This window comes from Pan paniscus, chromosome 6 (assembly GCF_029289425.2).
Source record: "Pan paniscus chromosome 6, NHGRI_mPanPan1-v2.0_pri, whole genome shotgun sequence".
NCBI classification, from domain to species: Eukaryota; Metazoa; Chordata; class Mammalia; order Primates; family Hominidae; genus Pan; species Pan paniscus.
The window spans coordinates 26,262,357-26,384,252 of NC_073255.2; the positions used below are offsets into that span (position 1 = coordinate 26,262,357).

At 39.3% G+C, this 121,896-nt stretch overlaps 1 protein-coding gene across 2 annotated transcripts; it reads left to right on the forward strand.

The window, feature by feature from the left end:
- Window positions 1-26,363: 26,363 nt before the first annotated feature.
- SP4 (Sp4 transcription factor) lies at window positions 26,364-120,577 on the forward strand. 2 transcript variants are annotated; one of them, XM_003825036.7, is made up of 6 exons: window positions 26,364-29,766; window positions 30,184-30,299; window positions 30,795-32,349; window positions 78,554-78,782; window positions 83,406-83,605; window positions 112,848-120,577. In XM_003825036.7, the coding sequence occupies exons 1-6, from the start codon at window positions 29,760-29,762 to the stop codon at window positions 113,093-113,095; spliced, it is 2,355 nt and encodes a 784-aa protein (XP_003825084.1). In that variant the 5' UTR covers window positions 26,364-29,759; the 3' UTR covers window positions 113,096-120,577. The 2 variants fall into 2 exon arrangements, with proteins under 2 accessions (XP_003825084.1, XP_054971726.1); XM_055115751.2 differs by having other exon boundaries at window positions 30,189-30,299.
- The last annotated feature ends 1,319 nt before the right edge of the window (window positions 120,578-121,896 follow it).

Here is a 121,896-nt window from a genome sequence, read left to right on the forward strand (position 1 = left end):
ATTTCCTGAGCCCAAACTTTGGTATCATGCTAAAGAGAGTCTTTCTCTTTGTTGCAGAGATCATGGTTAATGGTGGCCCCATAGTTATATCTTTCCAGCATTGTGAGTTCACATTAAAGACGAACTTACCCCATTAATTTTTTGCTTGGGATGGGTTATACTCCAATTCTAAAGCAAGACCAAGTACATTACTCAAGTCATAGGCCTACTGCTGTTGGCAGAGTAAACAAAACCAGAAGAAGGAAAAAGGAAGAAAAGCTTATTAGTCAAACAAAAGTGTCAGCTCTGAGAGAGACTAGAAAGCAAATTATAATCATCATAAAACTCACTGAAATGGCTATAAATTTAGGAGTGTATAAAATGGACCTGTTTTTACAAAGGATTCATTGAGCAAGAGTTGGGTGCTAGAAGCCAGTTTGTCACAGGGCCTGCTCTGCTGTGGAACAGAAATCAAAACAAAATCACTAGACCAAGCACATAGTTAGGCTACATGATTAACTCTATTGTCTGCACTCAAGAGTCAGTGGGAGTCTCCAGGGGTCTTAAGCTTTCCTAGAAATTTGAGGAGAATACCATCCCCCTAATTTTTCAAATATTCCCATCTTTATCTAGAAGGCTATAAGATTTGTGAGATGTTTGGAGTTCCACAGATCCTCTAGGGAGATTCAGTATATCTGATGGAATCTTGAAGAACCATGGAATTTTCTGGATGTTGGCCAACTTAAAACTGTAGACTAGATATCCTCAATGTTTGTTAACTGCGCTACAGCAGTGGTTCTTAAAATGTGGGCCCCAACCACCAGTGTCAATAACACCTGGGAAGTCTTTAGAAATCTAAATTCTCAGGCCTGTACTCCAATTCTACTGAAACTCTAGGCTCTCAGCCAGCACGATGGCTCACACCTGTAATTCTAGCACTTTGGGAGGCCAAGGACGGCAGATCATTTGAGCCCAGGAGTTTGAGACTAGCCTGGGCAACCTGGCGAGACCTCATCTCTACCAAAAATACAAAAATTAGCAGGGTGTGGTGGCATGTGCCTGTAGTCCCAGCTACTCAGGAGGCTGAGGTAGGAGGATCACCTGTGCCTGGGAGGCAAAGGCTGCAGTGAGACATGATCACACCACTGCATTCCAGTCTGGGTGACAGAGTGAGACCCTGTTTCAAAAACAAACAAACAAACAAAAAACTGTACGGGTGGGGCCTAGCATCTGTGTTTTAGCAAACCCTCCAGGTGATTCTAATGCAACTAAAATTTGAGAACCACTGACCTAGAAGTAGATTGGAAATGAAGCTTACCAGCCAGATTCTTAAAACATCCTTGGTAGTAGTTCACATTATTTATCCACTAGAAGAAAGTGGACTAACTAGAGCTTTAGATAACTCCCAACCAACTTCATGAAGAATGATAATGGCTTTAATGTAGATTATACTGTTAGCTGGTCATTTATTCCATAAATAAATGGAATATATAATTATATGGAAACAAAGTGTTTTGGTGGGTTTTTCCCTTTTTCATCTATTTTGTATAAAGAGACTATTTTCACTATCCAAATTAACAGCTGTAATACATTCTGATTTATATAATGCAAAGTAAAATTGCCGTAATTCCATTTCATTAAAAACACAGCTTGTATGGTAATGCTAAAATGATCAATATCATGTAATATCCTGCATAACACAAATATAGGAATGCACCCAAAAGTTAGAGCTTGGAAAGTAACCATCGCAGTTTTAGATAACAGAATGTACATTAAACAATGTAATTGTGATTATGTATTATTTGTAATAAATGTAAAAAGTCAATTACACCCTTGCTCTGATAGAGAAGTAAAGTTAAAATTGAGATGCTGAAGTTGGTAAAGAAGTGTTGGAGCCAGGCGCGGTGGCTCACGCCTGTAATCCAGGCATTTTGGGAGGCCGAGGCAGGCAGATCAAGAGGTCACGAGATCGAGACCATCCTGGCTAACACGGTGAAACCCTGTCTCTACTAAAAATACAAAAAATTAGCCAGGCGTGGTGGTGGGCGCCTGTAGTCCCAGCTACTCGGCAGGAGAATGGCGTGAACCTGGGAGGAGGAGCTTGCAGTGAGCCAAGATTGGGCCACTGCACTCCAGTCTGGGTGACAGAGCGAGACTCCATCTCAAAAAATAAAAATAAAAATAAAAATAAGAAGTATTGGGAAGCTACACTTGGTGGTCTCTAAGAACTAACATTTATAGAGCACTTATATGTGCCAGATGTGTTATGAGCTTAGACAAACATTAACTCAGTGGAGCATTAAAACATTACTATAAGGTAAGTGTTTTTATTAACTTGCTCCACTTTGGAGAAGAGGAAACAGACTTAGAACAACTCTTTGAAGAAAATGTAGTGGGTAATCATGATCTTGGACTAAGCAATGATTTCTTAAATATGTCAGAAGCACAGCCAATTAAAGAAATAATAGCTAAATTGGACAAAATTTAAAACTCCTGTGCTACAAAGGACATCATTTTGTAATCCCTCCCGAGTAGCTGGGATTACAGCTATGTAATGGGAGAAAACATTTATCTGATAAGAGTCTTGTATTTAGAATATATAAAGAACTCTTACAACTCAATAATGAAAAGATTAATAACCCACTTAAGAACTGGGCAGTAGCTGGGTACGGTGGCGTATGCCTGCAGTCCCAGCTACTCAAGAGTCTGAGGCAGGAGGATTGCTTGAGTCCAGGAGGTCAGGACTGTAGTATGCTATGATTATGCCTGTGAATAGCCACTGCAAGCCAGCCTGAGCAAACGTAGTGAGATATCATCTCTTAAAAAAAGAGATTGTGTGTGTGTGTGTGTGTGTGTGTGTGTGTGTGAGAGAGAGAGAGAGAGAAAGAGAGAATGTGTGTGTGCCGTTTTATAACTTGATTTGACAACCAGTGGTTAGTTCTCATTTGCAGTGGCACTTTTTTTTTAAAGTGGTAACTAGTACATAGGTTACCAAAGTATAGAGCTTGCTTGGTGATTCTTCATCCTCATTACGTTTTCTGGACAACTGCTTATGGATACAGTATGGAACATTCCTTATTCCTTTGGCCCAGAAAGCTTTGTTTAGCCTGGTATCAATCCCCTCATCTGGAATCTCCATCTCCTTCATGGCAAATTTCTTTTTCTTTTTCTTTTTCTTTTTCAGACAGAGTCTCCCTCTGTCACCCAGCAGGCTGGACTGCAGTGGCACAATCTTGGCTCACTGCCACCTCCACCTCCTGTGTTCAAGTGATCCTCCTTCCTCAGCCTCCCAAGTAGCTGGGATTACAGGCACACACCACCACACCCAGCTATTTTTTGTATTTTTAGTAGAGACAAGGTTTCGTCATGCTGGCCAGGCTGGTCTCAAATTCTTGACCTTAAGTGATCCATGTGCCTCAACCTCCCAAAGTGCTGGGATTACAGGCATCAGCCACAGCACCTGGTATGGCAAATTTCTATATCTCTTTGAGTGTCTGAGAGGCAGGCTTCTTGAAGCCCACTCCATGGATGCCCTTGGGAATGTTGGGTATGGCAAATTTCTATATCTCTTTGAGTGTCTGAGAGGCAGGCTTCTTGAAGCCCACTCCATGAATGCCCTTGGGATGCCCTTGGGATGGTGTATTCTCAGGTTACCATGTCATTGATGGAAGAATGGCCTTTCTTGTTGCCACCTTTCTTTGTGGGAGCCATTCTGCTGGGCACACATTGGAAAGGAGAGGGCAAAGATTCTGAAGAGACATTTATCCATAAAAAGTATACAAATGGCCAACAAACACATGAAAAGATGCTCAATATCATTAGTCATCAAAGAAAAGCAAATCAAAACCGCAATGAGATATCACTTCACACCTACTAGAATGGCTAAAATCAAAGACAGAAAACAAGTATTGGTAAGGATGTGGAGGCATTGGAACCCTCATATACTGCTGATGGGAATTTAAAATGGGGCAGCCACTTTGGAAAATAGTGTGGCAATTAGTTCTTCAAACAATTTAACATACAGTCACCATATGATATGGTTTGGGTCTGTGTCCCTACCCAAATCTCATCTTGAATTGTACTCCCACAATTCCCACGTGTTTGGGGAGGGAATCATGGGGGCAGTTTCCCCCATACTGTTCTCATGGTAGTGAGTATGTCTCACAAGATCTGATGGTTTTATCAGGGGTTTTCGATTTTGCATCTTCCTCATTTTCTCTTGCCACCTCCATGTAAGTAGTGCTTTTCACCTCCCGCCATGATTCTGAGGCCTCTCCAGTTATGTGAAACTGTAAGTCCAATTAAACCCCTTTTTTCTTCCCAGTCTTGGGTATGTCTTTATCAGCAGCATGAAAAATGGACTAATATACCATATAACCTGGCAATCCCACTCCTAGGTATAAACTCAAGAGAAAGAAAATATATGTCCACTAAAACACTAGTACACAAATGTTCATAGCAGCATTATTCATAATGTAACCACCCAGTGGGTTCACCTTGCCCACTGCCTAGACAGACTCAATTTATCAAGACAGATAGAGAAAGAGTAATACACACAGAGCCAGCTATGCAGGAGACCAGAGTTTTATTATTACTTAAATCAGTCTCCCGAAGCATTTGGGAATCAAAGTTTTTAAAGATAATTTGGTGGGTGGGGGAAGGACAGTGATTTGAGAGCACTGATTTGTTGGGTCAGAGATGAAATCATGGGAAGTTGAAGTTGTCATCTTGTACTGAGTCAATTCTTAGGTGAGGGCCACAAGATCAGATGAGCCAGTTTATCAATCTGGGTGGTGCCAGGTGATCCATCAAGTGCAGGGTCTGCAAAATATCTCAAGCACTGATCTTAGCAGCAGTTTAGGGAAGGTCAGAATCTTGTAACCTCCAGCTGCATGTCTCCTAAGCCATAATTTCTAATCTTGTGGCAAATTTGTTAGTCCTTATAAAGGCAGTCTAGTCCCCAGGCAAGAAGGAGGTTTGTTTTAGGAAAGGACTATTATCGTCTTAGTTTTAAACTATAAACTAAGTTCCTCCCAAAGTTAGTTCAGCCTACACCCAGGAAGGAACAAGGACAGCTTAAATGTTAAAAGCAAGATGGAGTCAATTAGGTTAGATCTCTTTCACTGTCTCAGTCATAATTTTGCAAAGGCAGTTTCAATAATAGCCAAAAGGTGGAAATATCCCAAATGTTACCAACCGACGAATGGAAAAACAAAATGTGTTATATCTATAATATGAACTATCATTCAAATGTATTTCTTCATAAAAAAGAGTGAAGTTCTGATGCATGCCTGTAAAGGAAAAAAACAAATTGTTTTTTCCCTCTACTCACACACTTAACACAGAACACTTCTGTGACCAGATGTGTGGGTACCCTATATCTCAATTCACTTTTGATTACTTGGAGGTAGTGTCAGATCCCACAGATTCAGAACTCAGTCCCACATGACTACCCCCATTTCAGATGCCAATCACATGTAATAGACGTAATCTACACTTCTGATGAATAGGCTATAAATCAGGGTTCTTACAACACTTTCTTGGGTTTGATTAATTTTCTAGCTGATACGGTTTAGATATTTCTCCTCACCAAATCTCATGTTAAAAATGTGATCCACAATGTTGGAGGTGGGGCATAATAGAAGCTGTTTGGCTCATGGGGGGTAGATTCCTCATGAATGGCTTGGTGCCCTCCCCATGGTAACGAGTTACTATGAGTTCGGATTGTTAGAAAGAATCTGAGACCTTCCCCCTCTCTGTCTTGCTCCCTCTCACACCATGTGACACACCTGCTCCCCCTCCCCCTTCTGCCATGAGTAAAGGCTTCCTGAGGTCTCACCAGAAACCAAACATTTACTGGTGCCATGCTTACACAGCCTACGAACCATGAGCCAAATAAACCTCTTTTCTTTATGAATTACCCAGTCTCAGGAATTCCTTCATAGCAATGCAAAATGGACTAATACCATAGGGCAGCTCACAGAACTCAGGGAAACACACTTACCAGTTTATTATAAAGGATATGATGAAGGATGCAGATGAACAGCCAGTTGAAGAGATGGATAGGATAAGATTGAGAGTCGGAACGCAGAGCTTCCATGCCCTCTTTGGGCATGACACTCTCCCAGCACCTCCATGTGTTCAGCAACTCAGAAGCTCATCAAATCTTATTGTTCAAGGGTTTTTATAGAGTTTATCTATAGGCACTCTCCCTCCCAAACACACTTCCCAGAGATCAGTGGGTGGGGCTGAAAGTTCTAACCCTCTAATCACTGGGTCTTTATGGTGACCATTCCCATTCTGAGGTTATCTAGGGATGGCCACTCTAAGTTTAGCATAAACTCAGGAGTGGTCAAAAGGGGCTAATAATGAATAACAGAAAGACATGCTCTTGTGCCAGGAATTAAGGACAAAGACCAAATGTATTTCATATTTTACAGCAATGCTGTACCATGGATAAACCTTAAAACATTATCTTAAGAAAAAGGAGTCAGTCACAAAAGACCACATATTTTATAATTCTATTTATAAGAAACACTCAGAGTAGACAAATCTATATAGATGAAAAGTAAATTAGTGATTGGCTAGAACAGGGTGATGGCTAAAGGGTACAGAATTTCTTTTTTGGGTTGATAAAATGTTCTCTTTTTTATTTGTTTGTTTGTTTTTGTTTTGAGATGGAGTCTCACTCTGTCACCCGGGCTGGAGTGCAGTGGTTCAGTCTCGGCTCACTGTAACCTCCACCTCCCAGGTTCAAGTGATTCTTGTGCCTCAGCCTCCAAAGTACCTGGGATTACAGGTGTGCACCACCATGCCTGGCTAATTTTTGTATTTTTTAAGTAGAGACGAGGTTTTGCATGTTGGCCAGGCTGGTCTCCAACTTCTGACCTCAGGTGATCTTCCTGTCTCGGCCTCCCAAAGTGCTGGGATTACAAGCATAAGCCACTGCACCCGGCCTGGGGTGATGAAATGTTCTAAAATTTATTGTAGTAGTGTTATACAAATCTGTGAATATGCTAAGAATCATTAAATTTTTTAATTTTCAAATTATTTTAATTTTTAAATTTTAAAAGTTTAAATGTGTAAATTGTATATGAGTTATATCTTAATAAAGCTATTATTTCAAAAAACAGGGAGAGAGAGAATGATTACAATTCTTGGGAGAGTGGAGATTTAGAATAGTTATCGGGGTTAATGTGATAGGAATTGGTCAAAGATAAACTACTTCTATCCAATGATGAGAAACTGATTAAAATTAGATTACCTGCATGTGTGGAGTGTCAAGGCAGCAGCAGCAGAGTTCTGTAGCCTTCATCTCAGGGTCTGGAGGGCAGGGAGAATGAACAGGCTGGAGGGCTTGCACAAAGAACAAGGTTGGGGTTTAGACCTAGGCCACCATATGCCTTTCGTGGGTTCTTTCCCTCTTCTCTGACCAGTCCCTTATACTTTACTTTCTGCAGCCAATCTTCTTCCTGGGTCCATTTCCACATGCTGTGTCCTTAAAGGCTCCGCATGTCAGCCCTCTACTTCTCTCTCTCCATGCTCTCCCTTGGTGAGCATACACACGGTCTCATTTTCTGATGAGTCCAAATTACATGTCTCTAGCTCAGACCTCTCCTAAGCATCAGATGCAGTTACTCAGCTACCCACTGGACATTTCCACCTGATTATCCCACACACATTTCAAATGTAAATACCCAACGTTGCTCCTTCTCTATCTAACTTATCTTCCTCTACTTCCTATTTTGGAAAATAGACTTCGAGGGTGAGCGTAATTTTGCACACAGTAGAATAGGAATTTCATAGAGCCCTGTCAAATAAAAATTCTAAGAAACCATTGTTTTGGACTAAGATTCTGCATTTTAGACCAGACTAAAAATCAAAATGAAGTCACCCATGCTAAAAGTTCCACATCACCAAACCCAAACTAAGTTATTATCTGACTTTCTAAGAAATTAGGAGAAAGAAATAACAGCTAATTTCCCAAACAGATCAGTTTAAATCTTCAACTGGCATGATAATGAAATTTCCTTTGCACTAAAAAGGTATCCTGGGCAGAGGTGGGACGATCCTTGAGCCCAGGAGTTCAAGACCAGCCCTGGCAATGCAGCAAGACCCCACCTCTAAACATTAATTAATTATTTATAAAGGAGCCTGAAATAACCTAATGTTAACAAGTTGTTTTCCTATTATTCTAAGAGTAATTAACATACTGTTTGTTCTTTGCTTCTGCTTTCTTCAGCCCTTCTCTATGAAGCCAAACTCTTGTGCTCAGCTCAGTGGAATGCATTATATTTTATAGAATGAAGTGTTGCTCTATTTTAGAACCACAAATAAAGCCAACTGAGATTTTTACACTACATTTGTTGGAATTTTGTCCTTTGACAGCTCCATGAAATGAGATGGTTGATAGAGGCAAAGAGAACCAGGTAGTAAAAGAGATTATTACAAAATTAGACTTTTGATCAAGCCACTCCTTTGGTTGAACACTTTCAATTACTTTTTAATATCAGAGAAAAAATGCAAGTTCTATATGCCATTACTCGTAATTCACCTTTAGCTGTATACTTAATTTAAAGGAGCATGTATCAAACAGAAATAACCCAGGCATATACAAAGAACTGTCACATAGATTGACCTTGACCCCCAATAGCTTATGGTCTAGCAAGGAAGGCTCATGAGTAAAGTGTCCATACAATGTGATAAATGTAAAGAAGGATTAAGCATGTTAAGAAAAGACCATGAGATCCTTGGAGAAAAAAGGAAGAACTTTATTTTCTTTCTTCTTCTTCTTCTTTTTTTTTTTTTTTTTGAGAACCCTATTTTCTAAAAGCAGTCTGCAGTTGGAAAGATACAAGCCTTCAGTGCAAACAAAAATGTGGTCCAAAGTGGGGTGGGGGAGGATGAAGAGTTAGGGATTATTATATAAAGGCAGAGCAAGGAGTGAAAGGGAGGGAAAGGGAAGGGAGGGAGAGAAAAGGAGGGAAGAATAGGATCTTGATTGGATGACTTTTAAGCCCCAAATAATTAGTCTTTCTTAAGTGGCTGGTTCCAGGTGGTAGGTTTCACCAATTGGTAGGTTGCCACCAGGTGGTCTGTTGGTGGTCAGTTGGGGAATTTTCAGCTGTAGTCTATCTTGACACTGACAATAGGAACTGATTTGGCTTGATTGTAGCCAAGAACCCAGAGTAGGTGACTGCTCCCTCACCTAGTCACGGCTGCTCATTCTCATGTTTTAACTTTGAGCAGCTCCTTTAGCCACAGGGGGCCCATTTTGTCTGTTGGCCATGGGCATATGTTAGCAAGTACAAGATGCCATGACAGCACATAGGGCATCTTACCCAGCAATTTGGAGGGTATGGTGTGTTAGCAATAGCTTCCCTGAAGCCATGAGAGTTCCTGAAACAAGAAATAGGAACAGAAGTTAGTCTACTGCCGTGGAGGAAAGAGTATACCAGGCATGAGCTTGGCCTGTCTTTGGGCTGCTTCAGTAATGGTGAGTGCAGAGTGTTGAAGCCTGGAGAGGGAAATTGGTGAATATCAAGGGCAATCTTGGGGAATAAAGTGAGAGCAAAATCGAATGGGAAGGAAGGCTGAGGACACAAAAGGGAATAGAACACTTTTCCAATAAGTTTGGCTGTGAAGAGGAGCAAAAGATAAGGCAAGAAGAAAAAAGGGGTGTGGTTTGGTAAAGTGCTTGGGGTTATTTGTGTGTGTGTTTCCAAAGTAAGAAAGATGTGAGCATGACTAAGTGCTGAAGGGAAGAAGCCAGAGTCCTGAGAGCAGGGACATCTGTGGAGCAAGTGCCTAAGGTGGGAGAGGCTGAGAAACTGAGCAAGATGAAGGCATTAGCTTCGTTCTGTGGGATTCGAAGAAAGAAGGAGGGATGAGCGTGGTAAACAGGGTGACAGGAGTTTGATGCATTTCATTTTCAAAGTCACTGAGGGGGCAAGTAGGATGAAGGGTTTGCGAAGTGTGAAGAATGTTTGAAATAGCCATAATGACTGTGGAAGGATTGAGTAGGAAGGATTGAGTTAGAGTGAACAGGAAATGAACTGGTGTTTTCCATGAAGTTGGGAAATACCTGAATTAGGAATAAATAAGCAAGAAAACTGCAAAGGCAGGCAATTGGAATTTGAAAATGGAATGTTCACTTAATTATTTCAAAAGTAGATCAAATTCCAGGTGAAGGTAGAGTTTTGACCTAGCAATGAGACTGAATGGCTAATTGGGAAAAAGATGTGAAGATATTTGGAATAAAGTCAATGAGCTAAGAAGACAGTCAGTTGAATGGAGGACCCAAGTATGAACAAAATTCTGTTTGATGGCAAGTCTTGAGAAGAGGAAACCAAGGCTGAGGTCTTCAGTGACTGACAATGAGGAAGTAGAGGTATGAAGGTGACGCTCACGTGGAGAGTGTGCTACAACTGAATGGCATGACCTTATTTACAGATGCAGAATTTTTATAAAATAATGGAAGAAGAATCGTTCTGAACCTATTTCCCTGCATCTATCATCTAGCAGTTGGGTGAAACTTTTTTTTGTATGTATTTCTGACCATGTTACTCCTTATAAAGGAAAAAATTTTTTTCTCTGTTTTTCTCTCTCACACTCAACACAGAACACTTCTGTGACCAGATGTTTAGGTTTTTTGTTTTTGTTTTCCATTCACCAAGCAATTCTCCAAAAGACACTAATTGCGTGTCCTATAATCCAATTCAGTTCTGACACTATTTACCTGGAGACAGTGTCAGGTCCCACAGGTTGAGGGCTCAGTCCCACAAGACTTGCACCCTACTTTAGACACCAGTCACAAGCAAAAGGCCATCACCTCTACTTCTGACAGACTTGGCTACAAACTGGGGTTCCCATGGCCTCCTCCTTGAATTCAATTAATTTGCTACGAGGGTTCACAGAACTCAGGGAAACATTTACTTACATTTGCTGGTTGATCATTAAGGACATTATCCAGGATACAGATGAACAGCTAGATGAAGAGATGGATGGGGCAAGGTATGTGTGGAGGGCAGAGTGGAGCTTCCGCGCCCTCATTGGGCATGCCACCCTCCCATCACCTCCACATACTAAGCATCCAGAAGCTTATCAATTCTAGTTGGAGTTTTCAGAGAGCTTAATCTCCAGCACTCTGCTCCCTTTATCCCGGATGTTAGTAGGTGGGGCTGAAAGTTCTAACCCTCTAATCTTCTAACTATTTGGTCTTTCTGGTGACTGGCCCCATTCTGAGGTTATCTAAGAGAGGCTTCACCTTAAGCCACTTCATTAGCATAAGCTCAGGTGTTATAGAAAGGGGTTCATTTTGTAAAGAGACATTCCTGTCACTCAGAAAATTCCAAGGGCTTTAGGAGCTCTGTGACAGGAAATGGGAACAAAGACCAAATAGATATCATATGATACTGCACTCCTCTACTCAAACTGTCCCATGACTTCCCACCTCCCACTGAGTACCCCTAGTATCTTCACCATGGCCTTCCCTGACTAGCCTGCCCTGTTTTCTGACTTTATCTCTTGCCACTTTACAACTTGCCTATCCTGCTCCAGCCAGACAGGCTCCCTTGCCATCCCCAAACCTGACAAAACTTGTGACCATCTCAAGCCCTTTGCACTTGCTTTCCCTCTTGTCTGGAAAGCTCTTCCCCTAGTGGCTCCCTCATCTCCTTCAGATCTCTGCTTAGCTGTCCCCTTCCTAGTTTCCTCCTGTACCACCTCCACAGGTAGTCCCTACTCTACATACCTGTTTAAATTTTCTCCATTGCATTCATCACCCCTGAACTTTATATACATTTACTTTTTTTCCCCGGTTAACCACTCCCAAAGGATGTAAGCTACCAGACAGCAGGATTTTGATCATTCTGCTCATTGCTATATCCATAGCAGGCATAAAGACTATTTTTTTGAATGAAGGCAGTGACAATGGCTGTGAGCAGGACTCTGACCCTACGTGCTGTATGTGAGATAACTCAGAGAAATGTTTCCATTGAGGGAAGCCGTAGGGAGGGAAGCATGTGAGCATGTCAGGGTGTTGTCACCATGCAGGGGCCTTCCAGTGGGCACTCTGGGAGGTGTAGGTGGATCTGTGGGCATAGGTTGCTGATGGATGAAGCCTGGAGCAGATGGGACACACAGGCAGAGTGGATGTTAGCAGCGGCTAATCCACACAGGTCTGCAGCCTTCTCAGAAGAAAGAAGAATTCGATCCAGGGGCGTAAGGCAAAGTGAGAGACCCAGGCAAGTTTTAGAGCAGAAGCAAAAATTTATTAAAAGGTTTAGAGCAGGAACAAAGGGAAGTAAAGTACACTTGGAAGAGGACCAAGCAGGTGACTTGAGAGATCAAGTGTGTGGTTTGACCTCTGACTTGGGGTTTATTCGACGGCATCCTCCTCCCCCGATCGTTCCCTTGGGGTGGGCTGTCCACATGCATAGTGGTCGGCCAGCACCTGGGAGGGGCCGCATGCGCAGTACGTTTACTGAGGTTGCACGCATGCTCACTCGAGGCGTTCTTTCCTTACCAGTGCAGTGCTCCTAGAGGAAGGTGATATAACAGTTAAACTCTGCCATTTTGCCTCTTTTGTGGGCATGGTTGAGTCCACTCACCCACCTCCTGAGATCTTATCGGGAAGCTGCTAATCACCAGTTTCAGGTGTTTCTAGATAATGGGAGACTGCCTTTCCCTGGTGCCAGCTGTGACCAATTATTATTTTAGAGAAACAGTTTAACAACTGCTTGACCATCACCTGATGGCTGTCCAACCAGACATCTTGGTGGAGCCTGCCTCTTGGTGGAGGCAGGAGAGTGTGCTCTGTCCTGCCCTGCTCATGTCTGACTAGCTACCTACTGTAACAGGAGGAACTTGCTTTTAAGAAAGTCTCCAAGAATAAAGACAGGGATGGGAAGTATGGTAAAATTTTCTGGCTTTCCAAAAGATATACTCCTAACAGGCTGCCTGGATAGATTGTACTTCTCAAGGAATTCACATGAGAAACAGAAACAGACATGAGTGTGGGAAGAACACAAGATTTTTGGAAGGATTTGCCCATCTTGTGGTTGCATGTGTTACCAAGGGCTCCCTGGCCTAGAAGTAGGAAGGCAGGCAGACAGCAGGTGGATGGTTCGAGATTGGATAGTACCAGGGTGCCTTATGAAGTGTTTTCCACAGCAGCAGCTCCAAGGGTTGAGGGGTTGGCCCTGGAGTTATGTCAGGTCCAGCCAGGCCTCCTGTTTTTTTTTCCCACCTCAAATGTGCTTTCCCCGTATTTTCCTGCTTCTACACCTCTGCTCTGTCTGGAATTCCCTTCCCCTCCCACCCTACAGCTATTCATATTTTGGGCATCCTTCAAGATCCAATTCAAGCTCAAGCTCCCTGACAAAGTTTTCCCTCACAGCCCCAGCCTGGAGGGATTGCTCCTTGCCTTAAACTCCCATTACAGTTATTGACTGGAGAATTCATTTTGCAATTAATCACCTACTGCCTTGTGACATCTCTTCAATTATGGCTTCAATTGAACTTTTATTTATGGTTTCTGGGTTGTATAACTTCTCCTGTGATGATGGTTTGTCATCTCTCCAGCTTCCCTGTGGGCTTCTTGAAGCCAGGAGCACCTTTTGCTTGTCTGTGGAGCCCCCATCACTCCACACAGCTCCTTACACAGGAAGATATACAGATTATACAAGTTGATACACTTTATTAATCATTAATATTCCATGCTGACACCTAACTGATAATCCTGTTTACTTTCAAATGATTATTTAACATGCGAGTACTGTAATAATATTTCTTCCCACTACAAACATGTTGTGTACTCTCCCTTTTCCATCACAGATGTTTCTGAGGACTAATGCTGTTGAGTTCTCTTGTCAATTTGATCTTAATTTTTCAGCAGAGATGGGAGAGCTTGGTAATAAGCGAACAGCTCTGGAAACAGGTGTCCTGGTTGGAGTCTTAGCTCTGCCATTTGCTAGAAGGATGAGCCTGGGCAAGTCATTTAACTTTTCCATACCTCAGTTTCTTCATCTGCAAGATGTGGATTATAACAGGCATTTCACTGATCTATTTTGGGGGTTAAACAAATTACACCATGTGACATTCTTAGGTCAGCATCTGGTGAATGGTGAAGCCCTTGATAACTTGCTAGCTGTTATTTCTGTGTGACTGGAAATTTCCAAATTTAAAGTATGAGATTCACATGTCTTTCCACTCTTCTTTTATCACTAAAGAACAGAGAGCAGGCAGTGAAGCTGCCTCTCTACCTCAGAACACCAGGCTGCAGTCTAAACTCTGCCACTTAGTTTGTGTTATTTTAGGCAAGATACTCAACCTCTTTGGGGTGCTGTGAAGATCAGAGAGTAAACATCTGTGAAAGTACTTTGTAAACAGCATACTTGCTTACCCAAAGCAAGGAGCTGTGGGTGAGAACAGGAAATACATTTAATTGGTTCAGTTTTGAAAATCTTACCCTTAGAAAATTCGCTTTAGGAAAAGAGTAACTCTTTGTCTCTCTTTGGTTGAATTACCCTAATTATCTTATGCGGCCTTCATATTTCTTTTCTTTTTTATGTTTTATCGTTGTTGAGGGTTTTCTTGTTGTTGTTGTTGTTAAAAAAATAAACTATTGGTGCTGTGGGAAGTCTTTCTGAGCCTATGATATGCTTCCTTTTCTCATCTGTAAATCTGGTTGGTCTACTAAACAAACAGCCGCATTCACCAAAGTCAGACACATCCTTCATGATTTAAAATCTGTGGCTGTGCTTTGACAAAGGAGCTCTGTAGGGAATGGTAATGCGATTAGGATGGTAACTGGCTGGAGGAGCAGGAACATGCCAACCAAACAACTCTCTTTGCAGGGTTCCTTGGAGACAAGTGTCAGAGGCAGGTTAAGAGCAAGGTTTCTGGCACCAGGCACTTGGGTTCAAATCCCCACTCCCTACCATTTATTTTCTGGGTAAGCTTGCAAATTATTAAAACGCTGAGTGCCTCTATTTTCACATCTGTAAAATGAGAACAACTATAACACCTAACTTTTAGAGCTAACGGGGGATTAAATCAGTCAATACATGTAAAGTGCTTATATATAACACAGTAAGTGCTAAGTATTTGTAATTAACATACACATAGTCACTGGCAGCAAAGGCATGTCTTTTTGTACTAAATGAGCCTTCCCAAATGTCAGTGCATCCTGAGAAGCTGTGCTATGACAAATAGAGGATTCATTTTGTTTAGTCTGGAGGTTTAAAAATAATACACGCCTAATAGGTTTCTCTTCCTCTTTCCCCTTTTCCTCAAGGCCACAGCCAAGGTTAGGAAAGGTGGATCTGGAACATACTGATTAGCTTGAAAAAGATAAGAGAGTGAGTGAGCTCCAACACTGGTTGAGCCTGTCATCTAGGTCTTCCTAGGGTAGGAGTCATTTCCAATGAATTTGCTCCCTGGCTTATTTTGTCCAGCTGATAGAGAGAGGAAAAGAAAAATGATGATGATGAAGAGGGGGGAAGAGAGAGAAAAATAAAGAGAATTGGTTTAGAGAACCTGGGCCTCTCTCTGGAGTAGGAGCCAACCCTTGGCCCCATCGTTCCTCTTCCACCTCTTAGAAGGGAATGTGGTAGCCAGAGAGATGCCTGGACCTTCTGCAAAGTATAACTTGCCCTCAAGTTTGAACTACCTTGTCTCATGAGTTGCATGAAAGGAAGAGAACCCATAGAATGAAAGCTCAATAAGAATCAGGCAGATTGGGCCTTCTCTTAGGAAAAGAAGGCCAGCCCCTCACTCCTTCTTACCTTTCTGACCTTATAAAAGAAAATGCATTCAGGCTGGGCGCGGTGGCTCATGCCTGTAATCCCAGCACTTGGGGAGGCCGAGGTGGGCGGATCATGAGGTCAGGAGATCAAGACAATCCTGGCCAACATGGCGAAACCCCATCTCTACTAAAGTAAAAAAAATGAGCTGGGCGTGGTGGCGCGTGTATGTAGTCCCAGCTACTCACGAAGCTGAGGCAGGAGAATCGCTTGAACCCGGGAGGCGGAGGTTGCAGTGAGCCGAGATCGCGCAACTGCACTCCAGCCTGGCGACAGAGTCTCAAAAAAATAAAAAAGAAAATGCATTCCAAGAACCCAAGGGAGGGATCCTCAGAACTGCAGAGCACTGCGGAAGTTTGTGGGCGGGGGGGAGCCATGGACGTTGTTGTTTAGTTTAGCACTTCTCAAACTTTGCTGTGTGTCGAATCACCTGGAAATTTTGTTAAAACACATGGGTGGGGCTGAGATTCTGGATTTCTAACAAGCTCCCAAGTGATACCATCTCTGCTGGACTGAGGAGTTCAATTTGAGTACAGTCTTCTAGATGAATGGTGTCCTAGAGCTGCATGATATAATAGTTTCCTGCCAACCTACTACCTCCTTGATAATGTGGCCCATCTGTGTACACTTAAACCTGGCCACTTGCGTCTTGGATACAGAGTGACAAGAAATGCCCTAGTCCTTGATTCTGATCCCAAACTTTGAAAGAAAGAAGAAGGAACAAAGAGTACAAAGGTTCTTATCTTGGCCAACCAGTTATGTGAGTGATTTTTTTCCATTCCATTCACAAGCTAGAATTGGCTGAAGGAAGCCTAATATGATTATCACAGCTTGGTGACATTTTATGAACTCTTGTCTTACGCCTTAAATTCGAGGATGTGAAATAAGATTATTTGTTATCTTCCTGATGACACGATAACTCCAAATGACATCTTTAAAAATCTTATCCTTATGACTACCCAAATCTTATTAGTCTTTCAGTTTAGCTATCATGAATTGCACAACTTCTATATATCAGCACTTTACATACACACTTTTATTTAATTTTTCCCCTCAAATATTTCAAGATAGACATCATCACTTCAATGTTACAGTTAAAGGAATTGAGGCTCAAAGAGATCACATAGTTTGCCCCAGGTTACCTGGCTGAGGCAGGATAGGAAGCTAGGTGTGTCTTACTTCATTTCCTTTCTCTTTTCACTACCTGTCTCAGAAATAACAGGATAATTATTTTAAAATTAAGAAGAATTATTCATACCTGTAATCCCAGCACTTTGGGAGGCCGAAGTGGGCAGATCATGAGGTTAGGGGTTCGAGACCAGCCTGGCCAACATAGTGAAACCCCGTCTCTACGAAAAATACAAAAAAAATTAGCCAGGCATGGTGGCGGGTGCCTGTAATCCCAGCTACTTGGGAGGCTGAGGCAGGAGAATGGCTTGAACCCAGGAGGTGGAGGTTGCAGTGAGCCGAGATCACGCCATCACACTCTAGCCTGGGCAACAGAGCAAGACTCCGTCTCCAAAAAAAAAAAAAAAAAGAAGAATTATTCATTATTTAGAAACAATTTAAATCTCACAGTTGTTTGATATCCACTGACTTCCTTGATATGAATTTACTGCAAAGCTATTGAAGCTTAAGTTTCAAGGACCATTCACTTGCAAAAGTGCCTTCTAAGCCTCTGTATCTATTTTTATTCATAATTTTGTATCCTTTGTTTGGAAAAAGTGCCCCCCAACCTTAAAAACTTTGGTTTCCACAGAATTTGGGTCTGGATGCTGTCAGATGCATAAATCCTCTTTTACAACATTCCCAGTAAGTCATAGTTGAGGCTGTGCTTGAATGCCTCTGATTCAGACGAGTTCACTGCCTCAAGGGAGTTTGTTTCATTTCAGATCATTCTAATTCTTTAGGATTTATTCATTTAAATTATTTATCCTTTTACCAACATCTCTCCAACCCAGAAGGTCTTTTTATATTGTGCCAAAATCTACCTCCTGCCAACATCCATTTATTGATCTTAGTTCAGTCCTCTGAAACTACAGTAAGTCCTTACTTAACATCATCAATAGGTTCTTGGAAACTGTGACTTTAAGAGAAACAACAAACCAATTTTACCATAGGCTAATTCATATAAACAAGTGTTAAGTTTCTATGGCATATTTCTGGTCACAAAAACATTGCCAAACTTAAATAAAGACCCCAAACAGGCGAGGCATGGTGGCTCACACCTGTCATCCCAGCACTTTGGGAGGCTGGGGCTGGAGGATCACCTAAACCCTGGAGTTCCAGCCTACGATGCCATGATCGTGCCACTGCACTCCAGCCTGGGGTCAGAGCAAGACCAGACACTTCTAGTATTAAACATTGAAATAAATGTGAGCTACATATACATTTAAGAAAGATTAATAAAACAATGTAATGTTTACCTGCTTATTTTAGTTCAGGGTCAAAGGTGGTTGGAGCTTATCCCCAAAGCTCAGAGCCAAGGTGGGAACTAAACTTGGACAGGATGCTTTCCTGTGGCAGAGTGCACTCACACACACACACACACACACACACTCACTCACACCAAGACCATGTAGATATGACGATTCACCTAACAGGCACAATTTTGGGATGTGGGAGGAAAACCAGAGGACTGCAGAAAACCCATACAGTCATGGGGAGCACATGCAGACTCCACACAGAGTGGCCTTGCTGGGAATTCATTTCTTTTTCTCATCAGTGTTATAATAAAACGATGTTGAATGAAACAGCGTTATTTGAGGATCTACTGTACCTAAAGTAAATCTAATCCCTCTTCATGAATAGGCCTGAAATATTTGAAGACTGTTACAGTACCCTTTCCAAAATCATCCACCATCCTTAAAACCATTCTTGTCTCTTGCCATCCTGGCCCATCTTTTCTTCCAGTTGTTGATGTCCTTCTTAAAAAACATTCTGGATTTGGCTTGACTAACAGAGAACAAAGCAACCCTACTGCTATACTAATTTGTTGAAGACTTTGCATTCATCACTATGGAAATGTATTACTGATATTATATTTGACTCGGTGTTGCAACTTGCCCAATTACATGGTACCCTGATTTTGTTTCCACCCCAGCCTTCACAGTCCTGAGAAACGCTTCCTACTTTTCTTTTGGTTATGTTGTTCACATTCACATGATCTGTCAGGAGTTGGCCAAAGATTTGGCAGGACTTAACAAGAAGGCTTCTTGGCATATTCCAGACACATTATCTGAGAAGACAGCACACCTACAAGTGTCCTCGCACAAAACACCACTGTGTCTATGATGCATGACAGACATTAACCCCCTTCATAATCATACTTTAACCCAAATTTTCTCAAACCACTTACCACCTTTGGAAAAAAATATTTGTGGGCAGAGCTCATTGAACAGGATAATTATACGTATTTTTTTCTTTTTTGGTCACATTTGCCATTTATATCCTTTTCTACTTGGAGTTCTCTCAACCTTTTGCCTTCTGTTTTTGTTTTTTTCCCAATATTCCATCTGTTTTGTCTAGGAACTCGTTACCTTCCCTGGTGTGTAGAGATGGAGAAGCACCCCAACTCCTGTATCATGTTCCTTGAGTGCACAAGCCACACTCAGGTGATACGCCCCTTTGGAGGGAAGCCAACCCACGTATGCCTGCAGTTTTCAATCTTGCTACTCTCCTTGCCACACTCTTTCTCCTGCATCCCAGCCCTTCTTCTCCTCCTACATTTCTTCTACATTACCTTAAAGAGCCCTTCTCATCTCCCTAATGTAAACTTCAGAGTTCAGATCGTTTGGGAGATAAGAGGAGACTTCCCCACCCTCTTACATTAAATTTGAACTTCTTTCTGTAAGCTTTATAGTAAATTGCTTTTAAAAAACAAAAATGTATATAGACCCTAAAGCCCAAAAAGGCTGATGACCCCAGAAGCTATTATTTGCTCACTACATACAGGGGAACAGCAAAATCAAGGTTTAATTTTCATGAAAGATGGTTTAAACACTGTAAACCAGAAGGAAAGAAATTCAAATTAATTATTAAGTACCTGCCATCGAGATTACCTTATTTAACTTCCTTACTTTCTTAATAACTCTATATGGTAGAAATTATTATGAAGATTTTTACATACTAATGAGGAAACTCTGAGAGGTTAAGTAACTCACTTGAGAACTAAGATGGTAGCCCTTGCTTGCCTGGTTTCAAAGCCAGCTAAGTTTTACCCTACTTGACCTCACTCACTTTGGAATGGCTATTAGCCAAGCTGCATGAACTCTATTAATGATACTCTAAAAAAATTTGTATTTTCATGGCCCCACAAAAATATGAGTGGGCTTAAAGGGTAGTGGCTTGACAAACCAGAAAACAATCCTGAGTAGTTTAAAATGAATACTTCCCATCTTCTTTATACTTCATTTTTAAACTTTGAATTCACTTATAGATGAACTTGATATTTGTTCCTCTGAGCCTTGTTTGACTACTGTATTTAAACTAAGAATCTGTTATAAAAAAACAGAGTAGGCTTTGTACACAACTGTTCTTGTTATTAGAAAGCAGAATTAAACTAAAACCTAAAGAGTAAAATCTCTTGCAATGGCAGATATTCTTAAATATCTAGTTTCCAGTTGATTCATTTAGTTATTTTAAGGGTGTTGGTATAAATTCTATAAATGTCCCAGGGCAACTTTTGTCTTTTTTGTTTCAAATAATTTCAACTTTTATTTTAGATTTAGGGGGTTACATGTGCAGGTTGGTTACATGGGTATATTGCATGTGCTGAGATTTGGGGTATGACTGATCCAAGGGAGACTTTTGAACAGTTTAGAATAACAAAATTACAGACCCTTGGGTTTTAAATTAACATTTGATTTATTAAAGTCACAGTTTTGTTCCTCAGGCCTTCAAGTCCAATTTTCACACCTTATTGGTCAATTTTTAAGTCTATAAGTATTTGAATAAAATAATAATTTTTACCCAATATTTGATTTAATGCTCTATTAATCTCAAAATAAACACAAAAATTTTAAAAATAATTTCATGTATGTAATTTATTAATTAGTTCAAACTACTTTCCTAAATTTAATACAATTAATCCTTCCAAGCATTTGTTGGTTAAACAATTTTTTTGCCTGTGACACAGCCCTCAGGAGATCCTGAGAACATGTGCCCCCTTCCAAGCATTTTAAATGCCTGAAATGGCAAAGTCATAGCCCTAACATTCAAGTGACATTTATGAAATAGCTATCAGTCTTTGGGGCTAGGAAATGCTTTGCTATCTCTGAGAAACTGGCAATTTTTTTCTTTCTGATATGCAATTACACAACCAACCATGTTTCTGTACTTGCTGTGGCTGCTAGGAAGCTCAGGGTCAAAATTAAAGCTCAGATGAAACATATACATTGACACTATTGGTCATGTTTGTTTTCTCTTTTTCATTGGAACTGATTTTCTATTTCAATTTATATTTTACTATTTTATTACCTATGACTCAAGTTCTTTAGAGAAGAAAAATATTATCAATGAAAATAAATCAGGAAATAGAACCTGAATGTTATTATCACTGGCTGCCCTTGGATAGTTAAGAGAATCCATAACTATCATTAAAAATCAATGCCTGCAGCTGCTAGGGAGACTATCTGTTAATAATATTGGGAGTGCTTCCTCTGGGTACATTCCTCTAGCCCCCTTCTTAGTGAATTTCATAGTTTATGTTTTAATTCAGGCCATTCCATTTATTTTCCAAATCTGATAAAAAGAAAAATTGCTGTAATTTTGCTGTGATGGGGTAACTCCATTTTATTTGTGTAGTTCTAATAAAGCTTTAAAATTCATTGACTCAGTAAGTATGTATCAAATGCTTACCATGGGCCAGGCATTCTTCTAGGCATTTAGGATTTACGTGCATATGCCAGGGGCATGGGTGGGGTTATGGTGGAGGGGTAGGAGGTAGAGGAAGCAGAAAATAATTATCCACTCCTATTATAGTGGATGCTGCCTAAATAGTACAAAAGGTAACATATCCCTGTGTATATAATATATAAACATGTTTTTGTTTGTTTGTTTTGTTTGTTTTTCAGATGGAGTCTCACTCTGTCACCCAGGCTGGAGTGCAGTGGTGTGATCTTGGCTCACTGCAACCTTCGCCCCCTAGGTTCAAGCGATTCTCCTGCTTCAGCCTCCTGAGTAGCTGGGGTTACAGGCACACACCACCACGCCCAGCTAATTTTTGTATTTTTAGTAGAGACGGGGTTTCACCATGTTGGTCAGGCTGGTCTCGAACTCCTGACCTCGTGATCCGCCCACCTCGGCCTCCCAAAGTGCTGGGATATAAATATGTTTTAATAAACTGTGAAAAGCATTCATTTAGGTTAAGAATAACCTTTCTAAAATAGAGCTAGAAGTACATTATACAAAATATGTGGCAAAAGATAAAAGTTAATAAATTGGGGCCGGGCGCAGTAGCTCACGCCTGTAATCCCAGCACTTTGGAAGGCTGAGGCGGGTGGATCACCTGAGGTCAGGAGTTTGAGACCAGCCTGGCCAACATGTCGAAACCCCATCTCTACTAAAAATATAAAAATTAGCTGGGCGTGGTGGTGGGCGCCTGTAATCCCAGCTACTCAGGAGGCTGAGGCAGGAGAATCGCTTGAACCTGGGAGGCGGAGACTGCAGTGAGCCAGATTGCACCACTGCACTCCAACCTGGGCAAGAGATTGAGACTCCATCTCTAAATAAATACATAAATAAATAAATAAATATTGGAAAAATATATTAGCAATACAAATGACAAGCAAAGCCTTAATCTTACAAAATACACTTAGCTCCTGAAAATGGGTAAGAGAAATACAAATAATACTATAAAAAATAAAAGAGGCAAGAATATGAACAGGCAGTTTGCTGCAGTGGGAATTGTACATGGCCAGTGGGAATTGTACAAATGCAAAGATGCTCAACCCCTCTAGCAGTCAGGTCAATACATTCTTCACCCATCAGAGCTGCAGTAGTTTATGAGGTTTGGAATAATCTATGCTGGTAAAACTATAGGAAAATGAGCACTTTCACACTTACTGGGTGACTATCTGAAATAAAAAACTTTTTCATGCAGTAATCTTACAGTATATATTAAAATTTTAAATATCCACTTTGTGTCAGCAATTCCACTGTTGGAAACCTCTCTAGTAAAATAAAAGTAACAACATAAAAGAATATTTTTACAAGTACTGGTGTAACTAAGTTTATTACAATTTATGGTTTATTACAATTTATGGTAGGGTGAAAACTGGCTATCAATCCAGGTATTTTTATTGAATAAAATATGTTCATATCATAGAACAGTATGTTGTATTAAAATAGTAATTTCAATTTATATATTTTTTAACCTGGTGAGATGGCCATAACATATTAAGGTAAAAAATCCAAGTTTGCATATATATGTTGTGTGTGTGTGTGTGCAATTTTATGTTAAAAATCTCATAAACACACATATATGATATGTGTAAACTAGAGAAAAGTGAGAAAGGATATACTATCAGTTAACATTGATGAATTCAGTGTTTGGAATAGAGGTAGATAGAATAGAGAGGCCTTTCACTCATACACCTCTGTGTACTGCTTCTGGAAACTAGCATAATTTAGTAATAACATTAATAATAATGATTAAAATGACAGCCAACATTTAATGAGAGTTTACCAGAGACTATTCTAAAAAATCTTTTAATCTCATTCAATTCCTGAAACAACCTCATGAGATGGTAATATTATCATTTTCACTGTTTTATAAATGAAGGAATGAGGCTCAGAGGGGTTGAAGTCACTTGCCCAAAGGTTGTACTTTTAATAAGCAGCAGACCAGAATATAAATCTGAGTGGTTTTATCCAATGAAAGATTATTAATGAAAAAAATAATAAATTGAGTATCTGGAATTGGCATGTTTTGGAAAGTTACAATTGCAAATACAATAGGCATTTTTGCTCTATATTTTCATGATTTTAAATCGTCAACTTTATTTTTTATCTATTTTTGAGACAGGGTCTTGCTGTGTCACCCAGACTGGAGTGCAGTGGTATCATCACAGCTCACTGCAGCCTCAACCTCCCAGGCCCAAGCGATCCTCCCACCTCAGCTTCCTTAGTAGTTGTGACAACAGGTGCATGCCACCACACCCAGCTTTTTTTTTTTTTTTTTTTTTTTTTTTTTTTAAGTTTTTCTAGAGACATGGTGTTACTATATCACCCAGGCTGGTCTTGAACTCCTGAGCTCGAGTGATCTTCCCACCTCAGACTCCCAAGCTGTTGGGATTACAGAAATGAGCCACTGCACTTGGCAATCACCAAGTTCATATATAACCTTAGGAAAATTAATTCATCTATGTCTTAACTTCCACATTGACCAAATATCTTTTATGGCAACAATAATAAGCCACATTATACTCCTTTGCACATATAGATTGATAGAAAATATTGAACAGTTGTATATGCTATGTTCCAATAACTGCCAATAGCTATTAATTGTGTTCTAATGTGAATTAACTATACATGTAACTGGGCTGAAATAATAAACTTCACACATTTAAAAATTGTGAATTAAATCTTCTCTGAAGTTGTACATGGGCAGACTATGAGAAAGCTAAATGCATGCATGTGAGGAATAGCAAGGCCATCTACTTATCTGCTAAACACAGCACTCTGCAGGTTTATCTTGATTCACTTGCCAGTGACAGTTATATATATATATATATATATATATATGTATATGAATATCCCAATTACATTACACTTAAACTTTCTAAAACTTTCTCTCCTTCCTGAAAACAATTATTGTTGGCTAAGGAATTGATTTTTAATGTGATTTTATATTCTACCAGGGCCTTATTATGGTAACAACTATGCATGGTCCAGATGTACTAAGGAGGCTATTTGTTCTAAGTGAAATACGTTCACTGAGTCCTGTGTCTAATTTCTGGTTGCCTATACTCTCAGTTAATACACTTTTGAGCAAAGGTGGATGTTAAGCTTTGACTATTCTCTGGTTTATGGTCTCTCCAAATCTTTGCTATCTGCTTCCCAAATACAAAATGATTTGTATAACTTTCGGAGGGTGCTAGGAAAAAAAAAAAAAAGAAAAAAAAATGAAGCAGCTTAACAGTTATTTAAAGAGTAGCTTCCTGGCTGGGGGCAGTGGCTCACACCTGTAATCCCAGCACTTCGGGAGGCCGAAGCTGGTGGATCACGTGAGGTCAGGAGATCGAGACCAGCCTGACCAACATGGTGAAACCCCATCTCTCTAAAAACACAAAAATTAGCCAGGCATGGTGGCAGGCACCTATAATCCCAGCTACTTGGGAGACTGAGGCAGGAGAATCACTTGAACCTGGGAGGCGGAGGTTGCAGTGAGCCAAGATCACACCATTGCACTCCAGCCTGGGGAACAAGAACGAGACTTCGTCTCAAAAAAAAAAAAAAAGGAACTTCCTAAAAGAGACACTCAAATACAGTCCCTTTTTCTCATTTATGCCATGAACTAGTATCCAAGTCCCCTCCTTGGCAAGTCCCCTCATTGTTCCCCAACCCTCTGGATCTCTCAATTCCACAACTACAAGGATAATTCGTGGCAGAGGACTTCTACCTTTAGGACACTATTTCAGCTTTATGGACGTGTTTGAGCTGAATGGTCAGTGCTCAGTGTCATTATATATTTCACATACAAATGCTGATTTCCTCTGTGTGTGTACACACTGGGCCATATGTAAAATATACTTATTCCTTTTTTTATTTTTTGAGATGGAGTCTTGTTCTGTCGCCCAGGCTGGAGTGCAGTGGCATGATCTCGGCTCACTATAGCACCCGGCTCACTGCAGCCCCTGACTCCCAGGTTCAAGGGATTCTCCTGCCTCAGCCTCCCGAGGCACTCGACACCATGGCTGGCTAATTTTTGTATTTTTAGTAGAGATGGGACTTCACTATGTTGGCCAGGCTGGTCTTTAACTCCTGACCTCAAGTGATTCACCCAGGCTAGTCTTGAACTCCTGAACTCAAGCGATTTGCCCACCTTGGGCTCCCAAAGTGCTGGGATTACAGGCATAAGCCACCGCGCCTGGCCCAGGGTCATAAATTTTTAAAAAGTACACACTGGGCCAGCCATGATGTAAAATATATTTATTTCTGTGGGTCATAATTTTTTTAAAAGTTTGAAAACCACTGTTTTCTAGGCAATAATGAGCATAGGAAGGAATGTTTTTAGACTGCTTCCTCAGGGAAAAGACCACCCTCGCAGGCCTGAGGCTGAGTATTTTGTTGAATTTATATTTACATTGTTGAAGAAAAAAATAATTCAGGATACTTGTTAAAGACAGCAATAAAGACTTTAGTCAAGGAGAGACTATCCAATGGGGTCTTGCAGTGGGAGAGAGAGATTGGGCTCAACTACGAATACAAAGACAACTAGAGATCTGAAGCCAAGGAGCAGGATGGAGTCAGTGGATGGAAAATTACTAAGGGGAAATTTCCAGAATAAAGGAGGATTCTGGCTAAACCAATTTAATGTGGTTATTGCTGAAGGCAGGCCAGGGTGCTAAGATATCGAGAACAGGGGATAAGGAATTTGATGAGATACCAAGTATGGTCAAATATTAAGGGTGAGGCGTTTTTACCCAACCGACCCAGCAGGATTCTTGCTAAAACTGGACTAAATGAACAAAGCCACTAAACTAAGGACAGAGTTCCAGGTCAGGACCTAGTCAGAAAGAGGACTTAGAATAACCAGATTAAAGTTTGGTCAAAGGAGAGAGTCTTTGTCAATATTACCTCCCTAGCAAAACTAGCTTTCCACCGGGTATCACACTGAGGACTTTTGGTTGTTATCTTCAAATAGAAGAGAGCAGAGGAAGGAAAAGCAAGCTCTTTCCTGATTCTTCTAAGGTCACCAATCTCATTCATGAGGACTCCAAATTTAATCCTAATTATCTCCCAGAGACCCTACCTTCTAATTTCTAATACCATCACACTAAGGGGTAGAATTTTTCCTTCCTTCCTTCCTCCCTCCCTTTCCCCTCTCTCCCTTTTTTTTTCTTTTTTGACACGGTCCCACTCTGTTGCCCAGGTTGGAGTGCAGTGGTGCCATCTTGGCCCAATGCAACCTCCGCCTTCTGGGCTCAAGTGATCCTCCCGCCTCAGCCTCACAAGAAGCTGGGACTATAGGACAGCGCCACCACGTCGGCTAATTTTTGTAGAGCCTGGGTTTCACCATGTTGCCTAAACTGGTCTGGAACTGCTGGGCTCAAGTGATCCGCCCGCCTTGGCCTCCCAAAGAGCTGGGATAACAGGAGTGAGCCGCGCCCCGTGTAGAATTTCAACACATGAATGGGGAAGGGGGCAGAGAACACAAACATTCAGTCCATAACAGCCAGGGACTAGAAGACACTGGTCCACCATAAAAAGCAGGACTTATGTTTCATGGATACCAGTATTCCCACTTATCTACAGGGTGGAGAATATTTAGGACTTTGCAGATTCATACTGATGGTAAGCATTATTATTATTATAATATATTTTTTGAGACGGAGTCTTGCACTGTCGCCCGGGGTTGGAGTGCAATGGCGTGATCTCAGCTCACTGCAACCTCCACCTCCAGGGTTCACACGATTCTCCTGCCTCAGCCTCTCGAGTAGCTGGGATTACAGGCGCACACCACCACACCTGGCTAATTTTTTGTATTTTTAGTAGAGACAGGGTTTCACTATGTTGGCCAGACTGGTCACAAACTCCTGACTTCCTGATCCACCCGCCTCGGCCTCCCAAAGCATTATTTTTAATCTATGGTTCAGAGTCAGTGACATTGCCTCTCTGAAGCAGGTTTTCCAAACAAAAATGACAATGAAAGCCCCAATTCATAAGACTGCAAAATGTCTTCATTTATCTTGGTGAACTGGGGGGAGGAGGGGACCTGAGGATAGAGACAGTATATACGTAAATGTAAGAAGCACTTTTGAGCTTTCTATATTGTACAAGATGGGGAAAAACCATGTTGTTCAGGGATCTCTGGCTCATTGTATAAGATGGGGTAGACAATACCATGTAATTCTTTATTCGAATTGCTTTGTCTTGCTGCATGGCTTTGTCATCAGCTGATTTTGCAATTACTTTAACAAGCAAAGGAAATGCCAGTCAAGTTCAGCATCTGGGACCTCCTCACCATTGCAACATGTCAGGCCTCAGGCAGGAGACAAAAATGCCCAAGGCTAAGTGTGAAGCCCAGGTAAGAAGTGAGACAATGGCTTTGAGCCTGGGGTGTAAGCATGCCTTGTTCCCAAGGCCAGTATTTACATGTGGGGTCACTTCCACCTTTGGTACAGTTAATCAGGCGCTGATTACGTTCCATGGCATCATCCTGACTTCAGGACTTTGTAGGAAAGCTGAGGCAGGACACTGCTCAAGTGCATTTGACAATAAGATGCTTTGTGCAGCCAGATGTTAATTCCACTTGCCCTTACGCTTGCTTACGCTACACCGTAAGCGGGGCTGACCCTTATGGAGCTGGGCTTTTCTTCGCCCGGAGACTCTTGTCAGATAAGGCTTAGAACTCCGCCAACCACTTAGGCTTTTAGGCAAAACGCGATGCAACCCTTCTTAGAAGGCGGGTCACTGCTCTGCACCAGCTGCCAGCCAGAGAGACAACAAATAAAAATGGAAGATCCTTCTCCGTGAGAAAACAGGCCTCGGACTCAAAGCAAGGGGCCTGAGGGGAAGGTGAGCAAAAAAAGGCAAGGCGAGGGCGCTGCTTCAAGAAGCCGGGTTCATTCAAACCCCGAGGACAGCAAACCCCGCCTCCCCACGCCGCCGCCCGCTCAATCGCCGAGCGCTCCGGGTGTGAGCTCGCCCCGCGGGGAGCGGCTTGGAGCCGAGGAGGCGGCGGCAGAGGTGGTTTGGGCAGCCCCGCGCGGCGGATAGGCCCAGGCAAACAACACCCATTCCCCCTCCTCCTCGCTCAGTTCAACTCCCACTCGGCCCCGGCCACGCCCTGCCGCCACCGCCCCCTCGGGCAGCTTTCCGCTCGGCAGCCAGGCCTCGGTCGGGGGCGGGAGAGAGGCGGTGCCTCGAAGAAGGCACCGCGACCGCCGGAAACTACGAGTACCGACAGCCTTCGCGGTAGTGCCCCACCCCCTTTCTCCCACCACTCAGCGCGCGTCACCCTGGGCTCAGCCAATGGAGACAGAGCCAGGGAAAAAGGGCGCCCGGGTCCGGATGCGCCTCAGGAAAGCCATGCTCCCTGCGCGGGGGCAGCGGGCAGTTCACCCAGCGCGCCGACCTGTCGGTGGTCCGCGCGCGCCCACGTCCGCCGCTCTCGCTTGCCTGGAGCAAGGGCCCTACTTTTTTCTTTAGAGGGATTGCTGGAGGGGGTTTTTGAGTGGAGGGCGCTGGGAAATGAGTAGGGGGCGGGATATCCTGAGACAACAAGTTTGGCTGTATGGAGGGCCTACCGGCAGCGCTCCTGAGCTAGAACGCCGAGAGAAAGAGCGCCAGAGGAGCCAGGGAGGAGGAGAAGAGCTGCTAAAAGAATAACCCCGAGAAAGGGGGTGGAGAGGAGGCGGCCCCAGCGCCCCGGCCCCCGGCAGGTCGGCGGCCAATCCGCTGGGGGAAGGGGTGGAGAGTCGGAGGCTCCGGCGGAGAGAGGCCGAGGGGGGTGGGGAGTCGGCCAGGCTCGCACCGCCCTGGCCCCGCCCCCGACCCGCGCCGCCGCCCGCGCCGCGCGCCGCCGCTGTCAATCAAGGGCGAGTCAGCCGGGCTCGGGCGGAGAGAGGAGCTGCTACGCCACAGCCCAGCGGCGGCCATTCGCGGAAAAAGAGGCAGAGCCTGTGCCAGCTACAGCCTCCTCCGAGCCACCGCGGGCGGGCGGGACCGGCCTCTCCTCCCGCCTCGCCCCCACCCCCACCCACCTCTATCCCAGTGTCTCCGTCTGAGGGTTTGTCCTGTTAATGCGGGATGAGCGGTACGTATTCTCCACCCCCCTCAGTCTCCTTCGCCGCCTCCCTCTCTCCCTCCCTCCCCAGACCCTGCTCGGTTCTCCCCCCTCCCCCGGGGCCGCTGAGATGCTTTAAGGGGAGGAGGAGAGGGCGGGAGGGAATCAGGGGGAGGGAAGGAGGGTTGTGTTTTGTCTTAATGTCTGAGAGAGAACAACCTCCTTCTGGGTGTTGCTCTGGAGCCGATGGGTCGGGTTTCAAACCACGTTTTGTGATATCCCCCTCCTCCCTTCCCTCCTTCTCCCCCACCCCCTGCCGGTGTGCGTGGATCGCGGGTTTATGGAGATTAATGTTCGGGGGGAGGGGGGAGAAGAGAGGAAGAAGACGAATAATAATAATCCTAATAACCTGTTGTCGTGTGTGTGTGGTGGGGGGGTTTGTTGCAGATCAGAAGAAGGAGGAGGAGGAGGAGGCGGCAGCGGCAGCGGCGATGGCTACAGAAGGAGGGAAAACCTCTGAGCCAGAGAATAACAATAAAAAACCCAAAACCTCAGGCTCCCAGGTAAAAGCAAACAAATTAAAAAAATTCATCACGACACATTAGGAGAGAGAGGGAGTTATGCCCTTTGAATGTCCAGAAGTAACAGAATAAAATGTTTATCCACTCAAAGCATCTTTCTGAGAGTGTGGAACTTAAATTGTAAATTCATCAAGATTTCACGTCTTTGAGGGTATAACGCTGTTTAAAATTACATCAGGAATTCAGACTATAAGAAAACGGTGTGTGTGTTCCCAAGGGCATTTTGAGTTTAGGAACATAACACTTTACAAAGTTGTAAAGAAATTTCCTTTTATTTAAACTTGATATTATAGGACTTGCTTCCTTATTCCTATAGTTCTTATCTACTTTTGTTCGTATTTCTTTTTGATTTCTGCTGCTTCCTAAATTGTTATGTAGAGCTGTCAAAATAAGTAACCCCCTGGCAACTACTGGCCTCCACTAAATCCGCCCACTTTTTTTCCCCCCCCCTCTCCTTTACCGTCCCATTTTGGGTAGGACTCTCAGCCCTCTCCTCTGGCTTTACTGGCAGCTACTTGCAGCAAAATAGGGACTCCTGGTGAAAATCAAGCAACTGGACAACAACAAATTATTATAGATCCAAGTCAAGGATTGGTGCAACTTCAAAATCAACCACAACAGCTAGAACTGGTAACAACGCAACTTGCTGGAAACGCTTGGCAACTTGTTGCCTCCACTCCTCCTGCTTCAAAAGAGAATAACGTTTCTCAACCAGCCTCTAGTTCGTCTAGTTCTTCCAGCAGTAATAACGGGAGTGCATCTCCTACAAAAACTAAATCAGGTAATTCTTCCACCCCTGGTCAATTTCAAGTCATACAAGTACAAAATCCAAGTGGTAGTGTACAGTACCAAGTAATTCCACAACTTCAGACAGTGGAAGGTCAACAAATTCAAATCAATCCAACTAGTAGTTCATCTCTACAGGATTTGCAGGGTCAAATTCAGCTCATTTCTGCAGGTAATAATCAAGCTATACTCACAGCTGCTAACAGGACAGCTTCTGGGAATATTCTTGCTCAAAACCTGGCAAATCAGACAGTTCCGGTCCAAATTAGACCTGGTGTTTCAATACCACTGCAGTTACAGACTCTTCCTGGTACTCAGGCTCAAGTTGTAACAACCCTACCAATTAACATTGGAGGAGTGACTCTAGCTTTGCCAGTGATAAACAACGTGGCTGCCGGAGGAGGGACTGGGCAGGTTGGCCAGCCTGCTGCTACTGCTGATAGTGGGACTTCCAATGGGAATCAATTAGTTTCCACACCCACCAACACCACTACTTCTGCCAGTACTATGCCGGAATCTCCCTCCTCCTCCACTACCTGCACAACCACTGCTTCAACGTCTTTGACAAGCAGTGACACATTAGTGAGCTCAGCAGATACTGGCCAGTATGCAAGCACATCAGCCAGTAGTTCTGAACGCACCATTGAAGAATCTCAAACACCTGCTGCTACTGAGTCTGAAGCCCAGAGCTCCAGTCAGCTTCAGCCTAATGGAATGCAGAATGCACAGGATCAATCAAATTCTCTTCAGCAGGTGCAAATTGTAGGCCAACCTATCTTACAGCAGATCCAGATCCAACAGCCTCAGCAACAGATCATTCAGGCTATTCCACCACAGTCTTTTCAACTCCAGTCAGGGCAGACGATTCAGACCATCCAGCAGCAGCCTTTACAGAATGTTCAACTTCAAGCAGTAAATCCGACTCAGGTGCTTATCAGGGCTCCAACTTTAACACCTTCAGGGCAAATCAGTTGGCAAACTGTACAGGTTCAGAATATTCAGAGTCTTTCAAATTTGCAAGTTCAGAATGCTGGGTTATCCCAACAATTAACCATCACCCCAGTGTCTTCAAGTGGTGGCACAACTCTTGCTCAGATTGCTCCTGTGGCTGTTGCTGGTGCCCCAATAACTTTGAATACTGCCCAGCTTGCATCAGTGCCTAACCTTCAGACAGTGAGCGTTGCCAACCTGGGTGCTGCAGGTGTTCAAGTGCAGGGAGTTCCCGTTACAATCACCAGTGTTGCAGGTAAGTTCTGACATCTTTTTAAGTACCTTTTAAATAGTTTTTCATAACAATTATTGCTTTTCTCTCCTAATTCTTAGGTTTGACGTAGACCTCTGAAGTAAACACACAATCATAAGGAACCAGAAATAGGAATATTATACTAACAAACATAGCTCTGTAGTAATCAATGTGACATGTTCACTTTTGTAGATTTTATAATAATGTGTTAAATTTGTTAGTTTTTTAAAAAGTATTGTTTTATGGGACAGAGCTTTCTGATTAGAATCATAATTGCCTTCTGTAATTTAGTGGTCTTATTTGAGTACATTCCAGCTCTTCAGAAAGAACCCTAGTCGAAATGATACTTATCTCTTCTTTGAGGGAAAGTAGTTTTAAACTGAATTGGTATATATAATTGTGAGTCTGTTGAACTTTTAATTCTGTGGTGTGATAAGGCTAACTTTATTTTAGTGGAAGTTATTTCTCAAGCTTCAGCATCTTGTCGCCCATGCTTTTGTGTTTTATTACACTGGTTTTAAACTAGATACTGATGCAGTTGAGAGATAATTTTAAGTTGTAAATTGTTTGGTTAACTTTTATGCCTACTTTTATGCTAATATCAGGATTTGAATGAATAATCCTTCATTTATAAAATTATATTTAATTAAATCATGGTCATTGTGTGATTTGTAGATGTTTAATGTAGGGTTGGTGGAAAGCAATGAAAAATGTTGACAGTAAAATGTCACTAATTTGAATTAATTGTGGTAAAGTTATTTTTAAACCTATTGTAAAAGTAGTTGTTATTTGTTATGCATATAAATAGTTCCTTCTGAAGTACTTGGGAAGTAGTTTTAATCTTTTTTGGACCAGTCTTATCTTACCTAATAACTTTTGTTTTCTAGTAATTAAACCCTTTTCATTGATTCTGATTTGATGAAAACCTCGTTATGTTTTAGTGCCTTTGATACTTCCAGACCTTGTTAGTTAAATATTTCTATTTTGATAATGTGAGATAAATAAGTTTATCACTTTTGAATGATCTTTCTTGAAACAAGTTGCAGAAAAATTACGCTAGGGTTCTTCTTTTATGGTTAATACCTAAAGTAGGCATATATATGTAAAATTGTAAATTGCCAGATAAAGCCTTCTGATTCAGGAGAACCGAGATTATATTTTTTATCTAGATACCAGTGCTTCTAGGCCAGCGCTATCCAGCAGAACTGTCTGTGATGTTGGAAATGTTTATGTTTTCTATCTACCTAGCTACATGTGGCTGTTAAGCAGTTAAATGTGTGTGGGGCAACTGAGGAACTGAATTTTAAATTTTATTTAATTTTAATTTAAGTAGCCACATGTGGCTAGTGGCAAGCACAGTCATCTAGTTAGTGTTTCGATTGTGGTACTTTTTCTCCTAAAACTATTACAGCGTAATTACATAAATGTTTCTCTGGATTACAATCCTTAACTTGCTTTATTTCTACTCCTTTGCTAAACACTTTGACAATAATTGTAGTATTTCAGAAGTGTTTTTGGTGGGTTGAATGACAGTTTGCAGTGTCAAAGCAGAAGTTATTTCACTTCCATTTCATCTTGCTTATTAAGCATTTGTGAGTTGTGATTAATTAAGAGAATTAACTTATAATTTAGGTTAGAAGTAATCAATTTTTCTGCTCTCTAGTTGATAACTTTTGCAATCCAGAGGTTTTCCCCTTAGCCATTGTGAGGGTAAAGAAATGTTTTGGCCAACCAAACTTAGATTAACTTGAATGGTGCATTAAAATAAACACAGGATCCAGTTTTTGGTACTGTAAGTTTTGAATTGTGGGGGTCAAGGGATTTGCCTTTCAAACAAACTTTCCAGGTGATTGTAAAACTCACTGAAGTGGCTGGGTGTGGTGGCTCATCCCTGTAATCCCAACACTTTGGGAGGCCAGGGTGGGAGGATTGCTTGAGCCCACTAGTTCAAGACCAGCCTGGGCAACATAGGGAGACCCTGTCTCTACAAAAAATTTTAAAAAATTAGCTGGGTGTGGTGGCACACCTGTGGTCTCAGCGTCTTGGGAGGCTGAAGTAGGAGGATCGCTTGTACCCGGGGGATCCAGGCTGCGGTGAGCTGTGATTGCCTCACTGCACTCCCACCTGAGTGACAGAGCGAGACCCTCTCTCAAACAAACAAACTCACTGAAGTTTGAGAATCAAGTGTCTGGTCATCAGCAGTGAACCAGAAGACAGAATATGGAAGCAGGTGGGGGTGTTGAGCTAGTTCGTTTGTGCCTCAGAGAATAGATTTTGGTGGCAACTACAACTTTTTAGTTTTTATTTCACAAGTGTGTATTGAGATGGCTACTGTATGCTGAACACTGCCAATAGGTGTGGTTATTCCTTCATTTTCAGGGATAATTTTTTCACTTAAAGGATTTACATGATTTGGGTGGTTCTGTTTTAAGTAGAGGAGGAAATTCGAACTCTACATAGTTGGATTCTTTTTCCCCTGAAACCAAAGATTTAAAATTTTGTCGATGTTGTTTATGTTCTAATAAATATGCTCAATCCTTTTAAAAAGACAGCAGTCTGACAAAGACCAGAAATGTACCTTGCTTGATGTCTGCAAGTCAATACAGTTAATCTAGGCCTAGTTTGCAGATTTTACCCCATTGCCTAGCTTAGTAGGTGCTTGACAAATGCTCTTTGAACTAAGGTATAAAAGATGATGGAGAAAATAGCACTTTGTAATTAGGAGTAATGCCTTGGAATGGTTTTAATGAAGCTAATGAAACAACTTTGTTTTCATTAATTTCTTTTGGCTTTGCATTTGTAAGACACTAAGAGTGGACCAGGTGCAGTGGCACACGCCTGTAATCCCAGTACTTTGGGAGGTCAAGGCAGGTGGATCACCTGAGGTTGGGAGTTCGAGACCAGCCTGACCAACATGGAGAAACCCTGTCTCTACTAAAAATACAGAATTAGCTGGGCGTGGTGGCACATGCCTGTAGTCCCAGCTACTCGGGAGGCTGAGGCAGGAGAATCGCTTGAACCCAGGAGGTGGAGGTTGTTGCAGTGAGCCGAGATCGCGCCATTGCACTCCAGCCTGGGCAACAAGAACCAAACTCCATCTCAAAAAAAAAAGAAAGAAAAAAAAGACACTAAGAGTGAGACACCAGGAACTTTTCTGTCTTGACAAGGGGGAGAAGGAGCAATGAGTACCCATATCGCCCTTTTATAAATGAGCCCTGAAAGTTCAGATCTTTTACTTTGTGTCCCCATTCATCTGTAAGTACTTTCTTGGTCGGTTCATGTTGTTCCCCAGGAGAATGGTATTGTTTAATTTGTGGGGAAATTTTGCTCGAAATTTTTATGACAAGCCTTGAAAAATTAGTAGCTTTGACGGAATGTAATTGCTAGCTCAAGGACAATGAGCTAAAACTCTCCACCATCCACTATTCTCATTTTACTCTTCAGGAGATTAAGGGAAGTCTAGATGACATGAACAGAAAAAAAGTAAAATCATACAAGGTAAATCTAATGAAACCAGTACTTGAAGCTGGGGAGCTTCATACTTAGTTTTATGAAATGAGAATGTTAGCAACAACCTAGGGGGATCCTCTTCCCATTAACAATGTGTTCAGTATAATGTGTTTCTGTGCTTTGGTCTCAGCTGTAAATCCTGACCTTCATGCTAAGCATTAGTTAGAATTGTAGTAGGAACTAAATATGCGTATGCTCTGCATACTTTTTGTTTTGTTATTGGGATTCTAAATTTGACTTAAAATTTTTTTACTTTTACTTTTTAAAAAAATAGATTTAGGGGGTACAAGTGCGGTTGTGTTACATGGATATATTGCATAGTGGAGAAGTCTGGGATTTTAGTGTACCCATCACTGAAATAGTGAACCTTGTACCCAACAGGTATTTTTTCCACCCTCACCCTGCCCTCCACCTTTTGTAGTCCGCAGTGTCTGTTATTCCACCTCTATGTCCATGTGTAATCATTTTTTTTTTTTTTTTTAGCTCCCACTTGTAAGTGTGAACGTGCTGAGTTTGACTTCAAAGGAAAAGCAGAAACCTTACTTTAAGCTCAAAGACAACTAATTGTACCTCTGGCTTAAGCTCCTTTATTTTAACTAAGTGAGGAGAGTTAAGTACCTGTTGTCACAATGTCTTCTAGTAGTCAAAGAGCCCTAAATAAAGTGAATTTCAGGTGTTACATTTCCTTAAAGAATTTAGAGCTATGTAGGAACAATTGATAGCTAAATCTGTAATTAACTTGGAGTGGTCCACAATGTGACTTATTTTTGGCAGTAATCATCATATGTAGTAACAGAGATCATACTGTAGGCCTTTTGATTGATGAATGAATATTTCTTTGTCAATTTTAGTGGAAATTAAGAATATTATGCTGGTTCTCCCACAGAGGAAGTTCAGACTTAATAATAAGATACTGCTGACCCTTCAAGAACTTGACTCTCTTACCTAATTTCTGTACTTCTCCAAGGAATTAAAATATGAAACCTGGGGATATAGTATGAAACCAGAAATGGGAGGACCAATTCTTCATTATTGGTAAAAATAGGTACCAAAGAAAATAATTAAAATTTATATTTAATTTTAAAACTGAATTCAATCCAGTAAAATTAACTTCTTACACTGATCTTTTTTTCCAGAGCTACTAAAGGTGGAAAATTGGCTTGAGGTTTAATACAAATATGGCTTTCCTTTGCCATATATGTTTTATTAATTTGGATTTCCCTAATGGGCATCTGTATATATACATTCTCATGTACTCCTGTGTTTGGCTAGTCTTTTTTCAGAGGAGTCAGATTTACTCCAGTAATCTTATTTCTTTAAAATCTTCTGATACTGTTTGTTATAGATTGGAATTCATTATTAGAAACTTAAATCTTGTATTCAATACGAATGACTTAGGTTCTGAACTACCAAGCTGGCTTTACCTATTGAATGATTTTTTCATGGAAGATGAAAAGTGCTCAAAGTAGAGCCACATTAATTTTGTAAAAGGGCATTTTTTTTTTTTTTTAAGAAGGACTTCAGGATAGATTAGCAAAGAAAAATAGAGTTTTTTGTTTGTTTGCATTTGAGATGGAGTCTCGTTCTGTCGCCGAGGCTGGAGTGCAGTGGCACGATATCTGTTCCAACCTCCACCTCCTGGGTTCAAGTGATTCTCCGGCCTCAGCTTCCCAAGTAGCAGGGACTACAGGCACATGTCACCATGCCTGGCTAATTTTTGTATTTTTAGTAGAGATGGAGTTTTGCCATGTTGGCCAGGCTGGTCTCGAACTCTTGACCTCAGGTGATCTCCCCACCTCAGCCTCCCAAAGTGCTGGGATTACAGGCGTGAGGCACTGTGTCTGGCTGAAAATAGAGTTTTAATCATCTGCTTTTCAAATTCTGAATCGGAATATATAATGAGTAATACTTAGGGAATATTGGGGCAGGCATGAAAGCAGGTTGAGGATATTGGGGCAGGCATGAAAGCACTCACAGCTCTAAATTTGCTTAATCAAGAAGGAAGATAGGGAATGGTGCTACGCATAGATCTTGTAGAAATAACAGACTTACAAAATGATAGAATTGTAGGTGGAAAGAATCTTGGAGATTATGGCTCAGCAGTTGTAACCTTTTGATACTGCTGCTAAAGTCTATTTATAAAGGCATTTTGTGTTTTTACTATTTGAAGTGAAAGCAGAAATATGGGTCGAAGATTCTGCACTGCTACATTAAGTCAATCCTTACACAGTAAGGATTGACAGTAACGGGGGAACCTGGCCTAATATCAGACTGTACACATATATGTGCTCTTCTGTACTTTTCTGATGCGGATTTGAGTTAAGATTGGATGTTAAGATTGGATGTTCATAATGCTTGTCATTTTGCTACCTAGTGAAGGAGCAAATTGTGGCAAAGGAAACCTGTTGAACCCCAAATTGCTTATTTAAGTGTGTGGTGAGATGAGGGCTTAATGAAATTGTAGTTACTAAGGTAACTTAAAAATAAATGAGCCTCTTTCTCCCACCTTCTTTCCTTAGCCCTATTTTAGAAATGAAGAAATTGAAGCCCAGAAAGGTTAAATGACCCTCTTATATTTGATGACAAAGTGAGGGCTAGAATCTTGACTTCTCCTCCAGTTGTCTTTCTACTGCATTTTTGGGTTTGCTTTTTGGAAGTCAAGATGATAAAAATGGATGTTATCCTAGGGTCAGAAGGAACTTTCAGATTCAGTTTCAGGCTAGTATCAATAACTTAAAATTTATGCTGCATGGTAAAAAGTGTCAGAAGATTTGGCATGAATAACACCTCAATTTTTTAAAACATTCTTAACTTCAGACAAATGAGCTTGATAACCGTCCTTAGCAAAGTCCTTGAATGAATTATTGAGTAGTTGGCTCTTGAGCATTTTAAAAAAGAACCGAGGAATCACTGGGAGCCAGTATGGGTTCACTAAGAAACTAGGTTGATATCTTCTTTCTTTAGGATTTCCAGATGAGTACCCAAAGGAAATAATGTTAACATAATTTATCTTGATTTTAGTATTGATAGTTGTGGCCTCTTTGAAGGCTCATAGCTGGTTGCACAATTGAATGAAAAGTGGTAATTATTATTCACCTCCTTACGAGGTCTCACACTATGGCATGGGGTTCTAATTTTAATGTAGTTTGACATTTTTTTTTCAAATACCAGGTTGAAGGATGGCTGAATTTACTGAATTCAAATATGAGACAAAGCTGGGAGGTGGTGCTTATATGATAGAACTGAGATTCAGAGTGATCTTAATAGGCTGAAATGGTGGGCCAGAATTAGTAAGATACATTTAACAGGTAAGATCCTCTCCTTAAGATGGAGGGAATTACATACCTACAAGGTAAAAAACCTGGCTTGGCAGGAGGACTTGTGAAAATGATTTGGGATGTATTGGCTTAAAATGAACTGAGAGTAGAATAAAGCTTCTGTACCTTGTGCTTGTGAGATACTTCTGCAATATTGTGCGCAGTACCGGGTGGCACATTTTAAATGGGACATTGACAGACTCGCAAATGTATCAAGAAGGATTCCCAGAATGAAGAATGTGGAAAACATTTCGTACTAGCAATAATCAAAGAACGGAGTTTTATCTTTAAAAGAAAACAAGAAATTGTGACAGCTGTCTTTAGATATATGAGGGGCTTTTTTTTTTTTTTTTTTCTGACGTAGTTCTATTATTTTGTTTGGCCCTGGAAAAACATATGTATATGCACACACAAAGACAGACTAGAGTTACACAACAGTGGAATGGTTTGTTTCATTAAGTAGTGATCATTCATTAAAGATGGGATGTTCATCGGTCAAAGATTTTGTAGACTGCAGAAGAATTTCTTGTACCATATAGAAAATTTGCTTAAACTATAAACTCTGAGTCTTCTTCTAATTCTAAAATTTAAGGTCTATGAAATTAGAATATATATTTTATTTCGTTCTGGGTACTTCCATCCAGCACATGGCCAGAGTTCTCTGTAAGTCTTAAACTTACATGATTAAGTATTTAGGGATTTTTGTGAGGGAGATTGTGGGTGATATTTACCATTTTTTTTCATAGAGGCTGTATAATGAGGGTGAATTCTATTAAGCAATAAATGTAGCACTTTAATTCATAAATTAATATATTTCTGTTCATTCTTAAATTTACTATGTGCTTAGGTGCTATTTTTCTATGTCGTTTGCTCTTTTATTTGGTGAATACCAAAACGTTAGCATTTTAAACATATGCTTTAGTTCTGACACTGAATTTGTAGTTACGATATGTTATCTCGGTATAGTAGTCTCCTCTTATCTGTGGGTTCTGTTACCTGTGGTCAACTATGGTCCAAAAATGTTAAATGGAATATTCTAGAAAAAAACAATTTACAAGTTTTAAATTACATGCCTTTCTGAGTAGTGTGGTGAAATCTCAGTCTGTCCAGGGTGAATGGGAATCTTCTCTTTGTCCAGTTATACCCTCTGTATATGCTAACAAGTCACTTAGTAACCTTCTCAACTGCTGTAGTATCACAGTGTGTTCAAGTATTTTTACTTTACATATTTATGGCCTGAAAGTGCAAAAGTAGTAATGCTGGCAATTTGGATATATCCAAGATAAGCCAAATATATGCCAAAGAGAAGTTGTTATCTCATACTTTGTGTAATTTATAAATTAAACTTTATCACAGGTATGTATGTATGTATGTATGAAAAAACAATATGTATAGGGTTCAGGCCATGGTTTCAGGGATCCAGTGGGGGTCTTGGAACATATTCCCCCCTCTGATAAGGGGGGACTGCTCTAGCTCTTTAACCATAGTTGTGTTTCTGATACTGTCACTTTAGTGTGAACAATGTGATTACTTTTTCTTGAGTGGAAATTAGAGAACAATTGGAAAATCTAGGATCCTAAAAGAACCCAAATTGTGGGAAGCACTCACAGCTTTAAATTTGTCAGTTTTCCCTACAGAGCAAGCAAATCTGTATGCCTTTTTTTTTAAGTTATTGATGCTGATCTTTTATTTGTATAAATTTGTTGGGTGCAAGTACAATTTTGTTACATTGATGTGTTGTATAGTGGCGAAGGCAGGGCTTTTAGTGTGTGCATCACTGCAGTAATGTACACTGTACCCATTAAGTAATTTCTCATTCTCTACTCCCCTCACACCCTCCTTTCTTTTCTTTCCTTTTTTTTTTTTTTCCATGAACAGTCCTGCTGCAGTAGTCCCTTTCTTCATGGCTCAGAATATCTGGTACAAAGGTGTTTCTTGAAAATGTTTGAGGCCAAGTGCAATGGCTCATCCTGTAATCTCAGTACTTTGGAAGGCTGAGGGAGGAGGATCACGTGAGCCCAGGAGCTTGAGACCAGCCTGGGCAACATAGTGAGACTGCACCTCTACGAAAAAAGGGAAAAGTAAAAAATCAGCTGGATGTGGTGGCCCATGTTTGTAGTCCCAGCCACTCAGGTGGCTGAGGCGGGAGGATTGCTTGAACTCAAGAGTTCTGTTTAAGGTTATAGTAAGCTATGATTGTCACTGCACTCCAGTCTGGGTAAGAGAGTGAGACCTTGTCTCTTAAAAATATGTCTCTCTCTATGTAAAACGTTTAAGACACAAGAATCTTTCGAATAGAAAAAGTGATAATTCAAATTTATGAAGCTTCTCTTTTCCTCAGGGATGATAATAAAGTTAAGGAGGTAAGAAATATCTGTGCTTGATCAGAGGTATGGTTCTTATAGTAGGTTTATTATTCGTGCAGACCACATGTACTTAGAGGCTTCGTAGAGCACAACACTAAGAATTAAAACTCACATTTTTGCTTGGGTACTCCCCGCCCCCACCAATTAGTTGTACCACTCTGGGCAAACATCATAATTGTAGTTCCTTCCTTTTTTTCATTTGCAAAATAGTGATATTAGTTCCTACCTTCTTTACCTCATAGAGTCTCAAAGATTAGATAAGTTAATATGTATGAAAAGGCTTTGAATAATGTAAAGAAAACTGTATGCAGGAGGTGGTAACTTGGTGACATCTCTACGTAGTGACACCCACTAGAAGAATGTGAAGTAGTAAAGTGGGGGAATGAGATATTTTAGGTATGGATATTAGCTTGAGTTATATGTCAGAGGTAAACGAGAAATTTGTATAAGAGGAATTTCAGAAAGCTTTGGTAAAGTGCAAGCAAGGGTGAGGTGAGGTGTATGGAGAGAGGTGTATTAACAGGTGGAAGAGAAGTGGTGTGGCCAGGCGTGGTGGTTCACACCTGTAATCCCAGCACTTTGGGAGGCCGAGGCAGGCAGATCACTTGAGCTCAGGAGTTTGAGACCAGCTTGGGAAACATGGTGAAACCCGTCTCTACTAAAAATACAAAAATTAGCTGGGCATAGTGGTGCATGCCTGTAGTCCCATCTACTCTGGGAGGCCGAGGTGGGAGAATTGCTTGAGCCTGAAAGTGGAAGGTTGCAGTGAGCTGAGATCGTGCCACTGCACTTCAGTCTGGGCAACAGAACGGGACCCTGTCTCAAAACAACAACAACAACAACAACAACAACAGCAAACAGGTGGTGTATTTCAGTATAGTAAGAACTAAATGTCTGCTGTCTGATTAACCCTTGTTAGGTTCTGAAGATACTAACTAAACCTGTCTTAAAATGATGCTTGTGTTCAGGAGAAAGATTTACATACATGAAACCATTATATGGCAGCTGCAACTACATATGAGCGTTTATACTTAAGTACTGGGTTTTGAGGCATGGAAAACAAGTGTGAGAGCTCAGAAGTCAGTGAGGTTAGTGGGGAGTAAACAAGAAAGGCTTTTTCTGGTGGAGATAGGACTTGAAATAGGCCTTAAAGATTGGTTTGGAAAGTGGACATTTGAGACTTTGGGGGTGACAGGTGAAGAGTGAGGATGGCTTGAGTCAAGCTGCTAAACTTGGAATGAGCTTGATGGGGACCAAAGATTGGAAAAGCACAAAGCTATCATGTGGAAGCTTTTAACTAACACAGAGAATGATGGGTTCTCTTCTGTGTGCTTCCTAGAGGCTTGCTTAGTGGTCTCACAGAGTAGCTCAGGGTTTGCCAACCAAACAGCCTTCCACTCCTGCATCAGCCACACAAGCGTGTTTTTTGAACCATTTCCTAACATTTTGTTTCAAGAAGAGATTGTGCCAAAATAATAATAATAAATAAATTTGAAAAACTTGAATCTAGTGGATTGGAGATATTGAGTAAAAATATTTGCAATGCAAATGATACTTATTGGAGTGTTTCTTTGTAGATAAAAGTGTAGAAAAGTTAGAAAGCAGGAGCTCAGATAAAAGGATGTTGTTGCAGTAATTTAGTTATGAATTCACAGTGGTCCCTAGAAAGGCTGTGGTAGTGAAGTAAATGGTTACTAAATATAAAAAACAGCTTGTTGAACTTTTCTAGAACCTACACTGGTGACGTGAAAGACATGGTAAGGGATTAGGTAAAAACATCAGGTTGGTTTGTTCTTTTCCCCTGCTCTGTATCAAGTATGGTAATAGGCATTGAGAAACTAAAGATGAAGTGAGACATGTTTTCTGCCCTCATAGGATATATTATCTGTTGTGGGAGACACACTTTATTTCTCTGCTTCTAGGACATGCTTTTTACATTTTATTTTTATTTCATTTTATGTGTGTTTTGTGTGTGTGTGTGTGTGTATATATATGTATATCTATATATTTTTTGAAATGGAGTCTTGTTCTATCACCCAGGCTGGAGTGCAGTGCCACAATCTCGGCCCACTGCAGCCTCTGCCTCCCAGGTTCAAGTGATTCTCCTCCCTCAGCCTCCCAAGTAGCTGAGATTACAGGCACCCGCCACCATGCCCAGCCAATTTTTGTATTTTTAGCAGAGAGGGGAGTTTCACCATATTGGCCAGGCTGATCTTGAACTCCTGACCTCAGGTGATCCACCCGCCTCAGCCTTCCTAAATGCTGGGATTACAGGCGTAAGCCACCACGCCTGGGCCCATTTTAAATCTTTAAAATTAAAACACACCTTGTAATCAAAGGCATGTCATAGTTTAATTAGCAGAACTTTTTTCTTTCTTATGATCACTTGCATCTTAGACTCAATAGTACATGATAGATATCATCTAATATCTATATATCTCATACATATAGCTAATTAAATTACTTTGTGGTGTTTGGTTTATACAAGCTGTGAATGAAGTGTTATAGAAGCCCAGAGGAAGGAAGAACTAGTTCTGCTTGTAGGGTTCTGGGAATGTTTTCATGGAAAGGGTGATAACTGAGCTGAGACTCAAAGGATGACTAAAAAGTTTACCATATCAGAAGGAAGAAAAGGGCCACTTCAGGTTATGTTGGATTTCACATGCAATTTTTGAAATTCAAGTAGTTTTTTGTTTTGTTTTGTTTTTGAGACGGAGTCCCACTCTGTCGCCTAGGCTAGAGTGCAGTGGCACGATCTTGGCTCACTGCAGCCTCTGCCTTCCGGGTTCAAGTGATTCTCCTGCCTCAGCCTCCTGAGTAGCTGAGATTACAGGCGCCTGCCATCACACCCAGCTGATTTTTCTATTTTTAGTAGAGATGGGGTTTCACCAGGTTGGCCAGGCTGTTCTTGAACTCCTGACCTCAGGTGATCCACCCACCTTGGCCTCCCAAAGTGCTGGGATTACAGGTGTAAGCCACCATGCCCGGCTCAATTAGTATTTTGTAAACATTACAAAATTCAGACTTAGCTCAAGGAGTATTCATATAAAAGTTGAATTGTGAGCCTCATGTAAGTAGAGTCTCTGTTATATATGTAAGTATGTGTATTAATTTATAATTTTATTTTCTCTCACACCTTGATGAGCATTGCTCAGTATCTGTCATTCTGATACTGACCCAGAAGAAAGGACACAGGTGGAGAACTTTGATTTCATAGGAGAATGGGATGGACAGATCCTTGGAATAGACTCAAGATATATATTAAAGGAGTGAGAGAGTTTACGATCGTAAAAGGAAAAGTGATGAGTAAAGGGAAATAAAGGGAATTTAAATCGGATTGCTTCATATGTTTTGGTAGACAGTTGAAGGTGAGAATCTTACCAGTTAGGGGATACTTTGAGAAGAAATTGAAGGTATGTAAAATTTCCAGGTTGATTCTGTCCCCCTGATATTATTATGTAGATGCCTTTTAATGTGGCCAGTCAGAAGGGGTTTAGTACAGTTCTGTAATAATGAGTCAAGTCACCATAGCTTTTTGTTCACAGAAGCGGAGCTGCTTTTGCACAGGCGTATAGGAACGAGATAGTGATCTGTGCTTTGGTAAGTGGGTATCTGTGCCTGGTGTGGGGCTGGGAAAGGGGTGGAAAATCCTTGCTCTGGTCTAGTTGGGGATATCTATGCCAGGGAGTTGAAGGAGAAGAGAGAAGAGGAAGAGACTAGGTGAATATGATGACAAGTACTAACGGGATTTATATAAGAGAAAGAAATACTTAAAAGTGGTTTGTGAATTCTGCAGGTTTTTCCAAATATTTAAATGTACATATGAACCAGGTTGAGACAAACATTTGACAGATAGTTGTCATAAATACTACAAACTATAACATGCTTGTTGAAGCAAACTTTATTATTTCTGATTTTGTTAGTATAGGTTTTTAAAGTTAAAGCATATTTTTATTTTCAGAATTTCTCTCACCTGTTGTTCTTATTGGTAGGTTGTCACTGCCTTTACTGATTTTAATTATAGGGCAAGTAAATGGTTTTAATATCCCCTTGATAGACTTTCATCTATTACCTGTACTCCCTACTGGCAGACTGCATCCATGAATTCAGTCAGCAAGTAAATACTCAGCATCTGTATTGTGCGGCTTGATATGTTCCTTAGATGATTGAATAACATGGGACTGAACTCCTGCTTCCATAATATTCCAGTGGGGAGAGAAATTATGCAGTTTTCTTTAATGAATGAAACAAGAAGTAAAAGGGTACTTCTTTGAACCTTATGTTTGTTTTATATTTTGGCTGACATTTACTGCATGTTTATAGTATACCAGATAATGCATGCAGCACTTGATCTATTAACTTATTTAATCTTCAGAATACACTGTAAGGTAAGTATTGCTGACATCTCTCCTTTCAGGTATAAAAACTGAGGCCTATAGAGGTTAAATAATTTGCTCATGGCCACATAGTGAATGATGGAACCAGAGTCTAAACATACTTGTACTATTACCACTTACTGCCCTGAATTATGTACTCTCTGTATACTGTAGTGTTTGTTTTCTGTGATCATTTATGGACTCAGTTTATTGTTTGTCTCTTATATGCCACTGTTTAAGCACTTTATATGTATTAACTGTTTATTTTTCACAATCCTATGAAGAAGGTGGTGGTGGTGACCTCAAATTATAGAACAGGAAACCAAGGCTATCAGAGGTTAATTTACTTGGCCAAGATCATATAGCCAGTAAGTTAGGGTGCTAGTAAGTAAAAATTGTTTATAAAACAAGTCCGGGTGAATAGGACTGTAATCTCCCTTTACAGCTAACCACTACTACTTTAAGTATTTTATTGTAATTACTGTAATATGCTCAATAAGAAACAGATTCCTAGATCTTTAGCTGAGTGCTCCACTCCTTGTGTTCTTTTGGGGGTTTGAGGTACATATGCCACAAAGGGAATTAGAAAGAAAGTTTTTATTACTTTGATGGACTGTGTTGATTGGGAATTTGAGGCTAGTAATAACATCTCCCTGACTAAATATTTGTGTATCACAAACTAATTTTGAATAAATGAAAAAAAACAGATTCTAAGAATATAAGCGCAATAAGAGTATGTATTCTTTTTTCCCTTTCTTTTATTTTTTGAAGAAAAGAGCCCAAAAGAGGGAGTCTTGTATTTTGTTTTCATTAATAGTTGTAAAACCCCCAAAAGAATATACCTTGTAAGGCTTAAATTTCATGACTTGCTTCTTGATGAGGATGTGAGATGTCATTAGATAGGAATTTATGCCCATTTTCTGAAGGAAATAACATTAAGAAAACCCAGAGACCCTAAGAATTAGTATATGTGTAGAATTTATGTTCTTTAGCTAATCCTGCATGTAATTTTTATGTAGCATTAGCTTAGTTGACAGGGTTGGTCCTGCAACTTTATTGTTTTCTGCTGGATAAATAATATTTAGTATCTGCCATTGTATACATTGCATATTGTTCTAGGTGCTGGGGAAACAAAACAGACATGTTCTTTATTCATGGAGACTATACTTTGTTCTGGGTGAGTTGTGTTTTATCTTGATCTTAGATTATTGCTGTTTTCAGTAGATGAGAAAATCAAGGCTTAGAAAGTTTAAATAATTTGCCTAAGGTTACAGAATTGATACATGGCGGGTATTGAGAAAAGAACCCAGAGTTTGTGTGGCTTCAAAATTTTTTCTGCTGTTTCATCACAAATCCTTGAGGCCAAGGAAATCATGGTTTCCCTGAAAAGTTTTAAAAGGATTTTCTCTCTTTTTTTAGTAACAAGCTACCAAAGAGAATTGAAGACCAATTTACATTTTGCAAGAGTTTGATACATCAGAGTGCATTCACAGTATACGAAAATAGAATAGTTAATTTAGTCCGTATTTCCAAAACATGATTGAGTTCATTTTGTGTATCTTTATGTGTATGTGTGTGTGTGTGTGTGTGTGTATGTGTGTGCACGCATATGTAGGTAGATATATATATGTGTGTGTGTGTGGTGTGTGCATACTTAGTGTATATGTTTACTCATTATAAACACATTCAGGAAAAACTTAAAGGGATTATATTCTATACCTATTCATCACCTTCCTTGTTCTCCCGCACCTTCACTATAATTAAGGATACCAGCTTATTTGGGGATATTTCTAAAAATTAGCCCACCTCTTCATACTCCTATCCTTACCCTAAGCCACAAAGAAAACGTGATTGTTGAAATCAAAGTACTTAGACAGTTTTCAGCACTTTAAAAATGATTCTTTGGCAGCTGTCTGAACTGGTAGTGGTAACTATGTATAATTTTCAAACTGGAAAGCAAACATGTTTCATTCCATAAGTGGTTTGTGATGAGCAGAGTGTAACTATGACATATTTTAAAAAAAAAAGAGCTCTGTGCTAGGTAGCAGTTTGTCTCTGCCATTAAACAATTTTGTAACCTTTGGGAATGGAGGTCTTGGTTTTTTTCTTTTGTACAGTGAATGTATGTGTGTGTGGTGTGTTTCGTAAAATGAAATACTTGAGGTACTTTCATTTAGTGTTAGAATTCTATAGGTACTTTCATTTAGTGTTAGAATTCTATAAAGCACAAATATGTAGATACTAAATCAGCTTAATTTTATTTCACTGAGCCAGTGGGAAAGCTCAGGAAAAATACTATTTACTAATATTGCTAGTTTTAAAATCAAATTGATTTCTTTTTAAACTGTGAATGGAGCATGTTCATATACGGGTTTGTTTGTTTTGACAAATTCTTTTTTTTTTTTTTTCCCCAAGCCTGGGTTCCAAAAAATGTTTTGACAGATTCTTGAAGCCAAATCTAATATTGACTCCAACGCTATTCTCCATTAAAGAAGTTTAGTCTCTAGGTTTAAGTCATTTTTAGGATTCACAGAATGTTTTAGAATATGGTTCATTCACTAGCGCCCTTGTGACTAGCCACATGTCCAGCCTTCAGCAACAGCAAAGATGGGGGCCAGGTCCCTAAACCCTTGGGCATGTAGATTGCCATCTGGGACCTCATCTGACTATTCAGAATGCCCTTGCCAGCGGATACAGACCTTGAAGATGCCTAGTTAGAAACCAGCTGCCCTTTAAAGCCATAGTGTGTGATTGCTTAGGCCTGAGATTCTGTAGCTTACAAGCAGTATAACCCTGTAATATAGAGCTCTTCTGTTCAATATTACCTCCTAACCTTTCCAAAACCCAATACTTTATACCAAAGATTTTACCATAGTCCTTGCTGCCTTCTTGCCATCTCACTTTAGGTAACCATCCTAATCTACCTAACCATTTTATTACCTTAGCACCTTATGACTTGGACTTCTGGTTAGTGTGCCCCAGGGACAGTAGTTGTAAAATCTAGAAATTTAGTAGAAGAGTTAGATGGATCTTTGTATTTCAGTTTCAAAGGAGACAACTTTCTAATATTCTAGAAGGTGAAGAATATCATAACTGATTTATAGTCCAAGAGGTCTCATTAGAACAGTGGAAACTATTTGCTGGAGCTGTTGAATTTTCTGTTAGAGTATTAAGGCAGGGAGAATACCATTTTCAGCCTCACAACTACTGGCATGCATAGAGTTTAATGTTGGATTCTAGCTGCCGTCTTGGGAAGAAAGTACTTTTTTTGAGACAGAGTCTTGCTCTGTGGTCCAGGCTGGAATGCAGTGGCGTGATCTCAGCTCACTGCAACCTCCACCTCCCAGGTTCAAGCGATTCTCTTGTCTCAGCCTCCCAAGTAGCTGGGACTGCAGGCATGTGCTACCACACCCGGCTAATTTTTGTATTGTTACTAGAGATGAGGTTTCACCATCTTGGCTAGGCTGGGCTTGAATTCCTGACCTCAAGTGATCCTCTCGCTTTGGCCTCCCAAAGTGCTGGGATTACAGGCATGAACCACTGTGCCTGGCCTGGAAGAAAGTACTTCTTCACATAATAGGATTGCATGAAAGTCAAAGGATGCATTTACAGAATGACCCGCCGTGAAGAATTTTTTGAATTAAATAACAATAAAATACAGGAATTTAAAATATAATAGTTGCTTGGATTTCATTTGGTAGGTTAATCTAAATTTATTGAGCCACTTTAACAAATATTTAGTTACCCATGATTACTGAGAAATAAAAGAGCTGTTTTGGAAGTAATGTCTTAGAAAGTTTAGTTGAGGTCTAGCTCACTACTATTATACAGAAATTTTTTAAAAAAGAAAATTGTGCTTTCTAGTACCACTGGCAAGTACTCTTAGTAAAGAATTTGTGTTTCATTAATTATTAAGAATCCTACATGTTTTTTAATGTAATATTAGGCCATTCTTATTAAAGATCATTGAGTAGTCAGTCCTCAGTGGTTAGGAATAGCTATTTGTTTCTACATGATAATTATATAGATTTAACTTAAAATGAAGGTGACATTGTGGTGCTGGTGAAAATAGAAATGGACAAGAATGAGACATGGGTTCAATTCCCTGTTCTTTTAGTTACTGTCTGTGATGTGGGAATCTCCTTTAGCTTTCACAAGCCTCAGTAATAAACACCTATAAAATGAAGATAGCCTGCCTACTAGACAGGATTTTTCTGAGGATTAAATGGAGTAATATGTGTGACAATGTATTGTAAATGCCAGAGTACTGATAGGTGTAAAGTATTATTACATCGTTTTGTTTACCTTTACTCTTTTCTTCTAAATTAGTATGTGTGTATGTTTAACATTTTACAGTCTTATTTTCCATTACATTGTCATTTTTACATCTGTAACATATAACAATGCTGGTATATAGTGCATGTTCAGTAAATAGCCAATGGAAATGAGACTCCTCTGTTACTTGGCTTGATTGAGTATATTAACCCTTTTATTTTATGTATTATGCTTTGACATCTGAGGTCTGCTGACTTTGGAAGGACTACCTCTTCCGGGGTTAACCATTTCCTAAAGACAGTAAACAATTCTCCTGCAAATGCTTTTTTCAAAACACACACCAACCAATCCAGAGCCTGCATCGTAACCACCTCGTATATTAGGTTCTCATACTTTACCTGCTCTAATCACCCTCCAGGGCTAGGTACCAAACAACTAGGGACAGCCCCTGTGCCCCACAGTCTTCTAAAGTTATTCAAACTAGCCAACCCTAAGCGTGTTTACCCTGCTTTGCCTGTTCCTTGTGGTGGAAACCACAATAAAGGATCTTGCCAACAGTTTCTACTCCTGCTTTTGTCTCCTAACTGACCCATATGCTCCACATCGTATGGCAGGTTGTGCTGCCTCCTCTTGGGAACTGTAACAAACTATCTTTTCAGTGGCAATCAATTTTCTATTAATACAGTATCTTTTAAAACTTTGGGCTACTGATTTTTTTTCAATCCTTGTGGCAAAGAATCTTATTATTAAGAAAGTATTAAATACTGTTAGATTTAAAGCTTTTTTTGGAAGTAACTTGAAGAGATTCAGAATGGTACTGAAATACATATGCGTGTATAGGTAAATATGTACATATGTTTAAGTATACGTGTGTGTATATATACATGCATATGTATAATGTATGTGTATAAAAAAACTTTAAACTTGATTTGGAAGATGACAAATTCTCATCTATAAGCTCCCTTTACAGCTCATCTTTGGTTCTGCTCTCTTTGTTTATAAATGGAAAAACTAAGACAGAGTGTGAATATATGGTTTACCCAAATCACACCTTTAGTTATTGGCAAAACCAGGATAACCTAGGTCTGATTCCTTCAGGCTTAAGTAGACATTCAAATGTAAGCATTTTTTATTGGGAAAAAAATTATAGGCAAGTCTTTCTTCTTGCCTTTCTCAAGGGAATAAGGTATTAATTTTGTTTTCTCCTATCCCAAGTGGCAGTGGTTTGGTTGCTAGGTAATTGTTCCAATTGATACAGTTTCTCCATCTAGCAAAACTAAAATTTAAAATTTAATATAGTTATTTATATTTTATTTTATAAAACTATTTTTAATAATAGATCCCAGAGACTTATTTTATGTCCCAAATCTACCCATTTGTATCTCAACTTGTTTTTATGTTTTTTTCTTACTTTGTTTTATTTGGCTTTTGCTATTAGATTTGTAAGCTTGGAAACTTGCAGCAGCCTTTAAGCCAGGTACTTCATTGTAAAGATTTTCCAGGATTTCTGTTTTTATGGTAAATTTGACTGGGTCAAATAGTCATATTGTGAACAGAGCCAACATGAGAAATTGCTGACTAGGGATATCAATAATTTATAGTGAAACAAAAATGATTTAGGAAATTTGGTGGATTTTTTTAAGTGATTTTTGTTTTTTTAATTTTAGGGGGCTTTTTTGGTGGGCATAGTAATATTGAGGTAAATATAATGCTTTGGGGTGAAATAGGTTTCTGTTATATTCTCTTTCATTGGGCCTTCATATAAGTATTGGATCCAGTTTGGTGTTCGACATTTTAAGGAAGAGGGAGATGAAGCCTGAGAAGTGGCTTAAAAATGGTCCTCCATACAGCCACTTGTGATAGTTCTCCATTTCCTCAGAAGATTGAACAAATTGTGATATAATTATGATGGAAGAAGAAATTTAGGTTAAGGAAATACATTCTTAATAATGCAAGTGCTTAAACAGGATATAACTTAGTAAGGAAGTTAACTCTCTGCCCAGGAAAATCTTTCATATACTACATACTAGCTCGTTACTAGAATTGCATGTCATTTTGTTAGTGGTCGTGAATCCATACAGGTCTGCAGCAACCTCAGTTCTTGCGTCCTCAGAAGAAAGAATTTAACCAAGGGGCATAAGGCAGAGGGAGAGACTAAGGCACGTTTTAGAGCAGGATTGAAAGTTTATTAAAAAGTTTTAGGGCAGGAATGAAAGGAAGTAAAGTACATGGAAATGGGCCAAGCGGGCGACATGAGAGTCAAGTGTGTGGTTTGACCTTTGACTTGGGGTCTTATATGTTGGTGTGTTTCTGAGGTTGTGTTACTTCTTGCATGATTCTTCCCTTGGGTTGGGCTGTCCAGATGTGCAGTGGCCTGCCAGCACTTGGGAGGGGCTGCACGTGCAGTGTGTTTGCTGAAGTTTTATGCATGCTCTCTTGAGCTGTTTTTTCCTTTACCAGTCTAGTGCTCGTATATCAGTGAAACTCTGCCATTTGCCTCTTAGTGTGTATGCTTGAGCTCACTCGTCCAACTCCTGAGATCTTATCAGGAAGCTGCTGATTGCCAGCTTCAGGTGTTTCTAGCTATTGAGAGACTGCCTTTCCCTGTTGCTGGCTGTGACCAATTACTATATTAGAGCGACAGTTTAACAACTGCCTGACCACCTGATATTCTTGGTTGCGGCGTTAGGGGGTGCTCTCTGTCCTGCTCACGTCTGACTACCTACTGTAACATTTCCTCCCTTAAGAGTCCAAGACCCCAGTTCTTTGGGGGAAAATGGATGGTCAGTCTTCTGTAACTGCTTCTTGCTGACAGGGATGATGGTGGTTGTTCTGTAGGTCTTGGCCTCTTGCTGGCTGTCAGGGCAGGGTGGCTCTGTGGGTTGATGAAAGCTGAATTCAGCCAGGTCCAAGGGAGACAGGGGCAGGATTTTGCCTCTGTCATGTCCCACTGATGGGCAGTCTAGGAGTCCCCTATAGAAGGGTGACTCTTGAATATTGAGAGGATGATATTCTTTACTGAGGATCATCTGGAGCTGGATGGCCTGAAGGTGAGAGGAGACAAATCAGATTATTAGATTTAGAAGACAGAGGCCAAAAACGACAAGTAGAGATGTTAAGACAAAATAAGGGGATGAGGACAGATTAAAGAATTCTGAGAATTCTGAGACTCCCAACATGCCAGGCAGGTGGCTGCAGTCATGCCAGCTGTAGTCATGCCGGCTGAGACCTGGGTGCGTGGGGTTGCTAACCAATTCCAATACATGCCCAGAATTAGAATATTGACCCAGATTTTTACATTACCCATCCCTTTTATTTCTTCTGAGCTGTAGCCAGAGATCACTGGTTGGTTCACAGGAATGAGCAGAGTTATTCTAAATGGCAGAAAAAAACTTAATAACAACTGATGAGACTAAAATTTAATAACAATAGTACCATAGATCTTGAAACATGATTTTTCTCTTCAGTTCTCATTTTTATTAAGAACAAATTATGATAGGACTGATTTGTTTGCAAAATAAGCTTTAGTTCTGTTATACTTGGCCTAATGAGTTGCATAAAGCACAGCAAGAATAATTATTTGCCATATAGGCTCCTTTTAAAATTGGCTTTGATGGAACTTCCTTCCATAAGGAGTCTCAGATAAGGCTTTTTAAAACCTTAAGCCCAGCTATCAGTTGGTGCCATCAAATACCTGTATGAATTGGACAAATTCCCCTTGTCTTGCTTGGGGCTCCTGGGCCTGTCAAAAGTGACATTCTTTACTTGCCACAGGTCGGGAATCCTGTACAGGGACTGTGTTGACAAGGTATGAGTTCAGTTTTCCAGAGGGGCTTTTCTTGGCTTTATAAGTCAATTTTGATTCTTAAAGGAAAGCATGCCATTCCAGTCAAAACCTTGGTAAAATAACCAGTTTCTCCAATTGTGTCCTGTTGCAAAAGAAAACAGATTTTATTGCACTTATGCAAATAACTATATTGCCATTAGTTAAGAATACTCACAAGTAGTTTCCAAATTCTGCAGAAATCTGAGAGAAGTATGTTCCAAATTTTGTTTATAGGAGTATACTTTACTCATTTTTTTTTTTTTTTTTTTGAGACAGAGTCTTACTCTGTCACCCAGGCTGGAGTGCAGTGGCACGATCTGAGCTCACTGCAATCTCCACCTCCGAGGTTCAAGCGATTCTCCTGCCTCAGCCTCCTTAGTAGCTGGGACTACAGGCACCTGCCACCGCACTGGCTAATTTTTGTATTTTTAGTAGAGACAGGGTTTCATCACATTGGCCAGGCTGGTCTTGAACTCCTGACCTTGTGATCTGCCTGCCTGGGCCTCCCATGGAGCTGGGATTACAGATGTGAGCCACCGTGCCCGACATACTCAATTGTTAAAAGCTGTAAATAGCTCAGAAGTTTTCTTGGCATTGAAAAACAAAGAATTAGCAATGTTTTAAGCAAAAAGTCATAAAAGGATTATTTTAGTCTTCTATTAGTTCAGTCCATGCAGTTAACTCCTGTTCTGCTTTATGTTCATGAACATTTCAGCTTTCATGAGAGTCCTGAAAGGTTTTTTTCTTTAGCCTATGTCACAATCTCCAGTTATCAGAAACCTGCATTTAAGCCTATCAGTAATTATAAAACCACCTTTTAAAGAGGATTAAAACAAGGTAACAATTATCTGTGGATGATAAAAAGTCTTAGGGCAGCCACAGCCAGACACAATTGAAAAGGAAATTTGTTAGCCTTTGTGGCATGCAATAATTTAACTTAACAATTACAGTTATTACTGATAATGTATGCCTAGTCATATCAGAATTGTAGGAGTTTCACATAATTCTGGAACCCATACCAATAACACACTTACACAAATACAGCCCAAAGAAAGCTGGATTTCACCTTTGCATTGGTGTACTATTGATGTCAAACCCAGTTCTTAATAAAACCTTATAGACAAATCTATTCAATCTTAATCAGTTTGCCCTCATTTTGTAAGATTGTCATAGACCTTTTATAACCCTTTACAATTTTTTTGTTAAAGACCAGAAGAATGCTCTAAGAAAACTGTGTTATGCTTTTATTCCAATGTTTAATTTATGAATAGTCTGAATAGTACCCCTTTAATGTTAGCTAACGTGTTCACACGGGATTTCTTTTACAAGATTAATATTTCACACATCTGCCACGACTTGCTCAAACCTTTTCCTTTATCCTATCTAACTTAAAATAATTCTATAACTCCCTAAACTAGGCCAAAAAAATCTATATTCCCATGCCTTTTTATGATATTTTACCAAAAGTACATTTTACTTTTCTTACATGTTTTACATGTAAAACTCTTTTTTTCAGTAATCTCAAGTACATGTTACATGGTTAACTCTTAGCAGCTTTTACTTTGGATGAAAACCTGGTAAGTAAGAAATTCTAATTATGTACTAGGTGTGGAGCCTAGGACACCAGACAGAAGTGTAGATAAGGTCTGACTCTTTCCAGCATAGCTAGGGGGCATGGCTGACTCTGTGTGTCTTCAGGCCTTATGTAGCTTTAAAGCAGACAAGTTGTCCAGTTAAGAGTCATAGTAGAAGTTTAGGAAGCATTTAGTGGGCTTAATAACCTTTAAAATTATATAACATTTCTTTATAAATTCCCTTTTACTAACTTTTTTTTTTTACAACTTACACAGACCATCTACAACATACTTGGACTCTCTCACTTGGCTTGAACATCCCTCTTTTTATACAACCATTTTACTTTAGGACAATAGTTTACCATACAAGATCCTTTCTCATATAAAATATCTTTTCTTTTTAACCTTCCTTACCAAAAATACCTCTTTACCTTTATAACCTTTGAATTAGATAAAAGTCATTTTCCTTCTATTAGAAAGTTATGGTTTGTTGCTGTGTGAGTGCTATGAAGGGGGAGCAGATGAGGTTATCTATATACTGTAGAAGTTATCCACCCTCAAAAGACTGCTTGGTTAGATTTTTACTAAGGCTTTTCCCAATACATGTGGGCTCTCTCTAAACCTCTGGGGTAGGACTTTCCAGTTGAAGTTATTGGTTAAAGATTTAGGTAGCTTTCTGAAGAGAAATGGGGCTATTAGACAGATGAATTCACAGGTTGGGCACCCATCTTTGAAAGTAAGTTTTTGCCCCAAAAGGGTGTGAATCTTTTCTTTTTAGGGAAGGGGTGCCATACGCCCCCATTACCTGACAGGATTTGGAGGAGAGTTGATCAGAGCAGGACATTAGCACAGAGTAGGCAGCTTTTGAACCCAAAAGGGAAATTTATAATTTTTACTTGCCACATCTAGAGTTTCCCTTGGCTTTGTACTGTTGATGGCAACAATGTCTGATTTGGAAGCCAGCCAGAGCAGAGAGCCCCTTCAGCTCAAGACTGTCAGGAGTTGAGATTTTGTCTTGGGGGTGGGGGCGTGCTTCAACCCTCAGGAATGTCCTGTTCCAGTGGCTGAGCTTGTGGCAGAGGGGTCAAGCTGTGCAGGGATTTTTCCCTGATTATCCCATTGGGGAAGTTTGACTTCCAGTAGCCTGGCTTCCCACACCACTTGCAATTAACTGAAGGAGTAGGCTTTTGTAGTTTTTGTCCAGTTTATTTTTAGGCCAAACAGTATTACAAAGGAAAACTAGTTTTTTGTTTTAAGGTTTGAAGGATCAAACTTTTCCCAGTTTTTTGAGGATGCATCCATGGGGCATGTCCTGGGATATGGAAACATGATTACCCATCTGTGAAGAGAGATCAGAGGAGGAAAAAGAAAAAGAAAGTGTCCCCTCTTACTTTCCTATATCCTGAATAGGACATCCCCCATTCGTCCTTAGGGTTCCATAATGAACTGGTCTTACCATGTACTCTTAACCTTTGTAGTGTCTTGTCACAATTACCCATTTGAGAACATTGGAGACACCAATATGAACAGGGACCCCCAGTTCATCCTTGGGGTTACGGAATGAACCTCTCTTACTGTGTACCTATCATTGTGCCTTCAACCCTGTTCTAATGGTAATCTGTTAGCCTGGAACCAACCTTCATCTCTGTCTTATGGGTCTCTTTTGTCTGCAATCTTGGGCCAGCCTATATCTTTGTCTTCATAACCTTAGAGTGACTCTCACTTGCAGCATTTTAGCAACAAAATGATGATCTCTTTTCTCAGATTCCCATTTTCCGTGTTCTTTAAGTAGATGAGAAGCCTGCTTTTCCAGCTAACTGCCACAAGGGGCTGGACTTCCCTCCCTTCAAATATGACCCTGAAGATCTTGGTGCATATTGGGAAGGGCATGGAAGTAATTCGTGAAATGGAGGCTACAGGAGGAAGTGGGAAGAAGCTAGAGGAATACTCATGGAAAGCCTTCATATGCTTGCAAAAACAGCAGCCCTTGGATTTGAGGGGGCAACATTTATTGGCCCTCTTGACCTAAAGGAGGAACCTCTGGAGCACTTGGGGCTTGGGGTGAGAACTCACAAATGGCAAAAGAAGAATTTTCTCTCCTCCCAAAGGGTTGCTAACTCCAAAAAAGCAAGTGGGTACGGTCTTTAAAGGGCCTCAGAGTGAAGCCCTATGCAGGCAGGCAAACTGCTTCAAAAGACACTGGAAAACTTGGCCCTGGGGCATTAACAGGAACAAAAGGTGTATGGTAAGTCATAAGGAGCTCGCAGAGCCAGGGTTCCGATTAGTGTTTGTCTCAGCAATGTGCCAACAGACAGGAAGAGTTGGAGGTCATCTGAGCTGGTAGGGTAAAAACAAGTATAAATCTCAGGGAATATCCATCCACAAGGGAGCCCCTGTCTGCTGCCAAGCACACAGCAAGAGCTGCGGACACATGAATAACGGAGTGTGTGTTTAAGAAGTCAGGTGGCATGCAAAGTGAAAACGAAGAGGCAGATGTGCCCCTGAGGCAGGCAGTCTGGCGGGTGTGCAAGGCCATTTCAGATTACCCACAGGGAAAACAGGAGAAAAGGTGGTGTGAGTTTTTGGGAAAGAGCCGATTTTAGTTGAAAAAGCAGAGGAAATCCTAGACAGCACACGGTCTTAGGCTTTAGCCCTACCATTCTCACAAGCCTCCTGTCAGTGATATGTCTGGGATTTCCTCTCCTTTTTCAAATAAAATGTCTCAGGTCTGCCTGATGTGGACCCCAAGGTCTTTCCCATCCCCACAAGCCATCTGTCAGGGTGAACTGAGAGATCAGCCCAGTGGAGGGGGAGCAGAGCCACTGTGGCCAAGAGGAATAGTTCTGGGGGTTGGTTAGTAAGCAGGAGAGTGAAAGGAAGAGGAAAACTTCCTACAGGGGTTGAATGCCTCCAGCCTAAGAAGGCAAGGCATAGAGGTATCTTACCACTGGGAAACATATCTGAGTCAAATGGCACCAAAATATGTATCTGCTCCCCAGGGAGCCTATAACTTCCTAAATAAAATAGGATTTTTTTATATATTGAGTAAAGCATTTAGCAACTTTATTTTATAATACAACCTTTTATCATAGGAGAATGATAAAGAATAATCTGGTCCCTGCCAGATTTCCTTTTTCTTGCCAACTCTTATACTTGGTCTGCATGAGGCCCTGAGATGCTCTTATTGCCCCAACTTTCAGCTTTTGTAATGGAAAACATACATAGTTATTTAGCTAAGTAATGGTTCGTTATACTACCTCTGACACTTCAATAGTGCTATCATCTTTGCTTCCTCCAGTGTATAGATTGTGCCTTGCATGTGGTTGGTGCTTAATGAATACTTTACTGAGTAGATGAAGCTCTGTTGAAAAAAAAATTGCTTTGTATTTAATTATTTGGTTCCATTTTTTATACATTTATAGTTTTTACTATATCTAGAAATAAGAACAATTGCATGTTCCTTTCCTTTTCAGAATCACCTAGAGTAAGCAGGCCAAGAGTATTTTTGATAATTAACAGACCATTGTCTGCTAAGATGATGAAGCACATTGAGTTTTTCAAAGAAACCAATAACATAGCAATATAAAATAATAATTAAATCCCCCAGTGTGACAAAGGGGTAAGCGGTATGACCATGACCCACTGTTATTTTTTTTTCAATAGGGGGGTGTGTGTGTGTGTATGCATGTGTGTGTTTGTGTTTAGGAGTTGGGGTCTTGCTCTGTTGGCCAAAACGGAGTGCAGTCGCACATATGTAGAAATAATCTTGAACTGTCTTAGCTATGAGCAATTAATGTAATGAAATACAATTAATGTAAAATGTACTAATTTTAGAAATAGTAATATAGGTATTGTAAATTCATGGTCTTTTGGGGGTTTATTGTGATGAAATTAAAAGGCTAAATTACTCTTAAGAGTTCTTATAACTTTCGAAGAAGAAATGTTGGGGTCATGTATTAAAAGGATTTGGCTTTGATTATAGCTTTACAGTGAAGTTCATTTCTTGTCTGACCACATCTTTAAATTATTTAAATAAGTCTTTTCCATCAAGTGCAGTTTTCCTGTCAAGGTTTATGTCTTTTTTGGGGGGGTGGGGTGGGGATGGAGTCTCACTGTGTTGCCCAGGCTGGAGTGCAATGGCACAATCTTGGCTCACTGCAACCTCCGCCTCCTGGGTTCAAGCAATTCTTCCGCCCCAGCCTCCCGAGTAGCTGGGATTACAGGCAACTGCCATCATGCCCGGCTAATTTTTGTAAAGACAAGGTTACACCATGTTGGCCAGGCTGGTCTTGAACTCCTGACCTCAGGTGATCCACCTGCCTCGGCCTCCCAAAGTGCTGGGAGTACAGCCGTGAGCCACTGCGTCCGGCCAGTTTATTTCTATAAATGAGTTTTTAAAAATCATATTGTGAATTCATCACATAAGTGAATGAAACCTTTTCTTTGCCTGTGTTCTCCTCTCTTCTCCCTTCACCACAGAAATGCCAAAAGTCATTTGTGTCCAAGAAAATTAATATAATAATTTTTTAAAATCCTCCTTTTCCCCAAATAAGTGCTCATACTCTTTTCACCTTAATTGGAGGTGAAAAGCTGAATTCCCTACTACTGAAGATAGATCTGGATTGCTTGGTAGAATATGCAAGATGGTTCTTAGGTGGCACCCCCTTCCCCCCCCCCAACACACACACGATCTTAGAGAAAAATCTGTGGCCAGTTCATTTACACTTGAATGTAGAAATCTAGTATTTCCTGATTGCTCAATTTGCTGTTTAGAGATGCAGCTTAAAATAGCCATCTATGGAGTTAGACTGATCCATGACAGCTTAACAGTGTTGGACCAACCTCTCTTGGCCCTAAACTATACAGCTATTTTAAGCTATGACCCTAAGAACTGACAAGGCATACTGTACCCTCTTAGCACTGAGCATTAGTTCTGTATTTCCAGAGCTAGACTGATTTAAACTTCTATAGAATTAAAGCTATCATTGTAATGTTTTGGGAATTGTTTTGTTTTGTTTTGTTTTGTTTTGTTTTGAGTGAGAGTCTCACTCTGTCACCAGGCTGGAGTGCAGTGGCGCGATCTCAGCTCACTGCAACCTCTGCCTCCCGGATTCAAGCGATTCTCCTGCCTCAGCCTCCTGGGTAGCTGGGACTACAGGCATGTACTACCACGCCCGGCTAACTTTTTGTATTTTTAGTAGAGACAGGGTTTCACTGTGTTAGCCAGGCTGGTATCGATCTCCTGACCTTGTGATCCACCTGCCTCAGCCTCCTAAAGTGCTGGGATTACAGGTGTGAGCCACCGTGTTTTGGAAATTCTTATATCCACCCACACAAGCTGTCAGCTTGCCATGGTATATCAGATTTCATTAAAATAAATACTATGGCAGAGGGGAAAGATACTAACCATAAACTCTTTGTGTTTTACCCAGGTAATATATTTTGAGCATTACTTCTTTGGATGAACTGCCTGTAAAACAGAAAAGTCCCAAGAATCGTTTGATGATCACTGTAATAAGATTATACTGTTTTTAGATGGTTAGTACACTAATACCTGATTCTGTGATTGCCTTTGCTCATATTTTCTGCTCTCATGGAAGATTGCTTTTTACCGTTATTTCCTGTTTTATCCATTTAATTGTTAGTGGTCGTGTTTACTAACTTTGTCCTCTTACCACTTCTCAACTGCATATCCATTTCTTTGGGACTTATTCCTTAAATTCCTACTAAGTCTAAGCACAAGGCTAAGTTCTAAGAGCATAAAGGTAGAAGCCTTTGCCTTCCAAAAGGTTATGTTCCAGTTGAGGAGACAGAATATTCATTAAAATAAAAGGTAATGCATAGAAGTAATACAAGTGACATATGCTAAAAGAGAGATGAATGGTAAAAGATGGTAATACTAAAATTAAGAGCAGGATGAATCTTCTGAGAGCCAGGGCAGAAATAAAAGACACCATGAAACCTGGTAGGCTTGAACTAATTCTTTGAGAAAAGGAGAGCCCTAACAGGAATAAAGAAGGAAGGCATTGTACAAAAGATAGTGTGTCCGGAATTGGTGGGTTCTTGGTCTCAATGACTTCCAAGAATGAAGCCACGGACCCTTGCAGTGAGTGTTACAGTTCTTAAAGGCGGCGTGTCCAGAGTTTGTTCCTTCTGATGTTGGGATGTGTTGGAAGTTTCTTCCTTTTGGTGGGTTTATGGTCTCACTGGCTCAGGATTGAAGCTGCAGACCTTCGCGGTGAGTGTTACAGCTCTTAAGGCAGTGAGTTTGGAGTCGTTTTTTACTCCCGGTGGGTTCGTGGTCTCGCTGGCTTCAGGAGTGAAGCTGCAGACCTTCGCGGTGAGTGTTACAGCTCATAAAGGCAGTGTGGACCCAAAGAGTGAGCAGCAGCAAGATTTATTGCAAAGAGCAAAAGAACAAAGCTTCCACAGTATGGAAGGGGACCCGAGCTGGTTGCCACTGCTGGCTGGGGCAGCCTGCTTTTATTTTCTTATCTGGCCCCACCCACATCCTGCTGATTGGCCCATTTTACAGAGAGCCGATTGGTCTGTTTTACAGAGCGCTGATTGGTCCGTTTTGACACGGTGCTGATTGGTGCGTTTACAATCCCTGAGCTAGACACCAAAGTTCTCCACGTCACCACTAGATTAGCTACATACAGAGTGTAGATTGGTGTATTTACAAACCCTGAGCTAGACACAGAATGCTGATTGGTGCATTTACAAACCTTGAGCTAGACACAGAGTGCTGATTGCTGCATTTACAAACCTTCAGCTAGATACAGAGTGCCGATTGGTGCATTCACAATCCCTTAGCTAGACATAAAGATTCTCCAAGTCCCCACCAAGATTAGCTAGACACAGCTGATTGGTGCATTTACAAACCTTGAGCTAGACACAGAGTGCTGATTGGTGTGTTTACAAACCTTGAGCTAGATACAGAGTGCTGATTGGTGTATTTACAATCCCCTAGCTAGACGTAAAGGTTGTCTAAGTCCCCACCAGACTCAGGAGCCCAGCTGGCTTCACCCAGTGGATTTTGCACCAGGGCTGCAGGTGGAGCTGCCTGCCAGTCCCGTGCCATGCGCCCGCACACCTCAGCCCTTGGGCAGTCGATGGGACTGGGCGCCATGGAGCAGGGGGCGGTGCTTGTTCGGGAGACTCAGGCCGTGCAGGAGCCCATGGGGGTTGGGGGAGACTCAGGCTGTGCAGGAGCCCACGGCTGGGTGGGGGTAGACTCAGGCATGGTGGACTGCAAATCCCGAGCCCTGCCTCGCGGGGAGGCAGCTAAGGCCCGGCAAGAAATTGAGCGCAGCGCCAGTGGGCCAGCACTGCTGGGGGACCCGGCGCATCCTCAGCTGCTGACCCAGGTGTTAAGCCCCTCACTGCTGGGGGCCAGTAGGGCCGGCCGGCAGGCCAGCCGCTCCAAGTGCAGGGCCCGCCAAGCCCACACCCACCCGGAACTCTAGCTGGCCCGCAAACACCGCGCGCAGCCCCGGTTGCCACCTGTGCCTCTCCCTCCACACCTCCCCGCAAGCCGAGGGAGCCAGCTGCAGCCTCGGCCAGCCCGGAGAAGGGCTCCAACGATGCAGCAGTGGGCTGAAGGGCTCCTCAAGCGCAGCCAGAATGGGCGCCGAGGCCGAGGAGGCACCGAGAGTGAGCCAGGGCTGCAAGGGCTGCCAGCACGCTGTCACCTCTCAATAGGAAGTTGGAATATGCTTTGTATAAGAAAGAATGGATAGACCTTTAAAGTTGTAGTGGAGACTTTGAGGAGAATGTTAGAAAATGAAGTTCACAAGGTTGGTAGAAGTTTGGTTGTAGAATGACAATGTCAGACCAAGGACAGGTGAAAAGGATATGTGAATGTGTATATTTTTGAGGGGTAGGGGACAGGAAGTTTCATTTATAAAGCAGTGTTTTAGTTTTAGTTTTTTTTTTTTTGGAAGACAGGATCTCACTCTGTTACCCAGGCAGTGCAGTGGTGTGATCTTGGCTTGCTGCAACCTCCACCTCCCAGGCTGAAGCAATCCGCCCACGTCAGCCTCCCAAGTAGCTGGGACTACAGGTGTGCTGCCACCATGCCCAGCTAATTTTTGTATTTTGTGGAGATGGGGTTTTGCCATGTTGCCCAAGCTAGTTTTATTTTTTAACAGACGTAGGAGAAATGGGGAAGCCAGTTTCGGGACCATAGTATTGACTCAGATATCAGTGATGGGAAATCTGAACTTGAGTGTAAAGTATGTGGTTCTCAAGAGTCTTAAAAAAATAAAAATAAAAAAGAATTTGATGTATGAATGGAGAGAGGAAAAACATTTTAAGGGTAATTCTGTAGAGTTTGAATCTGGATGACCATGAAAGTGCTTGTGCCATTGAAAGAAATGATTTCTAGAAAATGAAAGTGATGAACCTGAATTTTGATATTTGTTAATAAGTCTGAGCTAGTAGTATATTGAAAGTGTCTAGTTTGTATCTGGAGATTGGTCCTGAGAAGAGATCAGAATCAGCAGTCTAGATATGAAAGTCTTTTGCATGGAGATGGTGTTGAAATTATGGCAGTGTATGAAATTGAGGCAGACAGTTTTGAGTTTGAATTGCAGAATTATGAGAACTGAACTTAGGGTTACACCTGGTCTTTGGGGGCCAAAAGCAGAAAGTTAAGAAAAGTGAGAACCATCAGAGAAATAGAAAGAGAACAGGGTAGTATGTCAGCAGCTAAGAGGAATCTCAGATGGTATTGAATGTTGACTTGAGAGTATTGAGAAAAGTTCAGCAGGTTTTGTGTTTGAATCATTTGATAAGACCTAAGAACTGTGCTGTTCAATATGAAAGCCATTGGTCACATGTGGCTTATAAACCTAAAATTAATTAAAATTAAAAACTTATTTCCTCAGTTGCATTATACATTTAAAGTGCTAATAACCACATGTGGCAAGAGGCTATCATATTGGACAGCACTGATAAATAACTTTTCTTTTTTTTTTTTTTGAGACAGGGTCTGTCACCCAAGTGAAAGTGCTTCTAAAATGAGATTTTAAAAAGATGAGTCAATGTTTGGAGAACTAGTCAGATGCTGATAATAGAAGGGAGAATAAAGATACTTTTGGGTGACTTCTCAGTAAATTAGGAGGCAAAATCATCTACAGATTGTAAGGTGCAAGGAAAGGGGAATGAGGATTTGAGGACAGAGGGAAAAAAATTGGAACAGCCAATGAAGGGCTATGTACATTGCCAGCATAGGATGAATGAAAGGTTACCAAGCAACAGTGATGGCTCAGGTAATGTAAAGTTTAGGGCTTTATTAGCCCTCCTGTAACCTCTTTCCTTGGTGTTTAGCAGCCTAAGAACACCAGAAAGTGGATGATAAGAATTATCATCAGGTATGGCAGAAGTTCAGAGAGACACAAGGGATTACCACAGATGCTAAGCAAAGCCAGAGGAGGGTTGGATTGAGAGTGTGTCCACATAACTAGGGAACAAAGTGAGGATGAAGATTGAGTTCAAAAATAAAGGGAGTGAAAGGGACAGGAAGTTAAATATCGTGGTTGGAGAAGAGATAGTGCCAAGCCTGACTTCTTGGAGGAAGAGCAGTTCTAGTTGAAGACAGAGTTTGAGCTGGGTTCTGTCTGTAGGAGACATCTGAATGTAGAACTGATTTTTTTTCCAAACCTGCTTCCTCTCCGGGGTTCCCCTATTTCTGTTAATGGGATCATCATCACTCAAATTAGAATACTTATAGATTTATTTGATCTTTATCAATTAATTATCTTAAAAGTTTATAGTTCTAAGGTTCAAGTCTTAGTTTTGCCACTTAAATCTTGATCAAGTGTTTCTCTAGGTCTGAGTGTCCTCATCTGTAAAATGGCAGAAATCATGTTACTTTAGTGGGATAAGATCTGTAAAGTACTTTGCACAGTGCTTAGAACACAGAAAAGATTTCACTAAGTGCTAGCAACTATTTATTATGATAATTATTATTTATTCTTATATCTGATTCATTCCCTTGTCAGGGCTCTCTCTCTCTTTTTTTTTTTTTTGAGATGGAGTCTAGTTCTGTCACCCAGGCTGGAGTGCATGGCCTCCCGGGTTCATGCCATTCTCCTGCCTTAGCCTCCCGAGTAGCTGGGACTACAGGCACCCACCACCACGCCCAGCTAATTTTTTGTATTTTTAGTGGAGACAGGGTTTCACTGTGTTAGCCAGGATGGTCTCGATCTCCTGACCTCATGATCTGCCCACCTCGGCCTCCCAAAGTGCTGGGATTACAGGCGTGAGCCACTGTGCCCAGCCAGTCAGGGCTCTCTTTCAGAGCCTCGTGATCTGGAAGGTAAAATAGCTTCTTTCCTAACTGGTATCTCTGCCTCTAGGTTTTCACATGTTTATTTTGTTCTTGACATTTCAGAGTTTTCCTAAAACTGAGATCTGATACACCCCTGCTCCGTTTGTCACAATCTTTGTTTAAAAATCTATTTTCTATTTTTTTTTTTTTTTTTTAGAGATGGGGTCTTACTGTGTTGCCCTGGCTAGACTCAAACTCCTGGGCTCAGGCAGTTCTCCAGTCTCAGCCTTCTGAGTAGCTGGGACCACAGGTGTGCACCACTGTGCCAAGCTTCCTCACAACCTTCATAGGCTTCCAATTGCAGACTTTTCAAGTTATAAAAACTGTCAAGAGGTAATAGAGCCCAATGTAGAATAAAAGTTGGTGATAGAGGCTATAGCAATGCATTACTACTATGGTGACTCATTGTACATCTAAAGGACCGGAAGTAGCTTTAAAACTTTTTAAGACTATTTAAAATTTCACATAGAATTAGCCAAATTTTCCTTTTTTGATTTATTTTTCACCATCAACTTAGGCAAGTATGGTTCAACGTAGAATGAGGGAAAATTAGAAAGTTTTTTTTGCTTTGTTTTAAATATGGCAAATTCTGTTTAAAGAAAGTACTCATATCTTTCTAGGGTTTGCCGGCTAGGAAGGATTTCCTCAACATAAACAGGGTTGAGAATAGTTGACAGTTAATCTGGAGCAAGATTAGAATAAATAGAAATAACTAGGTACCAAAGAGGGTGTATGTCTTTGTTTTCCTAAGCTTTTCTCTCCAACACCAAATGACTAGAGTTGCCTTTCCTTCCTAGCTCAGGGAGTTTCAAAAGAGCAATACCTTCAAGCATCAGAATTGATAGACAGGTGTTACTGTGTTTACCTCTAACTCCCTGTTGCCTGCAAAGTCCAAATAATATCCTAGTGCTTAAGGAGAGAATATAGCCAACCAGAAAAGAGTGTAGGGCTCTGGATTCAGGCTGACCTAGGTTCACATCTTAGCTTTGCCACTTAATAGCAGCTATGTAATCTTGGGAAATATACATAACCTCCCCAAATCTTAGAAGACAGCATTAGACAAAGTATAAGTGTAAAATAGTTTAGTTCGATTATAGCCATTTAGTAAATTGAGTAAGTGCGACTGATTATTGTGTGGCAGGTATTCTGGATTGGGGATGGGAAGGATGGGCATAATACCTTAACAAGGATTCCCTCTCTCCTACCCTAGAAAGTCCCTTCTTTAAGAAGTTGACAGCCTGGACAACATAGCAAGACCTTGTCACAATAAAAAATTTAGCTGGGTATGGTGGCACTTGCCTGTTGTCCTACTGGAGAGGGCTGAGGCAGGATGATTGCTTGAGCCTAGGGGTTTGAGATTACAGTGAGCTATGATTGCACTACTGCACTGCAGCCTGGGCAACAGAGCAAGACCCTGTCTCTTAAAAAAAAAAAAAGGTTTAATTAAGGCCCTTCCTGATCTATCCTTCCAACCCTATCTTTAGCCCCCTCACTTTCTTGAACTTTAATCTCCAGTGGTATGCTGTCTCAGGGTTATGTCTTTAAATATAGCCTTCCCACTGCCTTCCCATTTGCCTTTATTCTTTCCACCTGTCAGTGGATTCATCTCCTCTGTGAAGCCTTCATTGTTTCTTTTTGACAGTAAATCACTGTCCTCTCTGTTAAGTAGGCATTTTATGCACATTTTTGTTATTGTGCATATTATAATTATTTATTTGAGTGTGTCTTCCCTACAGGTGAGGGCTTCTGGTCAGATCTTATTTATCATTTCTCCAGCAGCATTAAGCACATAGCAGGTACTCAGTAGATGTTTGCTGAATGAATAAATCTCACTTGTATACTAAGTCCACATCCAAAGTGCTAGGACTTAAGGAAATGTGAATGGCTGTTAAGTATTTGTACTTAATACATTTGCAGTTTGTTTTACTGGAATTAACATTCCTCTTGAGTGTTTATCATGTTCCAGACATTATGCTAAGACGTGTGCTATATACACTATTTCAGTCAACTACCACAGCTCCCAGGTCCTCAAAGGAAGAAACTGCAGGGAGAATCAGAACTCAGAAACAGGTCTGCTTGACCCAAAAGTTCTACTTTCGGCTCTACTAAACTGTTGCGCCTGTTCAGTAACTCAATATTGGTTCACAGATTGTACATAACCCATAGTATGTTGATAGTCCTGGAAGTCATTGGCTAATGTGGTTCACCTTCATTTAAGAGATACAGAAGGTACTCGGGTTATTTCTTAATATTTTCATTTATAGTTCATCTACAGGAAAACATGTCATTGAAGCTCTTCCATAAGGCAAAGAAGTATTTTGTAATTAATAAGCATAATTTTCAAATCTAGGATTTTTTTTTTTTTTTTTTACCACCACTGTACCATGGAATCTCTCTAGTCATATGTCTGTCAAAACTGTCACAGCCTATTCCCAAATGTATGTAGCTCTCTTTTCAAAGGCTTTAATTCAGTCATATAGTTTCTGTTTTTGTGGAGACTCATGTAGTTTTTATAGGGATCACACAAATGTACCATATTTTAATTTTTCGTATGTTTTGTTATAGCTGTTGATAATGATATGAATGAGAGGCATAAATGTTAGTTGAGTTATTCCAATGCTGAGTTTCAGTGGATTTCTTAATCTCAGCATTATTGACATTTTAGGCCAGGTAATTCTTTGTTTTTGGGGTCTGTTTTGTGCATTGGAAGATGTTTAGCAGCATCCCAGGCCTCTACTCACTATATACCAGTAATCTCACACTTTGTGACAACCAAAAATGTCTCCAGACATTTCTGAGTATCTCCTGGAAGGCAAAATTACCTTCATTTGGGAACCACTGGCTTAAAGGTACTTAGAGCCAACAAAAGTAGAATTAAAAAAAAAATTTTTTTTTTAAATCTAGTTACCTTTAAAAAAACAACTTTATTTATATATATCCATACCATGTTATACAACAACTTCAAGTGTATATTCAATGGCTTTTGGTATATTGATAGAGTTTTGCAGCTATCACCGCAATCTAGTTTTAGAACATTTATATGACCTCATAAAGAAACCCTTATTAGCAGTCATTCCCCATTTCTCCTTTCTATCCTCCCCAGCCCTAAGCATATTTGGTTATCTTTTTATGTTTAGGAATATACATCCTGCTTGCTTATTTTAAGTCAGATCATTATGTAAACCAAATCCTATTTTAGAGTGTGTTTATTGAAAGTTATTTGCAATGTTAGGAGACATATTTTTTGAGAGGACCTTAGACATTTTCTTAGGCAGATTCCAAGTTTAATCTGTAAAGGAAGTCAATCTAGGTAGGCTCAGTTAAGAATCATTTTAGTATTATTCAGAACAGAAAAAATCTCACTGGCCCCCATGGCAAGTTTTGTATCATAGAAATCAACAGCTTTTGTTTTTCCTGATCAGTTCTATTAGAAAACCTTGTTCCCTAGGTTATATGCACAAAACATAATTAAGAAACACATGTACTTTGAACCTGCTGTATGATTATTATTAAATAGGTCAATTTCAGTTTATTGGTTGGTGAATTTATTTATAGGTAGATAGATAAATAGTTTTGTTTTTCAAATTTGCGGATCTGTCTTACTTACAGAGTAATGTTACTTACTATTTACTATAAGAAAAAACCTTGCAAATCGTCTTTTCCAAAAGAAGAAATAAGGCACAGTTGGATGATTTTGTGTACACACACGCATCTGTTTTAAACTGTGTTCATTTCTGTCCCTATTCCTAAGCTAACAGCACCTTATTTTAATTACTGTAGCTACCTACATAACATATCTTTATTCTGCTATTCTGCTTTTTCAGAGTTTTCTTAGCTGATTTTTCACATGTCAAATTAGCAGAGTTTCATGGAAAAGTTTCGAATTAAATTTGTGATTGCATTCACTTCATAGAATAATTTTGGAAGAATTGACACATTTAGTTTAATGATTCTTCCTATCCAAGAACATATATTTCTCTCTTTTGAGGTCTTGTTTTATATCCTTTATTAAATCTTCCTCAAGATCTTGCATATTTCTAATTAGATTGATTTCTCAGATATTTGTGGTTATTGTTGCTATTATGAATGGAATTTTTTTTTTTCTTTTTCAATTGCTTGTTGCTGATATGGTTGGGAACTGTTGCTTTTTATGTTGCTCTTGTATTTGGCCATGTCGCTGATGTACAGATGTCATATTATAATAATTTGTTGATTTTTCTATGGTTTTCTGAGTAATATAATTATATCTTTTGTAAATCATGACAGTTTCGTTACTTCCTTTTAAGTCTTTATTTCTTATATAGATCTGTTATTTCTTGCCTTACTACATTGGCTTAGACCTTAAGGAAATGTACAGTATTAGAGGTGAGAGCAGTAATCACTTCTATTAGAAACTACAGTGAGATATCCAATTTTTTGTTTATTAAATGATTTTATACATTTTACTGAATTTCTCATGCTCCATGAGATGAAACAGCATTCTCCCATACTTCTGGTGGAAATGTAAATGAATGCAGCTCTTTATATATACTCCTGTAATTTTATAATCTAGATAGTCTTACAAATGTTTCATGTCCTTTGATTTAGTAATCTCACTTCTAGGACTATCCCTTGGAAATAATAAACAATATTTTAGTTCAAGTTGCTCATTACTTTATGTTACTTATAATAAGTATTTGGAAATAAATATCTAACAGTACAGTAATGGCTTTGTAAATTATGGTATATGATGAAATATTGCACAACTATTATATTAAAATAATTTGTAATATTAATAACTTAGAAGTACTTATATTACTAAATAAGTAAAAGAGGATAATACAGAATTTTTATATAGTAAAGTTCAGCATCAAAATACATTGAACAAAGATTAAAACAGAACTTAGATCATCACATCAAAATGATAATAGTGGTAATCTATGGGTAATTACTTTCTGGATGATTTCATTTCCTCATTCATAGTTTTCTATGGTGAGCATGCTTTGTTCTTAAAATCAGAAGAAAAAGAAACTTAAAGTGTATGTGTTTGTAATACTAAACTATTTACTTTCATCAAAATAGGTAGAAAGGGAGAAATCTTAGCCTATTCCCTAAATGGCAAGTTTAGTTATAATTTTTTTTTTTTTTTTTTGAGACGGAGTCTTGCTAAGTCGCCCAGGCTGGAGTGCAGTGGTGAGATCTCCACTCACTGCAACCTCCGCCTTCCGGATTCAAGTGATTCTCTTGCCTCCGCCTACCAAGTAGCTGGGACTACAGGTGCCCGCCACCACACCCGGCTAATTTTTTTGTATTTTTAGTAGAGACAAGATTTCACCATATTGGCCAGGCTAGGACTAGTTGGTCTCAAACTCCTGACCTTGTGATCCACCCACCTCGGCCTCCCAAAGTGCTGCAATTACAGTCATGAGCCACCATGCTGGGCCTATAACTTTTTAGAGTTAACATTTTTATAATACTCTTTTCAAAAAAAAACACCTTGCTGAATGTAGATAGCAAATGTCATAGGATAAATCTGATACCTGAGAGAGTAGTACATAGTTTCAGAACCAAGGTTGAGAGTTATGCTCTGGGATCTGCTTCTAAATGATCTGACTGCCATATCAGTGAGTCAGGGAGGAATTGTAGCAGATATCCACTTGATTTGGTTTCTTACTGTCTTGTCACCCATGTGCATGTGTATTGTAAACTAGCTGTCATCTAGCAGCCCTGTGATATACTGCTGGCCGAGTTTCGTAAGAAAGCTTCTATGTTTGTATAGATTTTAGATTATCATTCGCTTTATTTAAGAAACATTCATTAAGTACTTTCAGTGTGCCAGGAACCTTGGTAGCCAAAGGACAAATGACATAAAAACCACACAGATGGCCTCTTTCTTGAGCAGCTTTTGTTGGAAATAATTTATGACTAATATTATGATGGAATGAGATGGTATCTTACTAGTAAGACCAGAAATACTTAAATTCTAATTCAACCAATTCTTGAGATCCCTTAGGGAGCTAGGTATACCAAAATTCAAGTTAGAATTTGTTGGCTTAGGCATAGGCCCCTGCCTCACAATCCAGAGAACTAGGTTATTCTATATGGAATATGCCTTTTTCCTTTACCAGCTAAACCTGACTTTCCTTTCTACGTGTTAGCTTAAATTCAAGTCGTCTCAAATTTTACTACTCTACTAAGGCAAGAAACTACTGGTACTAAAAGAAAATGAGCAAGAAATGTCCAACAAGCTAGATCTTGTTGAATAGTTAGCAATTCAGATATCTTACTACCTACCAACAAACTGTCCCCCTCCATTACCTTGGCCCAGTTTCTATATTTGAAAAAAAAAAAAAAGCAGAACAAAAAAAGGAATAAGAAAGATGGCTTGGCTACTCCAAGCAGCCTTGGAATGTTTTACCTCTGGTAATGTGGAAGAAAAATAAAAGAACGGCCATCCTCAGTCTGTTTCACCATAATGTGTAGTTACAATACCAAGAAATTTTGAGTTATTAAAAAAATTATTTTACAAAGCAGTTTCATTGGTAAGAAGGATTAAAGACTAAAATCTGTAAGATGAATAGGCTTTTGTCAGACCAAGGGAGATGGAGATTTGGGGTGGGAGAATGTGTTGGATTCCAGCTATATTATTCAAATGCTCGGAGACACAGAACATTAGAGAAGACAGGAGTTCACTGTAGGTGATGGTGAGAGTGGGCATGGAGCAGGAGTGCCAAGAGATGAAGTTATAAAACTAAGCAGGAGTTAGATCATGAAGAACTTTATGTACTATGCTAAGAAATACTGACCTTATTGTGAATGTATGGAGGGCCCATTGGCTTTTTGGGGAGCTAGGTCTGCAATATGAATATTAGAAGGGGCAAAACTGGTGATAAGGGCTTTCACTAGTATACAAGCAATAGGTATGGTGAAAATGGAGACATTTGAGATATTTTGAAGAGGTAGACTTAACAGGGACTTATGATCAACATAGATAATGTATATGGTGGAAAGAGAATAGCTTTTTGAGTTGGATAAGTGTGGGTTCAAATCCCAGCTCTGTCACTTTTCCATTTTAGGATCTTGGATGTTTTACATACCCCTGAGAAACTTAGTTTTCTCATCTTAATTGGGACAGTAAGCTGGGTGCCATGGCTTGTGCCTATAGTCCCAGCTACTTGGGAGGCTGAGGCAGGAGGATCACTTGAGGTCAGGAGTTTGAGTGTAGCGTGGGCAACATAGTGAGACATAATCTCTAAAAGAATTTTAAAAATTAACTAGGTGTGGTGGCATGCATCTGTAGTCCCAACTACTCAGGAGGCTGAGGCAGGAGGATTGCTTGAGTCCAAGAGTTAGAGGCTACAGTAAGCCATGATTGTGCCACTGTACTCTAGCCTGGGCAAGAGAGCAAGACTCCATTTATTAAAAATAAAAATTTGGGACAGTAATATTCAGCCCATAGGGATGTGAAACAATATATGGAAAACATCCAGTAAAGTGCCTTACCACATAGTAGATATAAAACAATAGTTGCTCTTGTTGTCAGGGTGAAGGAGATAGAGAGGAATCAAGAATGACTTCCAAATTTTCTATTTGAATGGTGAAAAAGAGCTATATTAGGAAAGTGGGCTAAGCTATCTGGTTCTTAGATTGCTTGTGAGGATTCAGGTGGAAGTGTTCACTGGCAGTTGATAGTAAGAGTATGACACTTCTGAGTGGAAGGCACAGATCTGTGAGATAATCAGCTTACACATAGCAGTAAAAGTTATGAAAGTAGATGAGGTCCCCCAAGAAGAGAGTTAGAATGAGAAGTCAGAACCCTGGATAGTGGCCTAGGAAGAGTAGAGGGTGTTTTTTGTTTGATTGTTTGTTTGTTTTTGAGAGGGACTTTCTCTGTCACCCAGGCTGAAGTTGAAGTACAGTGGTGCCATCACGGCTCACTGAAGTCTTGATCCCCAGGGCTCAAGTGATCCTGTCACCTCAGCACCTCATTCTCATGAGTAGCCAGGACTACAGGCACATGCCACCATGCCTGGCTAATTTTTAAATTTTTTTAAGAGATGGCATCTCACTGCGTTGCCTAGGTTGGTCTTGAACTCCTGGACTCAAGCAGTCCTCCTGCCTCGGCCTCCCAAAGTGTGGGGATTACAGGTGTGAGCCACTGCACCTGGCTGATAAATCTTTTCAGAATGTGACATAAATTTAGATTTAAGTGCTGATTTAAAAAAATTGCTAATGCCATGCATGGTGGTGCATGCCTGTAATCTCAGCTACTTGGGAGACCAAGGCAGGAGAATTGCTTGAGCCCTGGAGTTCAAGACTGGTCTGAACAGCAGAGTGAGACCCCCATCTCTTAAAAAAAAAGAAAAAAAACCCAACCAAACAGAAAGGAGCTAACAGAGAAGAAGGGGTTTCTGAAATGTAGGAAGTTAGCTCACAGAGTCAAAATTGAATAAGGATGGAGTGGCGAGTGGTGTCAAATGCAGCAGAGCAGTCCTGTAATGGTCACTGAAAAAATGCACAATAGATTTGGTCATTAGGAGGAAGACTGTGAACCAGGAGCTGAGTAAGTCCTTGTGGTAGAGTGCTTTGAATGCCAGACTTTGGTCAGTGGAAGAATGATTAAATGTTATTGAGCACGAAAGTGAGATGATCAGAACACTACTTTTTTATTTTTCTGGCAGCAGTGTGAAGGATGAGAAAGGAGGGAAAGCTCAATTTAGGTTGGTAGAGGCACAGATTGAACAAGGGCTTGGATCAAGATGATAATCTTGCTTGGAAACAGGTTAGCGTAAGAGCTGTTAGGCAGTAGTGTCTTCAAAATTTGGTCATCACTGGATGTAATGAGTAAAGAAGTAGCCTAAAAGATGACATTTTAAGGTTTTCAGTGTGGATAACAAGGAGAGTAGGAGTAGCATTTACTGAAACAGGGACATTAGCAGAAGCAAGACTGGAAGATGAAATCATTGTTTATTTTTAAACTTTGATTTATTAAGCATATGTTATTGAGTGGCGCTGTTATTGAGTTATTAGGCACTGTTACGGTACTAGAGATACAGCAGTGAACATAATAGGCAAGATCCCTACTTTCATGGCACTTTACCTTCAGAAGTGAGGTGAAGACCAAATTATAAAAGGACAAAGTAATTTAAGACAAATAAGACAAAACTAGGTGATGATACAGTGATATACTGAGGGGAACTTTTAGATGGGATGGTCAGGAATGGCATTTCTAAAGAGGAGAGATTTGAACTCAGACCAGAATATTACAAAGGAATCAACTATGCAAAGATCTGAGTGCAAAGGCATCCCCACTTAGACTGGAGAGTATATGCAAAGTCCCTAAGAAGGAAATGAGCTTGATTTATTTGAGGGCCAGAAGAGAGGCCAGTATATCAGGTGCAGAGTGAGCAAGGGAGAGACTAATAGAGATGAGCTCTGAGAAGTCAATAGAATTAAACTTAAGTGGGGCCTCGGAGGTCTTGCTCTGGAGTTTGGTGGCTTACTGATGGCAGTGGAAATAAAGCAGTATGTTGAACTTAGCTGTCTGTGAAACATCTAGATGAAGTCAATTAACGGGCTTCAATATACAAACTCAAATATAATTTGCCTCTATTATTCATTGAAATAACTTTCCAAGTTGTTTAGGCATTGAACAAAGAAATGCTCACAATATGGAGGCTTGAGGAGTGTGTCAAGGACATGGTCAGGGGACCAGAGGGATCAGGAATCTCTAGCAGTTCTTCCCCACCCCTCACCCCCAAACTTAGCTTTGACTTGAAACTCATCTGGCAGTTCTTTACCAAAATAAAGGTCATCTTAAATATTATTGCGACCTTTAAAGTAATGACTGTTATATAAATGTTATGAGAAAAGTAGTCAGAGAATCACGGCCAAAAATTCCTGTGTCTTCAGGGGATGTAAAGGGTACTTACCAACTTAAAATACCTGCAGCTCCATAGGGACCATGCTGTAGATTTTGTATAGTGCTTGTTCAGACAGTACTCTCATTTCTAGAAATGCATTTTTTGCAGTAAACAAAGTGTGTGTATCACTGTGCTTCTTGGTACACAAGTAGTTTGAATAGATTTTGTAGCCAAGGTCATCCTTAAGGCATCTAGTTTTACTGAATACGTGTTCAAAAACACTGAAACAAAATAATTATACCTTTTGTTTATGTATTGCTTTATAATTTATATAGCCTTTACCCCTGGAAAATCAACTTGATCCTCAGGAACAGCTCTTTAAAGTAGATAGGGAGCAGAAATTTTATGGAAGTCAGTGTTACTATTTTAGAGTTGAGGAAACTGAGGATCTCTGAGTGCACAGTCATAAATTTACAACTCTCACTTCACTTGCATTGCTTTACTTACCACACCATGCTAATTCAAAGGTGTACAAAAATGTAAATTTTAGTAGAGGGTTTGTATCCTTACTAAAACAGTGACAAAATAAATTTTTTAATGTGTATGTTAGTTATGGGTGCTACCAGAAGGATTAACGGTGCTGTGGATACGCAGAGGAGAGTGAGATTGACTTTGGCTGGGAGAGTCAGAGGTTTAATTTTGTTTAGAAAATGTGTACTGTTTTCTTACTTGGTACTTTTTATTGCCTCTTCTTGGTTGCCCCATACATTTAAGGTACTACATGTGCAGCTTTGGAATAACCTCCCCCACCCTTTTTTTGTTTTTTTGTTTTTTTGTTTTTTGAGACAGAGTCTCACTCTTGACGCCCAGGCTGGAGTGCAGTGGCACAATTTCGGCTCACTGAAACCTCTGCCTCCCGGGTTCAAGCGATTCTCCTGCCTCAGCTTCCCAAGTAGCTGGGACTACAGGTGTGTGCCACCACACCCGGCTAATTTTTTGTATTTTTAATAGAGATGGGGTTTCACCGTGTTAGCTAGGATGGTCTCCATCTCCTGACCTCGTGTTCCACCTGCCTCAGCCTCCAAAAGTGCTGGGATTACTGGCGTGAGCCACCACGCCTGGCCTGAAAGAAACCCTTTTATTTTGTATGCAGGACCGGCATGTTTGTTTCTGCTAGCATATTTTATTCTTTTTTTGAGACAGAGTCTCGCTCTGTCGCCCAGGCTGCACAATCTCAGCTCACTGTAAGCTCTGCCTCCCAGGTTCATGCCATTCTCCTTCCTAAGCCTCCTGAGTAGTGAGTAGCTGGGACTACAGGCGCCCGCCACCACGCCCGGCTAATTTTTTGTATTTTTAGTAGAGACTGGGTTTCACCATGTTAGCCAGGATGGTCTCGATCTCCTGACCTTGTGATCTGACATCTCAGCCTCCCAAAGTGACATATTTTATTCTTGTATTGCCACTGAACTCAGCAGAGATGAATTGGTAACAGTAGCTACCATGTAATGAGCAATTTCGTGCCAGCACTCTGGTAGAGGATTTGTAAATTTACTTAATACTTACATCAACTTTCTGAGGTAGAAACATTCTTTCATAAATTGGTATGTTCTTTTCAGTCCATTCACATACTTGTTATTCCTACACCTGATGGAGAGAATGTAGAACTGTGTGAAAGAAAAGATAATTATAAGGCATTGTAGGCCGGGCACGGCGGCTCACACCTGTAATTCCAGCACTTTGGGAGGCCAAAGCGGGTGAATCACCTGAGGTCAGGAGTTTGAGACCAGCCTGGCAAACATGGCAAAACCCTGTCTCTACTAAAAATACAAAAAAAATTAGCTGGGCATGGTGGCACACGGCTGTCATCCCAGCTACTAGGGAGGCTGAAGAAGAAGAATCGCTTGAACCCAGGAGGTGGAGGTTGCAGTGAGCCGAGATTGTGCTACTGCACTCCAGCCTGGGTGACAGAGCAAGACTCCATCTCAAAAAAAAAAAAAAAAAAAAGCATTGTATTTCAGGATAATGTTAAGCCATGCCAATAGATTTTTTTATTGTTGTTTTATTGTGCATTATTTATTATATTTTTCCCAAAGTGAAGAAGCCAAGCTGGTATATATACTAATCTGAGTGATGAAGTCTAAGCTATATAACATGAATGAATAAAGTAATAATATCTTAAATGTCTTTTTATGATTACAGTGACAGTATGTAGTAATCTTGGGTGGTTTTGCATTTCAAAAACCACTTTATGTATACACTAAAAAAAGTCGAATCAATAAAGAGATGTTTATTTAAACTATTTAGGAATGCAAGATGTCCATAAAACTTAATCCTTTGTTTAGTGACTTTTCACTCCTGTATTTTCTTGTTATGATAAGATATGTTGCTTACCGTGGAAATGGTAATAAAGCTTTGTGTTTATATAACATCTTTTAGGATCTCAAAATGCTTTTAGACTATCTCATGTATCCTCATAGTATTTTAGTGAGTAGGTAAGTGGCAAGTATTATCTTCATTTTACAGATGGAGAGAGAAATTAAGCCACAAAGTGGGTTAAATGACGTATGTATATAGTTCCGTTATCTAGATACATAGGCAACCTGAGCCACTAAAGTAAGAATACTATATTTTAGAAGGATTGACATAGTATAAGCCATTAACCGCTTAGTTTTTGTACTTTACACAGATTGTTAGAAAAAATTTATTATGCACATAGATTTTTTTTTTAATCCTTTCTTTAGGTGTAGAAAACATTACAATACTTCTTTTTTTTCTTCCTTTTTAGGTCAGCAGCAAGGACAAGATGGAGTAAAAGTCCAGCAAGCTACTATAGCTCCTGTAACTGTAGCAGTTGGAGGAATTGCTAATGCCACGATAGGTGCTGTTAGTCCTGACCAACTCACACAAGTGCATTTGCAGCAAGGCCAGCAGACTTCTGATCAAGAGGTACAACCTGGCAAGAGGCTTCGAAGAGTTGCCTGTTCCTGTCCTAATTGTAGGGAAGGAGAAGGAAGGTAAATGCTGTATTTTTCAACTGTGTCTATTTGGAAGGCATAAAACAGGAGTTAAAACCAAGTAATTGGCTGGGAATGATGGTCACTAGAACCTCATTACCTTTGTAGCCTAGAAGTTGATATATAATATTAGAAAGGGAATTAAGTTGAGCTATTTTAGGAATGAAATTTGAGCGGTCCTCCGCCTTGTTCCTTACACTTTTAAAAAATATTTTTTCTTTCTTCCCCACCCCTCCCCCACCCCAACAAGATGGAGTGTCACTCTGCTGCCTAGGCTGGAGTGCAGTGGTGCAATCTCAGCTCACTGCAATCTCTGCCTCCCGGGTTCAAGCGATTCTCCTGCCTCAGCCTTCCGAGTAGCTGGGATTAATTACAGGTGCCCGCCACCACACCCGGCTAATTTTTGTATTTTTAGTAGAGACGGGGTTTCACCATGTGGGCCAGGCTGGTCTCGAACTCCTGACCTCAGGTGATCCACCCACCTCAGCCCCCCAAGTGCTGGGATTACAAGTGTGAGCCACCTCGCCTAGCCCATTTTTTTTCTTTTTCATAAAATTTTCACGTAACTTTATTGATATAAAACTCATTCATACACCATACAGTTCACGAATTTAAAGTGTACAATTCAGTGGTTTTTAATATATTCAGAGCTGTGTAGACATGACTACAATCAATTTTAGAGTGTTTTCATCATCCCCAGAATAAATTCTGTATCTTTTTTAAGCATCACCCCCTTATCCCAACCCTTCCATCCTAGACAACTAATCTCTGTCTTTATAGATTTGCCTTTTCTGGACAATTCATATAAATGGAATCATGGTCTTTTGTGACTGGTTTCTTTTAGCATAATGTTTTCAAGGTTCAACCATATTACAGTATGATCAATACTTCATTCCTTTTTAGGGACAAATAATATTCCACTCTATGGATATACAATATTTTTGTTTATCCTGTCAATTGAAGGACATTTGGTTTTATCCACCCACTGGCCGTTATGAATAATACTGCAGTAAACATTTGTGTAGAACTGTTTCTGTGGGCATATGTTTTCATTTCTCTTGTATTTATGTGAAATTACCTAGAAATGGAATTTCTGGGTCATATTGTAATTCTATGTTTAACCATTTGAGGAACTTACCGACTGTTTTCCAAAGTGGCTGTACCATTTAACATTTCCATCAATAGGGTATGAAGGTTCCAGTCTCTCTAGATCATTGCCAGTACTTGTCATTATCTGACTTTATGATTAAAGCTATCCTAGTGAAGTCATATGTCACTGCAGTTTTGTTTTTACTGATACTAATGATATTGAGCATCTTTTCTTGTTCTTATTGGCCATGTTTGTATCTTTGGAGGAATATTTATTTGGATCTTTTGCCCATTTTAAATTATATTATTTATTTTTCATTATGGAATTGTCTCTTTATATATTCTACATACAAATTCCTTATCAGATATACGATTTGAAAATATTGTCTCCTGGCTGGGCGCAGTGGCTCATACCTGTAATCCCAGCACTTCGGGAGGCCAAGGCAGGTGGATCACCTGAGGTCAGGAGTTCAAGACCAGCCTGACCGGCATGGAGAAACCTTGTCTCTACTGAAAATACAAAATTAGCCAAGCATGGTAGCGCATGCTTGTAATCCCAGCAACTCAGGAGGTTGAGGGAGGAGAATTGCTTGAACCCAGGAGGCGGAGGTTGCAGTGAGCCGAGATCGCGCCACTGCACTCCAGCCTGGGTGAAAGAGCGAAACTCCATCTCAAAAAAAAAAAAAAGAAAGAAAAAAGAAAAATATTGTCTCCCATTGTGTGAATTGTCTGTATACTTTCTTGATAGTGCCTTTGCACCAAAGTTTTAATTTTGAAGTCTAGAGTTTTCTATTTTCCTTTATTGCTTCTGCTTTTGGTATTGTATCTAAGAATTCATTGCCAAATCCGAAGTCATTAAGATTCCTAGTTTTTTTTTTTTTTTAAGATAATTTTATAGTTTTTACTCTTACATTTAGGTCTGTGATTAATTTGGGGTTAATTTTTACATATGGTGTTAGGTAAGGGTTCATCAAGCACCAGTTGTTGAAAAGACTGTCCTTTCTCCGTTGAATGTTCTTGGCACCCATGTCAAAAATTAGTTGACCATAGAACATGGATTTATTTCTGGACTTTCAATTGTATTCCATTGATCTATATGACTATCTTTATGTCAGTACCACACTATCTTGAGTACTTTGGATTTGTAATAACTTTTGAAATCGAGAAATGTGAGTCCTGCAGCTTTGTTATTCTTCAAAATTGTACTGACTCTTTAGGGACACTTGCAATTCCATGTGAATTTTAGAATCAGTTTGTCAGTTTCTATCAAGAAACCAGATGGTATTCTGATGGAAATTGCATTGAATCTGTAGATCACTTTGGGGACGGTTGCCAACTTAACAATATTACATCTTTTGGTCTATGCACATGGGAAGTATTTCTGGTTGTTTAATCTTTAACTTCTTTCATCAATGTTTTATAGTTTTCAGAGTATACATTTTGTACTTTTGTTAAATTCCAATTTTATTTCTGATGCTATTATAAGTTGAACTGTTTTCTTGATTGTTCAAGTATGTAGAAATACATTTTTTAATGTATTAATCTTTTATCCTGCAACTTTTGCTGAACTTTTTGATTAGTTATAACAGTTTTTTTGTTTGTTTGTTTGTTTGTTTGTTTGTTTAGTAGAGTCTTTAGGATTTCTGTGTATAAGGTCATGGAATCTGTGAACAGAGATAGTTTTTACTTTTTCCTTTCTACTCTGCAGGAGTTCTGTTTCTTTTTCTTACTTAGTTTCTCTGTCTGGAACCTCTGGTACAATGTTGACAGTGTGCTTGGATTTTGTTGAGGATTTTTGCATCCATATTCATAAGAGATATGTCTGTGGTTTTCTTTTTGTATTGTTTTTATCTGATTTTGGTAATGATAATACTGGCTTCATAGAATGAATTGGAAAGTATTCCCTCCAAACTGGTATTAATTCTTTAAATGTTTTGTGGAATTTACCAGTGAAGCTGTCTGTTCTTGGACTTTTCTTATGGGTAGTTTTAATTACGAATTCAGTCTAGTTGCTTGTTGTAGGTGTATTCTGATTGATTATTTGTTCTTGAGTCAGTTTTAGTATTTTGGTCCGTATTTTTCTAGGAATTTGTCCATCTCCTCTGAGTTACCCAAGTAATTGCCATAGAATTGTTCATGGTATTCCTTTGTAATCCTTTTTGTTTCTGTAAGGTTGGTAGTGATATCTCCTCTTTGATTTCTGATTCTAATAATTTGAGTCTTACTTTCTTGGTCAGTCTAGCTAAAAGTTTGTTAGTTTTGTTTACTTTTCCCAAGAATCTCAATATTTGACATTTTTTCTGACCCTAAGAAGGTTCTTCACAGCCTCTTTGCTCACTTCTTTCTGGCAAACTAGCCAACCTGTAGTTAAGCCTTTATTTCCAGTGAATCTCTTAGTCTTCTCCCAATTAACTGCCTTTTGAAACCATCTCTACTTTTTTTGAGAGTACCCTTAGGCTTGAACTTCTTCACATTGTCTTGCAAATGAAGTCAATTCCTTTGGGAAGAGATTTGGAGCTCTTTGTTTTATGGTGTGTTTCTGACTTATGGCTTTTGAACTGGGGGTTGAGACAGTGGCTTTCTTTCTGAGTTACAACCCTGCTTTAAGAGCTGAGTGCCTGGTTGCTGGGGCAGCAATAGCCTCAGGTCTTCTCAACTGGCCTCTCCTGGCTTAGAACTTTGACTTTATGAACTATGAATGGGCCAGGTCAAGGGCAACCTGGACCCCAGTATTTTCATCATGCCACATCCAAGGTAGAGTGTATGTCCCAGGGCTAAGGACTTGGTTCTGCTACACTTGCCTGGAACTTAGCAACAGGCAACCAGGGGTAAGATAAGAAATGCAGACATCTTGCCCCTCCTGGGGCCATACCCCTCTGACCGGAAGGTGGGAAGAGTAGGAATCATATTCTTAGCTGCACCAGTCTCTAATGTTCCTGTGTGGAAACGGGAGGAAGTAGGGAAGGGGAGAGTCTTGGTTCAAATACCACAGACTCTTACTGTTCTTACCAATTTCTGTGAGATTTTCTTGAATAAATGTTTCTTTATTTGCTGTTATTTGCTTTTAGAACCATTTCCAGAGACTTTAAATGGTATTTTTTGCTTTTTTTAGAATTTTCACTGGGAAACAGATCCATGGAACTCCTCACACTGTCCTGCTAGAAACGAAACTCTGCATCTTACACTTTTAACTGGATTTAGCCATCCTTTTGAAATTTTAGAGAAGTTTCAAGTGTTTTGAAAGGCTTAGAGAGATTTTTTTCCCAAGGGAAGAGCCCACTATGACCGGGAACATGAGTCCATAATAGAGCATAAACTCCTTGAGATTAACACATTTTCATAGCAATTTGGTACACAGACCTGTTTTATTTTGTCTTTAACTGAAAATTTTCTGATTTTAACTACAGTTATGGCATCATGATCAAACCTATTCAGAGAAGCATCATTTAATTACCTTGATTCTTTTTAATTTTTCTATAATTGCAAGCCTACTATTTGGCAGTGTAATTAATGTTCGGTTTTTGTTTTTGCTAGAGGCAGTAATGAACCAGGAAAAAAGAAGCAGCATATCTGTCATATTGAAGGATGTGGTAAAGTTTATGGCAAAACATCTCATTTACGAGCACATCTTCGCTGGCATACTGGAGAAAGACCTTTTATATGCAACTGGATGTTTTGTGGCAAAAGATTCACACGGAGTGATGAGCTCCAGAGACATAGAAGAACCCATACAGGTTAGTTGATTTTAGGACTTGTACTTTTTACTTATTTCTTCAGTTTTTACATGAAAATTTTAGTGATAGTTTAGCTATCAAATTGGAAATATGCAAATGAAGGAGAAGGCATTTACTTTAGCAATTATATGGAAGATGTTTAAGATGAACATTTTTAACCTCATTTCTGAGATACATTTTATTCTACTTTTTGTAAACTTTATCAGCATATTTATGAGACAAGTGGAATTTATTCCATTTGTTTATATTGTAATCTTAGCATGTTGAAACCATACATTATTTTTCATAAGTGTTTAAATAGGTGAAAAGAGAGTTGAATTATCATCTTAATGGGGACTTTCATTAGTGTGTTTTAGTTTGTTTGTTTTTTTTTTAACAAATCCAGAAAATTCACCAAAGTATCAAGAATAATTAAATAATAAATATCTAACAATCCTCACTCAGAATGGTCAGTTGTTAATATTACATTTTCTGCTTTTTTTCAAATACAGCAAAGCAGTTATAAAGTGAACATCATGTTTACCCTTGCACCTTTCAAAGACTGCAGCTGCTGTAAATCTAATGTGTCTAAGTTTTACGTACACTTTTAATACTCTGACATATATGATTAATGGATCTACATAAAAAATGTTTTGTGTGTATTATGAAATGTTGCAGAATTATAAATTTCACTTGTTTTGAGATCTGTTTGTACATATATGTATATTTGCATATATGAATTTCCTTGAACTGCTATATAATATTTTATCACATGAGTCTACCACACTATATTAATTCATTCCCATACTGTTTGAGGTTATTGCTAGGGTTTGTGTGTGCTATCACAAACTTAGTTGATGAGAACATGTGTGAGAAGTGGAATTATTGGATCATAGAGAATGTGTATGTTTGGTTTTGCTAGGTAATGGCTAAAGAGTCTCTACAGTGGCTATTTAACTAGCAGTGATTGATAGTTTCCACTTTGTGCTCACCAGTACCCAGTAGTGTCAGGCCTTGAAAGTTTTTTTCAATCTAAAATTGTTTCTTATTTTAAAAATTTGTGTTTTTCATGGTTATCCATGAGATTAAGCACCTTTCATATGTATATTAGTCATTTATGGCTTTGTTTTTTAATTCTGGTTCTCATTTTTTCTTTCAGAAGTTTTCCTTATTTATATGATTTATATGTTATACTTTTCCCTTTCAATAAAGGACTATTGCTAGTCTTTTATCTTTGTCATACCTTTTGTCATATGGAAGTCTTACATTTTTATTTAGTCAAATATAAATCTTTTCTTTTGTCTTTTGCTTTTGGTTTATAAATTTTTCTTCTGTCCCAAGGTCATAAAGTCTCAAAAAACAATTTCTTCTAATAGCTTTAAAGTTCTATTTTTGTAAGTTTGATCTTTTATCTGCTCAAGATTTTTTTTGTTGATGGAATGAAATGAGGATACAATTTTATTTTTCTTCCATATGGAAAGCCCTTTCTTAAACAGCCCATTCTGTCTCTATTGATTGTCCTCTTTTACATAATGTCTCCTTTAAGTGTGGTTCAATTTCTGGTTTCTCTGTTTTGAAGTTTTTATCTATTTGCCAGTTCCTACACCAATGCTCTTACTATATTAATGACTGTGGTTTTATATTAAGCCTTGACTTCTTTTTGGGCAATTTTCCTTCTTTCTTTCTTTATTTTTTTCTCTTTTTTTTTGCCCAGAACACCTACCCTTTTCAGAATATTTAGAATTTGGGACTCAGTATTTCATTATTGAATAAATTAATTTCAATAAATTATTGAATTATACTTTATACTTTAAACCTGTACCAAGATACATGTGGGACAAAGGGAGAAATAAAACTGACATTTCTAAATCAGCTGCTATATTATAGTCAGATATTTTGAATATATTACTTCATTTGATTCTAACAACAGCAACACTGGCATAGAAATTAGCTCCATTTTAAGATTAGAAAGTAGTATCAGAAAAGAAAAAATTATGAAATCTATTAAAAATGGTAAATATAAAGTTATTTAATTTGATATACACATAAAGTAGTAATACAAATGAGTACAGATTGAGTACCCCTTGTCTGAAATGCTTGGGACTAGAAATGTTCTAGATTTCGGATTTTTTCAGATTTTGCATGTGCACAATGCAATACTTCGGGGATTCATTTTTGTTTCATATATACCTTATACATAAAGACTGAAGGTAATCTTATACAATATTTTTAATAATTTTATGTGTGAAAGTTTGTGTTAAGTACTTATGTGTGGAATTTTCTACTTGTGGGATCATGTCAACACTCAAAAAGTTTCAGATTTTGGAGCAATTTGGATTTTAGATTTTTGTATTAGGGATGCTCACCCTGTGTTAGTATAGCGTCGCAATCCCTGAAAAAGTTAGCATTATAGTAAAGCTCTGAATTTTAATTTTAAAAAAGATAATTTGAAATCTTTCTGTATAGTATATACACCATTGACGGTGGCAAATATGATTGATTAAAAGTTAATCCCATACCAGTTGTTGATATCTGTTTTAGAAAAATACTCTGCTATTTAGGTCTGCATGAAAGGATGCAGTGTTTCCATCCTGGATTAGCAGTGGGATAAATTAGGGAAGCCAAGAAAATTTTCTACTTTGTTTGATTTGGAACCTCACATTATGATTGCTTCATTTTGTCTAAGAAATCATGAGTTGGTAAAGTCCCTCTCTCTTACACATCCACACACTTGCAGATACACAAAACAAATTTATTCAAGAATTTATATATACATATACTTCAAAACCAAATATTATGATTTGGGGCATATCTTTAAAAAAAAGATTCACACCATTATTATCTACTGGATTGACAATTCATAATCCAATATACTTTAAGCTTACTTTCAGTGGTTCAAACATCTTAAATATATCATACATAAAATTGTTTAATTAAAACAGGTTGACACTAAAAAATATTAATATCAGTATACTTAAAATTGTTACTTTTAAAGATTTAACAGAGTAACTCCTGTTTGTTAAATTTGTCTAAAAGAGTATGAAAAAATATATTTTGAAATAAGTATTGATTAAGCATTTAATATGTTAAGTTGAAAGCCTTAACCATTCGTAGCAACAACTATGCTTTATTTGATGTCTAACCACTACTACAAATAGAAACTTATTGACTTGGCTATGAATGAATGGAGTTATTTGTATTCACTGCTGAAAATAGTGATCTGTTTGCTTTTTAAAAAAATTTGTAAAGGTTTTCAAAACAATATATGCATATGGTATTTCAAAATGAAATCACAGAAAAGTTTACTGTAATAAGGAGGCTCTTTGCCCCACCCCATCCTGCTTTCCAGAGAATATCATAGCTAACTATTTTAACTATTTTTGCATTTTTGTTCTTTCTAGGATGACTGTCATGTATCTAAATCATATACTTAAACACTGTTATTTATTGATCTATCAATATTTTATACTATCTATTGAGTTCTTGCATTTAGAATTAAGGATTTACTTCACTTTGCACCATCTGAAGACATTAAGATTCTTTTGAAAAACTGTATGCAGGCCAGGCATTCTCTCTTAACTCACCACTCTATTTCCAATAAAGTTAGACAATGCCTTTTCTTTTTTCTTGTATCGTTTGACTTTACCTGAAATAATCTTTAGTTATTTCAAGTTTTTAAGAACAATGTGAATTCCAGTCACATTTTCCTTTTTTCTGGAGCCTTCCATCTTTCTAATGAACATGAACAGTTTCTTCTGTAGACCTGTTCCAGGGGTATTGTCTTGAGATTTCTTCCCTTCTCTGTTCGTTTAGATCTCATATTGGTTCTCAAGATCTCGTGTTTTCATTTTTCTTGGTCTATTCTCTTTGTTGCTGGAAAACGTGCTGAAATGCTTCCTAACGAAAAGCATGGGGAAACAAATTTGTCTAAAGGATTCTTTATTTTCTCTTTCTGCTTAATTTGGTTGTTTGGCTAATACAGTATTCTAGATTGAAAATTACATTCTCTTAAAACATTGTCACAGCTCTATTTTCTTTCATCTGTTTTATCAACAAGAGGTTTGTTATTTTTTCTTGTTTTTTTTTTTTTCTGTAGGTGACCTGATTTCTTCCCTGCAACTTTATTTTTATTTTGAAATAATTTTATACTTAGAGAAGAGTTGCAAAGCTAGCATAGAGTTCGCATATCATTCACCAAGCTTCCCTTATTGTAAACTTCTTGTATAACCACAGTACCTTATGAGAATTAAGAAATTAACATTGTTGCAATACTATTAATTACACTTTCCACCAATATACCTTTTCTTTTCCAGGATTCAGTCTGGAATAACACACTGCATTTGTTTGTCATGTTTCCTTAGTCTCCTGCAATCTGTGACTTTTCCTAGTCCTTTCCTTGTCTTTCATCACCTGGACACATTTGACAGTGGTTTTGGTATTTTTAGAATGTCTGTCAAATTGGGTTTGTCTAATGTTTTCTAATGATTAGACTAAGATTGTGAATTGTCATGAGAAGAATAGCACATTAGTGTCTTTCTCTTATCATATAAGCGGAAGTATGTAATGTGATTATCTCATTATTGATGATGTTAACCCTGATGTATTGGTTAATGTAGGGTGTGCCACATTTCTTCACTGTAAAGTTACAGTTTCTCTCTTTCCATATTGTTTGTTAGAAGCAAGTCACTAAGTTCAGTCGACATTCAGGGGGAAGAGAACTAAGCTTCACCTCCTGAAGGGAGAAGTATCGAAGAATTTGTGGACATATGTTAAAACCACCACAATAATTACTATTTTAGAGGAGTTTGGGGGGCTTTTTTACAAATAAAATACTAAAGCTTCACTTTTAGCATTCCTCAGTGGATCTTGCCTGCAGCAGTTATTACTGTGATGTTTGAAAGGTCATTTTCAATTTTCCTTGTTCTTTGTACCACTTATACTTTCTTCTCCAATTATTTATGCAATCATTTATTTACATTGGTATGGTCTCATGAGTAGTTCTTTTGTTCTTTGGGTTATGATTCAATACTATCATTTTCTTGCTCAAATTGTTTCACCTTTGGCCATTGGAAGGTCTTTCACATTAGTTCCTGTGTCTTCTTGAAGTGCCCCTGTTTTGTTTTTAACTCTAAGGGCGCCTTTTAATCTGTGGTGTGCTGCTAATTTCATAATGCTGTATCTAAGAATAGATTTTTATTTGTTGTGCTAATGAGTTGTACTCTGGGTCACCTCTCTCCCTCTCTCTCTCTTTCTCTGTCTCTCTCTCTCTCTCTCTGTCTCTCTGGGCTCTTAGTTGACATATTTTGGAATCTCTAGGTTTTTTTTTTTTTTTTTTGGTCTTACAGTTTTTCTCTTATATCTTTTGTCTCATTACCATTTTATTTTCCATGAAATTTTTTAACTTTACTTTCAGATATTTCTATTGAATTGCATTTTAATTTCCAATAGTGCATTCCATCATTGTTGGTGGGTTTTGTTTTACTGCATTTTGTTCTCATTGTATGGATGCAGGTGCTTGCTGAAATTATCTCAGTTTTTTAATCTAGAATTTTATGTTTCCTCCAGGATGATTTTTTTGTCTGTATCTTTTTCCAGTGTTGTAGGCATTCCTGAATTGTCCAGTGATTCTTTGTTTTTGTTCAAGTTGATGATGATGATGGTGGTGGTGGTGGTGGTGGTGGTGGTCATGGTGGTGATTTGATGAAATCTTAAGTGAAAGATTTTGAAAACTTTATGAGCTAGTGGCGTTTTGCTTTGGTTTTTTTGAGACAGGGTCTCTGTCTGTCACCAGGCTGGAGTTCACTGGCACGATCACAGCTCACTGCAACCTCCTCCACCTCCCAGGCTCAAGTGATCCTCACACCTCAGCCTCCCGAGTAGCTGGGACCACAGGTGCATGCCACCACACCTGGCTAATTTTTCTGTTTTTTGCAAAGACAGATTTTTCTCAGTGTTGCCCAGGCTGGTGTTGAACTCCTGAGCTCAAGCAATCCATCCTCCTCAGCCTCCTGGAGTGTTGGGATTATAGGTGTGAGCCACTGCCTCTGCCAAGCTAGTGGCTTTTATTTTAGGTAACTGGGTGGAACACTGTGTTACACTGGAAGATGCCTAATTACCAAAATACAATAATATGCTGTGCAACCATGTTTTTTTAAGATACAAATCTTTAATATTAACATTTTGCCCCAATTTTTTGATAGTAGTTATAGTCTATGTATGGACTTTAATTTTGTTTTATGTTCCATGTCTCCCTCCCAGCAGAAGACATTGACTGTCTTCTAGAACATATTCTCTTCCTTGACAATTTATTTTCTAGTTTGCAGATATTTGATGTAATCATTGTTTTGCTGATGGACTTCCTTTCCTTTTTTTTTTTTTTGTTATTGTAGATTTAACCCTTTTATGCCTTTACTATTATTTTAATGGGTGTCTCAGTGGGGAGAATAAACAAACAGATGTAATCATGCTGCTCTCTTAAACTTTAAAGGGCTACATTTAGCCAGGTGCAGTAGTGCACACCTATAGTCCCAGCTACTCAGGAGGCTGAGGCGGGAGAACTGCTTGTGCTAGGTGTTCGAGGCTATAGTGCCTATGATCCCGTGAATAGCCACTGCACTCCAGCCTGGGCAGTATAACAAGACCCCGTCTCTTAAAAAAAGAAATACTGATAACTTGGAAATACTATAATGATACAACTAAATGGATAATGTCTATAATAAGGATGTCATATAGATATGCACACTTTTATGTTACATGTGTTAATATAGTGTACTTTGCGAATATTTTATTGTAGATACTTTGCCTACTTACTGGACTGTTTTATTTGCCATTCATAATCCACTTAGAAGTAAGGCAATCTAGGGATGATTTTTAGCAACTAGTGTTATAGGGAGGTTACATCTTTAACCAGACCTCAAATTCTTTTTCACCAGCTAAGAAAAAATCCTTTTCAAAAGAGCCCCTAAAAAGTCTTGTGCAACTGCAGTATAGGTTCTTTATAATATATGACGACTTAGTGTTTTAGCCAAGATACAATTTTATATAAAGTTAAATGTATTTATAATTGTATCAATAATTATAAGCTTAAGTGGAAATGAAACAATTCTGTAAAATTCATTTGGGAATGAAACTTCAATTTTTTTAACAAAATAAGGAATATTTGATCAAAACAGATGAAACAGAAAACTCCATCAATTTCGTTGAAGTTTTCTCACAGAATTTTGTTGTTGTTGTTGTTGCTGAGACCATGTCACCCAGGCCAGAACGCAGTGATGTGATCATAGCTCACTGCAGCCTTGACCTCCTGGGCTCAAGCAGTCCTCCCACCTCAGCTGCCTGAGTAGCTGGGACTTGCAGGCCCACACCACTACACCCAGCTAATTTTTTTTTTTTTTTTTAAAGATGGGTTTTTGCTATGTTGCCCAGGCTGGTCTTTTTTTCTTTTTTCTTTTTTCTTTTCTTTTTTTTTTTTTTTGAGATGGAGTCTCGCTCTGTCACCCAGGCTGGAGTGCAGTGGCATGATCTCGGCTCACTGCAAGCTCCGCCTCCTGGGTTCACGCCATTCTCCTGCCTCAGCCTCCGGAGTAGCTGGGACTACAGGCGCCCGCCACCACACCCGGCTAATTTTTTGTATTTTTAGTAGAGATGGGGTTTCACTGTGTTAGCCGGGATGATCTCAATCTCCTGACCTTGGATCCACCCGCCTCGGCCTCCCAAAGTGCTGGGATTACAGGCGTGAGCCACTGTGCCCAGCCCCAGGCTGGTGTTAAACTCCTATCCTCAAGTGATCCTCCCACCTCAGCCTCTCAAAGTGCTGGGATTATAGGTGTGAGCCACAGTGCCCGTCCCCAGAATTTTCTTATATAAATGTTTTAATTAGTATGTGAAACATCAAAACTGTTGCCCTTTGTGTCCACTGTTGGCCAGAATGGACCAAGTTATCTACAACTTGTCTGTTCCATTGACTACACTAAAAACTCTGGACAAGTTTACTTATTTGTTTTCTTAAGTATCTAAATGAGAACAATGAAAAGCAAACTATAGCAGGCAATTGAGAAATGAAGTGAAAACTTGAATTTGAATAACAGTGTATCATATGTGTTCATTTCATAGAGATCTTTTTCCCTCCTTTGTCTCCCAGGTTTAACCCTGCGGGCACTGCATAGCAGGTGCAGGTAGCAAACAATCTAAGAGAAACCTCTTGTATCTAACCAGAAAAGCAAGAAAAGGGGCCTTTTGCTCCAAAACCAGTTCCATTTGCAGATTACACTGAAATAGTAGCAGCATAGGCACCAAAAAATCTCTAGAAAATACCCATATCTCTGGCTAGGGGAACTAGAAAATAGAGTCTGTTTTCCAACAAATCTGAGGTAAATCAACATCATTTTTCTGTCTTGCCACTTCTACTCTGAAGGTGGTCCCAGTCGTGGTGTAAGTGCAGAACATTATGGGAGCCCCCAGTAACTTGGCTTTTCTAGCCGGAGGAACTAGAAGGTGAGACAACTGGAGGTTGGAAAGGCATAGGGGAAATTTTGAGAGCGATATAAAAGATGCTTCCTAATTCTGTGTGTAGATCAAAAGAAGTCCTGGGTTCAACCTTGCACTGGGCTCAACCTTGAGCATTGCATGCACAGCACAGACACAAAGAACCACAGCAAAGACCTCAAGAACTAAACATCTTAAAAACCACCATCCAATTCCCAGCATGTGCTGAGCAGAGACAAAAAGTATAACAAAGCCTTTGAAAAGTGAATTAATGTTGGAACTGCTGCTCAAAGAGGGCAAGATGGAACTTTTAGTCTGAACCTAAACGGGTTGAGTGCCTGCTAAAACAAAAACATTTTCCAGAGAATTTTTAACAGGGCCTAAAATCTCTGCAATATAATGTCCAAAATGTCCGGGATACAATCCAAAATTACTCAACATACTATGAGCCACGTAAAGCTGACTTTTTATTAAGAGAGAAGATAACAGATGTCAAGATGATCTAGATTTCGGAATTATCAGATAAGACCTTTAAAGCAGCTCTTATAGCCATGATCCATGGACTAAAGATAAGCGTGACTGAAATCAATGGAAAGGCAGAAGTTTTTAGCAGAGAAATCTGCTATAAAAACTATAAAAAAGAACTAAATAGAAATTTTAGAATTAGAAAAATACAATATTAAAAGTAAGTTTATCAGATGCTCAGTAGCTAAGTGGAGATAATAGAGGAAAGAGTCAGTGAGATTGAAGATAGACCACTGGAAATTATAAAATCTGAAGAATTGAAAGGAAGAAGATTGGGGAGTCAGAAAAAACTGGATTGCAGGGATCTGTGGGACAATAATAAAAGGTCTTAAATTTGTGTCATTGGTCTCCCAGAAGGAAAGGAAAAATACTGCTGTAAGACAAAATTTGAAGAAATAATGGCTGGGACTTCCCATGTTAGGTATAATAGATTCAGGAAGTTCGTTGAATCCCAAGCAGAAACTAAAAGAAAACAATATCATATTGTAATCAATCTGCTGTAAATCAAAGATAAAAAATCTTGAAAGAAGCCAGAAGAGAAGGACACATTATATACAGGGGAACAAAAATTCAAATTATGGCAGATTTCTTCTTAGAAACTATGGAGGACAGAGAAAGAAAAGAACTATCAACTATCAACTCACCATTTTATGTCCAAGGAAAATATCCTCAAAACAGTATAGTAACAAGAGCAAAGTAAAGATACTTTCAAAGGAAAACTAAGTGAATTTGCTGCTATCAGATCTGCCTCAATAGAAATGCCAAGGAAGTTCTTCAAGGTAAAAATAAATTATACCAGAGAGAAATTTGAAATTGAATAATGAAGGAAGGGCAAAAAATAAAAATAAATCGTCTTTTCTGTTTTCTCAGCCACTTGCCAAAAGAAATGCTAAATACCTGGGTAAATAGAGCAGACTGTTTTTCCTCTGCTGAAATTCTTTAACATATGTCTATTTACAGTTAAAAAAAATTAACATTGTCTTGTAGATTGTCATTGTATGTTGATGTAATACATATGGCCAATATAACAGAAAGGGAGGGTAAGGAAGCCAGTAGTTAAAAAGCTGCTTTGTTTTACTCTGAAAATACAGAAGTTGTTATGTATATTTTGAAAAGTTAGATATATACCAACCACTACAGAGAGGGTGGGTGGAGATACTCACCTAAATGTCTCCTATATATAGGACTGATAAGTTATTATAGACTTTAATAATTTTGTAAATTAAATGAGAATACTAAACAACATTCAAATATAGGTTGATAATCTCTAATTCACAGCGCTCCAAAATCTGAAACTTTTTCAGCACCAGCAGGACGCTCAAAAGAAATAGTCATTGGAGTGTGTTGTTTTTCAGTTGGAGTGTGTTGTTTTTCAGTTTAGGATGCTCAGTCAGTATGTATTCTGCAAATATTCAAAAATCTGGAAAAAAATCTAAAATCTGAAACACTTATAGGCCCAAGCATTTCAGATAAGGGATACTTGACTGTCATCTGAAAAAAATGGAGAAAAGGGAAAATAGAAGCATGGAAAACAGACAATTTAAAAACAGATGATAAAGTGATAGACTTAAAATCTAATCAAATCAATCATTACACTAAATGCAAGTGGTATAAATTATACTAATCCAAAGGGAGATACTGTCCAATGACATTTTTTAAAAAGGATCCAACTGTATACTCTGGGTAAAGAGAGTATCTGAATAACACTCCACTTTAAAGAATATCCCAGCAGAATGTGTATTTTATTCAAGAGCACATGGAACATTCACAGAGGTAGACCATATTCTGGACCATGAAACACTCCTTAACAAATTTAAAATAAGAATCAGACTGGCATGGTGGCTCATGCCTGTAATCCCAGCACTTTGGGAGGCCAAGACAGGTGGATCACCTGAGATCAGGAGTTTGAGACCAGCCTGGCCAACATGGTGAAACCCCACCTCTACTAAAAATACAAAAATTAGCTAGGCATGGTGGCATGTGCCTGTAGTTCCAGCTAATTGGAAGGCTGAGACAGGAGAATTGCTTGAACCCTGGAGGTAGAGGTTGCGGTGAGCTGAGATTGCACCATTGCACTCCAGCCTGGATGACAGAGTGAGATTCCATCTGAAAAAAAAAAAAAAAAAAATCATACGAAGTATGTTCTCACATCATTAAGCTAGAAATCAAATAACAAAAATATCTAGGAAATCCCTAAATATCTAGAAATCAAACAACACATGGGCCAAGAAAAAGTTTCAAGGGAAATTAGAAAATATTTCCAATTAAATGAAAATACACCATAAAATTTGTGGGATGCAGGTAAAGCAGTGCTTAGAGGAAATTCATAGCATTAAATGCTTTTACTGGTAAAAAAAGAAAGGTCCTCAGTCAATAGTCTAAACTTCCACCTTAGGAAACTACAAAATGAAGAGCCAATTAAATTCAAAATAAGAAGTTGGGAAATAATAAAGAGTAGAAATAAAAAGAATGCTATGCATAACTCTACAACCTAAATTTGAGGACTTAGATAAAATGGAACAACTCCTTGAAAGATACAACCTACCAACACTGGCTCAAGAAGAGATAGATAGCATGAATGCTCCTATATCTGTTAAAGAAATTGGATTTGTAATTTTAAACTTTTGACAAAGAAAACTCTGGGCCCGTATGGTTTCATTGACAAATTCTACCATTTAAGGAATAAATAATACCAAATTCTACAATTTCTTTCAGAAAATAAGGAACACTTCTCAACTTATTCTATGAGGCTCACATTATCATGATACCAAAGAAAAAAACTTAGACCAATATCGTAAGTATAGTTGTCAAAATTCTCAACAAAATACTAGCAAATCCAGCAATATATAAAAAGGATAATGCATTGTTACGTAGTACAGTTTATTCCAAGAATGAAAAGCTGTTTGAATATTTGAAAAAGTCAATGTAATTCACTGATAATGACAAAAGAAAAAAAAATCACATGACAGCAAACACACAATAAATATTTGGCAAAATTCTGCATATATTTCTGTAAAAATTCTCAGCAAACTGAGTTGAAGGAAACATCATTAACCGGATAAAGGGCATTTGCTAGAAATCTGCAGTTAACATCATTCTTAATGATGAAGGACCTTTTGCTTCCCTGTGGAATCCAGGAACAAGGTAAAGACATCTGATTTTACCATTCTTATTCACCATAGTACTGGAATTTCTACCCAGTGCAGTAAAGCAGGAAAATGTCATAAAAGACATACAGATTCTAATAGGAGAAATAAAACTATCTTTATTTGCAGACACCAGGTTGTCTGTATAGGAAATCCGTGGTGCCTACCAAAAAGCTTTTTGAACTAGTGAGTTTGGCAAGGTTGCCAGATACAAGATAAATGTACAACAGTGAATTGTATTTCTACATCCTAGCAGTGAATAACGGGATATAAGTAGTTTATAAAAAGAGTGCCATTTGTAATATGATGAAAACAGTGAAACATTTTGCCATAAATCTAACAAAATATATGCAAGACATGTAAGCTAAAAACTAAAACATTGATGAAAGAATGCAATGAAGAACTACATTAATGCAGAGATACACATTGTATTCAAGGATTGGATGGCCCAATATTGTTTCCATGTAATTTCTCCCCAAACATATCTGCAGATTCAGTATAATCCTTCTCATAATTCCAGCAGCATTTTTATAGATAACAAGCTGATTCTAAAATTATATGAAAGGCAAAGCAATTAGAGTAGCCAAAACAGTTTCAAAAATAACATAATTGGCTGATTTACACTGCATAATTTTAGGTGTTCCTGTAAAGCTACACTAATCAACACTGTGTAGTTTTGAAGGACACATGGATAAGTAAGACAGAATATAGAGTCCAGAAATTCCCCTCCACACACAGGGTGCAAAAACAGTTCAGTAAAGAAAAAGTAGTCTTTTCAATAAATTGTATAGAAGAATTAGCCATATGCAAAACCTTTAACCTACATATCTCAAGTCTTTTACAAAAACTAACTCCAAGTGATTCAGAGACTTAAATCCAAAACCTAAAACAACAAAGCTTTCTGAATAAAATATAGGACAAAATCTTTGCAGCCTTGAGATAGGCTACGAGTGCTTTAACACAACTCCGAAAGTGTAATCCATAAAAGAAAAAATCAGTAAATAGGACTTGATGAAAACTAAAAACTTTTGCTCTGTGATGGATCCTGTTAAGAGAATGAAAACTCTTAACAGATACAGATACAGACTGGGAGAAAGTGTTTGAAAATCACATACCTGACAAAGTGCTTTTATGCTGAACACCTTAAGAAGTTTTAAACTCAGTGTAAACAAATTTAACAGTTTTTTTTTTTTTAATGAGCAAAGGATTTGACACTTCACCAGAGAACATATGTATGTGACAGAAAAGTGCATGAAAAGATGTCTGATATCATCTATTAGGGAAATGGAAAATAAAACCATAATGAAATACTACTGTACACCTATTAGAATGGCTAAAATCAAAAGCAAGAACCATGAGAACATGGTAACTGCAAGTACTGGTGAGGATGCAGAGCAATTGGAATTCTCATATATTGCTGGTGGGAATGCAAAATGACACACTGCCTTTGGAAACTAGTTTGGCATTTTCTTATAAACATGCAATTACCATATGATCTAGCAAATCTACTTCTGAGTATTTACCCAAGAGAACTAAGAACTGTGTTCATACAAAAAAGCTATGAGTGTGCGTGTGTGTGTGTGGCAGATTTATTTATTTATTACTCAAAATTGGAAGTAACCCAAATGTCCTTCAGCTGGTGAATGGGTAAAAATATCCATACATTGGAGTACTACTCCCCAACATAAAGGAATGAATTATTAATAAACAGCCACATGGATGAAACTCAGATGCATTATGCTAAGTGAAAGATCTCAGAATCAAAAGACTGCATAATATATGATATCATTTATGTGATATTCTGGAAAAATCAAAACTATAAGGACAGAGAACAGATTTGTGTTTTCTAGGGCATAAGCAAGGAGGAGGGAGAGTTCAACTACAAAGAGACACTACAAAGGAATTTTTGGAAGTGATAGCAACTCTTCTGTGTGTTTATTTTGGTGGCGATTATGTGACTGAATGCATTTGTCAAAACTCATAGAACTCTATACCAAAAAAATGAATTTTACTGTATATAAATTAAAACATAAATGTTAAAAAAGTGGAGACAAACTCATTTTGAGAGACTACAGTGTAAAAAGGGAGAGATTTGCTATTTTATATTTTAAGAATTCAAAACAGTTTTCTGTTAAGCCTCATGTGCATGCCTCAGTATCAGGCAAACACTTCTGTTAACTCTGCCAAGGATAATAGGATTTAGAGCCAAAGGGACTCCTGAAAATTATTTTGTGCAACCCCATCATTTCATAAATAAGTAAACTGAAGGCTCAAGAGGCTAATTGTCTTCCAAGGCTCTAAATGTAGTTACTCTTGCTGCTTTCTAGATTTTCTCTTTGTCTTTGTCTTTCAGCAGTTTGATTATAATGTGACTCAATGTGACTCTCTGCATTTAACCTACTCGGAGTTCATTGAGCTTCTTGGATATGCAGATTATTATTTATTTATTTTGTTTTCAAATTGGGGAAGTTTTTACCTATTTTTCAAATATTCTTTCTTTAAACACCTTGGAACTAATGAGTCTCTCAGCCTGTGCTGAAAGGTTCTGTGTGCATGTTGCAGCTTGCCTTCAGCACTCAGCCAGTCATTTGACATCTCTGCCTTAGCCTTCACTTTCTGCTTACCTAGAGCCTCAGGATTAGGCACAGATTAGTTAGGGCCTTCTCATGCTATTCTGAGCAGGCTCACAGCACTAAACGTGTGTGACCTTCTAAACATGTATGACCTTCTAGATTCCTGTGTATATGTCAGAGGTTTTTAAAGCTCTTCTGAATCTCTTAGCTCTCAGCTAGCTTTTCCTTTAAAGCCTTTTGGTTAGTCTATTGTTTGTCCCAATTATTATCCCCTGTCTTGGGCATCCATGAAGTTAAAATACTTGCTTCTAATTGTTTTAGACAAACACATGCCCTGCCTTACATCTGGGAGAAGGCATTTCTCATGGGGCTACCTCACAGAGTCAGATTAAATATGACAGTTTTATAAGTGGAGTCTTCAGGGAATGATTATTTGGGAATTAGGCTTTGAAAGAGCCTCAGCTGTGTTCCACCCCCTCTAGTGGCTGCCAGATGGTGCCAAGAATTCAGGCTGTTATTTTTCAAGGCTGCCACAGAGGTGGGGAGTGGAAAATGAGACTAGTAAGTTAAAATACTACAAAGCTTGCTGTTCTTACAGAAATTCAGCCATTTTTCTTGAATAAACACTTCCATGGATTGCTGCAAGCCTTGATTAATTGCCAGAATCTGAAATGGTTGCTTTTGACAGTTTTTTTTCCCATAGGTTTTTGTTGCTTTTATGGAAGAGCAAAGTTTTGGAGGTTCTTCACCATGTTCAGTGACATCATTTCTTGGTTTTGCTCTTGCCCCCTCTTTCTTTCTGAAGCATCATAAGGATTAGAATGATCCTTGTGTTGATGAGTTCTCTTTGTGACATGTTGAATGATGCTGTCTGTGGCACATCCAGGAAATGTCTAATTCACAGCTGAGTTTCGGAATCTGGATCTTGATGTAGTCATCTATTTATAGATGATAGTTAAAACAAAGTGGATTAAATAGCCTAAATAAAGCATTTATAATGAAATAACCAAAGAGCTTCTATATTTGAGTTGATAATTGCTACAGGAAAAAATGAAAAATCACTCATTATGCAGATTGGTGTCCCTATAAATTCATGGTCTCAAATCTCAACCAGTTTCTCAGAACTGCCTATCAATCTTAGTCGTCTTTGTCAGTTTTCTCATTAACTTAATTATTATCTAAACCTCCTTAAGTCTTCTTATATCCCTTGTCACTCCCCTTCAACCTCGCCTTACTCTCAGTTTTCTACTTAAAGAAAATTAAAGCACGACTTCTCTCAAATTATCATCTTTCACCCCTTATTACAACCAGCCCTCCTTATATGTGGATTCCTCATCCTCAGATTCAGCCAACTAGAGATTGAAAATTTTTGAAAAAATAAAAACAGTAAAAAATAATACAAATTAAAAATAACAACTATTTATATTAGTCATAAAAGTAATCTAGAGATGATTTAAAGTATATGGGAGGATGTGTGTAGGTTATATGCAAATACTGTATGCACCATTTTATATAAGAGACTTGAGCATCAAATGATTTGGGGATCTACGGGGTCCTGGGACCAATCCTAGTGTATACCAAGGGCAACTATCTACTTTTACCCCCAGGTAAATGATACTGGAAAATGTAGGGTACTCATGAAAAGACTTTAGATATTCTAGGCCGCGTAGGTAAGAAAGAGTGTAGGAGGGACTGATAGACTGGGAGTAAGGTAGGGGTGTTTCAGGAACTACATGGCTCTCAGTTTGAATAACTTGAGTCCTTACATTCAAAAATGATTACAGTTAACCCTCGAACAACACAGAGGTGAGGCAAGTCAACCCCCAAGCATTTGAAAATTTGCGTGTAACTTTTGACTCCCCTAAAACTTAACTACTAATAGCCTGCTGTTGACTAGAAGCCTTACTGATCACAGTCAATTAACATGTATTTTGCATGTTATATGTATAATAAACCAGATTCTTAAAGTAAACTAGAAAAAAGAAATTGTTAGGCCGGGTGCGGTGGCTCACGCCTGTAATCCCAGCACTATGGGAGGCCGAGGCAGGCGGATCATGAGGTCAGGAGATCGAGACCATCCTGGCTAACACGGTGAAACCCTGTCTAAAAAAAAATACAAAAATTAGCTGGGCACAGTGGCGGCCTGTAGTCCCAGCTATTCGGGAGGCTGAGGCAGGAGAATGGCAGGAACCTGAGGGGCAGAGCTTACAGTGAGCCGAGATCACGCCACTGCACTCCAGCCTGGGCGATGGAGCAAGACTCTGTCTCAAAAAAAAAAAAAAAAAACAACTGTTAAGAAAATCATAAGGAAGAAAGAATATATTTACTATTCATTATGTGGAAGTGGGTTTTCATAAAGATCTTCATCTTTGTATTCAAATTACGTAGGAATTTGAGGAGGAAGAGAAAGGATTGGTCTTACGGTCTCTAAATGCCACACATTTAAAAATGTCCCTTTAGTGGGTTGAATTGTTTCTTCCAAAAAGATATGTTTAAATCCTAATCCTAGTATCTGTGAATGTGACCTTATTTGGAAATAGGGTCTTTGCAGATGAAATGAAGTTAAAATGAAGCCATACTGGATTAGGGTGGGCCCTAAACTCAATAGCTGATGTCCTTATAAGAGGAGTAGACACAGGGGAAAAGTCCAGGCAAAGACAAAGGCAGGGATTGAAGCAGTGCAGCTACAAACCAAGGAATGCCAAGGATTGCCAGCAGTCAGCAGAAGCTAGGGTGAGGCAAGAAAGGACTCTTCTCTAGAGTCCTTGGAGGGAGCAAGGCTGGGCTGAGATCTTAATTTTGGACTTCTGGCCTCCAGAACTGTGAGAAAATAAATTTATGTTGTTTTAAGCCACCCAGTTTGTGGTATTTTCTTATAGAAGCCCGAGGAAACTAATATATTACCTTAATTTGCTCTTGAAATTAATTTTAATTTATAAATATGGAGGTATATTATCAAATGACAAACTTAGAAATAGCATTAGTAATTTAAAAAGTATGTTTCATACATTATCATAGCTTAGTTTTGAGAGTAGCAATTTGAAAAACAGATTATAGGCAGAACTCTGACAGCTAGATAACTGACTCTTGATAGGTGCTTCAGATACAGAAAGCTTAAAAGATCTGGTTTATTCCACTCATCCATTCCAATCTATCATTCCATTTGAAATCTCAGAAAATTTTTTCCAAGGGAAATTACTGTTAAGAATATTATAGGCCGGGCGCGGTGGCTCACGCCTGTAATCCCAGCACTTTGGGAGGCCGAGGCGGGCGAATCACGAGGTCAGGAGATCGAGACCATCCTGGCTAACACGGTGAAACCCCGTCTCTACTAAAAATACAAAAAATTAGCCGGGCGTGGTAGCGGGCGCCTGTAGTCCCAGCTACTCGGGAGGCTGAGGCAGGAGAATGGCGTGAACCCGGGAGGCGGAGCTTGCAGTGAGCCGAGATCGCGCCACTGCACTCCAGCCTGGGCGACAGAGCGAGACTCCGTCTCAAAAAAAAAAAAAAAAAAAAAAAAAAAAAAAAAAAAGAATATTATAATAGTAAGTAGTCTAATGTAGTTTCTGGAACATTGTATTTAAATCCTTTTAAAAGACTACATTTTCTTAATGTGATAAAGCATGGTATTCTCTTAGATAATCTAGGCAAAAGGAGCATTTTTTTTCCTATACTCAGTTTATTAAAAATTTCTTGGGATACATTGAGATTTTCATGAAGAAATGAAATTTGAAATTTGTTCTTGACCTACTTTGGATATTTGTAATGAAGATGTTTTACATATCTTGAGCCATATATTAGGTCAGCTATAATTTATTGGGCTTTAAATTTTTTATAAGGTTATATCATATGTAACTAGATTAGTTTTCTATTGCTGCCACAACAAATTACCACAAATTTAGCCGCTTAAAATAACACACACTTATTACCTCATAGTTTCTCTAGGTCAGGAGTTCAAGGGGCCTCAGCTGGGTGCTCTGCTCAGTTTCTCACAGAGCCAAAATCAAGGCTTTGGCAGGACTGCATTCCTTACTGAAGGCCCTGGGGAGAAACCTGCTTCCAAAGTCATTCCAATTGTCAGCTAAATTCAGTTCCTTTCTGTTGTAGAATGTAGGTCCTTGTTTCCTTGCCAGCTGGCAGTTGGGAGCCTCCAGTGTTTTCATTTGGAGGCTGCCCACACTCCTTCTCATACTGTCCATGTGGCCCCCTCCAGCAACAGCAGGGCACGTTTCCCCTCACTATTCTAATCTCCCTGATTCTAGCTAAAGAAAGCTCTTCGCTTTTAAGAGTTCGTGTGATTACATTATGCACTACTGGATAATTCAGAATAATATCCCTATATTAAGCTCCATAACTTTAATTAGATCTGCACAGTCCCTTTTACCATGTTACTTAATGTGGGAAACACACATTCACCTCTCTGAACCCAAAGACTGCACTTGGAGACACAAAGAACAGCAAAAGCGAGACTTTTAATGGTGGTCTTGCAAGATGGGGCGTATGGTAGGCAGGCACACCCAGGGCAGTTACAGCAGTTAATTTACCTCCTAGCATGCAAATCCCTCCCCTAGTTCCTCGTTGGTCGAGTGTTACAGGGTTACAATCTTCCCGGACATCATCCAAGTTTCATTATCCCCCTAATAAGGGTGTAATCTTCCCTTCCCTGCTTAAGTTTTGATTTCCCAATAGTGAAACTTTCTTCGCTTTTATGGGCTGACCCCTTCTCTACATTCTGTTTGCTCATTGTGACCTTCTAGGTACGTGAGCCGTGCAGTTTGTTACATCCGCAGGCTGGTTGCCAGTATTTAGATTTATCATGCCTTGAAAATAGATCATTTAAAACATTTTCTCACAAAGTCCCTCCTCTTTTCTGTTTACTTCCTTCGGTCTCATTTTCATCTAAATCCTTTTTGTCCTTGAATTGCTCTAGAAGTCTTTTACTTTCTCCATAGGAGATTGAGTTTAATTTTGTTTCTAATAGTACCAGGTTATTTTGCTGGTTAAGTCATGGGCATTTGTTTATTAATAGCTGTTTTAATCTCTGTGCTAGTCCCCCCACACAAGGGATAATACAAAAATCCCACTGCTGTTAAGACTTCTGCCACAATTATGAGAGATGTAAGGATTGAGGGCTACCATGTCTTTCCATTTTCCAAACCAATCTTTTAGCCAACCCATAAATGGGTCATCAATTCCAGCATTTTCTGCCAGTTCATTGGCCAGAGTTGTTGGTCTTCGTAAAGCTTTTCTGATGGTCCCATCTGGGGCAGTATTGTTGGGAATGAAAGTACAACATTTCCCACCCAGCATAACACATATGCCCCCTTTTTCTGCTAGTATCATGTCTAGCGCAAGCCTGTTTTCCCAGGCCACTTGGCTGGTGGCATTTAACTGGCTAGCCACCCCTTTGAGGATGTCCCGAGTATAATTGATGAATCTCTGTTGATTATAATAGATGTAGTGAATCTAGTCCTCATTCTTAATAGTTGACCACCAGAAGAGTGCTGACTTAAACCGCGCTGCTATTTGGTTTCGGGCCTTAAATTCATTAGGCACCCCCCCCCCCTCCGGGAACTCCTATAGAGTTAACATATATATTGGGATCAAAAGATACGTCAAATCTCTCCGGTTTTGGTAGCCGTGTGTATTTTCGGGTATCTTATGGAATACCAGGATGAAGGGAATGGCCAGCTGGACTAAAGCACAGTCCCAGTCCGATTGGATGGTAACAACTTATCATCCTTTTTTCCCACAGTACCACCAGACATCAGCCGTGGTATATGGAGAGCTGAGTAATTGCCATTGCCTGACTCAACCTGTGATGCTTAGAATGTGGGTACAAGTTGAGAGTTCTCCCATGGGCTTATTGAATTCTGCCCCCTGCCTGGAGAGGCAAGAGGAGTAGTTGATATTCCCTGTAGAGGATGAGGGGTTCTGACCCCTCTCCACAATGCGGGAAAGAGCAATGACAGACTCTTACAAGTCTCATTTTCCCATGCATCCTTGTCTCGGTATAGAGCCAACATGCAACACATTACTTCAGGATCAGTATTCCATCCTAGGGGAAATGGAACCACCCATGCCTGAGGTCCTCCCGCAGCACATGCATAGTAGTTACTCTTGTTGAGGGCTTGTACCAAAAATGTGACCCACTCAACCCAGGCATTCACATCCCCATACCCTCAGTTTTTAAGGTTTGCTTTACATCCTTTACCTCAATTATTTTTAGCCTTTTAGGATCGTTATTTGGTGGACTAAAGTGTTTACTAGGGCCTGGGCTTGGAGCAGTACCAGACACTTGTGGGGTTGAGTTTTTGATGAGTTTGAGAATAAATTGCCCTACGGGGTCTTTCCCTGTGATGTCTGCCCCTAACCCATATAACCAAGAGTCTTCCAGAACTGGGGCCAGCCCATGTTTTCTTTTTAGATTTTTCTCAGAGTTAACTTTAAGGGTTCCTTAGGTGACCCATGCACTTTCCACTGGTCTTTTCCCCTCCTTTCCAGGGTCTCCTTTACCAGTCCCTTGACTCGAGTATAGTGAGTCCACCTCATGCAGCTGTTCGCATGGCTGTCTCAGTGGTCAGCAGCACTTGATAGGGACCTTCCCAGCTTGGGTGGAGCTTGTCTTCTTTCCAAGTCTTAATCAGCACCAAGTTACCAGGCTGAAAGTGGTGAGCCATGAACTCAAGAGGTGAAGTTTGAGTTAGAAGTCGTTTTAACCTAAGGGATGACAGGGTGGAGTATATGGCCACTATATAATTTCTTTAAAAATTGATCCTTGGTTTCCATAGCCGGAAGATCTGTAGCTCTGCGCAAATATAGGAGCCCATATAATGACTCGTAGAGGGGCAATCCCAAGTCTTTTATTGGGGCTTGTTCTAATCTAAGGAATGCTATTGGGGGACATTTGGTTCAAGGCATTTTAGTTTTTAAGATTAGTTTGGTGATATGCTTTGTGAGAGTTTGATTCATTCTTTCTACCTTTCCAGAGGAAGGGAGATGCCAAGGGGTGAGATAATCCCATTTAATTTGTAAACCTTCCATAATTCACGTTAACACCCTTGAGGTAAAGTGGCTTCCATTGTCTGAATTAATATTTTCCGTCAGTCCAAAGCTAGGTAAATCTGTTTTAATATTATTTTGACCACATTCCCGGCAGTGGCTGTTGGAAGGGGAAAGGCTTCTACCCAGCCTGAAAGGTAATCTACCATCACCAGTAAATACTTCAGTCTTCCTACTTTGGGCATTTCTGTGAAATCTACTTGAATGCTTTGAAGTGGTCTTACTCCGGAGGTCTTCCTGTTTTCTAATCACCTTTTTGTTTATCTTTTGACAAGTTAACACAATTTCCACATGCTTGTTTAGCAAGGGTATAAATCCCTATACACCCATAATTCCTAAGTATTGTATCACACAAAGCCTGGGGTCCCCATTGACTCCATTTGTGTAATGTAGATACTAGTTTTCTCATTAGGGGTTTACTTATTTCAGGAAGTACCCATTTGCCATCTTCAGTCTGAGTGACCCCTGTCCTGTCTAATTCTTCCTCCTCCTCTCTGGTAAACTGGGGCCTTAATACTAGCTTAGGGATGTTTGGGAGCAGACTACATAGTCTAATTTCTTCGTCCAGGGAGGCTTGCTTAGCAGCTTCATCTGCAAGCCTGTTTCCTGTAGCTTCTATAGTGTTCCCTTTCAGATGACCATTTACATGAACTATGGCTACCTCTGCTGGAAGCAGGAGGCTTTCTAAAACCTGTTTGACCAGTTCCCCAGGTACCAATTATTTTCCCCTGCTATTTATTAGACCCTGGTCTGTCCAGATTTTTTTAAAAGTGTGTTCCAACCCATTAAGCATATTTAGAATCAGTATATATAGTGCCTTCTTTGGCCTTAAGGAGCTTTATGGCCGGGTTAAGACCATATAATTTACAGATTTGGGCTGACCAGCCATTAGGTAATCTACCTTTCTCACATAGGGAGTGTTTATCTCCATCAGTGACAGCATTGCCGTCTCTCGTTCGTCACAACTCATCCACAAAGAGCCTTATCCCATCATGTAGTGGAGCTTCCCTAAGGTTTGGTCCTACTTTGGTTTGTTATTCTATGATATCTAAGCAGTTCTGGTCTGATGTCTTTGATCTCCTCTCCTTTCCATAGGAAACTGGCTGCATTTAGGCAAATATTTGTTGTTACAAGCAAATAATTTTTTTTCTTAATAATATGGCTTCATATTTTATGAAGAATGTGTTCAAACTATCTCCCGGCTTTTGGTTTAATATATTCCTGACCTGGTGTGGGGCGCTTACTATTAGGGCCCCAACAAAGGTTAGCTTTCTACTCTCCTACCAGCAGGGCTGTGGCAGCACTGCTTGCACATATTTGGGCCACCCCTGAGAGACAGGATTGAGAAGCTTGGAGGCAAAAGCAACAGATTCCCTCTTCCCTCCCCAGGTTTGAGTGAGCACCCCAAGGGTGATCCACTGTTACCAACAGATGGAATGGTTTCTCTAAAGATGAGAGGACCAGGACCGCGGCTGTAATGAGGGCCTGCTTTAGCTCTTTTACCACCTGAATTTCCTTTGAGGACAATTGCAAGGGATTGGGTTCTTCTTCTAGTAACTTCATATATAGAGTCTTTGTCTTTTGATCATATGAGTCAATCCATAACCTATAGTAGCCAGTTAAATCTAAAAATTTTTGGAGTTCTCTTTTTGTCTTAGGCAAAGGCAGACCCACTATTCCCAGTATTCTCTCTGGGTTTATTCTTCACATCCCTTCACTAATCAGGTGTCCTAAATATTTAACTTCTTTTTCTGCAAACTGCAGTTTGTTCTTAGATACTCGCAATCCCCTTTCTCCTAGGAAATTAAGCTTGTGGTGGTTTCTGATACCTCGGCCCTCCTCTCCCCAGAAATTAAAAGATTATCTATGTATTGTAACAACTGGGTTCCCCTGGAAGGTTGAAATTCCTCCAGGACTTTTTCTAAGATTTGACCAAATACGTTTGGGACTTCTGTGAAACCTTGTGGCAGCACAGTCCAGGGGTACTGTTGTTTTCTCCTAGTTATAGCATCTTCCCATTCAAAGGCAAAGAGGTTCCCTAATCCTAAAGTCTAGGGGACATGCCCAGAATGCATCTTTTGGATCCACCACATTGAACCACTTAACGTTCATAGGGTATCTTACTAAAGAGGGTGTAGTGTTTAGTCACCACAGGGTGGTAGGTCTGGACAGTTTGATTTATAGCCCTTAGATCTTGTAGCAATCTATACAACCCATCAGGCTCTTTGGGAGAATTGGAGTATTGTAACATGCAGGGTTTTAATTGTCCATCATTAATCAATCCCTCTATTACCAGTTGGAGACCTTTTCTCCCTTCAGTGGAAATGGGATATTGTTCTCTGCAAACTACTTCTGGTTGTTTTAGGTTAATCTGTAAAGGTGTGATTTTTAACCCTCTGTTGCCTTCCCTAACCCTCACAAGGGGATTAATTTTTCTTTCCTCCTCCTCTGTCAGGAGGCCCATCATTACTTTTATTTGTCCTTCCTCTATTCCTAATCCTAAACCCAATCTCACAATCAGGTCTCGACACAGGAGGTTAGTTCCTACTTCAGGAACAAGTGACGCCTCAATTTGTTTTGCTCCTGATGTAATTAAAATTTTCTTAAATATTGGAACCTGAAATCCCTCCCCTTTTACCCCTGATACTTTCAATTTTTCCTTAGAGAGTTCTGTACCCCTTGGTTGGTGAATTAGGGAGGAGTGAGCTGCCCCAGTATCAACCAAAAATGTCACTTCTCCCTCAGGTCCCACCTTCAGATTTATTAAGGGTTCCTGGTGGGATCTACTCAGAAGGCGCTCCTGCCCCCGACTAGTCTTCATCAATAGTCATGAGGGTTATCACCTTTTCTTTTTTCCATTTAGGACATCCTCTCTTCAAATGCCCTGTCTTTCCACACTTGTAACATCCACTCATAGTCTTAGGACCATTTCCCTGCATTTCCCTTCTTTCTTTGTGTTGAAATCTATAATTCCCTTGTCTCCTAAGTGGGGGATCTTGATGTAAGCCTTTTCTGACTACCTCTTCCACAGTGGAAACCATGATTTTTGCTTTTTGTTTCTGCTTCTCTTCCTTTCTCCTTACAAAGACCCTCTGAGTTTGCCTCAGTAAATCCTCAGTTGGTTTCTCTTTCCATCCATCAATCTTTTGTAATTTTTTGGTAATGTCAGGCCAGCTCTTAGTTACAAAGTTAACCTTCAAAAGGCATTGCCCTACTGGGTCCTCTAGATCTAATCCGGAGCATTTTCTCATCTGATCTCTGAGCCTATATAGGAATGCAGAAGGAGTTTCCTCTTTTTCTTGTTGAATCGTGAATGTGTCCTGTGTCCTACGAGTGGACTCCTTGATCCCTTTAATTATTAGTTCCTGGAGATCCTACATTTGGGCGTGGTCCCTGGGATCATTATTATCCCATTCAGGATTAACATTTGGAAATTTTTGTTTGGCTGGTGAGACTTCTTGCCTGGGAGGGTGTTGCCTCTCCCAGATGGTCATGTCCACTCTCCTGATCATTCCCCTTTCTCTTCCTATGAAGAGGATATTCTTGATGGACATCATTTCAGCCCAGGTGTAAGAGCTGTATCCTAGGAATTGGTCCAGATGGTCTGCTAAACCGAGTGGATCTTCTAGGAGTGGTTTCATTTTTTTCCTGAAATTCCTAATTTCAATACTTGTAAGAGGAGCATTTACAAAGCCAGTCTCTCCCTGTCCCATGGGAACTCCCCTAAGAGGGAACATGCTAGGTGCCTCCTGTGTGGAAGGAATAGGGAAGTTCTCAATATCCCTCTTACAGTGTTCTTTTCTTAAATTTGGATAAGGATTTAGAGGAGCAGTTGGTTTGGCTCCGCCATGGTGTCCAGGTCTTTCCTCCTCTAACCCTCCTGCTGCCCCTTGATTTTCCTGTCCCCTATTTTGTGAGATGTATGGAGGGGCATGGATGATGGGGTCCCAGGGCTTTTCCCTGGGTGAGGGATTTTTACTAGGCTCTTTTTCTTCTTCTTTAAGTGGGAATATGGGGCTAATTCCTTGATCCAGCAGAGAGCATAACCTATCTCTTGTGAGGTTGGGGTTTTATTATTCACATAGAGAATTAAAGCTTGGCACACCTAATTTTTATCTGAGCCAAACTTAGGCCATAGGACTATGCTGGTAAATGTCAGAGGGAATCTCTTTGGCTCCCTCTTTCCCTTGTCCCCTAGGCCTAGAATTTCTGTTTCCCATTTTTGGTCAGTCTGTGTCTGAGCTTTTCCCTGTGTTCTCAGCACCCCCTACTGGAGGTTTCTTGCACACCCATGGAATCACTTCATCCATTCTCTGACCATTCTTTGTCCATTCTCCTCACGGGAGAACGGAACCATGGATTGGGACTCTGCATTTGCTTCATATCTAGGGTACATCTCAGTCACACACACTCAACCTCTGAAAATGCCCAACCACCAAGACAGTACTTACAGTCCAATTTTCCTCCCTTGGCTTCTGCACGAGGTTGCCTGGTTGCTGCAGTGCCTGCTTTTCTCCCTGTGTCGCCTCTGCTGCCTCCTGAATAACAGTCTCAGGTTTGTCTGTGGCTTCTGTGGGGAGCCAGGACGCCCGGACAGAGTGGGCCACCCAAATCGGGTGGGACACCTCTGCCCTCTCGGCTGGAGTCCCACTCCATGCAGGCACAGAGATCCCAGACAGGCCCCCAGGTTTGTGAGAAACACAGATTCACCTGTCCAAACCCAAAGAATGGACTTGGAGACACAAACAATGGAAGCGAGACTTTTAATGGTGGTCTTGCAAGATGGAGTGTCTGGTAGGCAGGCACACCCGGGGCAGTTACAGCAGGTAATTTATCTCCTAGCATCCAAATCTCACTGCAACCTCCACCCCGCCTGGTTCAAGCGATTCTCCTGCCTCAGCCTCCCAAGTAGCTGGGATTACAGGTGTGCATCACCACGCCCAGCTACTATTTTTGTATTTTTAGTAGAGACAGGGTTTCACCATGTTGGCCAGGCTGGTCTCAAACTCCTGACCTCAGGGTCCACCCACCTCAGCCTCCTAAAGTGCTGGGATTACAGGTGTGAGCCACCGCGCCCAGCCTAAATACAGTTTGTTTGTTTTTTTAAGTAGGCCACTGCCTCCACCTTTGTACAGAGAAATCCCAGGTTCCTCCTGTCAGAACCTAGCTAGACCCTGGAATAAGATACCAAGACCAGGCTTGCCAACTGTGGCTTGGCATAGAGTTTGTGTTTGACCTGGGGTCAGGGCCTTGTCTACACACTTTTTTTTTTTTTTTTTTTGGAGACAAGGCCATGCTCTGTCATCCAGGCTAGAGTGCAGTGGCTCACTGTAGCCTCAACATTTGCATTACATGTTGATTTATATAATTAATGGATGGTGTTGCTTATTATCGATTGATTGTGAATCTGGCCACGACAAATTTATTCTAATTGTTTATTTTCTCAGATTATTTATGTAAATAGTAATAACTGTAAATAATAATCGATTTCAATTTTTTTCTTCCAATGATTGTACCTCAGTTCATTTTACTGTCTTATATGTTGGCTTCGTCAGAATGTTTCATATTATGTTGAAAATAGTAATGATATATATAATAGCATTCTTATCTTGTTCCTGATGTATAAAGTAATAGTTCAGAAGTTTCTCCATTAATTATATGTAGGGGTATAGCAGGTAAAAGAAATAAATTTTTATTCCTGGTTTGCCAAGAGCTCTTATCAAAATGTGTTAAATTTTATCACACTGTTTTTATGCTTCTGTTGACCTTTTTTTTCTCTCCTTTAACTTTATGGGATCTTAAGTCATACAAAGTATTTTATTTTTGTGTAGTCAGATTTGTCTATTCTCTCTTTTATAGTTTCTAAATAACCTGTTGTACTTTTTAAAGTACCTTCAAACTCTAGGTTATAGAAATATTTTCCTTTTTTTTTTAATACTTGGTTTTAAATCTTTGTAGCATGTATCTTGGTGTGTGGTATGACATGGAGGTGCATCTTCTTTGTGTTACTTCAGAGGGATGTTTAATACAATATTGTATTGAGTGCAGTGCTCCTGTAAGTTTTAATATTTGTTTGTAACAATAATAAGGAAGACTAATGGTTTTTTCAAAGTTTACTCAAAAGTAAAAGCACACACGTAAAGAAAAAGAGAATGTAAAGAAAAAGAGAGAATATCTGACGTGGACCTACTTGAGCCTATAGATTTTTTTATTGGTAAGTCAAAAGCAGGGCCAAGAAAAGAAATTATCCAAATTGAATTTTCTCATTATATTAGTCTGTTTTCATGCTGCTGATAAAGACATACCTAGACTGGGCAATTTACAAAAGAAAGAGGTTTAATTGGACTTACAGTTCCACATGGCTGGGGAGGCCTCACAATAATGGTGGAGGGCAAAGAGGAGCAAATCACATCTTGTGTGGATGGTGGCAGGCAAAGAGAGAATAAGGAAGACACAAAAGCAGAAATCCCTGATAAAACTATCATATCTTGTGAGGCTTATTCTCAAGAACAGTATGGGGAACCCACCCCCATTATTCAATTATCTCCCACTGGGTCCCTCCCACAACATGTGGGAATTATGGGAGCACAATTCAAGATGAGATTTGGATGAGGACACAGAGCCAAACCCTATCACTTATTATCCAAGTTTTATCAGACTGGGAAAACAACATTTCAGTCCCTTAAGTAACAATTTTAGAGGGAAGATCTACGGCTAACAGTTATTCATTGTGCACATCAGGATAAACCAGTTAACCAAATTTTGATATGCCTCATTTATTATACACAAAAACAAAAAGGCCTTTTTGTTTTTAGTTAACATTCAACTAGCTTTTATTCCAAAACAAAGAAGTCGGTCCAGTAAAACTATCTTATATTTTGAAGAAAACATATTTAAGAATTGCTTTGGATAACAGAAACTGTTATCTTATGAAACCTAAAAACTTCATTAAATTCTGAATGTAGCATGTGCCTGCCTCCCATTTTTGCCTTGTAAAGAACTCAGTATGCTATTAAATTATTAACTTAGTTTATTTGAAATAGTTCCAAGATATTTCATGCCTCCAAGATTAAAACTAAAACCCAGGTTAGCAGTTTTGAAGAAGAGTGGACATGAGCCTTGAACATTATATATATTTGTTACATCTGATAGAGATATTTTAAATTGTCTGCTAAAAACCCTCTTGCTTTGTAGATGGGAAAACTGAGAGTTCCAGTGGCTATTTACTTGCTCCAGCTTTTATTTCCAGTTCATAGCAGAAGCAGGACTTAAACTTCAGGTCTTTTCGTCTCAATCACATGGTCTTTCTCTTTGCATTGTGTATTTGATAACGTTTTTAAATAAAACAAAGCATTTTGCAACTAGTGAAACTGTACAAAAAGTCATATAATGTGACCAGAAGGGAGATTATTAAAAATTATAATTTCACTTAAGCAAAATGTGTATAACGCCATTTACTGTTTTTCTATGTAGGTGAAAAGAGATTTGAATGCCCGGAATGTTCTAAAAGGTTTATGCGGAGTGATCATCTCTCCAAACATGTCAAAACGCACCAGAATAAAAAAGGTGGTGGGACAGCTCTTGCCATTGTTACCTCGGGAGAACTGGACTCATCTGTTACAGAGGTGCTTGGCTCCCCAAGAATTGTCACAGTTGCAGCCATTTCTCAAGATTCGAATCCAGCAACTCCCAATGTTTCAACCAACATGGAAGAATTCTGAAAAGTTATTTATAACAGAGACCTCTAGTGCTGCACTTGTTTACACACCTTTGAAAATCTGGAAATGGGCTGGTCAAGTGGATTACAGAGTAGGAAATTATGTTTTCATTCTTGGCTTCTTTAAGTATTCCAGGGTTTGGGGTCAACACATGAAGTGTTGAATTTTAAAAAATACAAAAAGCAAACTGATGTACTGGAAACAGAAAAGTATTTCCTCCATACTATAAGTTGTAGTTGTTTGGAAATATATCACATAACCTTTATACAGAATCTTCCCATCTCTTAATATCATGTGTTAACATGTTTAAAAAGACCTTAGTAGTTTGCAGGCTGGACCTTAATTGGACTTATTTTCTTTGAAAGTACTTTGTTATAAATTCAGTCAGTAATAATTTACGTGTATTCTTTTTCTCTATAGCACAGAAAACAGATAGTTAACTGATGATAGGGATAATACTGTATTTCCTTAGCTTGATTTTTGGAAAATCAACCGAAAATAGTTTGGCCGTCTTTTCTAAATGTTAGAAATTCTTCAACAGTTGAATTAGGTAAGTTCCAAAACAGTAATCTGAGATGCATCTCAGATCTTTATTACCACTACATTATAGTAGTGTGTATGCAGACAATCAGTGAAGTTCAATTACTTTCTCCATTTGGAGACACAAGAGGAACATAGAGTTAAATCTTAGGTTAAATTTTAGGTTGACACCTTAGGAAAATGCTGGGAAAAAAATGGTTAAAACAAAACTCATCATAGCTTCAGAAAAATAAAATGAGGCATCTTAACATGCAATGTTCTAAAGTTAGGATTGATTATATTCCTAACCCTAGGTTGAACCACAAAATTTCATTTAAAATGTTTATATTGGAAGTATTTGCATAGAGTGTAAATTGTTCTGTAGTTTCGTATTTTGTAAATATGAGTTATGTTGACAATGTGCAGAATTCTTTATGCTTTGACTTGGTAGCCAAAGAAAGAATTATACTGTTTTCCAAGGCCAGCAGAAAATTCTCTTTTAACTACATTGTAATTCTTGTTTTCCTCTACTAAAAATTGGCCAGTCCCATTTTATTTCTAGTGCTATGTAAGAAGGTAATTAGGAATTATAACACAGTAATGTTTTTATGTTACATCAATAACTGAATTTTCCCTAAAAATTAGCCTAATATATAATAGATATATTATGAAGCAAAACTTTTATTTTTGAAAAGGCAGAATAATTTTCAGTGAAGTAAGTGACTAAAGAAAAAAACTATATTATTGTTTATGCAAGGGTCTTACAGGAAAGGGTTTTTTTTTTTTGAGAGGAGTCTCGCTCTCTTGCCCAGGCTGGAGTGCAATGGCACTATCTCAGCTTACTGCAACCGCCGCCTCCCAGGTTCAAGCGATTCTCCTGTCTTAGCCTCCTGAGTAGCTGGGATTAACAGGCGCCTGCCACCACGCCTGGCTAATTTTTGTATTTTTAGTAGAGACAGGGTTTCGCCATGTTGGCCAGGCTGGTTTCAAACTCCTGACCTCAGGTGATCTGCCCACCTCGGCCTCCCAGAGTGCTGGGATTACAGGCATGAGCCACCATGCCCGGCTAGGAAAGGGTCTTATTAGGAAAGATGGCCAAAAGTTTCATATGAAAAAAATTGGATTATAAACCAGTAACTTAAATATTAATAAGGATATTTTATGTTTTAAAAAAGTATTTACACAGAATCATAATCAGTGAAATTGACCATTTGAAAACTAAAAGTTTTTACCTACCTGCTCAATTTATTAACATCATTGCTTTGGGGACTGTTTGAATATAGGTACGTGTTTTCTTGTGCATTCTCTATAATTTCAGGAAAAGTACTACTCATGCGAATTCTCTTCCAAAATTGTGATGTTTCTTGTATTTTTGATGAAGGAGAAATACTGTAATGATCACTGTTTACACTATGTACACTTTAGGCCAGCCCTTTGTAGCGTTATATAAAACTGAAGGTCTTTTGTGCTTTCAGTTTGTATAAAAAAGCTTTGAGATTAAAGGAAAAAAAAAATTTTTACACTGTGGTTATAAATTTCAAGTTTCTTAAAGCTTTTGTAGACTTGTAACAGAGTCTTTAAATTTTAGTTGGATTTTGTAAATTGTTTTGTATATTTTATTTAATGTACTCTTAACAACTGATGTATCTGGCTTTAAAACATCAGAATTGGTTTGTTGTTTTGTTTGGTACAGAGGAGCATTTGGTAGTGTTCATTTTAATTTTATTATATAGGAGCTGAAACATCAAATATATATTTTATCTATCATTATGCTACACAATCAGTGCTATAAATTTTTTTATGCAAAGAAACTTTCTTAATGTTTTAATCATGTTTCCTCAGAGTGACACTTTTTGTTGTTGTTAATACCAAGTATGAACACTCTGCATCATTATTCCATGAACCAGTTCTAATGCAAACCCATGTATGTCCATTAGAAATGGAAGTTATTTTTTAATCAACAATGAGGCCTATTATAAATTTATCAGATGAATCTGGATAGCTTTATAGCATATAAAATATGTTAATTTGTGTTAGCAGGTGCACATTTCACCACTGAAATTAGAAATATTTTGACAGTCTGTTCTGCATACCATTCTGAGTCTACTTTTCTGTCTTTAGAAGAATCGTAAATTTCAATGTCCTTTATTTGACTCAGTGGGATATAGCTGTTATAAGTAATAGGGCACAGATGTGCAGTAGAGTCTTGTTTAATGGCATTTCACTGTTCATTCCCTTTACCACCGTTATAAAACTTTTCTTTATTGTAATTATCAGTGCAAAGCTATGTATTTATCATGGTAAAACTCCAGTGTTAGAATAGTTTTTTCTTACAGTATACTTTCTTTGGTTAGGTTTGTGTATGTGTTGCTGATTACATTAGAACTTGATGTTAAGTCATTATTTATCACACTCTCATGAGAGCAGTAATAAAAGTGTGTAATCTAGGAGAAAAAGTTAATTGGTCAAACTTAGATAAGCATGATGTTTAGGTCCTATTTTTCAATTTTATAACTGTTTTATTGCAACAATATTTGTATTTAAGTCTCCATTTTAATGCCTTGTGGTGTTTTTTTATGCATGTCACTAAGTTGTCATCCCACATAAATTGATGTGCAGCATAGGGTATTAAATCTACATAATGATTTTAAAACAGAAATAGTTGATGGTAAAATGTAAATGTTTTGCAAAAATTCCTTATAAAAAGTTTTGTAGTAACATTTCACTTGTAAATTTTTTTTGTAAAAAAAAAAAAAATGAAAAAAAAAGATGAATCCAGAAAAAAACCTGTTTCCCATATTCTAGAATTTAGACAATTATTCTGCCAGCAAAGCCTCTGGGGCTGTAATTGACATTTTTACAGTGCTGATTTGTATAAAATTTGTTTTTTGTGGATTTGGAAATAAAATCATGTACAAGTTGTTGCCTGCAATAACAATTGCAAGTAACCTATTAAAAATTCCCTTGAGTTTAACATGTTTCATTTAATTATGTATACTATAAAGCAGCAATAAATTATTTGAACTATCAACCTACTTATCATGAACACTGGAGAGTTAAATGCTTCTCACTGGAGAACACATTGGCCACCGTTCGTAATTCCTCGTATTGAGATCTGGTCACCATTTCTCTGAACATACCGCCAAAGAACTCCAATTCAAATTGCATGTTAATTTGTAGCCATTGCTCTAGACATTTATGGAAATTAAAATTTGATTTAGAGACACTTTTTACTTAAATATTTTAAGCAATCGATGTTAGGAAATTATAGGAAGACCTGAAAACGAAAAACATAATTAAAATATTATTTAAGCTCACAGAATCACTGAGAAGCAATATAGGCCACATAGATGCCACAAAGACTACAAGCAGAAACTGTCTTCCTCCTGGGAGAGCCCTGCAAATCTCATGAAGACCTTTAGTAACATAATGAATACATTATTGTAACAACTTCAGCTAACACATTTCCAGACTCACACCAGATATAGACATAGCAAAGCGAGGGTTTGGCCCAGGGTGGCGGAGGTAGGATGTTAGGCAGCAAGAGAAGTACGCTGGCCCACTGACAGAAGACTCCAAAGACTCTAGGTTTTAGGTAGTAAGCAGGGGCTACAAGGTGTTTGGACAGAGAACCTTGTACAGCAAGGTCCTAAAGGCATAGTTGTGTTACAACTTTGTAAAATAATGTGTTCATAACACTGACTGAATCAAAGAATTTATGCTACTCTGTCAAATAGGACAGTAAGGAATTGTCAAAGGATGTTTTCTATCCAAAGTAAAGATACACTTCAATTACCTGAAAAATTCGCATTAGAAAGCATCAGGATGATATCGTATAAAAGGGGATAATGCAGGCCAGGCGAGGTGGCTCATGCCTGTAACCCCGGAACTTTGGGAGGCCGAGGTGGGTGGATCACGAGGTCAGGAGTTCAAGACCAGCCTGGCCAACATGGTGAAACCCCATCTCTACTAAAAATACAAAAATTAGCCGGGCATGGTGGCGTGCGCCTGTAGTCCCAGCTACTCGGGAGGCTGAGGCAGAATTGCTTGAACCCAGGAGGTGGAGTTTGCAGTGAGCTGAGATCACGCCACTGCACTCCAGCCTCGGCAACAGAGCGAGTCTCTTGTCTCAAAAAAAAGGATAATGTAATTAGAAAATGTCATTGTGTTTTTCAATTTTTAATATAGTTTGCTTCTTGTCCTTCTAGAAATTTCAGCCACATGAAAAAGACAATAATAAAGAAAAAGGGATAAATCACCTTGAAAATTGACAAAAGCTGTTGGTGTAGTAAGTTAGGAAAGTTGAAGCACTGCTAAAAGCAATACTAATAGGGTGTGGTTTACAGTGCCATTGGTAATGACAACTTGAAAATAGAAAAATATACAGTATTGTTTATTTTTTAATTAAAAGTTCAGATGCTTAATTTCAGGGGTGCAGAGACTTCAAGTGTCACAGCAAACTTGAAATACTTTATTCCTTTGTGAAACTGAATAATATATTGCTATATTTACTGCCTGAACAGTAATGTCTGCTTAATATACACACAACCAACTTGTAATTCGGTAGCAGGACTTTTAAGGCATGTATTTTCCATTCTTTTAAGATTGGCTGATTAGCATAAACCTTGGGCTCTGTTCCTCTTAGTAACAGGTGGCAATGAAATAATTTATTTTTGGATACCTGAGAGTAATCTCAAGCAGAAATAGTGGAAGGAAGGAAGAGAGAAAGGAAAGGAAAAGGAGCATAAAGGCATATTTATAATGCAGTGGGTTGATCTCCCTGGTTAATAGCTAAGCACCGTGCCAAAAGAGATCAATGGAGAGTCTGAGGAGTTCAGGCTGGATTCCTGGTTCAGCCACTTAGTAGGCACACAACCGTGGGCAAGTTATTGAACTTTTCAGCACTTATTTTTTTCTACTTCATAGAATAAAAGAGCAATGCTTATTAATGTTAAGCATTATGAATAATACATAGGTCTGTTAAGATCAAACAAGAAAACTATATTAACACATAGTTGTGTTTAATACATTATTATTGTTAATTATAAGTTAACCCAAAAGGCAGACGGGTGTCTTAGTCCATTCGGGCTGCTATAACAAGATAAACTAGACTAGGTAGCTTATAAACAACAGAAATTTATTTCTCACTTCGGAGCTAGGAAGTCCAAGGTCAAGATTCTGGCAGATTCAGTGTTCATTTACTGGTTCATAGATGGTGACTTCTAGCTGTGTCTTCACATGGTGAAAGGGACAAGACAACTTTCTGGGGCCTCTTTTGTAATGACGCTAATCCCATTCATGAGAGCTCTACTGTCATGATCTAATCATTTTTCAAAGGTTCCACCTCTTAATATCACTGGTAATATTATTGGTAATTGGGTTTCAACATGAATTTTTGGGGAGCACAACTGCTCAGACCATAGCAGGGGGCATGGAATAGTTCCCACCTGGACCAATGCTGAAATGTCTTGAAAATGGGCAACAATACATCAAAAAGTTAATTCTCAAATCCCATTTTAAAAATGAAATTTCAGTGGGAATTTCCAAATTCAAACATATTTTTCTCAAACTGTGAGCTACTTTGCCATACTCTACCTCAAAATTTTATGACAGTCTTTTTCCAATTCTAAGAAAAATTAAAGGTTTAAATCTTAGTTACTTTCTTTTTTTTCCCCCCCTTGAGCCAAGGTCTCGCTCTGTCACCCAGGCACACACCACCATGCCCAGCTGGTCCTGGGCTCAAGCGATCCGCCTGCCTCCACCTCCCAAAGTGCTGGAATTACGAGCATGAGCCACCGCGCCTGGCCTAATTCCTAATTTTTAAATGTTAATTACAATTACTGTTTGCCTACCTCAAAGTGATAACAGACAAGCACACCGGTGAACAAGAAGCAAACCAATTACTGAAAAACAGAAACAGCTGCTCATATGTTGTTCACTAACTTTTGTGGGTATATGTGTGGATGATTTTCTATATTTAAAAGCATTCTCTATATTTAGAAATATATGTGTTAAATAAACCCAGGCATACAGGGCAAATGTACCCCTCTTTTCAGCTACCTACCAAATTGCAGCCAAAAAAAGAAAACATGGAATGTGGAGTTCAAAAGTTTCTTAGACAACTTCCTCTCAGACTTGGTTCAGAAAAGGATAATAGGATGCTCTACTTTTACTTTGCTTTTTAGATTCTTTGTGAAATAAGATAGGATATAGAATAAATGTCTAAACTTATAATGCCCTGCAAGGCTGAGGCATCTCTGCTGGCTGTAGCTTCAGTTGTCCAGTTACAGCCTTCTTGCCCATTTAACTCTTACCTTTGCTCAGATCCTGTTCTTAACTCTGAGTTGCTCTGCTCATTCCCAAGCTTACCTTTGTTGGAGATGCTTTTTCCAATTAATACATTTATGGAGCACTTATTGTGTGTCAGATTCAGGCACAAGGGATGCTGTTTTTCTTTTCTATGCTAACTCTGCCTTCTTGCATCCCAACCTCAGCTGGATTTCTGGAGCTCCTTGAGATCCATTTGCCCTATGCCTAGGAATGGGCAGGCCAGCAGTTGCAGAGATACTGGAGTCTATTGAGACCATATCTACGGGGAGGAGCTGAGGCTCAGGTAATCTGAAGCAAGTTAACAGGTTTCAAGTCAGGGTCAGAGACTTAAGAAATCAGATGTGGGTGTTAAGATGAGACAAAAGCAAATTATAGGGAACAGGAGAAAATTAAACGAGCAGTTGTCATAAACGCCAGTTTGTCTTTGAATCATGTCTTTCTAGGTGGTTGGCTTGGTTCAAATTTTGTTATTTATTATCCTGCTATGAATTGTGGTTTCATAAATATTTTATTTATAGTAGTAGTATTTTTTAGATGTTTAGATGTGGAAACATAATAACGTTATATTTTCTGCTGGTAAAATTGTTCCTTGCTTGTATAATGTTATGCTGGAATTAAATACATCAGTAAATCATGGTGCTGTGTGAAGGGCATTATGGCTTCCAAGTATTTGGTCACCTTAACAAGTCTGAAAATCACTGTTGAGGAAAATAATCTAATGGCAAAGAATAAGCTAACTGAAAAAAGATTCCAACCCAATTCAGTAATACTGTAAACAATTACAACTTTAATGTATTTTATGTTTTTGCAGCTCTTTACATTAGCTTATTCTTTGTCAAGTTCATATATGTACACATGAAATGTATGTGTGTACATGTTAGGTGGAGCATCATATATGTTTATAGTTTATAAGGCAGAATTAAATTTATGTTACTATGGTTTGGCATTATAGTTGCTTATTCTCTGTCCTTAATTATGTGGACAGACATAAAATTGTTAGAAAATTAAGCCCTATTCTGATTATCACTTACAACCTTATTTAAATTTTCTTTTATTTTCTTTTTCCTTTTTTTTTTTTTTTTTTTTTTTTGAGATGGAGTCTCACTCTGTTGCCCAGGCTGGAGTGCAGTGGCATGATCTCGGCTCACGGCAACCTCCACCTCCCGAGTTCAAGTGATTCCTCTGCCTTAGCCTCCCATGTAGCCGGGACTACAGGCGCCTGGATAATTTTTGTATTTTTAGTAAAGACAGGGTTTTACCATATTGGCCAGGCTGGTCTAGAACTCCTGACCTCCCACGTAGCTGGGACTACAGGCACCCTGATAATTTTTGTATTTTTAGTAGAGACAGGGTTTTACCATATTGGCCAGGCTGGTCTAGGACTCCTGACCTCATGATCTGCCCGCCTCGGCCTCCCAAAGTGCTGGGATTACAGGTGTGAGCCACCGTGCTCAGCCTGTATTTTCATTTCTATGGAGCAAGTTATGACTAGAACAGAGTTTTGGGTTCTATAGAAAAAAACTCATTTCTCCTTGTTTTGCTCTGCTTTTCACGATATTGTGGATGCCAATTTGTACTAAAAGTCTGTGTAAATATGTCCACCAATTTGATAAGTAGCTGGAAGTACTTTTATTCTTGTGTTCAATTGTAACATAGCACAGCATTCATCAGTCAGAAGGGATTCTGGACATAGTAATGGAAGAAGGTCCTAGAGCAATCTCCCTCCCTCCCCTTAGTTGCTGGGTTCTGGGGAGGTCATGGGGTAGTAGTCGGGGAGTCAGGAACTAGAATTTTCTTGTATGGAATTGCCTCCTTGTATAGAATTATGTCAATATTTTAAAAACCAACCAGTGTGGTTATACTGGTGTCCCAGATTAATGTGCACCCTGAGTAGGTGCATTTATTCTCTGCCCATGCTTCAGACTTCCAGTATGTGGATGGAAAAACCCAATCCC

Coding starts and splice junctions, on each gene's coding strand:
- SP4 (XM_003825036.7), top strand. Junction 32,350..78,553: donor TACAATCACCAGTGTTGCAG/GTAAGTTCTGAC, acceptor CTTCCTTTTTAG/GTCAGCAGCAAGGACAAGAT. Junction 78,783..83,405: donor TGTAGGGAAGGAGAAGGAAG/GTAAATGCTGTA, acceptor TGTTTTTGCTAG/AGGCAGTAATGAACCAGGAA.